This window comes from Eleginops maclovinus, chromosome 7 (assembly GCF_036324505.1).
Source record: "Eleginops maclovinus isolate JMC-PN-2008 ecotype Puerto Natales chromosome 7, JC_Emac_rtc_rv5, whole genome shotgun sequence".
Taxonomy (NCBI): Eukaryota; Metazoa; Chordata; class Actinopteri; order Perciformes; family Eleginopidae; genus Eleginops; species Eleginops maclovinus.
Genome location: NC_086355.1, coordinates 11371525 through 11515703, shown reverse-complemented (window position 1 = coordinate 11515703; position 144179 = coordinate 11371525). Strand labels below are relative to the sequence as shown.

Below are 144179 nucleotides of genomic sequence, written 5' to 3'. Positions count from 1 at the left end.
AATTAATCATGTGTCACCTGTCTGTCTCTGACATCTTTGAAAAGTGTCAGTTTCCTCTTCCTGTTCTTTTGTGACAGTTGATCTTTGCTGTGTGCTTGTGGGCAGAAACAGAGGAAGTGAGAATCATGTTATACATGGTCGAGCCTGTGTGTGGGGGTTATAGACATACACATGGAAATGTTGTTTGTCGGCTAAGCTACTTCATCTATATGTGTTCCTCTTCTGGAAATAAATCCTGATGAGACCCCAGACCATGACATTTAAAGGGATTCAACTCATTTGAAAAGAGTGCAGTTTGGTCTGAATGAGTATGTCTGCTGGTTTCTTCCCACAGTAATGCTTTTCATTTTCATGCATTTTTTATTTTCATTGCCATCAAGTGGAGCAGCAGACTAAACCTGATAATATTCAAAGCAAAGCAGGGCAGACACATTTTTCAAAACAGAGACTGAAATGATTGCTGGATGTCATTGTCTCCTCATTCCTCATCACCGGGTACCATGTTTTTGATAAAGATAGAAGCTGGTGCAAACATACGGATGCTTTGTTTATCTCATTTTTATACATAGCCCAATAAGGATGTCTTTTTATTGTATCAACCAAGCCTCTCAACATCAGACCTTCTTCACCTTGTACCATGAATATGTATTGATGTCTTGCTGGGCTTTAAATACTTTCTGAAACAATCACTTGTTATGAAGGAGATAAGAAGGCTATCAATAATGGCTGATCTATTTTGTAGTTATAACCTTGTTCCAGTTCAATGTATACAATATGTTTAAATGAACCCAGGGTGTAGGCTGTTGGTAGATTCATTAACAACATACAAATCCATTTCTGTTAAGTCTGAAACAATCGGTTTTAAATGGTAAAATTATATTAAATGATTATAGCGATCTTAATGCAGGAGAAACGGTTCAGTCATTAGGACTTTAAGCCCCTGCACACACACACCCACCCACACACACCCACACACACACACACACACACACACACACACACACACACACACACACACACTTATAATTATAAGACCGTTGCACAGGTCCCATCATAACAGGTGCCACAAAGCTAACAGGAGAGTCATGGGCTTACCTGATCATACTCAAACCAGCCAAATGTTTATAAAAACCTGTGTAAGGCAAGACACTGAGCTAGCAGAAATAATGCACGTAGCCTGAAACTAAATGAAATCCAGCCATGATTTTTCACCTGCTGCAACACATCTAAAAGTCTTTTGCGAAAGTGTCTAAATGTGGTTTAAGCAGTGGTGGGCCGTCAGGGCCAGCAAGGCCTTCTCTGCTGGCCTAAACATCATCAGAATATAAATTAAATTTTGATATATTTTTTCCACAAATACGTATTAAATTATTCCCCATAGTCTATTCTCTTCATTTTATAGCGTTCGTCTTGGCTGCGCTGCTTCCAGCCTCAGAACGAGATTTGGAGGGCTGGCCTTTATGTTAGAGCTTTTATCCAATCATATTTCAGCCATAATGTGTTGCTAGGTTCAAAGAAATCTGCCCTTAGGCCTTCAGAATCAACAGTGCGGGCGCCTGTAGCTTAAAGTGAACGCAAACAAAACTGTGGCGTTAACCAATCAGATTTCGAGGTGGCGACAACGGGCCAGCTAGCAGGCGTACGCTAACGTTAGCACGTGCACATCTTCTGATTGGATACGCACTATTGAGAGGCAGAGCTAGGCAGTAGGCAGAGCCATACAGTCTATGGGCAAAGCTAGCAAACAGAGCTAGAACTTGAGCGAGCTAATTTGTGTAGATTTCTACAAGCTATTTTTTTCAACCCACAATGGCTGAAGGAGGAGAAGAGATCAATTTGGTAGAAGATATAATTACAACGCCATTTTCAAAACGAACTTTTCAAGTAAAGCTACACATCTTGAAAAGGGAACGACCAACTCCAACGCTAGCGAGCCTAGCACAGCAGGGAAACTACGAGCGGTACCCCTGGCTCACAGCCTCCGAGAGGCACTGCAAATTGTACTGCCGGGAATGCCTGGTATTTGCAACTGATCGATTTGGTGTTTGGAGCCACACTAAATTTGCAAACTTGAGTTGTCTAACCAAGGCAGCAACGAGACACCAAAGCACAGCTGGGCACTTGGAAGCACTGGTGCTTTTGAAAACCTTTGGGGACACCCGAGTGGATCTACAGCTCAACGAACAAGTGCGCAGGGAAACGGAGCTCGAAACGAAAGGGTGAACAAAAATAGGGAAATATTGAAAGACTGATTGATTGATTGTGTCCTGTTTTTGGGTAAACAGGAACTTTCATTTATGGGACACGATGAAAGCGCCGAGTCCAGAAACAGAGGAAACTACGTGGAGCTTCTTTCTTTTCTTGCTGAGAACAACACAGATTTGCATTACCACCTGTACACAAACAACATGTTTACTGGGACGTCAGGCAAAATACAAAACGACCTGATTAATGCTATTGCTGAAGTGATGGGAGAAGAGATCAAAATGAAGATTAAAAAAGTACCCTTTGTCGCTGTTATGGTGGACGAGACGTCAGATGTGGGTAATGTAGCACAGCTGGCACTTGTTCTGCGTTATGTGACAGACACAGGTGTCAAGGAGCGGTTTGTCAGATAATCTGATTAATTAAGTTAACTGTAAATGCTGATGTATTCATTATAAATGCTTCAGAAATATTAATATAACTCTGTTGTACTTGACTATGTTAAGGTGATGCAACGCCCGGTTATACTTCGTTTCTGTCTAAATGTATAGTTTCTAGAGCCATGGCGTCATAATGATGGTATTAAGAGGTGGAATAATTCAGGTAGGACTGTGTAGGATATCACTGAAGGCCTAGGTGTGAAATGCACGGCCCGCCACTGGGTTTAAGAAATGTGGTTTTCACACCTTGAATGCAGCAGCACAATATTTGTTGTTTTTTAAATCCCAGTGAGCAACATCAGAGTCCTTTTCTAGACATGGTTATTATGGTTACTATAAGGAGCATGACCATGTATCTCAACCACTCAACCGAATATGAAGAAGTGGTTTTCCTCCAGTTATGTTTTAGTTAATTACACAATGAGTAATGTAAAAATGAGAAATGTTAGTTAATATTCAACCTGAAGCAAGTTTAAATTCTCAACATTGTACACATTAATTGTATGATTCCGATATGACTTTATTTAATGTAGCACAAAAGTATGGAGCTATTTTGAGCAGACTAACTAACTAGCAACTAACCACTTCCTTTTCTCTGCACCTCCTACACGAATACATCTCTGAGATAATCTTGAAGTTTCAGTCTGCCTATACCTGATGGACATCATGTTCACCCGAGACCAAGCAGCTCTGCTCTCCATTCATCTATATGCTATGGGCCAAGTCTTTGCAGGTACAGTGGACATTTGTGTTGTTATGCAAAGTTTTCTGTAGATTTACTAATGATTGAATTTTTCCTTCAATATTAGGGATTGCCCATCGGAGCACAGGAGTATACAGGAGTCCAGGGGAGGCTCCGTCATCCTCACTTGCAACATATCAGCGACAAATGTAACGCAAATCAACTGGACCAAAGGCAGTTTTCTTTTTGCATATTCATTCAAACACAATCAGACTTTTTCAAATTTCACCTCTCACACACTGATAGACACAACCCTACCTACAACGCTGAATATTTCTAATGTTCAGCATGAAGATGCAGGACTCTATAGATGTAATCTAGCTTACCCAGCAGGTGCAGGATATATTGAGTGGAATTTAATGTTGTCCTGTGAACCTGAAGGTATGTTGAGCACAAAGCAGGGCTAATCATTTATACACCGTAGACATGCCGTATGTTACTGAAATTAATTCACATCTGATTTTATGCAGGAAAAGATTCATCGTGGTCTTTTCTATACACACTCTCCGCTGTAATTGGATTGATTCTATGTGTTTTCACTTCAGCTGTCTGCCTCTACAGGTGAGTATTACCTTTCTGCTTTCAGGTGTACGAAGTATGTTGTATGATTTTATAATTAATTAAATTTTAAGTGAGGTTGAATTTAGTATGGATCTCAATCACAGATATTGTGTCCTTTTACATTTGCACTAGAGTGTAAATTCTCCTAAAATACAGATACAGTTCATCATAATTTCTTACACCCGTAGTTTGTTTTCAGTTCAGTCTTGATTTTAACTTGTTATACTCGCAATCTAAGCCCCATCTCAAATAAAGCCAAAGTAAATGGAATCTCATTTGTGGCGCTCATGGCATCAGGTCTTTCTTGACATTTCATAACAATTAAATCTCACCACATGGTGCAGCCAGGGGGGAAATTATGTTATACCACTTGAAGGGCCCGTGGGTTGATCCCCAGTCCCTGCAGTCAACATCTCGATGTCAATGGGCAAAATACAGAACCCTTACATGCTTCCATAGGCATCGACCAACGGTGTGTAACCTCTGTAAAGGTGCTTTGTAAGTCAATTAGAATAAAAACGTCAGCTAAATAAAATGTAATGTAATGAATTCACTTTGGACTGCAGAGAACACACACGGCGCCATTGTTCTTCATTTCAATTTACTAAATTATTTCAACACAGCTTCCTTAATATAAGTAAAAAGATATATTTAACTTCTGAATTAGCAATATGAATCAACTACCTATCATCCGGTGACTGCTTCATAATCCTATCAACAATATAAGTTTTATTAAATTAGTTTAAAATAGGAAATAAAATCACAACAATATTTCGTTTAGATTGCAACAGAAATCCGTGTTGTTTAAACCCATCAGGATGACACATGGACAAAATCCAACCGTTTTACAAAAAAAAGCGGCCGAAAATCATCAGGTAATCACTGTTTACCAGAGACACACCAAACTGTTACTGCATGGATCACATTAAGTCCTTTTTACCACCTTACCACCAGAATAACTATAAATATTTGACAGTTGCTGCAATCAGCTACAAACTGCAGTACCACTTAACTATAAGTTTTCCCAACAGAATAATTATTGTCATGAGTAGGCATATATTTGTACGTGTGAGCCTATAATTGTAATCACTACAGTAAAAAACATAATTTAAAAAAGTTGTTTACAAAGTATACACGACTCGGCACATCAAAACTTCTGTATGTTCGTGTTGCATACGTGAAGAGTAACAAGAACGTCTCCATTCAAAAAGTCATTTGCCTTTGCTTAATTCTTCATTGATGATCTGCTGGTATTTTTGTGCAATTCTATTTAGATGCACGGAATGTTGTAAAACACAGTGCCCCGTTTAACAGTAGCCTCTTTGGGTGTTGCAATTTAATACTGTCAAAGTCAAGCTTTTTTACCCACCCAGAAAATCTTCCACATACAAAATATACAAAGGTGTTAACATTTGCAAACATCAACGATAACAATAAAGAAAGAACAAGTACCCCCCTCCGCACTCAAAACCCCTTGAAAAAAAACTAAAGCAAGGATCAGTGTCCATCCCTTATCTGTCACTACTTTAAAGTTTTATTGACACAGGGATACATTTAAATAAAAATCTATTTCATTTACAATGAGGGACCCTGGACCTCCTGCCAGAACGCAGTAGGGTTAGACGATATCAAGGGGGATACTGCGTATTATAATATGTAGTTCACAGGGGCTGATTCTCAAGACCAATTACTGTTACTTTTGATAATTTAGGTACATTGATAATGCTGTTGTACTTTTCCTCAAACTTTTTCTCTGCAGAAAACTCAAAGCCAGGAAGGCAAACCAGAATTCAGCACAGGGGCAGATGGATATGCAGTCGGACAGAGAGGTCAGAAAGACTTTAAATCTCACATTTATTTTAGTTTAATTTCTTCCCCGGAGAAACCGTTCAAATTTAATTTCGACTTTCTATCTCATTAGTTTGGCCTACCTCAAACGCAGGAAGTCACAAGCAGTAGGCACAGGAGTCAATACATGGAGCGGCTCAATGCCATCTATGATTGCTAATGAGCTGAAGCCATTTAAATGAAGGGACACGGACAAACCAGGAGCCTCAATGGAAACCATCAGACGGAGGGACGACTGGTCACTGATGCCTTTGTATCTAACATTTATACATAAAACCAGTGCTGTCACTTTAAGGACTTTTGTTTTCAGCTTTTATTTTATATTTATGGTACTCTTTGTATTTTAATATGTTCTTGTAAATATGGTTTATTATTGATGTCTTTGTTGAATGTATTTCTCATCCGTCCTGAACGCCGAGCCAATCAAAGAAAGCTGCTAATAGTGTTGGCAAATAAAGTTTACCCAACAGTTTTGTGTGCCTCCTAGTGTTTTGTAGAGGAATTACTGTGTTCATGTTAGTTTCAGTCACTGCCATTTAGTACAGTTTTATTTTTATTAACTATGTATTTAAGTTTAAGACATCTGTGAGGGTGTTTGTCGGCTGTTTTACTGATTGGACGCTTAGAATATGTTTAGCATGATAACTCTAGGGCAGGGGTGTCCAAACTACGGCCCGTTGTCCATTTTAAATCGCCCCTCAGTAAATTGAAAAAGTATAATGGAATATGTTCCAATCTTAAAACGTGTGCTTGTATTATATAGTACTTCTGAAACATATATGTAAACAGATATTACACAGTATTCATGTGTTAATAAGCACACTTTTCAAATAAATTCAGTCAATTCAAGTTGAAAATATTTTCTTACAAATCTTAGTTTATAAAAAAAAGTCTAAGTTTTTTCCATACCAAGCTTCAAATATAGCCTTCATATTTCACTTTATAATAAACAATATGAGGCTTCTATTTAAAGGAAGGAGCTGCACTCAAAATAAATGAAACCCGAAAGCTGTTAGGCTGTTTGTTTTCCTAACACATATTAAAGTATCATGCATAGTCAACCTACATTTGATTGATTTTACTAGTTTATAACTTAACTTATGAGGCAGTATAACTCACCTCTAGTGAAGGGCCCATCCCTTTGTATGTTTTTCTGTATGTGGCCCTCAATGAAAAAAGTTTGCACATCCCTGGTCTAGGGTAGGGTTTGGATTATGTGCAGGTAGAAAATCTCTGCAGAACGGTCATTTTGACAATTTAAAGCAACAGAAGAGGTTATTCTAAAACAAATTGGGGTGGGGGGAAAGTATATGTAATCCACTGAGCAACACACTTTCGGTTTCAAAAACTATTTAACATGTCCTAATGACATCCTTATAAAGGGGTTTATTATTGACCTTACATTTCTTTAAAATGTAATTTCTGATCTATTAATCAAATTAATTATTAATGTAATTACAAATTTGAGTCATCTGACTTAACTTAAACTTGGCTTTGAGCTATCAAATATATCAAACAACCACTTCCTTTTTGGGGCATTTGGTGCGCCTCCTTCACAAATACATGTAAAGCCTGTGTTGAAGTTTCAGTACGTCCTTATTTTATGGACATGATGTTGAAACTCAACCAAACAGCTCTGTGCCAAGTCTTCGCAGGTACAGTTGAAATTCGTGTTTGTGATGCATGGTTTTCTGAAGATTTTTCTCACACATTTAAAAAAAAAAAGTGTATTAATTGTGTAAATCCTTCAATATTAGGGACTGTTACAGAGGAGCACAGGAGTATACAGGAGTCCAGGGGAGGCTCCGTCATCCTCACTTGCAACATATCAGCGACAAATGTAACGCAAATCAACTGGACCAAAGGCAGTTTTCTTTTTGCATATTCATTCAAACACAATCAGACTTTTTCAAATTTCACCTCTCACACACTGATAGACACAACCCTACCTTCAACGCTGAATATTTCTAATGTTCAGCATGAAGATGCAGGACTCTATAGATGTAATCTAACTTACCCAACAGGTGCAGGATATATTGAGTGGAATTTAACGTTGTCCGGTGAACCTGAAGGTATGTTGAGCACAAAGCAGGGCTAATCATTTATACACCGTAGACATGCCGTATGTTACTGAAATTAATTCACATCTGATTTTATGCAGGAAAAGATTCATCGTGGTCTTTTCTATACACACTCTCCGCTGTAATTGGATTTGTTCTATGTGTCTTCACTTCAGTTCTCTACCTCTTCAGGTGAGTATTAGTTTTTTTGTTTAGTCCTGTGTGAGTCGCCTATTGATTTTTAACAGTTTAAACAAATGAATAAGCCTTTTCTTCATCGGCCCTGACAATGACTTCCTCCACCTTTTGTCGTTTCGGATATACATTGTTTTAGGTTTCCATATTTTTAGATTGACTAAAATGTTATTAATACTTTTTCCAATAAAGCTCCGTTGCAAATTTTGACCTGTTGATGATGTCGATCGATCTCTGCATCAACTCTTTTCTTGGCAAACATTTCGACTTCTCACAGCAGGAAAATTAAAGGTGTAACTAATGGATATTATGGCTCCATCCTTAAGTCACGCAGCCTTGATAGAGACTTAAGACGCACAGCGAAGCTCATGAGCTGGCTCACTTAAATAAAAAGCAGCCATCATGTTTTTTCCAAATGTTCTTCTCTTGCTTTGACAACTAGATATGTCTGCAATGCAAATATTCAATGGCTTCATGGCAACAAAAAAAAAACTAAAACATTTTTATAAACATCAAAAGTTTGTTGTTTGATCACGATCCTATCAAAATGTAATTCATGTTGTAGCTCAGTGGATCTATATTTTAGTAAAAACCTTTTATCTGCTTGAGTTGCAGTTATATTACCCACTATGGGCGTCCACACTTTGAGATCCTGCAGTTGCAGGTACAACAGGTTTTGCACAAACCCTAAACTTGAATAATGACCGTTTAAACAATCCTGGACAGTTCATTATCTAATCTGACCAATAAATACCCAGAAAATTCCTGCACCCTGAACTGTAAAATAGAAATGTTTTGCCATAAAAAAAACTTATTTTAACCAAGAGATCCTTTTACATCATGGTTGCTGTCAGTGCAGCTGGATTGACCTTTGAAGCAAATACTTTATTGAAAATACCAGTCAGAAAGGCTACTCCTCGTGTTATAAAGTGTCAAACTGAAAAGTGCTCTTTATCTCTGCAGGAAAAGCTGGACTAACAACTCAAAGCAGGAGAGCAAATTCCTGAGTCATGTCCAGTTTTGTGTTCAGTTGGGAAGAGAGGTCAGCACAACGCTGTTCAAACAACAATGTTATTAAAACAATGTTTTAGCCATTTATTCTATCGCCTATTGGCATGTTTTCCCCCGGAACTATCTGAGGTTATGTCTACTGTGTCCTGCAGGTGGCTCTTCCTCAACTCCACAGCTGTGCAGTCTACAAGGCGAATCACAAGCATAGGGAGTCTGTGCAGTGAAAAGTGGGATTCAGTTTGTTCTGAGAAGCTTCAGACTCAGTTTAAAGCTGAATAAGAACAAAGACAACGTGAAAACGAGACGACAAATCTGATCCTTACCACAGATAAAGATGCAGGAGCTGGATTCGTTTTGTGTCGTCTATTAGCAATGATCTATTTCTATCATGCGTTTAGAGCTTTATTATTGGCTGAGCACTTTCTGCGCTGCGTATTTGGCTGTGCAAAGTGAGCTTTGTGTATACATAGTCTATGTTTGTAACATGTCTTGCATAGGAACATATTGGAACATTAGTATGATAATAACACGAGCAAGTGTTGCGATTAGCTACTAAGCATTTAGACGTGCTCTCCTGTGTCAATCTCTCGTGGTAAGCGTTGATAGAATCCCCGGGGAATGCGTAATGTACGCCTGAGCTTTGTTTTATTTTGTTAAATGATAACATTACCTTTCCGGAAGCCATGTGATTTCAAGCTCCGGATGTACGGTGGTTGTTTTCAGAGCAAAACGGCGCTTAAAAAGTGTAAGCCATAGTAATTATGTTCGTTTTTCTACTGCTGGTTTTTACTAGGGGAATACGTTTTCACGGCGTCATGGTACTTAAAGAGACGATAAATGTTGTGAACATCAGTTTGATTCTTAACGTGATTTTAACCACAGTAGATACAGGCAGGGCAGCATGCCTTACCATGGATGTGATGCCAAGTACATTCTTTCAATAAATATTGAATATTTGAAATGAAATGCCCACATTTGGGGTTTGCTGTATTTTCTGCCTCTTTCAAGGTTTCAAGGTTTTATTGGTCATATGCACAGCAGATACAGCGTATATGTTGGCAATGAAAATCTTATGTCGCATGCTCCTCCAACAACTCCACATACATGGTGCAAATAAGATAAATAAAATAGTGCAAAAAGAGAGAAGAATATTTACAACAACAACAATAAAGATTTGAGAATGTGAAATATATACATATGTGGAATACATTGAAAGTATTTAAACACTTTACACCGTTGAATGAGGAGGTATGGACAGATGCATATATTATGTATAGCAGATGTATATGGCAGATATGTATAATATATAGATATGTGTACTATAAACAGATATGTATGGCGGATGTGTATATATATATATATATGTATGTGTGTACTATAAAAAGATGTGAGTAGACATTCACACAGCTCAGGAGTTCAGCAGTCTTATAGCCTGTGGTATAAAACTGTCTCTGAGTCTGGTAGTCTTGGTCCGGATGCTGCGGTACCGTCTGCCAGACGGCAGCAGACAGAACAGATTGTTGCTGGGGTGATTGGGGTCCTTTAATATCCTACCGGCCTTCTTCCTACACCGCTGGGTGTAGAGGTCCTCCATGGATGGCAGCTCCGTCCTGGTGATGTGCTGAGCAGTTTTCACCACCCTCTGTAGAGTCTTACGGTTGAGGGCAGTGCAACTGCCATACCAGGCGGTGATGCAGCCAGTCAGGATACTCTCGATGGTGCACCTGTAGAAGTTGCAGAGTATCCTGGAGTCCATGTTGAACTTCCGCAGCCTGCGGAGGAAGAAGAGCCGCTGTCGAGCCGTCTTGGATATGACCCTGGTGTGATGTGTCCATGTCAGGTCCTCACTGATGTTTACCCCGAGGAACCTGAAGCTGCTGACTCTCTCCACAGGAGTCCCGTCGATGGTGATGGGTGTGTGTGCCTCTCTCTGCCTCTTCCTGTAGTCCACAATCAGCTCCTTTGTTTTGCAGACGTTGAGATGGAGGTTGTTGTCCTGGCACAAAGATGTCAGATGTCTGCCTCTTACGGTCTGGACCACTCCAGAGCATGGAGGCAGACCCAAAACAAATACATATTGTTAGGGAATGTTTTGTGTAAGCTTGTAACCTTTCGCTCAGGCCTGCATGTGACCTCTTCACACATGTGACCATTTGTCTCCTCACAGCTGCTTGTTTACTGCTTTCAAGTTAGCCCGTTGTGTCCTTCCTGTCTGTCTTCTTCTGTTATCTAACGGCCTTGGAGGTTGCTGTTATCTTCATTTAGGAGGGGCAGCCTGGGCTTCTGAAGCCTTGTTCCCACAGTGGGTACAAGCTCATGCTGACCTAAGATTGGCTTTATTGTTTAGGGACAGCTAGCGCCAGTTTATCTGGCCCCAGATGCTCCGGTAAACACCTTATTTGTGACCTAGATGACAGTTCAAGTTAGACGTACTGTCCGAGCTTGTTTAGTCTGGTGCTTGAAGAATTGTTGATTAACCATTCGGAACTATTTTAAAGCTCTTCCTATTTTGGAGATCTTCAGAATTGGTTTGGCAACCGCTGTGGCAACTCATGTCTACAGTATATGTCTTGTCAATTTTCCAGCCGCAACTCCGAATAAATCCAACAGTGTTTTGCCATCAAGTTCCTGCTCTCCCGTGTCTTTCTGTGTTTTGTCTCCATTGCTTCACAAGTTTCTACCACACATAATTATGTAATTTTCTCTATTATGAGTTCTGTATCTCTGATTTAAGACGTATGTTATAATCACATGAACATATTTTATATTTTGTGACTTACCAGATTCTATGACTATACAAAACAAACATTTTCATCACTCTCTATCATATGCTTTATTTGAAAAACAAACATATGGTGCCACCATGGTATTCAGACATGATCATAGATTTTGACAGCTGTGATATTGAGGGGAAGTCAAAGTCTCTTTTACTCAAATTCAGATGTTATTTAATGATGCTTGAGCAAAAACAATAGTCATTCATTTCGAATAAAGCATACAGCAGTCGTGCCAATCATCCACTCCGAAGACATTAGTAATACAGGTCAAATCTGTGTTTCTGTTTCACATGGAAATGAAATGCTAAAGCGCATGATTGTTATACAGCTCCGAAAAATTCAGAAATCACTCCAAATGTATCTTAAATCTTTATCTCTACATGTACGGAAGCCAGTCCAGTGTCTGTTGAATTCAAACAGAGAAAATCTGATGTCAAGTTAAGGATTGCAGCTTCTTCCTGCGTTACACTTGGAGAGACATAGTTGATGAGACGGTGAACTGTTTAGCCCGTAGGCATGGTTTATTGCACCCTTCGTTCAGCCGAGCTAACTTGGAACACACACAGATCAGGACACGTGCATGGAGTAAACACACTCTCATTTTCATTTAACGCAAGCCTACGTCCTTAACACATGAACACTTTAGTACCCCACAGTGGTACAACAATAACACTGCATCCCCCTGTCAATTTAAGCACAGAATAGACACAATCTATACATCTCAACTGAGGACATACACATTCAGCTTAACACCCCCACTTGTACTCAGGTTGCTGTACTCCAAACATTTTAAACAACAAAAAGAAAATGTGGCCCTCCTCACACATTTTAAACTCCAAAAACGAGTCCTGCAAAGTTCAGTTTCATCTTAGTTACAGGTTTTGTCATTATATCTGCGACCATCTCTTCAGTAGGGCAGTACACCAGAGTTACTCTTCCATCATTCACAGTTGATCTTATGAAGTGGTACTTTGGTTTCCTCCTGTGTCTAGCTGGGTAACTCCCAATCTCAGATTCAGCATCTGTCACACTAGGTTGTTTGGTTACTGTCGTCTGACATAGTTACTGAACTATCACTTTGTACACTCGTCTCCTGAGCATTCTCTATACTTTCATTTATCTCCTGTGTGACCCTGCTAGCCCTAGGCTGCCTCACACTTAGGCTGTAAGGTGAACCCTGTTTTCGTTTCATCCCGCTCTGCAGTCTGGCATCTACACAATCTTTAGTTCATAAAAAATAACGAATCATGCTTAGCTACCGAAAGAAAGTTATTTGCTGAAATTCCAGTCAATTCTCTTTGCGTCTATGTTTTATGCAGAACTAGTTTTCTTCAGGGCGTAATAAGATTTTGGTCGCGAGTGGTGGCACGGCTCGACACGTGATAGTTCTACAGCAATACGGTAACTGCTTTTTGTCAACAGAATGGCAAGAGGGTAGCCCCCGTGGTTAGATTCAACGTTACCAATCAAGAGGAAAACACCCGAAAATCGTCTAAAGTGGGCCAAATGGAGTCTAAACAGTGCTGTATACATAGCCGCGTCCAAGAAGAACAATGAGGCAAATATAAGACAAGGTGAACTTTTTATGCTAAGTCATTTAGATCAATAAAAGGCATTAGTTGTACTTATACCAATGACCATTCGTTCATTCATTCATTCACAAATGAAAACAACACTGATCAACCATAAAAACGATCTTCATGAAAAATAAGCAATATGAAATATAAAACTGTACCAAACAGAAAAAGGAATAACAGAACAAGGACACTTCTACTCCTCACTGTCAGTGTCAGGACAGTTGTTATCTTCCTTTTCCTCGGTTTCTTTTGTATTGGCACAATTGGAACAACAACATAAGTCTGTGCCACACAGTCCTGCAGAGAAACAGGAACATCTGCCTGTCTCACAGGCACTCTCTTTGTAGCTGCAGTGTATCACATGCAAAACACTGTCAGGGGCCGGATTTCTTGTCATCCAGGTGACGTGTTCCCATCCTCTATTTGCCTTATATTTGTTTTGAGACAGGACCTCATTATTGCAGCCCAGTTGTTTGCCCTTTTGCAGTGCTGATGGAGGGCATCAGTAGTAGGGGGAATGCATAACTCTGGCAAGGCCGTTGATGCCATACTGAAAGCCTTGTACCTAGCCTCATTTACATTTTCGGCAGCTGGCTGATCATATAGGTGGCATACATACTGGCAATGAAGTGCAAATGTTGACTGCTCCAATTTAAAGTTAGTACCTGAACTTTTAAAAGCCTTAAGGTACTCATCTTTCTGACATGCAACAGAAAATGTCTTTCTTTTACCTTTGCCATAAAAGGCACTTGTGAAGTCACACCGAGAGAATGTGTGAATTCCATTCAAGGCTGAACACACACTGGTTCCGAGAGCTGGTGACATCTTGGTAATGTCAATGATGGGTGTCCTGTTGCCAGTGCCTGTGAAAACATATCAGCTGCATCGCAAATCTGTCTGCAGACTTACAGAAATGACTGCCACATCAGTGTCAGAGCTCTTGATAATGACAGCTTTATGCTCCCGTGCAGCATGTTTTGCATGTAAAAACATCCTTGTGTCACATTCTTCATGATCACACTGCAGGTCTTCAACAACATGAACAGACTGTACACCCTCCATAACAGTCACACAGTGACATTGATCTTTATGTGCGATGTACAAGCAGAGGTTTTTGCCCACTGTTGTAAGGTCTGCATTTTTCTATGCAACATACAGGAATTCGACAAGTGCTTCCTTAGTTGTTCCTTCAGAGATAAACTTTTTCCATTGGCAGTGACACAACGCGTGATGATCCTGTTAAATATCGAACAGTTAAACCTAAACTCAAGGACTAAGGTGTCTGCTTACGGCCCTCGGAAGCAAGGTACAAAATGTCTTGACAAACAGACAACACTTTCAAGGCAATGTTGACATAATGATCCAGTGTTGGCTCCTCAGTGGCGCCTATAATCCAGCTAACTAGATTGTATTGTCCAAGGGGTACAACAGTTTGTGCTTCAGTGACATTCAAATCTTCAGAAGTGGGAGGCCATGGGCAAGACATGCCAGGAGTGTCACTAAGCTGTCTTTTTAAGAACAACGCTGCTGTATATAGTGTCCTTGTGTGGTCTGGTGTCGTTTGGCACTTTGTTGTCCCTTTTTCACTCTCGCTGTCTGTCTGGCTCACCCCACTAGACTGTGTGGTTTCCGCACCTGATGTATAAGGTAGCATGTCCACGAGTGTATCTGTTGAAAGGGTCTCCACAAAAACCAGCTTGCAGACGTTGCGCTTGGTGGGGATGTGAAACACCAGCCGAGGGAAATCACGAGTCAGCCTCTTCTTCAACATATCCTGTCTGCAACACAACAAAACAGTGACAATTAAGAGTCACAGGAGTACCATCAAAAGCAGAAAGTGGTGGAGGTGGTAAAAGACATTACAGGCTAGAACCTATCCGCCATACAGCACATGTAACACCAAAGATGCCCAAGAAAGGCACACAACATCACAAACCACACTACACACACACACACACACACACTACACATCAGCACACTACACACTACACATCAGCTGTTCTCCGTGTTGCCAACTGGTACATTTCTGTGCAAACAGCAAGACTTAAAAACTGTTTCTCCAAACAGGCCTGTCACACACAGTTTTTGTAAAGCTGGCCTTGCACTAGAGCTGGGACGACTAGTCGACATAGTCGACTTATTCGACGTCATAAATTCGTCGACATGAATAATTTGCGTCGATGCGTCGTTTTTTTTTTTTTTTTTTGGTTGAAGTCCCGTTCCAAACAACCCACTAGATGAACTCTCACTCCAGTCCAGCGGTGGCAGTAAATATGCACCAGAGTCGCCAATCGGTGTTAGACGCCTTAGTTTAAAACGGAAGAAGAAGAATTCATAATGATGGCAGCGGCAAGCAGTAGTGGGAGCACTGAACATGGCACTGAAGAGCACATAGCGAAAAAAACACGCACACGGACTTCTAAAGTCTGGGAATTTTTCACCCTCAACGCGACTAATAATGTGGTTATTTGCAGACTATGCAAATTTCAGTCGGCTTACCACAGCAGTACATCAGCGATGCACGAACATCTGAAGAGAAAACACCCTGGAGCTCTGTGTCAGGATGGCAGTAAAACACCGTAAGTTCTGTTGATTTCATTTATGTTAATTTATCAAGCAGTAGCAGTAGTTGCAGTAGGCTAAATGTTGCACACTTGGACACAAGGAATCTTCCAGGCGTGCATTTAGGTTTTAAATCCTTCCTTTACTCGTCAATTATTCTGCAAATACAGAACAGCATACATCAGCACACATTAGCATAACGTGGTTTTAAACACCAACACTTGCACATTAGCCTAACGTGGCTGCCTTCAGCTTACGATGTAGGTCTATTGAATTGACGTCTTTAAACATTCAAGTTTGCTCGCGTGAAACATAAAATGTCCGCTTACACTAGACGCTAGAAACATTAACGCTTACTAGTGTCATATTGCATAAACAAACACATAAATTGCATAAATATGGTCCCGTGTTTGCCTAGTTTAAAGATGTTAGCGCTACCAGTCCCGACATGTTTCTGTTATCTGTTGGCTAACACCGGACGGTGGATTTTATACTCTGCCATTATGTAGTTCTAGTCTACCTGTTGACTGTCGAAATTCCACGATCTAGTAGCAACCAGTTCCAAGTAGTAGCTAAACACGCATTACAAGTTGACAATTTAAATAACATGAATCATTTTTGAAGTTGAGCCTCTGAGATGGCTGTAGTATATCCTACTGTTAGCAAAATGTATCATAATTAATAACAGCAATGATGTGGACGATGCTATATTTTTGATTTGCTGCTGTGAATATTCATGTGCTTTATGTTTTTTGCCTTTACAGGAGTAAGCAAAGCAGTATGGGTGACTTTTTCCATAAAAAGAACCAGGCACCTTGCACACCCCAGGAGGCTAGTGTGTTCACCAACAGCATCGTCTCCATGATTGTGAAGGACATGAGGCCCCTTGCGATTGTGGAAGGTGAAGGCTTCCGTGAAATGGTAAACACTTTCCACTCAGGATACACCCTTCCATCCAGGCGCCACTTTACTGACCTAATGGAAAAGAAGTATGTGGCTACCATGGACAAAGTGAAAAGTGAAGTTAAAAAAAGCCTGTCCAAACTGTCCCTAACAACCGATGCTTGGACCAGTCTGGCCACTGAGGCATATTTAGGTGTCACCTGTCATTTTATAAATGAGAATTGGGAGCTGACCTCGTTTAGCTTAACTACAATGCCGCTTGAGGAGCGCCACACTGCTGAAAATATTGCCTCTTGGGTTGAGATGGTGGCAGATAAATTTGATTTCTCCCTTCGAGATAATGTACTGGCGATTGTACATGATAACGCAGCAAATGTTGTTGCAGCTCTTCGCATCCTAGAGGAGAAACATGGGGTAGCATCACATCGTTGTGCCGGCCATACACTTCAGTTGGTGGTGAATCATGCCTTGAAGAACAACCCCATGATCGACAGGACACTCGGGGCTGCACGGTGTCTTGTGAAGCATTTCAAGAAAAGTGAGCCTGCTAGCAGCAAGCTGAAACAGAAACAAAAACAGTGGGGTACAGCTGAGCATACCCTGCTCCAGGATGTCTCTGTAAGATGGAACAGCTCATACTACATGGTGAGTCGCCTTTTGGAACAACGGTGGCCGGTGGTCGCAACACTTTCGGACCCAGACGTTACACAGCGTGGGAAGCAGTACCTGGATTTGAGGAATGATCAGTGGATCTTGCTAGAGGAACTGGAGCAGGTCCTCAAGCCTTTCGAACAGGCCACTGTTTTTCTCAGTGGAGAGTCCTATGTCACAATATCTGTTTTACCTCCACTGCTGAAGGGTCTCCATATATGTCTACAAAGAAAACCACATACGAGTCTGCTGCTGTGAATTCTTTTCAGATTGCTGCAGACCAAGAGATGCAGGCAAGGTGGGTGTCTGAGTCTGCTTTTACAGAGAATGGAAAAAATGTGGCCATCATTGCTGCTGCCCTTGACCCCCGCTTTCGTAGGTTGAAGTTCCTGTCACCCGAGGATGCTTTGAAGGTACAAGTACAAATTCAGGCTCTGATAATTGATATCAAAAGAGCCAAGCAACAACTGCAAACGATTGAGCAGGAGCACTCGGCCAGTCCCCAGCGAAAGAAGACCTCTATGCTGGACATTCTGCTTGGCTCGGACTCTGAGGGGGAGGGCACCGAGGATATTGGCCAGGAGGACAGTGCTGAGGGTGAATCTGTGAGAAATGAGGTTCTTTTGTATTTTGGGGAGAGTTGCATTCCAAGGGATACAAGCCCACTTCAATGGTGGAAGGAAAATGCAGGGAGGTTCCCCAACCTGGCAGTTCTAGCCAAATCCTACTTGTCTGTGCCTGCAACCTCCACTCCATCAGAACGTCTTTTTTCAGATGCTGGAAATATTGTAACCAAGAAAAGGGCAAGTCTGACGCCGGATCATGTTGACATGTTAACATTCCTCCACTCCAACCGTCAAACTATATCTTGAATTCAACACACACACACACACACACACACACACACACACACACACACACACACACACACACACACACACACACACACACACACACACACACACACACACACACACACACACACACACACACACACACACACACAGAGAGAGAGAGAGAGGAAGAAGATATTCCTCCTGGGTGACATTCATTTATTTGTTAAATGCTGCATCTGGCACCGACACTTTTCAGTTTGCAAAATATAAGTGCTATGTTTGCGCAAAGACAGAGGGAGGAAGGAGTAGTAGAGTTTTTTATTTTTATTTTTTGGAATATTCCTCCTGGGTGACTTATTATTTATTTTGTTAATTTGTGAGATGCTACATTTGGCATCAAATGCGTTATTTTGCAGTTTGCACTTTGCACAAGTGCCATGTTTGGAATAAAGTGGCATGTTTAATAAAAAATAATATATTAACAACACATGTCTTCATATCCATATTGTGTGAAAAGTTGTAATGTGAAATAATCGGTAACTGAAAAAATAATCGGTAGATTAATCGTTAGATTAATCGTAAAATTAGTCGTTAGATTAGTCGTTAGATTAGTCGACTAATCGAAAAAATAATCTCTAGATTAATCGTTTGAAAAATAATCGTTTGGGACAGCTCTAGTGTTTACACCTCTGTCTGTTTACAGGATGTTTGGCGAGAGCGATTGTCCCCTGATTATCCTCATGTACTACAGTTTGTGTGTACTTGTAATTATCTATACCCCCCAGTAACTGCTCCAGGTATAGACACTCCTGTATGGTTGAAGCCAGTGCCATGTATTCTGCCTCGCAGGTGGATAGCACGACTGTAGGCTGTTTTCTAGTCTTCCACGAGACTAGAGAGCTGTTCTGACTAAGGCTCACACAGTATCCTGTAGTACTGCGTCTGTCACTGGTATCAGCCGCCCAGTCAGCATCACTGTAGGCTTGTATACCTAGATTCTCAGTCGTTTCTCCTAAAGCTTAACCCTTTCTCTGCAGTGCCTTTGAGATACCTTAGTACGTGCTTCACAGTGACCCACTGCTCCTCTCTAGGCTCGGCAAAGTGCTGCGATAACCTGCTCACTACAAAACTTAAATCGGGTCTGGTACAAGTAGTCAGGTATATAAGACTGCCTACAGCCTCCCTGTACAACCTGACATCTCCCATCTTTACTGCATCCTCAGTATACTCTAGCTTCTGCTCACAGGGTGTTTCTCTGGTCCTACAATCTTGCATATTAAAACGCTGCAGTATCTTGTTAGTGTACCTTTCCTGTGACATCTTTACCCACCCATCTGATTGACTGAAATCAATACCCAGAAAATGTTCGAGTTTTCCTAAATCTTTCATCTTAAACTTTTCTGCGAGCATCTCTTTCACCTCTTTCAGTCTCTCTTCATTGCTTGCTGCAATGATCAAGTCATCGACCCATGTGATTATGATCACTTTCCCTTCTTTGGATTCTTTGGCATAAACACAGTGGTCGGCTGGGTTTTGTGTGAATCCATCCTCAGTTAGACAATTGTGCAAAACCCTATTCCAATTTCGGCCAGACTGTTTAAGACCGTAAAGGGATTTCTCTAGGTTATAAACTATACCCTCTTTCTCTTCATAACCCTCTGGTGGATTGATGTAGATCTCATAGTCTATGGGAGCGTGCAAGTACGCCGTTTTCACGTCAATTTGGTGCAGGAGTAAATTCTCCTGTGCAGCTTTCTGTAGCACCACCCTTACACTTGTCATGTCTGCCGTGGGTGAAAACGTCTCCCCTTAGTCTACGCCCATTCTCTGGCTGTAACCCTTGGCCACAAACCGTGCTTTGTATTTGTCTCTTCCATCTACATCAGTCTTGATAGCGTAAACCCATCTACCCCCCACTGTTTTCTTGCCTATTGGCAGTGCTGTCGGGGTAAAGGTCTTGTTCTCATTTAAGGACTGGATTTCCTCATCCATGGCTTTTACCCATTCTTTGGAGTTAGCTGACCTCATTGCCTCTCCAAATGTCTGTGGAATGCCACACACCATTCTACAGGAGTAGTCTACTGTGATATTAACCGCATCACTAACACGGTTTTCAGTTATGAAGTCATCCAAGTGACTCGGCTTCCTTCTCTCTCTGATCGGATACCTTCTACTCTCTGGCTCACCACTTGTCACACTCTGTTGTGTTTGATTATGGTCAGTAGACCTCGCATCTGTACCTGGAGTATCACTATGTGCACTTCTAGTCCGTACACTTGACTCTGGAGCATTTTCTGTACTCGTACCGACCTCCTGCGTGGTTTCACTAGACCTGGGTCTCACACTGTCATAGCCATCATTTGGATCTGGCTCACCTGTCTGTGTTTGTTTCTCCACAGCTGACTTGCTCACAAACTTCACTAGTCTGTGTTTTTGTACTTTGTTTGTATCTGGATGATACACCAAATACGCTGGGCTGTTCTTGTCGTGTCCCACAAAATGCCCCTGATCACATCTGGAATCGAGTTTCCCTTTGTTCTGTTTGTACGTGTAACATACAGATCCAAACTTTTGCATTTTGGATATATTGGGCTTTTTGTCTGTTAACAGCTCATAAGGAGTCTGCCCTGTACGCCTGTTAAAACATCTGTTCCGCACCATTGCTGCTGTTTGTACGGCATAGGGCCATAGCTGCTTTGGTAGCGCACTTTCAACTATCATGCACCTACCCATCTCAAAAAGAGTATGCCAACCTCTCTCTGCTGTTCCGTTCTGGTGTGGGGAATACGGAGCTGACGTTTGATGTCTGATCTTGTTTTTCCTTAACACTGTTTGGAAATCATTGCACGTGAACTCTGTTCCGTTGTCGGATCTGATGCACCTCACTTTCCCATAAGGGGATATGTCTGCTAAGAACTTTTCTGTAGCCTGCACTGTGTCACTTTTCTTCTTTAGAAAATATACAAACACTGCGCTCGAGTAATCATCAGTAAATGACTGCACATATTTGTAACCATCTCGCTACGGGACAGGCAAGATCTGTGTGTACCATCTGTAAGGGAGCCTTTGCTCTGGTATCAGGATCCCTATTTCTGGTTTGGGCAAACTTTCCCTGAATACACACCTCACACTCTTGTTCGGGCCTACCCGTTTTGCCTTTGATCTGCATACCTACAACAACATTCTGCAACTTAAGAATATCATCATAGTTACAGTGGCCTAATATCTCATGCCATGTCTGTATGTCGTGACATGCATTACACTTATCATTAGATTCAGTTTCAGTATGCAAATAATACAGCTTTCCATACACATGAATGTTAAATCTGGTACCGTCTCTGGTTATCAGGACATCTTTATCTTCTTTAAAGACAACCGTAGCTCCCCTCGTAGTCGCCGCCTTCACTGAGAAGATGCTCTGGGGATATGACGGTACAAACAAAGCGTCTCTCAGCATCGCCTTGCCTCGCTGTCCTCTGCTGTCGATGAGGAAAACCTCAGCATTTCCCCTCCGCTGAGCAATCCTGCTGCACTGGGTGCCGTCAGCCATCCTCCTCTTACGCTCATTCACAGAACTACAAAGTAAAACAAGACATTAGCAATAAGCCAACTGCATTTCTTAAAATACTCTGATAACAAATGAGACGGGAAACTAAAAATATCACGATTATGTAAAAGTAGAAAATTCATGTTTTTATTTTGAAAAGTAAAAAGTTGAAAATAAAAATTATTAATTTACTACGTTGGTGTTGCAGTGTTGCAGTGTTGCAGTGTTGCAATAGTCCTTCACCAGGGGGTGCTGCAGCACCCTCAGCAACCCCTACTTCCAGCGTCCCTGCCGTCAGGTGACGCTCAAAAAACCCACACACGAATGCACAAAAATCCATGCACAGAAAGCCGGTTGTGTATGCAGGTTCAGCGGTTTGGAACGGAATACAAATATGTGTGGATCAAAAATACACATGTTAAACTTTTTTCTGTATTTGGATTTTATGTATCTGAAACGGAACACATTTGTGTGTGCATTGAAAAACATTTGTTTGGATCCTGAAATACAAGTGTGAATCCTTCTGTGTGCATTTGTGTATTATATCGAGACTAATCTGACCCAAAACCCTTGGTTTTGCGGTGTGCGTATATCCTATGCATTACGGTAAGAGCGTGAAGGAACAGATTTCAAAATAAAGCTGGTGAATGTAATAATAACAATAATAATAATAATAATAATAAATCAGACTAAATGAATAAATATTAAATAATAAATGAAATAATTGCAAATAGCTACCGCCTGCAAACTGTATTTCAGAGAACATTTGAATTCTAATAAGTCAAATTTAATAATAAGGAATACATTTTCAAAGTCCAATCTGACATCAAAATGACAGACCAAGTGTCACATGTATGTCTGCCTATACAGCAAATTATGTAGTGTGAAATAGTGTCGATTTTTCAGTGTCAATTATTTTGAGTGTATAAGTGTTGATTTGGGTTTTGTGTTAACACTTGCAGTACTGAAAAAGCTCTACGGTCGGTGTTCTTTAAGGGAGTTGATTGCAAGCAATCCAGTTGGACAGTGGCGGGCCGTGCATTTCACACCTAGGCCTTCAGTGATATCCTACACAGTCCTACCTGAATTAACTTGAATTTGAACGCCATGGCTCTAGAAACTATACATTTAGACAGCCGGGCGTTGCATCACATTAACATAGTCAAGTACAACAGAGTTATATTAATATTTCTGAAGCATTTATAATCAATACATCAGCATTTACAGTTAACTTAATTAATCAGATTATCTGACAAACCGCTCCTTGACACCTGTGTCTGTCACATAACGCAGGACAAGTGCCAGCTGTGCTACATTACCCACATCTGACGTCTCGTCCACCATAACAGCGACAAAGGGTGCTTTTTTAATCTTCATTTTGATCTCTTCTCCCATCACTTCAGCAATAGCATTAATCAGGTCGTTTTGTATTTTGCCTGACGTCCCAGTAAACATGTTGTTTGTGTACAGGTGGTAATGCAAATCTGTGTTGTTCTCAGCAAGAAAAGAAAGAAGCTCCACGTAGTTTCCTCTGTTTCTGGACTCGGCGCTTTCATCGTGTCCCATAAATGAAAGTTCCTGTTTACCGATCAGTTGCAAATACCAGGCATTCCCGGCAGTACAATTTGCAGTGCCTCTCGGAGGCTGTGAGCCAGGGGTACCGCTCGTAGTTTCCCTGCTGTGCTAGGCTCGCTAGCGTTGGAGTTGGTCGTTCCCTTTTCAAGATGTGTAGCTTTACTAGAAAAGTTCGTTTTGAAAATGGCGTTGTAATTATATCTTCGACCAAATTGATCTCTTCTCCTCCTTCAGCCATTGTGGGTTGAAAAAAATAGCTTGTAGAAATCTACACAAATTAGCTCGCTCAAGTTCTAGTTCTGTTTGCTAGCTTTGCCCATAGACTGTATGGCTCTGCCTACTGCCTAGCTCTGCCTCTCAATAGTGCGTATCCAATCAGAAGATGTGCACGTGCTAACGTTAGCGTACGCCTGCTAGCTGGCCCGTTGTCGCCACCTCGAAATCTGATTGGTTAACGCCACAGTTTTGTTTGCGTTCACTTTAAGCTACAGGCGCCCGCACTGTTGATTCTGAAGGCCTAAGGGCAGATTTCTTTGACCCTAGCAACACATTATGGCTGAAATATGATTGGATAAAAGCTCTAACATAAAGGCCAGCCCTCCAAATCTCGTTCTGAGGCTGGAAGCAGCGCAGCCAAGACGAACGCTATAAAATGAAGAGAATAGACTATGGGGAATAATTTAATACGTAGGGCTGACCTCAAATAATCGATTAATCGTTGGTCGACCAAAAAAAATACTTGTCGACCAAATTCCATTGGTCGATTGGTCGCAGGGGAAAAAAGCCGCGTCTCGTCAAAGGGCTTCCGGGACTTTTAATTTGAAGGGCGTGACAAGAAAGACGTTAAACGGTTTTGATTTGTTTGACAAGGACAGCATCGACTTATTTGGCTATCATGTCTGGAAGGAGCTCTAAGATATGGGAGCATTTCGAAAAGGATAGAGATGACCCAAAGAGGGTTATATGCCAAATTTGCAGAAAAACATTTGCCTATCATTCGTCCACGACGAACATGATTTACCACCTCAAGAATGTAAGTAGCTTAGCCTACTAGCCTAGCTATCCTATGCGATGAAGTTAATGCAATTAGGCCTATTATAAATATATATAAATTATAAATAATACATTGAATTAATAAATAATGAATTAAGTACATTTAGTTTTGTCGCTAGTATTGGTAAGGCTAAATTATCCAGCTCACTGGTTAACTTATTATTTAAATCTCTACAGGCGCATCCACTTTATTGCAATCTAGCCCCCTCCACCTCCACGTCATCCTCATCATCCTCCTCATCCTCCTCATCATTAACGCAGCAGAAGCTCACAATGAAAGCCCCTCTGTCTGAAAAAAGGAAGAGAGACATAACTGACAAAATAGCTGACTTCATAGCGCTGGACATGCGACCTGTGAATATCGTCAGTGGTGAGGGATTTAAAGATCTAATTAATTGCCTCGAGCCCGGATACAGCCTGCCAAAACGTGAAACAGTGATGCACGCGATTACAAACAAATACAGCACAATAAAACAAACACTCCAGGGCAAGATCGATAACTGCAAAGCACTCAGCTTCACAACAGATGCATGGACATCTAACCAGATGGAAAGTTACATGACGGTCACAGCGCATTTTATTTCGGATAACTGGCAACTGCATTCATTCGTGCTGGAAACGAAAGAGTTGGGAGTGAGCCACACAGCTGTCAACATAGCAGAGCGACTCAGCGAAGTCATGGCAGACTTTAAAATCCCCGCGGAAAAAAGGGTCGCTCTTGTACATGACAATGCCGCGAACATGGTGCTGTGCGCCCATCAGTTAGCGCGTAACCCGTCCTGGGGTAACGTCCAAGGAGTTCGTTGCGCAGGGCACACTTTGCAGCTGTGCATCAATGCGGCTCTTAAAAAAGATCCCATTTGCCGTGTCATAGCAGCTGCCAGACGTCTTGTTGGACATTTTAAGAAAAGTGCCAAGGCTACAGCGGCTCTCACTGAAAAACAAACACAACAGAACGTGGTTGAACACAAACTCATCCAGGATGTCTCCACGAGATGGAACTCCACTCACTGCATGTTGGAGCGCCTTCTGGAACAGAGGTGGCCGGTCACCGCTGTACTTTCCGACCCCGTTACCACACACAGATCTGACCGCGATTTGGATCTCACCACGGTCCAATGGAGGATAACAGAAGACATAGTGTCGGTGTTGAAGCCGATGGTCACACTTACAGAGTTGCTTTCACAAGATCTTAATGCATCTCTCTCTGCCACGCTGCCCATGCTCATAAACATGAAAAGACGTCACCTGTTGCTGCGCGAGGATGACAGCGCGGCCGTGACAGCACTGAAGAAAACACTTGGTGAGGAAATTGACAAGAGGTGGGAGCTAAACAAGGAGCTGCAGTCCAGCATTTACATCAAAGCTGCTGTCTTGGACCCACGCTTTAAAAGCTTATCGTTTATGGAGGAAGAGAAACGCAACCAGGCATACACTACGGTGTTGGATTTAGCTGAGAGTCTATCTCCAGCAGAAGAGCCTGCCCAGACACAGCACGCCAGTGGGGACGACAACGAACCCGGGCCTGTACCACAGAAGAAAACAAAAAAGAATGAAAAGCAGGACGAAATATCCATGCTGATGGGTACAGATGAGGAGCTGCAGACAGAAGAACAGAACAATGAAATGAAATGGTACTTGGAGGATAAAACAAAAGTTGAGTCGGGACCGCTAGCATGGTGGCAAAAAAACGAGGAGCGTTACCCGAAGCTGGCCAGAGCAGCCATGCGTATTCACTCCATCCCATCCACGTCCACACCATCGGAGCGCATCTTCTCTAAGGCCGGCTTCATTGTTAGCAAGACGCGGAGTTCACTTCTCCCTGACAATGTGGACAAATTGGTCTTCCTTTCTCACAATTTGAGAAAACTCAGAGCCGAGGACAAATCACTGTGAGCTTCAGGTTTTTTATGCAAGTCTACCTCGTTGGTCTGTTAATCTGCACTGTCTGTTTCAAATTAGGCCTATTTATTAGTTTAGGGCTATTCATGTTTGCCTATTTTACAGCAATCATATTTTTTTTCGTTATGTACATTTCCAAAAGAAACGAAAATAATAATATGTTTTTTTTTTTAATTAGTTTAAGGCTGTATTATTATTTTTGGTTTTGTTGAATTGTTGCATCATCATTCAGTACGTGTGTGGCGCCTGTTTAAAATAAATAATCAGAATGTTCAAACTCCGTCTGTCTTTCTGCGAACGTCGGGTTTTTTTCTCACTCTCCGACTGAGAGAAGAACTTGTGTAGGCTATAGGCCTAGTGTTTAGATGAACCAGGAAACATTTTGTTAGTAGTCACACAAGGTTACTCCCGGCGTTAGTGGTAAATGTGAATAGATGCGGTAGCCGGGCATTAAAGGTAAAACTTCACAGATGTGTATCCCGGTCAAAATTGTAAAAAAAAAAAAAAAAAAAAAAAAAAAAATTGGGGGGGGGGGGGGGGGGGGCGATTAGTCGATTAGTCGGAGTAAATGACGACCACTGGTCGACCAACAAAATCCTTGGTCGGGGACAGCCCTATTAATACGTATTTGTGGAAAAAATATATCAAAATTTAATTTATATTCTGATGATGTTTAGGCCAGCAGAGAAGGCCTTGCTGGCCCTGACGGCCCACCACTGCAGTTGGAGTTAGTTACACTTCCGGTTTTAGTACGCCTTTTTTTCGTACCCATACCTGCCTCCCTTTGTTGCTGCACTTGGGTCCTATTTCCCCAAACCCTGACAGAACGAACTGCCCAAAGATGGACCCAGCAGCTGAGCTACATGAGGTGAAATACAGATTAATTTGCCTAAGAATTGGTCTCGATATGCCTCAAGTATAGAGGAGAGGCAGTGTATCTTGGCCATGGCGCACCAAGAAGTGACGTCAAGGTGTGACGTCAAGGCCCTGGTTAAGGGGCTCATTTCCGGATTGGGAAAAGTCTTTATAGGTGATTATGAGAACATACCTGATTCCTGGCCTGCTAGCTCCAGGCATGCTAGCCCTCGGGCCGTTCCCAACGAAGCTCCTCTTGTGGACCCCTTTTTGGGATCCCGCCTGGCCTTTGGTGGCCCGCGGAGCATTCAACAGGCTCAAAAGGGACGCAAGGCCAGGCTTGCAGCTAAGCCTCCATTAGCCAAGGCCCCTGCAGCCAAGTCTCTTGCAGTCAAGTCTCCTGCAGCCAAGCCCCCTGCAGCCAAGCCCCCTGCAGCCACGCTTCCGGCTCAAGTTTTGGCCCTAGCAGCCGCGTTCCCGGCTGCAGTGCCGGCCCTAGCAGCCATGTTTCCAGGCCAAGCCCTGGCCGCTATGCTCCCAGCTGCAGTCCGGCTCACTCCACCCACTGCTGTGCTGTCGGCGGCCCGGCTGACTCCGGCCCCGCCTTTCCTGTCGGCGGCCCGGCCGACTCCGGCCCCGCCTTTCCTGTCGGCGGCCCGGCCGACTCCGGCACCTGCTGTGCTGTCGGCGGCCCGGCCGACTCCGGCCCCGCCTTTCCTGTCGGCGGCCCGGCCGACTCCGGCCCCGCCTTTCCTGTCGGCGGCCCGGCCGACTCCAGCCCCTGCTGTACTGTCGGCAGCCCGGCCGACTCCGGCCTGGCCTGTCCTGTCGACTCCGGCCTCTCCGGCCGTGCCGACACCGGCCTCGCCTTTCCTCTTGGCTCCGTTCTCGCCTGTCCGGTCGACTCCGGCCTCGACTCCAGCCTTGCCTGTCTAGTTGACTCCGGCCTTGACTTTGGCCTCGGCTCCAGCCTCGACTCCAGCCTTGCATGTCCAGTCGACCTCACCTTCACCTGTCCAGTCAACCCAAGCTTCTCCTATCCAGTCGACTCCAGCATCACCTCTATCCTCACCTGTCGAGTCGACTCCAGCCTCGCCTCCAGCCTCGCCTGTCCAGTCGACCCCAGCTTCGCCTGTCCAGTTGGGGGTCCCACTGATACCTGTTCCGTCAGGGGTCCCGCCGACATCTGTTCTTGTTCTGTTGGGGAACCCGCCGTCACCTGTTCTGCCGGGGGTCCCGCCAACTCCTCATCCCGTCAAGTCGCTGTTCCCTCCGACACCTGTTCCGTTGGTAGTCCCACCGAACCATGACCCTGTCCAGTCGGGGGCCCGGCCGAACCATGTCCCTGTCCGGTCGGGGGCCCGGCCGAACCATGTCCCTGTCCTGTCGGGGGTCCCGCCGACTCAAGTTCATGTCCCGTTAACTCAAGCTCATGTCCCGCCGACTCTAGTTCATGTCCCGTCGACTGAAGCTCATGTCCCGCCGACTCTAGTTCATGCCCCGTCAGTGGTGCTGCCGGCCCCTGCACCTGCCTCTTCCGGGGTCCTGCTGACACCATTACCACCCGGGTTCCCGCCAAAGCCATGTCCTGCCTCTTCGGGGGTCCCGCTGATGCCAGTACCAACTGGGGTCCCGCCGACAACAGCTCATGTCCCGTCGGGGGTCCCGCCGACTGGTGCACCAGTCTCCTCGGTGGCCCTGCCGCCTCCTGCTCCAGGTGCTCCTTACTTTCCTCCAGAGGCGTCTCGCCGTCCTACAGCCCGTCGTCCAGAGGCGTCTCGCCGTCCTACAACCCGTCGTCCAGAGGCGTCTCGCCGTCCTCCAGCCCGTCCTACAGCCCGTCCTCCAGAGGCGTCTTGCCGCCTTCCAGGCTGTCCCCCGGAGCTGTCTCGTTGCCTTCCAGACCGTCCTCCACAGCTGTCTCGCTGCCTTCCAGGCCGTCCTCCGGAGGTTTCTCGCCGCCCTCTGGAGCTGTCTCGCCGCCTTCCAGGCCGCCCTCCGGAGCTGTCTCGCCGCCTTCCAGGCCGCCCTCCGGAGCCGTCTCACCGCCTTCCAGGCCGCCCTCCGGAGCCGTCTCGCCGCCTTCCAGGCCGTCCTCCGGAGCTGTCTCGCCGCCTTCCAGGCCGCCCTCCGGAGCTGTCTCGCCGCCTTCCAGGCCGCCCTCCGGAGCTGTCTCGCCGCCTTCCAGGCCGCCCTCCGGAGCCGTCTCGCCACCTTCCAGGCCGCCCTCCGGAGCTGTCTCGCCGCCCTCCAGAGCTATTCCACTGTCCTCCAGGTCGCCCTCCAGAGTTCCCTCACCATGGTCTACGCCCTTGCCTCCGCCCCTGTCTCCGCCCATGTCTCCGGCCTCCGGAGTTCCCTCACCGTGGCCTCCGCCCATGTCTCCGGCCTCTGGAGTTCCCTTGCCACAAGGCCTGTCCGTGCTTTGTCTCGTCCTCTGCCTTGCCCCCGGGTCGTCCGGCCGAGACACCCTTCTCATCCTCTGCCTTGCCCCCGGGTCGTCCGCCTGTTATTAAACACATATAAAACATATAATTTATTCCACAGATCTTTTCCAGGATATTTTAAGTCTTACTTTCGTCGTGGTAAAAAGAGGTGTTTGACTGCCGCCAAGCACCTTGTTAAGACCAGCATTAAGACAACGGCTCTACATTTTTATCTGTTGCCAAAGAATATATCCCACACACCGTTGCCAACTGAGGAGCTTGAACTCCTCCAGGCAGGCATGGGAAGACAAACCCTGACTCTTCCTGAAGATGGTGTTCATGCAGAGGTACAGTTTGTCAGTCCATTTGTTTGACTTATCATTGAAGTTATTTATTGTACTTCAGTCCGAGTATTGTCACCATCAATTATCCTCTTTCTTTCTCTCTCTCCTTCTCTTCCACTCTCTTTCTACTTTTTGTTAAGCAAGATTTCAAGGCTCCTGGCTGACACATTTCCAAAAATGGAGGGTCTATGTGGAGGATGGCTCTTGCATAAGGCTACAGGTTTGTGGGATTTAGTTTTGTTGGGTTTTCATGTTACTGTTTATCACATCTCACTCTCCCATTTATTGTTGGTGTACATTAACCCATATGAGGTATTGATTACTTGCCTTTGAGCATTAGAGATGACAGACTGACAAAACATTTTCTCTCTCTTTCTCTCAATTAAGGTGGCAGTGGTAGACGAAAGCTCACTGTCATTCCACCAGAAGCAGAGGGGTATTCTGTCAAAGCTCTGCGAGCTATGTCAGCAGGTGGCAAAGCCACTTTTTTACATTGTACCACTTCAGGAGACATTGGACACCTCTCCACTACCTCCTGACTCGCATTGCTTTTCAAAAATGCCAAAGACGACATGTTTCCAGTGTAATGAAGTGATGCCTTTGCAGATGCTTGCAGTACACATTAGGACATGCAATGGAAAACTATCCTCTGATGAGACTGTTGATGAGGTGAGAGCAAATTGTTTTTGTATTTGGTCAACTGCCTTTAGAAAAAGAAAATATATAAAAAATATTAATTGTTTATTGAAATAAATAAATGTTTTGTTAATCTGCAGTCCTCTGATGAATTATGTATCGTGGAGAACGATACCAAGGTAAATACAGCACACAACTAAACTCCACAATCACTTTAGTGCCCTTTACACTAGTGTTTCAGCTGTTTGTAACATGGAACATATTTCTTTCCAACTTTAGGTGGTGTGTCCAATCTGCACCAAAGAATTCCCAGAGGGTGAAATCACAGTCCATGCTAGCCTATGTGGAGACCGGTGATCTGCCTTATTCTGCTCTTTGTATCATAAACATTGTATTTTATAGATGTACCACCTGAAGAATGTCTGTAGGCTTACATATGCAGTGTTTTGTATTTTAAACTGCATATTGTTTGTGCAGCTTGTCAGGGACTCCTGCAGCAGATAACAATAGTCCAACTACATCTGCTCCACCTCCAGTATGCAAACCAAAAAGGTATGTTTCATTAAGATGACCTTTGCATGAGTTGATATCAAATACAGAATAAATGATGAGCTCCATCACACAATCCATATGCTTTCGTGTCTCCCCAAAAGCTAGCACCCAAAGTTCCTTTTTCAGGCTTTAAATTTATACTACAGCTTTTTTCACATAACATTAAATTAGATAGTGTTAGCAACCTACCAAGATGGCTAGTTCACAAGCTAATAATGTACAGACAAACATAAAAACATAATTTCATAAACCTTCACAAGACACAGTATACTACTAAATTAAAAACGACTTGCATGTGGCCTTACTGTGACATTTTGGTGTTGCTGTTCATTTGTCTGTTGTGTCAGCTGGGATTGCTAGAAAAGGATGAGTCAAACTTTCCTTATTCACACAACAGCCGATGTCTCGAGATAAGAATAAATATGATGTTAATCCTACAGCCCTATAATATAGACAACTAACAAGGTATTTCTGAAATATGATTCAATAATAACAATAAAAATGCTAAATTCCAACAATTCGACATGAAACTAGCGCTAAAATTATGCTACGGGTTGTTAGCTGTTAGCTTAAACTAGCCATAGGCTATAGCGATGTTGCCGGCTAGCAACTAATTCTTATCGGAAACGATCAAAAACAATAACATGAAATCATAAAAAAAAAACTAGAAATGTATAACTCACCTGACGCTGTGGCATATTATTTTCTTCATTAGATTCTGCCATCATATCCTATGATAGTCATGGATGTCAGTAGCCTCATGTCAATCGAAAATCCCTCTTTCAGTATCTCAGATGGAAGATATGATTGGAGACGAGACAGCCAATCAGAATGAACCTTCTCGAGTTCTCCGATTGGTTGGTTTTGTGGCACATTCGTAACGCTGTGCCAACTTGAGCGAACTCGCAGGCAAACTTGAGCGCACACAGGGTGGAGAGGTTGAGCGAGAGCGAGAGCGAGAGCGGGAGCGAGAGAGAGAGAGCGCGTGCAGCTGTCTGCTCGCACACAGAGCAAGATTTTGTGAGGGCTTGAGAGAAAAATTCGCTTCAAAACAAAAATGTTGTGCTTGCAAAATATATTTTCCTGTGCTCAAAATGTACAATTGCGCGCTCAATAAGATTTGATATGCTTAAAATTTGTCATTGTGTGCTCAGGATAGAGGGTCATAAATAACGCCGAGGCACAAAAATAACGCCATACCACTCATGTGGCTCCTCAGTACATATGGAATTTTAATTGTGTGGGTTTTTTTGCGCATATGTATCCAGGTTGAAAAAGGGTTAACGACACACAAGTTCCAGGCCAATCGTTACACAGAGTTTTCGACACAGAAGTGCTTTAGCCAATCAGGGGTTCTACTGCACTCGCGATGTGACAGGGAAGGGAGAGATCTGCTTCTGAACGGCGAAAAATAAAACTCAGATAAAACCGTAATAACTCAATACAAAGTTGTCAAATCAAAACGGTAATACTTTGCAGTTGTATATGTGTGTGAGGGCCTGTTCACGGAAAGCTGGCCACCAACACAGAAGGACTTCTGAGTTGCTGAATCGCGATAACGAAATAAATAAGAGAGAAAGTGCATCTCTGTCAGCAGAGCTTTTGCCAGTCTTAGGGTTAGGTAAAAGTTGAGATAGTTATCATGAGAGGATAATTAACTAAAATACACTTCATTTATTTTTAAATAACTGTCATGAAGCAGTATTTAGATAGATAGATATGACTTTTATTGATTCCAATTTGGGAAATTCTTTTGTTCCAGCAGCATTAGAAACATAGAGACAATACAAAATATACACAATAAGAAATAGTAAAATATAAGGATAAACAAAAACAAAAAAATATTTACAAATCTAAAGAAAAAGAACGGGAAGTAAGAATGATATATACATAGAATGATTAAACAGGATTAATAATAATTTAAATGAATGTGGATGTGAATGTCCAGTGAGGTGTAAGTCCAGTGAAGCTATGAAGCAGAGAGTTCTCTGCCAGCCAGAGGAGATTTATTAAAAAGAGTTATTGCCGTGGGCAGGAATGTTTTCCTGTGGCTGTCCTTGTTGCAGCGGAGCTGTATTAGCCTGTTTGAGAAGGAGCTCCGTTGACTGACCAGCTGCAGGTGGAGAGGATGGGTGGTGTTATCCAGGATGGACAGCAGCCTGTTGAGTGTCCTCCTCTCCACCACAGCTTCAAAATTGTCCAGTTTGATGCCGATGACAGACCCAGCTTTCCTGATCAGTTTATTGATCCTGCTGGTGTGACCGGCTCTGATGCTGCTCCCCCAGCAGACCGCAGCGAAGAAGAGTGCACTGGCCATAACAGACTGGTAGAAGATCTCCAGCATCTTGCTGCACACGTAGAAGGATCTCAGCTTCCTCAGGAAATAGTCTGCTCATCCCCTTCTTGTACACAGCGTCAGTGTGGATCCTCCAGTTCAGTCCCTTGTGTAGGTGCACTCCAAGGTACTTGTAGTCCTCCACAGCCAGTGCCGGCGCTAAGGGGGGGCATTCGAGGGCCGTGCCCCCCCTAGCGGTCATTGATGCCCCTCCTACCAGCTGTGAAGCATATTCTCGATCTGTCACAATCGACTATAATTGACGCTGAGTTCGAAGTTGCTAAAGAGTTTTTAATGTCACAAAAGCAAGCAAGTAGTATTTGAACCAACCTTAGTCATGGGTTTGTTTTAAATACAAACATTTAAATATTGTAAGCCAGATTTGTAAAGGAGTGTTCAACGCAATGAATGCCAACTTAGTTCAAAAAACCAGCATGCATAGTAATACAAAAATAGTTTTCACATGATTAAGTGAGAGTGTGTGTGAGGCAGTGCACATAATCTTAATGGCTGAAAATAACTGGCCTCTGGTCTTAATACTGATTTCTGTCAATATCATGGTGTGTGACATTTACAAGAAGTCTGGCTGAGCAGAGGTATGCGTGTCTGTCTGTGTGACAGAGTGTGTCTCTATTAGAGTGTGTGTCTTTGAGTGTGTGTGTCTGTGTGTCAATTATTGTACATTTTTAGATTTTCATTTTCTATGTGTGAGAGATAGAGAGGGGCACAGAGGAATAGAGTGAGGTAGCATACCAGTGGTGTAGCTATACCTATTTTAGGTGAACTTCAGCCCACCTAAAAAAAATTAAATCCCACCCAAATGAACATTTTGAAATTGAAAAGAAAATGTATATATATATATATTTTATGTCTCACATTAGTGTTGAGAGTTGTGCCCCCTCCCCTTACCAAGACCACACAGTTCTATTGTGTAGCCTCTTAATTTTGCTCTCAAAGTGCACCAGAAGCATGCAATTCACTTTAATGTGAAGTCCACCCCACTCAAACTTCAAAACTAGCTATGGCCCTGGAGCACACAGAAAGGGTGAGAGCAAAAGAGAAAGGGCAAGAGAGAAGTGGGGGGACATACATCCACGATGTGTGTATGATGTGGCTCTTTGCAGTTACAGTCAAATAATTGTCTCTTCGTCTCTGACTGGTTGGCCACCCCTGCTCTATGCTAACGCCAATTTTGTGAAGTAGCATGTTAACTTTCTCACTAGCTATGGTAATTAGCGGGATATTCTAAAACGCTTAACGTGAAAAGGGTTGGTGATCACTGATCGCTGTTATGGAACATTAAGTTACGTTAAGCCTTTTCCTATATGGCTATAATAGGCTTCAATGAGAGGAAAACACTTAATATGTATAACGTCCATAATAAGAGGATTTCGGTTTGGATTTTTGACAGGTGAAAGTGTTAATGACAAGACATGTCCAAGAGAAATTTGGTGATCATTGATCGCTGTTTTGGAACATTAAGCTACGTTAAGCCATTAAACGTTACGCTTTTTAGAATGTCCCCAATTAGCTAACCAGCATGTCCCGTTTTATTAAGTGCCAAAACTACTTCTGAATGAGAAGAAGACTGATTTGGGAGGCTCATCAAACCATAGCTATTAAGCTAACATACATTAACATGCTTAGCTAGCTGTAGTTAGACACGTGGTGAGGACAGGAGGGGGCTTATATCAGTAAATCAATGTAGATTTTGATCACTAAAAATCTGCATGAAAAGGCTATGGTTGGTTGCATTGTTCCAGACAGAATGTTTTAGATTTTGAGAAGTGGCAGCTGAAAAAGTGCTAACATAATCTCCACTCAGTGGTTTCTTTAAGAAGACTCATCATGTTGCTGAAAGTAATATACCAGAGTGCCAAAAAGTACATCAGATTAAATCCGGGGTTCGCCCCTTTTGGAATTCATCAATGAAAGTGAGTAGCCATCTTGTGTAAGAACATGTACAGCTTTGTGGAAGCAAAAGGATTCATGTGGTATTATTTAGATGGTATCCAAATCTCATTTGGATAGTGTATTTTGACTTCCAAAATATGCTTTCTAATTCGGTAACTGCTCCAAATTCCCTCATCTGAATTTACTTGCTCCCTTGGTTGTTTGGCTTAAAGGTGCAGTGTTTAGAATGCTGTGTAGATCTGTCATACATTGATTTATAATAATAATCATGACTTTTGATTAATTAAATTGTCATTCATAATATGTACAGTTAAAAACCTGCATCTAGTAATTTTATCTGGTGTCACATTTATCTTCCTATAGTCAGAAGGAAGTTTGGGCTTTCTGATGCAACTGAACTTCAAATCTTTGATGAAACTGAGACAGCAGTGGAAGAAGACATCCTTCTTAAAGTGATGGAGGCCAATCCCGATTTATGCCTTACAGTATGCCAACAGTCTGTCAGCCACAGTGCCTTAAGTACAAGGACCGAACCGCCCAAGGTGGATAAAATGGTGCACTTCCACAAGGTATGCATGTTTCATATTGTCTTCCCCCAGCAAGAAAAGGGAGCCCGAATCTAATCTGAACATTTTAATGTTGCTGGATAATGATCCAAACTTTTACTTGACGGTGTTCATGTTGTTTTTCTGTTTTTTAGTCATGCTGCAGCATCAAGGAACACCTGCGGGGAAGAAAGGGTCTCCAACCATACATCCTTGCTGCTGGCCGAACCCGGAACCGGATTGACACCTTCTACATTGTCATTGACAAACAGCTCATCCCAAGTCACCAGCTCATTGGATGCTTTTGATGAACTGATCAAATCACACTACGTGTTCAACCAGTCCTACGAGGCGTTTTCTCTACTAACCGGGTTACACTCAGAGGGACAGAGTACAGGATGGGACTAGTCATTTGCATTGAGGTTGACGATGGAATGACTGTTTTTTGCAAAATAAAAAAGGTTCTTTTAGTTGATAGTCCTATCTACTTCCGTGTGAAAAAGCTTGTGGTTGACCATTTTAATCAACATTTTCATGCCTACAAAGTATTTGAAAGTGATGAAAAAGATGTTATCAAAGCAGAAAGCCCTAAGCCTTTTGACTTACAAAGTCCTTATGGTGGAGATGAGAGCAAATATGTTTTGCCATTGTTTTTTTTTAAATGTGTATATACTGTGTAGTTGTGTACATAAACTAGTCCTCTCTTTTCGTCACATGTCCTGAAGTTGTGTCCCTTTTTGAAAAAAAACCGAAATGTTTCAATGTGCATTATGCTGTGCTGGATAGAGAGAAGATTCAGAGAGCGGAGAGATACATTATCTGTAACATGTTTACGACGCCAGTTAAGTGCAGATACTGTAACTTTTTCATTGTCAATAAAGGACAACATTGAGAGTTTGTAATGAGGTAGTGGAGTCTTGTGGAGGTCAACAAAGGTATCTAAATGTAAATAGAGCTAATAGATTTTAACCTGTAGAGATTGTGTTTTTCTCACAGTAAACATTCTTTGTGTACAGTGCATAGATTAAAATTGTAAAATATTATTTCAGATATAAAACACTGAAGGTTTGACATTAACACTCATTGCAGGGGAATAACACATTTTAGTGTTAAAAATACATTTTCCTGTGTAATTGAACAACCTTCTAAATTATATAAACAACACTCGGTGTTAAATCATTAACACTATTAAGGAGTTAAAAAGTGAACACTTTCCAAAGTGTAACTTTTAACTCCCAATTGGTGAGGATTATATAAACACCAAGCAAGTGTTCGATTTTGCTGTAGCTTTCTGTCCATCCATCTGCCTATCTCTCAGTCTTTCATTCAGTCTGTATGTCCGTCTGTCTGTCCATTATCGTTCCTCTCAGTGATGGTTTGGAGGATGGGAAGAGTGGAGGATTTCAATTATGGACAATTATTGAATAAATATATATTGATGTTCACAAGGCAGCACCGTGATTACAAGTTAATAATACACCTACATGAAATGTATGATTAAGAAAATGTACTCACAACTTTCAATACTATCTGTTTATGTGTAAGAAAATAATCTCTGCAATGAAAATTACACAACACATTTTAGATCACCACATCCACATCAGAATGTCCTGATATTTTCTGAGTGACACTCTGAGGTGGTCTTCTATCACTCTGAAGTGAAATTAATTCCTGGCAACACACCGTTTCCTCTTAATCCTAATCTGAAAATGAGTAAAAATATTGCTTTAACAAGACATTTTGAAGGGCTTTTATTTTGAAATTCACAACACATTTTAGATAGCTTTAATTTTGAAGTTCCACCTCAGAATGTCCTGATATTGTCTGAGGTGGTCTGCCCAGGAGTGAAATTAAGTCTTTGATTAAGGACAGAATGTCATGTTAATTTTGGAGTGACTTTCTGTGATGGCCTTTTATCAACACCAATTGAATTAGTGACCCAGTGGAAATTGAAAGTTCAATTTTAAGATAAGATGTCTTCATAAGTGTATCCTTACATTTTATAATTGAGAAAGTATTCACTCAGTTATAATTTGGTAGTAAATTATTATTGATTCCATTATTCATTACATATTTCTTAATTAAGGATTTCTTTCCTTTGTTATTGACAAGTAAGAGTTAGCGCTTTTATTTTGAAGGCAGTTTTTACAGGCCTCTACCGTAATACATAGGATATAGGCCGCAAACCAAGGAGAGGGCTGGACTGGAACGTGATCTGATGTTTGTATTGTGAGATCGAGCTCTCGGCGGAGCGTGAGTGTGGGTTTCGGCTTAGCGTTTGCCTAAAGTTTGCAGTGTTTGGTTATTTTTGTTTTATTTTTTCTCAAATAACAAAACACCTGGGGATTGTTGGATTTGGAATTGTTAGTGGAGGAGAATATTTTGCGGGAGTATTGGCCGACGGCCTGTAAGGATACGATACTTGTGCAAAAGTTCTCTGCCATGGCAGAGCAGGGGGATAGTTGTAGTAGTATGGAGGATTTGGCACAGGGTGGAGGGGACTGGGAGTTAAAAAGGAAACATAAAGCAAAGCGAGTTAAGTTAGTGAAAGAGAGTGAGGAAAAATTTAAGGTCATTGTGAGGTTTGAAGAGCCAGGAGTCAAGAATTTGGAACCATTAAAACTGACAAAAGTAATTAAGAATCAGGTTGGTGAGGTCAAGTATGCGAGAATTCTTAATGATGGAAATCTACTAATTGGATGTACAGTGGGGCAAAACAGTATTTAGTCAGCCACCAATTGTGCAAGTTCTCCCATTTAAGAGATGAGAGAGGCCTGTAATTTTTATCATAGGTATACCTCAACTATGAGAGACAAAATGAGGGGGAAAAAAGGGGAAAAAAAGGATTTTTAAAGAATTTATTTTCAAATGATTGTGGAAAATAAGTATTTGGTCAATAACAAAAGTTCATCTCAATACTTTGTTTTATACCCTTTGTTGGCAATGACAGAGGTCAAACGTTTTCTGTAAGTCTTCACAAGGTTTTCACACACTGTTGCTGGTATTTTGGCCCATTCCTTCAAGCAGATCTTCTCTAAAGCAGTGATGTTTTGGGGCTGTCGCTGGGCAACACGGACTTTCAACTCCCTCCAAAGATTTTCTATGGGGTTGAGATCTGGAGACTGGCTAGGCCACTCCAGGACCTTGAAATGCTTCTTACGAAGCCACTCCTTCGTTGCCCTGGCGGTGTGTTTGGGATCATTGTCATGCTGAAAGACCCAGCCACGCTTCATCTTCAGTGCCCTTGCTGATGGAAGGAGGTTTTCACTCAAAATCTCACGATACATGGCCCCATTCATTCTTTCCTTTACACGGATCAGTCGTCCTGGTCCCTTTGCAGAAAAACAGCCCCAAAGCATGATGTTTCCACCCCCATGCTTCACAGTAGGTATGGTGTTCTTTGGATGCAACTCTGCATTCTTTCTCCTCCAAACACGACGAGTTGAGTTTTTACCAAAAAGTTCTATTTTGGTTTCATCTGACAATATGACATTCTCCCAACCCTCTTCTGGATCATCCAAATGCCCTCTAGCAAACTTCAGACGGGCCTGGACATGTACTGGCTTAAGCAGGGGGACACGTCTGGAACTGCAGGACTTAAGTCCCTGGCGGCGTAGTGTGTTACTGATGGTAGCCTCTGTTACTTTGGTCCCAGCTCTCTGCAGGTCATTCACTAGGTCCCCCCGTGTGGTTCTGGGATTTTTGCTCACCATTCTTGTGATCATTTTGACCCCACGGGGTGAGATCTTGCGTGGAGCCCCAGATCGAGGGAGATTAGCAGTGGTCTTGTATGTCTTCCATTTTCCAATAATTGCTCCCACAGTTGATTTCTTCACACCAAGCTGCTTACCTATTGCAGATTCAGTTTTCCCAGCCTGGTGCAGGTCTACAATTTTGTCTCTGGTCTCCTTTGACAGCTCTTTGGTCTTGGCCATAGTGGAGTTTGGAGTATGACTGTTTGAGGTTGTGGACAGGTGTCTTTTATACTGATAACGAGTTCAAAAAGGTGCCATTAATACAGGTAACGAGTGGAGGACAGAGGAGCCTCTTAAAGAAGAAGTTACAGGTCTGTGAGAGCCAGAAATCTTGCTTGTGTGTAGGTGACCAAATACTTATTTTACCGAGGAATTTACCAATTAATTCATTAAAAATCCTACAATGTGATTTCCTGGATTGTTTCCCCCATTCTGTCTCTCATAGTTGAAGTGTACCTATGATGAAAATTACAGGCATCTCTTATCTTTTTAAATGGGAGAACTTGCACAATTGGTGGCTGACTAAATACTTTTTTGCCCCACTGTAACTCTGAAGAGCAGATTGAGAAAGCATTAAAGATGCAACATGTTGGGAAAATAGTGGTGGTAAAAGTGGTGAAAGTGGGAGAGCAAGGCAGTATATGTGAGTGATATATGGGATTCCTATGGGAATTGATTTGAAGGAGCTGGTTAAAAATGTAAAAATCAAGTGTGACGCTGTACAGAGTGCAACGCGGTTAACTAAGGGGTTTGACAAGATAGAAACTGAGTCAGTTTTGGTTCATTTTAGTTCAAAACAGTTGCCTGCAGAGCTTTACTTTGGCTTTATGAGATACAGAGTAAGAGAGTTCATCCGTAAACCGGTAAGATGCTATAAGTGCCAGAAATTTGGTCATATAGCTAAGCTATGTAAAGAAACTAAAAGGTGTGCTAAATGTGGTGGGGAGCATGACTATGGGGAGTGTGATGAGGTAAGACCTAAATGTTGTAATTGTGGAGGGGGACACAGTGCAGCCTACTGGGGGTGTGAAGTGATGAGAAGGGAGACAGAAATTCAAAGTGTGAAAAGAAAGGATAAAATTCCTTATACAGAAGCAGTTAAAAGAGTTGAGGAAGTAAAGAGGGATAATGAAGGAAAAGATTGAGGGGAGTTAGCAACAGGGAATGTGTGGGTACAGAGAAAAGAACAGTTCAGAGAGCGGGAGAAAAGGGAGTTGGAAGAACAGAGAAATTTGGTTATTTTCATTGCAGGGGTAATTAATGCTACAGCAGAGGTGAAATCTAAAACGGAAAGGATTCAAATTATTACAAAGGCAGCAGTTCAACACTTGGGCATGGTGGATTTAAAGTGGGAAGAAATAAGGGATTGTCTTGCTATACATGCAAGCCAGGAAGTTGGTAAAGGATGATCTTAATAATCATGATCATTTTGCAATGGAACGCAAGGAGTCTGTTGGCAAATGGTCAAGATTTTAAACAGTTTGGGGATAGTAGAAGTATGAAACCAGATATAGTATGTATAAAAGAAACATGGTAAAGGCCTAGATTTGATTTTGTTTTATCCATAGACTGTAATATATACAGTCTATGGTTTTATCTGACTATATTGTCAGAAGAGATCGAGAGGAAGGAAGTGATGGGGTTGTGCTACTTTTGTAAAGAAGGGTGTACCTTTATAGGGTGTTGGGTTTAGGGAAAGAACAAGAATATGTAGTGGTGGAAATATGGGCAGGTAATAAGAAAATAGCAGTGATCAATTATTATAATCCTTGTAAACAGTTAGAGTATAAATTAGAGGAAATAGAAGGTCTTGATAGTGATACTGTTGTATGGTGTGGGGACTTTAATGCTCATAATACTTTGTGGGGTGGAGAAAAGACAGACAATAATGGTCAGATAATAGAGGAGGTGTTGAATGATAAGAATTGAGTATGTCTGAATGATGGTAGAAGGACAAGGATAGACATCAGAACTGGTAAAGCGTCTGTGTTAGATCTTACATTTATGTCAAGTAGATTAGCCCCAAAGTGTGAGTGGGAAGTATATGGAGGTAGCACTATTGGAAGTGATCATTATACAGTTATGAGTAGTTTAGATATTGGAATGACACTGCAATCAGAGAATAGCAACGGAAGGTGGATCTTCAGAAAAGCAAATTGGGAAAGGTTTGTGGAAACAAGTGATGCCTATCTAAGATTGGTGCAGGAAACTAATGATGTTGAGAGATATGAATCAGATGTGCGACATAGTATACACATAGCTGCAATAAACTCCATTCCAAAAAGCACAGGAAAACTTGGAAGGAAGGTAGTGCCATGGTGGAATGATAAGTGTGAAAAGGCAGTTAAAAACAGAAATAGAGCATTCAGAATACTTAAAAATACTCATAATTTTCAACACTTGATTGAATATAAACAATCACAGGCAGTAGTGAGGAGAACTATAAGACAAACTAAAAGGGAATCCTGGAGGGAGTATTGTAGCTCAATTGGAAGTACGACTACTATAGATGAGGTGTGGAGAATGATTAAGAATATGGAGGGAAATAGAAGAGAATGGAATTATCCAATTTTGTCTGATGGGGAGCAGGTGGCTATTACCAACTCAGAAAAGGCAGAAATGATGGTGAATTCAATGAGTAGGGTACATAGTTCTGCTAATCTGTTAGAGGAAGAGAAAATGGGGAGAGCTGAAACGAAAAGGTTATTTGGAGATATTCGAAGGAAAATAAGATCAGAGAGTAAGTATGATGTCCCATTTACAATAAGGGAATTAAAAAATGCACTGGTTAAATGTAAAAAGTCAGCTCCTGGAAAGGATGCACAACAAATTCTGGCCTTTGGAATAAACTCTCTCGGAGTTAAAATCAACTACATTTGAGTGTACATAAGTGACCATCGAATAAACTCTACGGCAAAGTTAAAGTTACTCTTTTCTTGGAGTTGATCTCTAACCCTTTTCAGGAGTTAAACCTGAACACTTGTGGGAGTTAAAACTACTCCCATGTAGAGTAAAATACAACTACCACTTTAAAGTTAATTTTAATGTGAACTCTATAATAGTGTTAACGGTCAACGCTTGAAAGCATGTTTATTTACCACTTATGGAGTTAAAATAAAAATACTAAAAATTACTACAAAACAACATTGATTCATAGAAATGTTTTGCTTTTATTTAACAAATCCATGGTTTTCACAATTCTATGCTTGATACTTACATTTTGAATAAAGTGCCATTTCTTTTTAACAACAACATTTAGAGCAGTTGTGACATTTCATTGTCACATGGAAATGAAACTATACAATTAAATACAAAATAAATGTGCACATGTCAAAAAAACTAAGAATAGTGTTAATACCACATCCTCTAGGATGGCATTGCATAAACTCAGTGCATTAAGTGCAAAATTATAAACCAACGTGCTCACTGCACAAAGGATTGCATAACAGAACTTCTCTGGACTAATTACTTTCAACCTGTAATTCAAGTACATGTACAAAAAAAGAATGGAAACATTCCATTAAGCCATCAATGTTGGCAAATTAAATAATACAACTTTCTGACACAACATAAAAATGTGTATCACACCCATATGACATTTGGGAGTCAAAAGGTTTGAAATGTTTTAATCCTTCTCTTTCTAGGACCAGTATCTTCTTAGGGATTTTTTCACTTTTTCACTTGGAAAGCATGAAAATGGTCATGGAAACAAGTTTCATACTCAACCAAAACGAAAATAACTTTTCCATCGTGAAGAATGATACTGGTTATTTTGCTGAACACCGGCATGTTTTCATTGGTGCTTGTGCAAACAAAGAGGCCAACTCGATATTCAACTCCACAACACTTTACCCAGCTTGTGAGGTTGACAGTGGCTTGTGAATCAATGCTGAGATATGCAGATATATCTTCTGTATATTTTTGCGTTTAAACACATTTTTACTGGACCAGACTCAACTGGTTTTAAAGTCAAGCATTCCCAATGATAAGCTAATGCAAACTGGTGTTTTTTTTGCAAGTGATACTGTCAAATTCTTAAAGTTCTTTACACAATCTTTGAAAAATGTAGTCCAGAAATGAATGAGTGGTCCAATTTTTTGAATGCACCTCGGATAGTGGACCATGAAATGATGTTTTCGAATCAGGTTGTTTGAAGGGTACAGTTCTTTAAAGAGTTGGTGATGTTCAATAATAAGGTGCTTTAAATACACAGTCATCCCTTCGGTGATAGAGTATGAGAACACAATGTTTATAATGTTCAGCAACAAGAGCAACAAGTGCCAGTGCAAGTCATCCTCTGGTACCAAGTCACCAAATATCAGAGGTATGTTTGTGATCAAACACAGTGTTTGTGATGCATTTAACCCTATTCCATGCCCTCCACAGTCAAGGTTAATATTTGTTGGCTTGTTTTTCTTTTCCAAATAGCCATAGTTAAATGAATAGACCCTGTTTACCAAGCTTTCTTTAGACATGAAATGTTTAATTAAATACTCAAATAGTAGTTTGACCTCATATTGACCAACCCCTTCCAAAATATCATGCATGATGTCTACACCAAAATTTTCTGCAATATTGTAATATTGCAATGTATTAAGTATGCTCTTTCTCTTGATGCCAAATGAAGAGGTTAATGTTGGATCTTCTGCCAAGTTGGTATAATGTTGATCATTCAAAACTGGTGATCTTAAAGTCAAAGGTGGGTCGTCTGAGAAAACTGACTGAGCGGAAGATTTATCAATTAAGCAAAATCGACAGTAATAATTTGCATTAAATGACTCCATGAATCCAAGAATGCTATGCATACCCAAGTTATCACCAGTAACTTGTGCAAGAGTGCCATGTACAAAAACGTCGGAAAATGGGACAGCAACTCCAGTAGTCTCTAATATTTTCAAATCCTTTACTAAAGGTTTCAGTATTTCATCGATTCCGTATTTCTTAGCATCTTGTGCATGAAACAATGAAACCAGATGAATGTTCATTAGGGCAGAATTCACCCTGGGAGGAAGATTTCTAAGGATGAAGTAAAGGCAGCCAACTTTATGTATACCCTTTTTTGAACCAAGAGGATTTGCACACTCAAAGTCATCATAGTACAATTGGATTTGGAGGGCAAACTTACTAATTGAAAACAAAGGATGACTTTTAAAGTAGCTTCCATCACAGAAGTCTTCATATTTGTCACTTTGAGTACATGTTTGCATCATATCACAAATATTTTCATTCTTGAAAATAAACTGCAGTGTTTTCAGTATGGGAATATAAATGAATTTGTCATTTATTGGAACTTGCTCATAAGTTCCACTTTTGCTGTTTCGTCTGGCATCATACCTTACTCCTAGGTGAAGTTCAACTGGCTGTGGCATTTGCTATAATATGTTAAATCATTTAAGTGATGAGGGATTACAGAGGGTGTTGGGGCTATATAATAAAGTGTGGGAAGAGGGTAAGATTCCATCAGGGTGGAAGGAGGCAATGATAGTTCCTATCAGAAAACCAGGGAAAGATACAAGCAAGCCAACAAGTTATAGACCAATAGCATTAACACCCAATGTAGGTAAGCTAATGGAAAGGTTGGTCAATGGGAGGTTAATGCACTTTATGGAAGAAAAGGTCAAGAAACTGAAGCAACAGGAGCGGCTTTTATTGTTCAAAGATTAAAGGTAGAGTCATTTAAAAGGACATCAGACTTTTTGCATGTGTTTACTATTGCAATTGGCAATACAGTGGACTGAGCATCTTGTAAATCAAAAGGTATTGATTTGTAGTGATTCTGTTTCAGCCTTCACTAGTATTGGGGTAGGGACAGGGAAGAGCCATCAGGATCTTATATATGAGATCCTGATGGAAATTAGAAATGTGGCTGTGAGAGGAGTGGTGATCTCTCTGATGTGGGTCCCAGCCCATACTGGAATCTCAGGAAATGAGAAAGCTGATAAATTAGCCAAAGCAGCTGTAAAAAAGGATAATGTGGAGGTAACATTACATCTGTCTAAGGCTGAGGGGAAATGTCTTGTGTGGAGGGGGATCATGATCCAGTGGCAACAATTATGGGAGAGAGAGACTAAAGGAAGACGTTTGTTCTCATTGAATGGAAGAGTGTGTGAGGCAACTAAACCTTGTGGAGGGATGAGAAGGAAGGGACAGGTTACTATTGCTAGAATGAGAATTGGTCATACATTATTGAATAGTACTCTTTTTGTCATAGGTAAACATCAAGATGGAATGTGTGATGAATGTCAACAACCCGAGACAGTGCCTCATGTGCTTATACATTGTAGGAGATACAGCAGGGAAAGGAAGGAGTTACTAGAGACATTGAGAGAATTGGGACTAGAAGAGATTGCAGTTAAAGGCATTTTAAAGTTGGGATCAAGTGGGAGGGGAAGGTGTTGTTTTTTTAAAGTATTTATCAGACACTGGACTAATTAAAAGAATATGAAGAGATGACTTAAATTATCCTGAAGGTGGCAGCAATGCAACAATTTGGATGCCAGCTGCCATAAAAAAAAACCATCAAAGAAGAGGGCTGGACCAGGACAGACCGTTCAACGAAGACCAGGCTGGCTTGATCGCGAGAGCAGGGAAGAGGATGGACCGAGGAATATTGTTGTAACTTTAAGTCATAATGCACCTTGTTTCTCCGGCAGCATCAGTATTCTTATCGGTGTTTATGTTGATTCTGAGCACAGTTGAAGGTAAGCTTTGAAGACCAATCTAAATGTTCTCGATATTTTTTTGTATTTAAACGACGACGTAACGTGAACGCTCATGTTCATTTCAGAGCTATTTACGCAAAAATAGTTAAATAAACACGATATAAGAACACATCTTAGTCTTGAAGGAGAGAACAAAGAGGAGAACGCCAATAACCTTACAGTCAGCACCTGGCACCTGGCTTGTAACAATAGAGACACACGATGAGTGCGAATTAATCAAATACATTCAGTCATTTAGAATTTAAAACATTTTCTAACAAATCTTTGTTGATAAAAAAAAGCCCAATAACTTATTTCTATAACAAGCTTGACATTTAACCTTCATATTTACTCTTATGATACATTTTTAAGTTCTGCATTTGACCCATCCTATTGTTAGGAGCAGTAGGCTGCCATATGTACGGCGCCCGGGTAGCGGTGTAGGTTAACGGTGCCTTGCTCAGAGACACCACGGTAGCACTTGGTCTTTCGGGAACTTGAACTGGTGACCTTCCAGTTCCCAGGTCAAGTCCTTATGGACTTTGCCACCACTGCCACAAACGTTTTTATATTTAACTTATTCTTTCAGCTGGGATTGGGAATATGTATTGTTCATATTGACTGAAATATGATGATTTTGCAGTTAGTAACTAGTTAAAATGCCTCTTTTTAGCCTCTTTTCTGTTAGTCTGACATTTAAATTAGTACTAAACATAGGTCTACAGCCTAAATTGCTATTATTTAGCCAGGTTAAAAGAGCCCCCTCATATCATGGAAAACTCTGGCTTTCGGCTCAAAGTACAAAACGATCCTGCTCATCTTGTTTCAAATGAGAGCCCTCTGATTTGTGCTTTCTTGGGTTTTTTGCCTGATGAGATTTTATGCATATTGCAGCTCTTAAAGTGATTGGAGGAAATGTCACCGTTGTGCAAGGAGGGACTGCAATCTTTCCCTGCCATCTTATCGACGCTCCTGAAGTACTCAACCAGATTTCCTGGCAGAGGAAGACCAGACAAAAACCTCAGAATAATAACTTCTATACAATCTTGAAGACTGGACCAAAGTTTGTCAATGGAAATGATGGCCGATTTAAATTTATTGGGGACTTCGATGCCAACAATGGAACCCTGCAGTTATCTGGAGTCACATTGGTGGAAGAAGGCAACTACACCTGCATCTTCACTCTGTTTCCCAGCGGAATTCACAAGACTGAGATCCCTCTAAATGTGCTTGGTAGGCTATAATGTAATACATAAAACATTAGTGAGAGAATGAAAATGTGACTAATGTGTATGCCTCTATGGTTAAATGTTGACTTATTCATGTATTCTTACCCTCCTAGTGCCTCCGACGACAATCCTGAAGGATGACCATCCTATTTTGGGAAACAAAGAGGTCTCCCTTGTTACCTGCACGGCTGCTGGTTCAAAGCCTCCTGCAGAAATAAGGTGGCAAACTGGTGATCTGACAGGAAAAGTGAGAGAAACAATCAACTCCACCTTGAATGATAACGGTACAACAACCACAATCAGCTCGCTGCTTGGAGTACCTACCAAAGAATTGAACCGTCAGTTGGTCAAGTGTGTCGTCACCAGTGCAGCCATGATGATAGAAGAAACCCTATCCTTCACCATACAGGTCTACTGTGGGTATACAAACACTTTCTTAAATGTGTTTCTTTATCATATTATCATTTTCAATTTGAGAATGAATTCATTTATAGTATTAAAACCAGGGTGTTCTCAGTGTTTTGTGCTGATTGAGCCTCTGTCTTGGTTGAAGGTGCTAAAAGCAAAGCTGGAGATAGATTTTTAAAGGACATAGTACGCTTGTTTTCAGTTTCACGTAGCTATTTTCTGCCTCTACTGGTTTCAAGGTTTCAAGTTTCAAGGTTTTATTTGTCATATGCACAGCATATACAACGTATATGTTGGCAATGAAAGTCTTATGTCCCATGCTCCTCCAACAACTCAACATACATGGTGCAAATAAGATAAATAAAATAGTGCAAAAAGAGAGAAAAATATTTACAATATGTGGAGTTGTTGAGGAGCTCGAGACATGGCAGCCATCCTCGGCGCCATCTTGCTTCGTAACAGTGACATGTTTACATGATTTAAGGTTTTATTTTTCTCATACTGTGCTGCACTACCTCTTTTCACCCTCTTTCTGGCACCAAAGCCCGGTCTGCTCTGATCGGTTAGCTTGCTGGTTCCTTTTTTTGTTGTTTTTCTATTCTTGAGCAAAGCTACTTTGTTTATTTACTCAGAAAATTAGATAACTGTAGGTTTCTTAACATGTGATTATGCTTGCACAACTGCTTGCCCTCTGCAACACATTTTCAAGTGAAGTATTGCATTTCTCTTTTCATTTAAAACTGTCAGGCATTATAGTTTGCTATTCTGCTGAAGATTATTTCTTTAATGGAGGTCCTAGTGACACGTACTGTAGAAGGGCTCATATTGTGTTCAACTAATCAAATTAGTGAACTGCAGTATTTTGAGTGGTTAGCTTTCACACAGTGTAAGGACTGAAAGAGAACTGAACATACCATTCTTCTTTTTCTTCTTCTGGCTGCTTCCTTAATGGGTCTCCATTTCCGATCATCTTTCTCCATCTCCATTTGTTGAGCCAACCCCATGCATGTCTTTTCTTAACACATCTATGAATCTTGTCGTTGGCCTTCCTATTTCCTCTTGCCTAGCAGCTCCATCTTTAGCATCCTTGTCCCGATGTACCCAGGATCTCTTTATTGCATGTTTTCAAACCATCTCAATCTTACCTTTGGCTTTGTCTTGAAAATGTCTAAACTTAGCTGTCCGCCTGATCATTCCTAATCATGCCAATCGTTGTTACTCATCTTCAACTTTGTCACCTCCCCCTTTACCTCCTTTCTTTAGGTAATTGTGTCTTCCATTAAACCATACAACATATCCTTCACCTAATCCCAAATTCTTCTTAAAATATCACACTTCACACAATGAAGACACGATGCAACTCCTTTTTCTATTTTCCAAACACAATCCTTTACATTCCACCCAAGCTTGAACATAAGTTAACAGAAATAACTGGCATGCATATAAATTCATCTATGTATAAGACATAAGACAAAATAAGAAAATAAAAACTAATAATAGTGCAAAATGAAATAGAGTAGGATCGTAGTATGATCTAGTGATTTGTTGAAAAATAGAAGAATATTTTAGTTAATTTCAAATGATGAATTATTTTCAAATGGTGACGTTTTTGACAAAATGGCAAGATGATGCAGACAATCAGAAAAGACAGGGACAAAAATATATTGAAAAAGGTAATCAAAAGAGATAAGAATAATGTGTATTAATCAATGCAAACAACAAAACTACTTTACAGTATTATTTTTCGTACAGTTCTGTGCACCAAGTAGTAAGGTCGTGGTGGAATTTCCCAACCTCAGCTCTATTTGCACAAAACACCTCTGTCATTCCATACACATTACGAATATGCCTGGAGCCATGGATTACAAGCTGCTAGCTCCACCTTGAAACCATACCAGATGAAATGTCCTCTGTCTATGGGGCTAGCTGTGTAATGTTTCATGTTGACCTTGATTCTCAAAGCAGCCTCTCTGAAAAGTCAGCAATAATCTCTCAATGCAGGTGTTGTAAATAAAAGGATAAAGCAGGTTTTTAAAGTCCTTGAATAAATTGCCTTGGAAAGCATGATAACACTGTTATGGTACAGCTGTAATTAGTATGTTAAAGATACAGCAATGGCCTCTTGTTCTCTCTCCCCGTTTCTTGCAGTTTCACCAATGGAAGTGACTATTCTTGAAACTTCTGAAGGCTCCTTTAAATGTGAAACTGAAGCAAATCCGAGTGCAAAATTCAACTGGAGCAGGTAATGTTGCCTGAATGAACTGGTTTCAGTGAACAGGATCTTAATCAAACAACATTTTGTCTATCTTTAACTGTTTGGTTTGCCGTTCTCACAATCCATGGTAGGATGTTAAGAGTTGTGCCACTGGCCAAATGTATTTGAATGATTTTAGTAGTGTGTTGTAACGATTCGATTCGATTGTTTAAACTGCAGTGAACCTCCATGGTGCTCCAATGTGACTCTGATAAAAGCATTGTTTAAAGAAATTAAAATTCTAGAGACATATCCCAAATAGTTTTGAATGGCAGTAAAGTACATTTTAAAAGGTTCATTAATACATATAAACTAAGCACAAAAAGTAAAGAAATGTGTGGTTGGTTGTAATGATGCTTCTTGGCAATAAATCATATAATATTTATTTCCTTTTTAAATAGTGCCACATTTGTGAGTGACATGCATTTGTGGGATGAGCAGCAGAGCTGAGAAGCCGGGTTACACCCAAGGCCAAACAGCTTTTTGAATTACTAAACAAACAACAGTCTCAGTAGCGTGTGGAAGAACCAGACAGCCACAACAGCCTGGCACCTCCTCCTCATGCTGGTGACCAGCCTGGTCACATACTGCTTTGGGATGGCATCCTATTCTTCAACTTCGGCATTTGTCGCAAGTCAGTCATCGTGGTTGTGTAGTTCACTCTGGAACTGCTGACAGGTGCTGACAATGACAATCAGGCACATGGGGGTAACAGAAGCAAAAACAAGAGTCATTATCAACAGCAACCTAAACAGCTGTTTTGTGTTTGCAGAGGAGATTTTTCATGGGTGCAACCCACATTCTCAGCTCTGCTCTGCTTCAATGTCCCTTCCAAAATGTATTTTCTGCGGAGATAAACAGGCTTTCCCATGGTATAGGAGTTATTGCCAGGAAGCTTTGATATTGATATATCTTCTTGTAAAAAGGCTGTGTTATGATTTATTGGTAAATATAATTTGTAAATTAAATTATAATTATTGTTTGTGAAACTATATGTAACAGTTGGTTGCAAGTCAATAATGCACTCTACATTCAGCTGTTTTCCAACTCTGACCTAGTTTCCAACTCCTGTGGCAACATTTGTTTCCTGTCATTTGAACATTTGTTTGCATATGGTTCACAGCTGTCCATATATTGACTCTGAAACCATAAAACCATAACCAGTGCAGACTTGTTGTCTTGGAAATGGAGCTTATCATGGTCTCCTGTAGACAGGATTGGTTCAGGAGAAGATTGAAGAGTAGTAATAGAAATTCTCTTGTCAGTAAACTCCACCTGCTTGATGGTAAGGTAAACCAAACTATAATCTGTACTGCTCTGGAGTGAACATTGAGCCTCAGCTTCTTTGCCAACATGGACAATAAGTTCATCAGTCCTTAAAAAATAAAATACAGAGAGGAAGTCAGAACCCTTATGTTAGTGAGGTGAGAAGGCGGCGGCAGTAACACTTGGTGCCAGGATAACAAACTCCATCTCAACGTCAGCGAAACCAAGGAGGTAATTGTGTTACACAAAGCGGCAGAGAGACACGCCCCTATTGCCATCAATGGGACTACTGTGGAAAGATTCAGCAGCTTCAGGTTCCTTAGTATCCACATCACTGAGGACCCGACATGGACTCATCACACAAACACCATCACCAGAAAGCATTCTGACTGGCTGCATCACGGCATGGTACGGCAGTTGCACCGCCCTCAGCCTAAGACTCTACAGAAGGTGGTGAAAACTGCACAGCACATCACAAGGACGGAGTTGCCATCCATGAAGAATCTCTATACCCAGCTGCTGTCTGGCGGGCCGTGTTCGCAGCATCAGGATGAAAAATACCACACTCAGAGACAGTTTCATCCCACATAACACTATTAAACCCCTGAGCTTGCAATGTTTTTATTTTTATTGTTGTTTTTTATGTCTTGTAATTACACTGAGGATGTTGAGGAACTTGCAATCTAAGTTTTTCATACATTACATAACAACAGCGTAGTAGGTATGTATATGTTATGACAATAAACATTTGAATCTTGGATCTACTATATTCCCTTGAAAACAATTGGAAGCCCACAAGTAAGGATGAGTGGCTAAAGTTTATAGCCTAATATATGTTGATTTTAAATTATTATTGAACAGTGAAGCTCAGTGAGTGTGGTTTCTACAATAGGAAGATACCGGTGTAGATGAACAGCAGTAGCCTATGTTGTTGATTCACAGGTTACGACAACGTAGCCTAAATACAAAATATGTCTCAGAGTTTAAGTTACTAGGTGCGTTATGACGTGTAAAAAATAGTTATCCTCTCTCTACCCCTCTCCAGAATCGGCCTCCAGTTGCCTCAGTCTGCTGTCAGCGAGGGTGCAGTGCTTCGGTTCAAGGAAATTACGTCTGACCTGAATGGCCTCTACCAGTGTGAAGCATCTAACCAACATGGAAATAAACACCAAAAGCTCCAGATTTATGTGGTTTCAGGTAAGGTCTGGTTTCACTTAGCTGTGCAAACTTGGCAAAAGTTTTATTGGGTTTTTGCTACTGGAGCCATGACTTCCTGAAAGGGCAGACCGGGACACCAGTTGATGGCTTAGCTTTAAAATCTACCTGCCAGGCAGCTAAAGGCATGTCCGTTCCAGTTTCCCATCTGTCAAACTGAAACTGTAGAGAGTTATAAAGGCAACATGGAGACTTCCTGCCCCTAACTGCAGGAAATGACCATGAGGTCTTATCTTTGGAAATTGTTTCCTATTTATTTTCAGTTCATACTCTGTATAATGTCTGTTCTCTACAAGTTAGATGTTCAGACGTTCTGCTTTTAGGAATCAGGCAAAAGAAAACAGCCAAATGTTTGCTATCAAACAGTATTTCTCAAAATAAATTAAAAAATGACATCTAGAGTCTCAGCTCTGAAAGGTGCTTGGGTTATAGATACAAGATGGAATATAACCATGTTTATAAAAAATGAAATGAAGAAACAAAATGATGTCTGGTTAAGTGCTCAGTCTATCTCCAAGAATGTCTGTCTGACACATTTATGTACATTATGTCGGTCTCATTGGACTCAGGCGGGGGAGGGATGAGCTGAGGCCTGACAGCACTTGTTGGAAATGCTTGACTAATGTCATACAACATCTACATGCTGTATTGGAATGTGCAGCCATTCAAAAGTGTTGATTTGCAGGTCTGCAGAACCTGTACTCTCTATAATCGGGTTCTTGGAAAATAATTAATAACCAAAGTGGTTTTCTCTAGCTTTTTGTTGTCAAAAGTAATTGTTGCTTTTTCAGAAAGCACATGCATTTCAGAAAGGGAAACACAGACACAGGGAGCTTGCTGCTTGAATTACTAAATGATGCTAATGTTTGCTTGTGGGAGTGTTAGAAAAATCTCACTTGTCACCGGCTTGAGTTTAAAAAAAGGATACTTGTATTCATTGTCCTTGCGAGAATGGAACTAGTCATCACCGACAGAGCATATGGTATAACTCTTTCCCAACAGTGTCCTTCACATGATTATACAAGAGAGGGTGTTACACAGTCACAAGATGGACAAACACCGGTTCAAATCAGTATTTGATGTTTTCTTCAGATTAGATAAGGCCCACGTCAGAAATGATCATGCTTGTCATATGCCTATCTCCATATAGTCTGAATCTTCATGTTAATCGTTACATAGCTTATCATATGCTTAAATCCATGTGTCCTGATGCTCTTCTAGGTACATTGAAGCATTAAACTGCATTTCATTGAGGTTAATTATTTGTAGGGTCCTGGTTTTATGCATGCTTGACCACTGTCTTTACCAAGACAACATGACCCCACCAAGCATGTATTAAGAGGTGACATTTTTTGTATCTGTTCTATACAGTTTAATAAAACATAAAAAAGTAAGGTAAAATAAATTAAAAATGACATAGCACCTGTTAGTACACTGTGGTCCTGGTGTGAGTCTGACTCCACTAAAAATGTAAGCTGGATATTTGAAATTATCAATCATTTAACTGAGGAAAATGACATTTCTATTGATTTCATTTCATGAGTTTGACCTTCATTTTTCTCCTGTGTTTATGACCTAAAAACTGCTGGAAAGCATAAATAAATATGGGTATATGGGTAAATATGGCTCCTTTTTTTAGTTTTAAACAGTAATCTTTGGAAAAGGTAGCGTAAACGTTTGCCAGGATTATTTGTCTAAGTTAATTTCTTTATCCGCCTGTAAAAATGGGTGGAGGAAAACCTTTTTTTCGCAGTTGATTTATTCTTTGGTTGATGTTATAATAACAATTCTGGCAACAAGAGGCTGAACAGCAAGACAATTATCCTGACACAAATCATGTGGCAAAACCTCCTATTTCACATGAAAGAAAAATATTTAGGAGCCCTATTTTTTAACTCTGTTAGGTCATAAACACAGGATAGAAAACTATGTAGAAATCGATCACCGGAAAATGTCAGGGGGTCCATACTTATAAATAGAATCGGAGGATGAAACCCTCTTTATTAGTCACATACATGCACACAGCAGAGCACACACAGTGAAATTTGTCCTGTGCATTTAACCCATCCTAGTACTAGGAGCAGTGGGCAGCTATTGTGCAGTGCCCGGGGAGCAATTGGGAGGGGGGATTGGAGGTGTCCGGTGCCTCGCTCAAGGGCACCACAGCAGGGCCTAGGAAGTGAACTGGGACCTCTCCAAGTAGCAGTCCACTTTCCATATTTCAAGTCTGTTTGGGGACTTGAACCGGCGACCCTATGATTCCCAGTCCAAGCCCCTACTGACTGAGCCACTGCTGGACAGCCCTCTGCATTTGACCCATCCTAGTGTTAGGAGCAGTGGGCTGCCATTATGTGCGGCGCCCGGGGAGCAGTGTAGGGAACGGTGCCTTGCTCAGGGACACAGGCGGTAACAACTTGGTCTTTCAGGGACTTTGCCACCACCGCCCTAACCCTAAGATGGGTCTAGTTTCCTCTTGTTTAACCCAGAGTTTCTAGTCTGACCTGATCAGATTTGACTTCCAGAGAGACGCTGGAACATTGCCCACCCAAAAACTGAATAGATTTTAAGGTGGGATCCGATTTGGTAAAAATGTACCTTTTATTAACTGCCAGTGTTTATCAGTTATTCCTGTTACTATAATCCTCTTTCTTTTGTCCGTCTCTCTACAGGAAACTGCACTGTTTGTTGGGTCTTATTCAGTCTCTTGATAATCCTGATTGTCTCTGCTGTTGCTGCAGTGTACCTTTATACATCCGGAAGGTTTCCAAGGTACTTGTAAATACAAAAGACCTGCAAAAAATTAATTGACACACACATTTTTTACTAAGCATACAAGCAATTACTATTTAACTATGTATATGTCTTCTTTAATATTAATCCAGGAGAGTAGAGAGAGAAATGGTCCCAACAAATGAAATCGGCGGTGCCACATGAGTAGGTAAAGAAAAGCATGTATAATAGTTCATTTGTTCAAATTTTTGTTGTTAAATCTTACTCTTACTTTTTTTGAAATGCAGTTAGTGTTTAAAGTATTACAGATGTTCTTTTGTATCTATTTTAAAATGTTCTTTTAGAAATTGTACACTCATGCATATAAAAATGAAGTCCTGCTTCAATATTATGTTTTGAATTGTCTGCCACAGCGATCTCCTTAAAATCCATGGGAGTAACAACGTGGACATGCTGATGGTGCTGCTTAGAGAGCAGATGCAGGAGTCCAGGTGCTGTGTATGGTAATGCCCACTGGTAACAGCCTTTACAGTATTATTTGGATCATTTGTCAACAAATATATGAAGTTTTTGCCCAAAGAAGAATCAACATGAAGAATATGTGTTGTGAAAGCAGTTTTCAAGCTTAAAAATGGGAAGGTATAATGAATGAGAACTGTAGCTGACTGAAATGCAAAATTTGCATGACTGAAAAACTTTGCCTGCACTGTTATCCAAAATGTGGCTGTAATTATGATTGGCTGCTTTATCAGTAACGGCTTTAACTGTCAACTGACTTCCCTTTTGGTTTTCCCCACCAGAAGCTTTTTTTTTTTTAACCAGTAAAAATTTAGTCATGGATAATCTAATCCAAATTTCCATTAATCCTTCACACTGCTCATTTAACTGTTGCTCTTAGCTCTGGATTATAGAGAATGTTTACATCAACACATGAAATAAGATATTAGTGAGAAATATCAATACCATGTCTTGTTGCCGGATCAAAGACAGACCAATCTTTCCTGACACACAGTCTAATTAATGATGCGTTTTCCTTTTACGATATGTAGGACAAATACTGTCAGTGTAAGAAATTACAACAGAACATCTCTTACATTGCTTAGCCCCTGATTTTATTTGTACCACCACATCCCTTAAACTTCTCTATTTATCTGCTAAAGGACAATGGGATCAATGCTCTGAAGCTGCTATCACATTAAAAACAGACTTGCGTATCTGTGAGCTGCTGAACTTCTAACCGCCAGCGCATTTCAAGAAATATTTCACTACTGTTGTTATCTACTGAAAGCTTAAACATCTGAGACTGTGTGTACCGACATGGTTTTAGTTGTGTTTAAATCAGCCAAGCTCTTTGTTATCTCTTAATAGGTGTAAAGCACCTTCCCATGTTATGGTAAATATGCTTACGACAGAAAGATTCCAAAGGAATGAAGGATTTGTTACGTTTAGTGAAGGTCAAAATTAAGAGATGCGTTACAAAAACATTAGAAAAACATAATTATAGTATTTATAAAGTTGCACTGATCTTAATTTATTAGATATATTTGATATTAAACAAAGTATAAAGTGTTTGATTGGCTCCTATTGCAATACTTATTGCCATCGTACTAGCATACCGAATAATGACAGGTTGCTTAGGTTGAACAGGTTATAAAACAATTCAAAAATATTTTTTCAAAAAAGGTTTTTGTCACCGTTGTTTACCTCCTCTGATTTATTCTCCATTTTGTTCTCAAGATTGTAATGCTGTCCTACATCCTCTCTAAGTACATGCAGCAAATGTATTCATATCTTATTGTACTATTGAAACCCATCCGTTACAAAGGAATTTTGAATGTTATTTTCATTTCAATCCATCGAAACGCTGTCCACACACTTCACACAATACCAAGATCATGGTATTCTTACACTAGAGTCCAAGTTACCAGTGGTGGCAAAGTGGTTAGGGGCTTGGCCTGGGAACTGGAAAGTCACCAGTTCAAGTCACCGAAACACAAAGTGCTACCATGGTGTCGCTAAGCAAGGCACCGTTCCCTACTCTGCTCCCCGGGCACTGTACATATAGCTCATAATAACACTGGGATGGGTCAAATGCAGAATTCTCGAATTTTCCCACGGGTTAATTAAAGTACATCTCTTTTCTTTAATAAACACACTCCTACATCTAATTTTAGACTTAGTTTTAGTCCTGAGATTAATAGTTTTAGAGTTAACTCGTGTTTAGTTCAATCAATTCTTCTTAGCTGTAGTTACTTGTTTTGTTAATGTTTATGTTGGGATTCACCTTTCTTTTTTTGGGTTATGGGTTATTTTATTTTTCCTTATTCCCCAAATTCTAAAACACAGCACTTATTTTGACGGAAAAAAGTCAATTGTTTTGCGGGAGCTGAGCAATAAATCAGATGTATTTTATTCCCCCTCTTTCTTGCCCACATTTTTACCCACTTTACTCACTACTCAGCCCCAGCATGCAATGCGTGCTTATTTCAATGGAAATAGTGAAGTCTTTGTGCCCAAATCACAATGCTTTGTATGTTGTAAGGAATACATTTGAACAGTCTCTAAGACATAAAATACAGAAAACGTAATTATTCAAAGGCAGCTTTTTCCCTTTTCTTTCCTATTATTTAATATTAGCTTAACGTTAGTGTGCAAATTTAACCAGTTGTTGATACACATTCCTTTCTTTAACATTTGTATATTTGCTTTAATTTGCTGACATTTAAGTTGTTTTGTTATGTATCAATAACAGTAGTTGCTAATAAAAATATCAGTTCCTTATATTTTAATCATTTGCTTTTTTAAATATCTGTTTTGAATCAAGCATTGTTGAACTTTTCCTTTACCTTTGAACTATAATAAACTTTACAAATGCCTCGAGTCATTTCTATATTTAATGGGTGTACAGTGTTGGGTGGTCTAACAGTGCAAGTCTTGGTGCACACAGTATTCAGGATTGACTGATCAAAAACAGTGTCTAGTTAAATGTAGTAAAGTACATAATACAGCTGCAGTACACCGAGTAGCTGACCAGACTGAATCTTTGTGGTGGGAAAGGAATGTGAAACGTTCAGTCTTAGAAAACAAAGCACCCTTTGTTTTTTTCACTGAATTTGCTTCTTCAGGTCTGACCTTGGCTGACGTATAAGTGTCATATAAAGGAACCTTTGTATTCCCAAAAATAAAATATTTAAGCACCTTGATTTCAATTAATTGAAATAAAACTCTTAAAGCAGAGATTCATATTTTTATATTAATAACTGCATGTACGTTGAACTTGTTACTTGTCACTACAATCCATATTTCAAAAATAATTTGCAATGCCTATTTTGTTTTCTTTATGTTAATCCTCCATTGCATACATCTATGCTCACTTGTTAACTTGTCTTCCTCTTCAGTTTTATTTTTAGTTAATTACCGCCGTTCATTAAGCTTTCAACATTCAGAACAATGGAAACCAGTGGCATGTTTATAACCTCACTGCTGGGACTTGTGTTTAAAATAAACTGGGACGCCCTACAAAAACAAAAACTCAGAGGCGGCTTTTAATTACTTTAATTAAAAAACTGGAGTTGGGGCGTTTAAAATAAATGGTTAAAGCGCCAGACATGTTAATAAAATATGCTGTAAGGTGTCATTATCTTGTGATCCTAGTATCACATGACTGGAAATCCCCTTTAAGCTTCCATTATCTACAAAAGCGTACAAAGAATCTAAGCTTCATGGGATATCCGTGTGAGCTGTTAAAGATTAGCTGCTCTTCTGGTTTCTCTTTGTAGTATTCTCATCAATCATTTTTGTCAACAGTTTAATTTGTAGTCACATCTATCTGGTATTTTTATTGGCAATGTACCTTTGATGAACTACATTCAAAATGCTCAACATAATGTACAAACATAACAGATAAATAATGACTACAGGAAAAGGCAGAAAACCACTGGTTTTTTTTTAAGCTTCCCCCTTAATAATGTTAGAATTCGAAATGTTATAGATAAGACAAGATTAATAAACAAATATTAGGAATTCAATAGTGATGGCAAGCTATTACAACAGCACAATAATAAACTACAATATAACAAATGTAATAAGGAAAAGTGTATAAGTATTTATGTATATTATGGGTATACATAGGGAAAAACTGTTCCAAAAAAGCAGATCAATAATCTCTTTTTGTGGTTTTGGTTACATTTAGGGACACTTTGACAGGCATTCAATAATTTGGTCCCCCTAAATCTGATTGTGAATTGACCTATGCAAGTGTTATACTTTAATTTTCACTTACCATATCCTAAACCAATCGGGGCCGTACTCAAAAACTCAAATGTTACATCTTATTATGTCTTTTTCTGTTTAACTCTTACTGTTACATCCTTATACAGTATAGTGTGAACACATTTATTTACAGTATAAAGCCACACTCAACATACTTGAATGGATTGGATGATTTTTCTAATGTAGAAGATGTTGTGAGAAACCATACTGAGAGTTATTACCCTCTTGTTTCCCTGAGATCCACAGTGCTGTAGTGTCTTTTAGCACATTGTTTTCTTCTTCTGTCTGCATTCAAAGAAACCGCCACAAGGCATATGTTTTCAGCAAAAACTACCTGTTCAGTACTGAACACCTCCTTGTCTAGTAGCTGTCTTGGGAAGATTATACACTTGTGGTTTTCGTTTTTGTCTGACATCAGTTTCCAGACAGTTTTCATAAATAAGTTCTTCTGGCCGCTGTCAAAGAAAAAAGAAGCAAAATTGTTGCATGTTTTGTCCTCCAGTACAACTGCAGCTCATTTCAATCAGTATCTCTGCAAAACATATCGAATTACAAACAGTTTTTTTGAACCATCCCAATGACAACATGATTAATTAATAACTTACCATTTCTGAGGTGCGAGAACGGTTCCTGAAAGAGAAAGACATTTTGTTTATATGTAAGCAGTATAATGGCATTAACCCACATATATTTTTGTGTACAGTATAACATGTTAAGTAAGTGCTGGATTCAACTTACACTGCGCGTTGTTTATGACATCTATGCTGAACGATTAAAGCCAGTAGGAAAACCAAGCAACACATACAAGGGACAACAACTGCTGCAGCAATGTTCAGCTTGTCTACATTTCCAGTTACCGCTTCCTCTGGTGGGAGAAAAAAGAGTAATATGCAGTTAAATTTAACTTAATACTGTGGAAAGACAGGGTGAGTCTAAGTGTGTGAGATCATTGTTTCATAGACGAAATTGGGGCTGTGGTTTTAAGCCATGTGGCATCACATTACTAATATTGTGTGCATTGGTGGAGTTATCAAAATCCAAACTCTAAATCTCAGAATAGCTACAGCTACTCTGTTTAGCATTAGCATGGTAATTGTTATCTCTGATCATAATCCAACATTCCCCCTCTTCCTGTTTACATCCTGTTTCCTTTGTTCTTTCCTTACTTATTACTTAGTTGTCCTTATAATGTAAAATGTTTTCGCTCGCCTGTGATTTTCAGCTCCCATTTTTGTTCTTCAACCCCCTCCACTGTGCTGATCTCACAGGTGTAGTTGCCTTCATGAGTCTTCTGGACTTTTTCTATGACCAGAGCGTACAGGTGGCTCTCTGACAGAGACATATTAATGTCCAGGCGTCGAGCTTCATCACTGTTGTGTAAGCTTCCCTGTGGTGTGAAACTGAAAAGGATCACACTGTTCATCTTCCATGTCAGCTGATTGAGTGTGCTGTTTGAGTTGATACCACAGTGCAGGATCGCTGTGCTGCCAACCACCCTTGAGATGTTGTTTCCTTCTGTGGAAAACATTACATTTAAATGAAGGATTATAAAGTTATTCTGTTGTCATAAATCCATTATAGATAAAGCTATAGTGTGGGTATATTTTGGTACATATGACATATTTCAATTTATTTTATTGCCAAGAGATACATGTAAAAACATGGAATCGGTATATACAGTGGGGCAAAAAAGTATTTAGTCAGCCACCAATTGTGCAAGTTCTCCCATTTAAAAAGATGAGAGAGGCCTGTAATTTTTATCATAGGTATACCTCAACTATGAGAGACAAAATGAGGAAAAAAAATCCAGAAAATCACATTGTAGGATTTTTAAAGAATTTATTTTCAAATTATTGTGGAACATAAGTATTTGGTCAGTAACAAAAGTTCATCTCAATACTTTGTTATATACCCTTTGTTGGCAATGACAGAGGTCAAACCTTTTCTGTAAGTCTTCACCAGGTTTTCACACACTGTTGCTGGTATTTTGGCCCATTCCTCCATGCAGATCTCCTCTAAAGCAGTGATGTTTTGGGGCTGTCGCTGGGCAACACGGACTTTCAACTCCCTCCAAAGATTTTCTATGGGGTTGAGATCTGGAGACTGGCTAGGCAACTCCAGGACCTTGAAATGCTTCTTACGAAGCCACTGCTTCGTTGCCCTGGCGGTGTGTTTGGGATCATTGTCATGCTGAAAGACCCAGCCACGCTTCATCTTCAGTGCCCTTGCTGATGGAAGGAGGTTTTCACTCAAAATCTCACGATACATGGCCCCATTCATTCTTTCCTTTACACGGATCAGTCGTCCTGGTCCCTTTGCAGAAAAACAGCCCCAAAGCATGATGTTTCCACCCCCATGCTTCACACTAGGTATGGTGTTCTTTGGAAGCAACTCTGCATTCTTTCTCCTCCAAACACGACGAGTTGAGTTTTTACCAAAAAGTTCTATTTTGGTTTCATCTGACCATATGACATTCTCCCAATCCTCTTCTGGATCATCCAAATGCCCTCTAGCAAACTTCAGACGGGCCTGGACATGTACTGGCTTAAGCAGGGGGACACGTCTGGAACTGCAGGATTTAAGTCCCTGGCGGCGTAGTGTGTTACTGATGGTAGCCTCTGTTACTTTGGTCCCAGCTCTCTGCAGGTCATTCACTAGGTCCCCCCGTGTGGTTCTGGGATTTTTGCTCACCGTTCTTGTGATCATTTTGACCCACGGGGTGAGATCTTGCGTGGAGCCCCAGATGGAGGGAGATTAGCAGTGGTCTTGTATGTCTTCCATTTTCTAATAATTGCTCCCACAGTTGATTTCTTCACACCAAGCTGCTTACCTATTGCAGATTCAGTTTTCCCAGCCTGGTGCAGGTCTACAATTTTGTCTCTGGTCTCCTTTGACAGCTCTTTGGTCTTGGCCATAGTGGAGTTTGGAGTATGACTGTTTGAGGTTGTGGACAGGTGTCTTTTATACTGATAACGAGTTCAAAAAGGTGCCATTAATACAGGTAACGAGTGGAGGACAGAGGAGCCTCTTAAAGAAGAAGTTACAGGTCTGTGAGAGCCAGAAATCTTGCTTGTTTGTAGGTGACCAAATACTTATTTTACCGAGGAATTTACCAATTAATTCATTAAAAATCCTACAATGTGATTTCCTGGATTTTTTTTCTCATTCTGTCTCTCATAGTTGAGGTATACCTATGATAAAAATTACAGGCCTCTCTCATCTTTTTAAATGGGAGAACTTGCACAATTGGTGGCTGACTAAATACTTTTTTGCCCCACTGTATCTAATAAAGAGACTTAAACAAATATCAAACTATTCCAATGATATTCAAACAACCAGCACGAGGGTGTTGTAAATTATTTTTACCTGCTGGTGAGAAAATCCAGAACATGCAACAAATCTTAAAAAAGGTCCAGTTGATACCCACATTTTTAGAAAACTCCTCCATCACACCTTAAAGCAAAGATCATTTTACTGTAAACATCATGTTAATATTTATGTAACCTGGAAATATAACCAATGGTATATTGCCTAGTATTGTTGTGTGTAGAAAAGCATATCTCACTGAGATTACAAAACATTTTCAAAGTGCCCTGGCCAAAAATCTATAAATCACAAACAGACAAAGAAAATAAAAATAATAACCGAATATATTTTAGAATATGGTAGAAATAATACAGACATTTAATGTTGTTATAACAGATAAGAGTGCTGGTAAGAATCAAACACAGTCCTGTAAAGTAACGACTGACTTACCGGTAGTGAGTATCTGCATCTGAATGTTACAAACAGGCAACCAATAGTAAACTATATTTATATGAAATGAATAACAACTAAAATGTCTCTGTAGGACGGTGTAACTGTCACGCATATCAAGTCAAATTTAAACCGGGCCTGGCCTCCTACACACCAGAAATAGCTTCCTCACAGGAAGTAACAACGGGGGGTTTGTGGCTGTGCTGTGTCTTTATTTGTTTGTCTGAAGTTGCAAAACACCTTGTGAGCCTACCTTTTCAAAGACAATGTATGGCTGGATAAACTGCTGTTGTGCAGTTGAACCTGTAACTGTGCATTGACGGCAAATATTTAAGTACATTTTCTCAAGTTTCAGTACAGCTTTGAGGGACATGCTGTACATTTTATCACTTTTCTTTCACTACGGTCCGGAGGGAAAAGTGTACTGTTGTTTACTCCAATAGTCAGTTAACATAATAAGTTCACCCTTCACCAACTAAAGTTATATACACATGAATTGTAAATAATTATAATCCAGTAAAAATGAGTTGATTCTGAAATCGATGAATCTGCATAATGAATACTTTTACCTTTGGTGCTTCTTCTGATGCTTATACTTTTGAATAGTTGAAGGATGTTAATTGTGATCAGCATCAGCTTGTAAGACAGTATTTTTACACTACTTTTACTTACATTTTTGTGGATACTGTAGACCTTGGAAATGCAAACTAAGTCAATTTTGTTTGAATTGATATCATCATATCAGCTCATTAAACGCACATGAAACAGAAATGATAGTTACATTTTCATTTTGAAGTTGATATGGTAGCACTCTGTCAAAGCTTGTTTTATAAAGTCATGTTTGATTCGTTTGGGCATGTTATAAAGGCTGAAGTGCACCAATAAGAAGTCACCACTCCACTATAATGCTCTCTGTCCAACATTTATGCAAGGTTATCTGTGGCAGGCGACAACCCAAACTTCTGATGAATCAGCCATGTCACAACAGGCACAAGCAGACATACCCATTTCTTTAAGATGATAGAAGATAGAATTGGAGGATGAAACCCTCTTTATTTGTCCCATACATGCACCCAGCAGAGCACACACAGTGAAATGTGTCCTCTGCATTTAACCCATCCTAGTAGTAGGAGCAGTGGGCAGCTATTGTGCAGCGCCTGGGGAGCAATGGGGAGGGGGGATCAGCAGCAGTCCACTTTCCTTATTTCAAGTCTGTCCAGGGACTTGAACCCGCAACCCTATGATTCCCAGTCCAAGCCCCTACTGACTGAGCCACTGCTGGACTGCAGTTAATCACCATTTCTTTTTAATTTTAATGTGCATGTGTCCAATTCAGCTTGCCTGCTCCTTATATGAATCATCCACTTAAAGTCCTGGGTCAGGTCTCAACTTAAACGGTCCCTTTGTTTGTGAATAATCCAGGAGGTGTAAATGAAACCCATGACCGCATTCTGTGGTGGCGCCGGGCCTAAAACAGTTGACACGTGTCAAGCTGCAGCTTTTTTGGATCAGTTCCAAAAGGAAGGTGCAAATCCGGCCTTGGCTTTGACATATACTACTATACTCTACTATACTATACTATATACTCAAGTACAAGATCCAGCATAACGGGAGAGAAAGCCCATAAGCCGTGGTAGGCTACGGACCGCTAGCAACGGCCTCGCTGCCTGAGGCCTGCTGCTCACTGCTGCCTGAGGCCTGCTGCTGCACTGCTCTGCTACACTGCTCTGTGGTTATCCTACCTGCTGCCTCACTGCTGCCTGAGGCCTGCTGCTGCGCTGCTCTGCTGCGCTGCTCTGTGGTGGTCCTGCCTGCTGCCTCGCTGCTGCCTGGGGCCTGCTGCTGCGCTGCTCTGCTGCGCTGCTCTGTGGTGGTCCTGCCTGCTGCCTCGCTGCTGCCTGGGGCCTGCTGCTGCGCTGCTCTGCTGCACTGCTCTGTGGTGGTCCTGCCTGCTGCCTCGCTGTTGCCTGGGGCCTGCTGCTGCGCTGCTCTGTGGTGGTTCTGTCTGCTGCTTCGCTGCTGCTTGCTGCCTGTGGCGTGCTGCTGCGCTGCTCTGTGGAGGCCCCATCTGCTGGTTCGTTGCTGTCCCGTGCGTCGTGTGCTCCTCTTGCCCTGCCTGGCCTGCTTGCTTGCTGGCCCTTTGGTTAATTAGCCTGCTTGCCTGCTATCCCTTTGATTAATTAGCCTGCTAGCCCCTTGGTTAGCTATCCACATTCCCTGCCAGCTAATCTAGCCAGCCTCTGCCTGCTATCTGCTCACCAGTGCCTGCTAATGTTTCTGGTGGTTACTTGCTAACACTCATGTAGACTATGGACTAACAAGTCCGTGACTGTGGATATACAACTTGTGGGTGAGTGTGACCTAACTTATCCAGCTAACTGTGCTAACTGTTAGCAGCAACTTTTTTTCCTCGAACCTAGCATGGCCTGCCTCAAACTATTCAATGTCCTCCTTCTCCTTGCTTTCCTCCTTACTGTCTCGCCCCCCTCATCAGTTGCGCACATGGGGAAGTTGATATTCTTCGACCTCCCTCATTTGCCTGACCATCAAACTGACTCAGTCAACATCTATAATAGAGACTTGGCTTCCCTGCTGTTTACACTGTCTCTGGGGTCACCATCAATTGTAAACATTACTATTCCTCCTCTGTCTTCATGTTATGTTATGAGTCTTCTCAGCAATATGATTATTTCACCTTCTAATCTTCTTACACTTGACAAATGTAAACACAATGACTCATCCTCCCTTTGCCGTGCTCTGATTGTGTTACTACTCATAATCTCTGGTAATGTTCATGTCAACCCTGGTCCTTTTGATACTGTTCCCCCCCTCAATGGTTTTCAGTCACATGATCTCTGTTTCCATGATTTTTGTGTTAGAAACAATATGGGTTTTCTGCATGTAAATGTAAGAAGCTTGGTGCCAAAAATGGACCAACTTAAAGTCTGGGTGGAATCCTCCAATCCCCATGTCCTTGTCCTGACTGAGACATGGCTCCGTAATTCTGTCTCCTATCCTGATACCAACATTAATGGCTATAATCTATTCCGCCAAGACAGATCATCTAAAGGTGGAGGAGTAGCAATCTACTCTAAAGAACAACTACACTGCTCAGTGGTACTTGCCAAGTCTATTCCGAAACAGTTTGATCTCTTGATCATTCAGATAAGGTTATCGAATAATTTTTGTATTACAGTGGCCGGCTGTTATCGCCCCCCCTCAGCCCCTGCATGTACTCTTGAGGCTCTTAGTAGAGCACTGGCACCTTTCACTAAGTCTGAGCTTGTTCTGCTTGGTGATCTCAATTGGGACATGCTTAGGCCTCCTGAGAAAGTCATACAGCAGTTAGACTCCCTTAATCTCCAGCAAATCATCACCCAACCAACCAGGCTCAACTCCAACTGTCCGGAGAAAGCTACCTTGCTGGATGTAATTCTTACTAACACTCCCCATATGTATCAATCTGGTGTGTTCTGCAGCGACCTCAGTGACCACTGTTTTATAGCCTGCATTCGCAAAAACATCTCCACCAAACAGCCCATTACCATCAGCATTAAGCGCTGTCTAAAGCATTTTAACACCCAAGCTTTCCTCCATGACCTGGCCAATATTAACTGGCACAGAGTCAGCCTGGTTCCCTCTGTGAATGATGCGTGGTCTCTGTTCAAAGACCAGCTTAGTGCTGTGGTCAATAAGCATGCCCCCCTCAAGAAACAACGGTTGAAAAATCGTCACAGCCCCTGGTTCACACAAGAGCTCACATCTCTTCTCCATCAAAAGAATGCTGCATGGAGAAAAGCCCGTCTATCAAAGTCTCCCACAGACTTCCTCAAATTCCGGCAACTCCGCAATAAGGCTACACAAGCCGTACGCCAGGCCAAATCTGGTTACTTCAAGGCTCAATTCACACAATGTAGCTCCGATCCCAATGCTTTCTGGAAAACAGTAAGAAAACTTCAGAACAAGCCCTCAGCCATGCCTGTTTCACTCAAAGTCAATGATCTTGTCATCTCAGATAAGACTGCAATGGCAGATACTTTCAATAGTCACTTTGTAAAGTCTGGCTTTGTCTTTGAGAACACACTGTCCAAAGGCCCTACTATATCGCCTTCCACAGCCCATAGTCTTCTAAGCCCCCCACACCTGCACCCTCCCACACACAGCTTCTCCTTTCGGCCTCTTACAGAGGGGGAGGTTTTAAAGGAACTGTCTGCTCTAGACCCCAAAAAATCAGCTGGGTCTGACAACCTTCCCGCATTTTTTATTAAAACTGCAGCTCCCATCATTGCAGCACCCATAACCAAACTCTTCAATCACTCATTCCATACGGCTGAAATACCCTTTGACTGGAAAGAAGCCATCGTCCTGCCCTTGTTTAAAGGTGGTGAGCAGTCAGATCCAAATAGCTACAGACCCATCTCCATCCTGCCCTGTGTGTCCAAGGTATTCGAGAAGCTTGTGAACAATCAGCTCACTAACTATCTTAATACTTTTGGTATACTCTCTGACGCACAGTCTGGGTTCCGCGCTGGGTATGGGTGCACAACAGCCACTTTAAAGGTATTAAATGACATTACATCCACGCTAGACACCAAACAACATTGTGCTGCTATTTTCATTGACCTTGCAAAGGCCTTTGACACTGTTGACCATCCCACCCTCATCAGGCTGAGTAGTATTGGGGTCATAGGTCACTCGCTGGCTTGGTTCTCTCACTATCTATCTCACCGGGTGCAACGCGTAAGGTTCGATAACTCACTCTCTCACTCCCTCTCTGTCACAAAGGGTGTTCCTCAAGGTTCTATACTTGGCCCATCACTGTTCTCCATCTATATCAATAACATTCCCCTAGCTGCGGGCAATTCACTCATTCACCTTTATGCCGATGACACCATCTTATATGCCTCTGGTCCTTCTCCCTCCTCTGTCCAATCCACGCTCCAGGATAGCTTTCTCCAGGTACAACATGCCTTTACACAACTGAAACTGTCACTCAACACAACTAAGACAAAAGCCATGTGGTTTCATCGGAAGGGTGTACCCTCTCCGTCTCCCTTAAACATCTCCACCTGTGAGGGGGCAATCTTGGAGCAAGTCTCCACCTACAAATACCTGGGTATCTGGTTAGACACTACAATATGTTTTTCACATCACATCTCCCAGTTACAGTCTAAGGTGCGGGCTAAACTTGGTTTCCTTTACCGCCACCGCCACTCTTTCACTTCCTCTTCTAAACTCACGCTTATAAAAATGACTATTCTCCCCACACTTGATTTCGGTGACACTATCTATAGAACTGCCTCTAAGGGCACTCTTGCTAAACTGGACACACTCTATCACTCTGCCATCCGTTTTGCTACAAACGCCCCCCTAAATACTCATCACTGCAGTCTTTACTCTCTGGTAAATTGGCCATCGCTTCATACTCGTCGTCATATTCACTGGCTCACTCTCATTTACAAGACCATCCTTCATCAGACACCCCCCTATTTGTCCCGCCTGCTGCATCGTCTACCTACCACATATAACACTCGGTCCTCTCTTCGCATCCTGCTAACAACCCCTCAAACTAGATCCTCACTCGGCCTTGCATCATTCCAGTCAGCTGCTGCCACAGACTGGAACGCACTACAAACACACCTCAAACTGGTCACTTTCATTTCCATTCCGGCCTTCAAACACTCCATCTCACACCATCTCACTGATCCCTGCAAGTGTTTCCCCTCCGTCTAATCCTTCAGCTCAGTCTCCCATTTGTGCACCTAGGCCCGCTGATTTAATGGTTTTAATGATTTTTGTATAACCAATCCTTGTTTTCTATGTCTTTGTATGTTTTTTAAGTGTCACCTATTTTTGTTTTATGTCAGGCCATCTTTGTAAATAAGAACTTGTTCTTAATGATCTGCCTGGTAAAATAAAGGTAAAATAAAAAAAATAAAAAAAAATAATGACTGCCTGTAGTCTTCATTCAGTCTGTTTCCTATCATGATATTCTTCTACTGTCACAGTACTTCAAAGTCCTCCCTCCTCCATAGAAAATTGTTCCGGTCTTTAACATACTCCCATGCAGCAAAGAAAGTAGTGAAGGGTCTGTTGTCAAACAGTGTTTAATCCTGTGTTTCTTTTAGCACATCCTATATCCTCTTACGTCAGTCACAAGCAATATGCACATACTAAGGGCCTGTTTATCTAATTGTAAATATTAAGTCAGCCATGTTGATGTCTGACGTAAACCAGTTTTAAATGTAAATACTAAACAACCTGTTGAACAACTATTCAAATAGTGTGTTGCCTTTACTTTAAAATGCAAGTGATTCATCTTCCAAAGACACATTTGTTGGTGGGTTAACAAGACATAAAGGGATGGAATTTGGATGATATGTTGATTTCATTTGGTTTATATTTAGAAATTATACTACTGCTACTTTATGGAAAGCAGCCAAATGCAGCTGGTCAAATAAAACATTTTCTCTCTCCCAAGTAAAGGGAGGGAGAAAATACATGTGTCTCTCCCTTTAGAAGTCAGCTTAGAGTTCCCTACGTTTCATGTTGGTTTAAAGGCGTTTCTCAGAAAGAAAATTATTTCCAAACACGTGGCATCCTTGAGAGGCCTCTCTCATAACTGACTGTAGATGGAGATAGCGAAGTGTTGTTTTTAGTTGTTTTTAGATGTTGCTACATTTCATTTACTATAGTTGAAGCATTACATTAATACTGCTGTGTACTTTATTTGCAGCTAGAATACTTGAGGAAAACCCTATAGATTTATAAAAGCAAACTGTTCAGCAAAAGTCTTTAAACTCTTTAAAGCATTGTGTTTTTGCGTCAATAAAGAGCACACAATCCATCATTTCAATAAGCACAGGAAGCACCAACAATAGGTGAAATGTCACAGCAGCTGGTGGCTTTTGCCTTTCCTGTGTGCTGGGCATAGCAGTTAGCTACATATTGTGAGCTCAAATACACACAGGTAGAACACAGAGTATAGATGTTTATTCAACACATAATACACTATCAATAAGACACCAACAGTGCAGTAGATGTTGCCTTCCATTGGTGTCCATTAACATGTTTAGTTGTTTATTTGGCATGTTGATATTGCTTTGGAAAATGCAATTGGCAGATATAGCAATGACAGTTTAACGGTAGCTTTGATAGAAATCTGTTGATCACTCTGCAAACTCTGTGCAGAGTAGATAACGTGCCTGTTGCGACACACTTGGTGAATGTCATGGCTACAAGTGTAAATGGTTCTAACGATAGTGCTTTAGGGGTCATCGTAGTCTTCAAGCATTCAGAGAAAACATCCTTGTTGAAACCTCTGATATGGAGAATGACAGGCATAAAGATACGTTTTACAGTGCTGCCCCATAGTGGCGATCAGTGAAAGTAAACCTCTAGTGTGACGCACGCTCTCCCTTTGCTTACATTAGATTTCTCCCACAGTCCAAAGACGTGCAGATAAGACCAAATATAAATGCCCTTTCATGATAATGTAACAGCTTTGTCAGGTTACCATTTCTGTCTGACTAAAAATATCAGTGTGCTCATTTCCTAATACCTAACAAGTTATGAGCAACATCTTTAGAGAACTATTTTAAGTTATTTTATGTATACTACTCCTGTATATGTTGTGGGGAAATAATGTATTTTCCACTCCACTACATTTATGTGACGGCTTTAGTGACCTGATACTTTCCACAGTCATCAAAATACAATCACAACACCTAACATGCATTTTTTTAGGTTTAGATAAAATGAGATTATACATTTTTATTAATACACATTTTTTAAAGTATACAAAACCTTCCCCATTTGCAATATTATAACTGCATATACCTGCAATATTAAGGATTCTAACACACAAATGCATCAGTAATTATGATGTACTACTACGTTTGGTACTTCAAGTACATTTTGATGGTAAAAGTGTGTGTGTGTGTGTGTGTGTGTGTGTGTGTGGGGGGGGGGGGGGTGGGCGGGTGGGTGTGTGTGTGTGCGTGCGTGCGTTGGTTTGCAGTAACTTTGCTAAGAAACACAACACAACACAACACATCACTTCTTGACCACGTGTGACTTTTTATTGCGTTGGTTCACATTCCAAAAAAAGATACTGCCACACATCTATCAGCAAAGAAGACTACAAGTTAGTAAAAAGTTTTTTTTGTTCTTTTCAAAGATTAATCATGTCTTCTTACAAACATACAGGCAATGCAACAGTCTTAAAATACAAAAAAAACATTACCAGTCATATCGATCGTACACAAGGACCAGCATGATGCTCTAACTGTTAAATGTTTAAATGGTTAAACAACAATTTGGTGATTGTTCGAAGGCTCTTTTTCATTTCACAGCATTGGATCGTGGGAGGCAAGCAAAACGATGGTTGGGGGTCACAATGGGGTCAAAGCTGCCTTCTCTCTGAGTTTCTTTAGAGCCATTTGATCATACCCCCAAAACCAACACAGTGTCTGTGTGTGTGTGTGTGTGTGTGTGTGTGTGTGTGTGTGTGTGTGTGTGTGTGTGTGTGTGTGTGTGTGTGTGTGTGTGTGTGTGTGTGTGTGTGTGTGTGTGTGTGTGTCTGTGCACACAAAGGAATGTGCATAAGACTGCCCTGTGTGAATGTGTTTGTGTCCGCTAACATGCAACTTTTTGCCTTAAAATGCTCTTAACATCATAAAATTTTCATGTTATTCTTTAAATAGCCAACTTTTTTTCAAACCAACAGTACTGTATATTAAAGTCATGTTTTCATGTGTGTGCTGAGGGGGTTTATACAAAATTGAACTCAAATAGAAAATAAAAAAAGCAAATAAAACATCAAATTCACGTCGGTCCCGGAGCAAAATAAGCACTTGCTACAAACAACATGAGAGAATTTACAGTTACAGATAAGGCACAGTAAATTATACAGTGGCCGCTGTTTGAATAAACAAAGCCAGAGAATGTGAGCGAAAATTGGTGATAAACTTAAGGCATGCTTTTAAAGCTTTAACCCCTTTTGATTTAAAGCACTAGCCAATGATTTTGAAAAGAAATGAATGTTTACTCAGATAAATGCATGATACGAAAGGGTGGATTTCTTGGGGGGTGGATTTTCTAAGGGTTGTAAGATTAAATAAATATTGTAATCACAGTTTTAACTTGTGTGATTCCTCTAAACATAGACAAAACTGAAAACTGTTGTTGTTATGTACAATATCAGACATGGAATGGGGCGTTATGTACAGAGGGAGTTGCCCCAAGTTATTTGTTATTCTTTTAATTAGAAAGTATGTCATCAGTATTGTTATTTTGTTATGGGGTAAAGACCTGCTATGTTCATCCAAAATCAAGTAGAAAGATTTTTTCACAGCCGGGTCAAGGATGCTTGTTTTCATTGATGAGCGTGGTTTCTTTTATTGTCTGGCCTCCAACAATACTTTGTGCTGATGCTGCATGATCTTTATCGCTCGGACGCCTGTTTGTACAGCACGAAAAGAGAGGATTTGGTCTGAGGTCGCTACTATAGTTCATTCTCTGATAGGGCAAAATGAGCCCCGCTCTCTGCCATGGACAACTTATATCACAGTTCACAGTTCTACTTAAAGGCTACAAAACATAAGCAAATTTAAAATGAAGAGATGCAGAATCACATTGAAAAAGACATTCAACATGTGGTCTTTTTTGTTGTTTTTCCTCACTAACTCAGCTCTGGCTGTGCTACCTGGTATATAAACATGAAAAGGAGAGAAATGCTCTGAAGTTGATGCACATCTCTCTTCACTTGAAAGAATCCTGTGTAAATGGATGCGTATGAGGTGTTATGAGGGTTAAAGGCCTTGCACAGAGTCGAAACCTCTGAATGTGCAAAAGAAGGTATGCTCTTTTCAACCTGAAAATGGACTTTTCTTCCTCTCCCCAAAGAGCTGTGTACCTGTTAATGTACCGGCGCTTAATCGAGTTATTTGTGTATGCGAGAGCCCTTTCACCGTGCTGTGTGCAGCTATATGCTGCATTTGCAGTATGTCGCTGTCTGAATAGGAATGAACGTCAGTGCCTAAGTACAGCGAAATTACTGATTTGCAGACACACAAGTATATTATAACTCTCTTCCCCCTATCTACTCAAACCCCCTGTAAAAATGTCTAACCCTCCATCGTATATGATTAAAACTCTTTCAATAGAAAAAGATGTTTCTAAAAATTGAACATGGATTTTCACCAAGTAAAAACATTTCCCCCCTGCATGTGTCCTTTCCACATTTTTTAAATATAAGAACACACTTAATAAAAAACCTACTCCTCCCATCTTTAACTTCTACTTTTTATATTTCATTTTTATCACAAACACGCAGATTTTGTATCGCTTTGATGAATTGTTGCCTGTGTCCTAAACGTTTTAATCTATCCCTGTTGATTATGTTTTTCATCCATCGGTTTTTTACCTGCCTGTTCAAGAGTGTGCATTGTCTTGAGTTTAATGTGTGTGTGCTCTCTCTTATGCTGAACATTGGGTGTGTGCAGGTGTACATGTGCTCTCTCTCCCAGGTTCATACGGTTAGATCGTCTGACCTGGCCCTGCTGCTGGCTTTGCTCAGTCGGCTCAGCGGTCTGGTGTCTTCTATCGTATCCGTTGCCTCCATCCCGGCCTCAGCTGGAGTTACCCCCTCACCGTTCGCCGCCTCCTCTACCTCCACATCCTCATCCACAACCTTCTCCTCTCTCTCGGCCTCCACCTCTGCCGACTTCACCTCCTCGACCTCTTCCTCGTGTAATATCACCCCCGCTGTCTCAGTGGTCTGGGCGTAGGAAGGCAGAGTCTCATCATACACCTTAGAGAGGTCCCCCATGGGCACCACCTCCTCCGCCTTCTCCTCTAGCGCCGAGAAGGGTGGGGCCCCTCTGCCAGCCTCCATTCCCACTTCAGCCAGCGGGTAGAGGTGAGAAATGGGAGCTTTCTCCTCCTCCAGCAGCCTGTAACCTTTTGCCCTCTGCAGGGAAGGCACAGCCAGGGGGGGCAGGCTCTTTCCTTGTAGTGGCAGTGGGACCGATCCCTCGCCTTGGGCAGGGGCCGGGGCCGGCTTGCGAAAGACAAAGCGAATCTTCTTCAGGCCCAGGTGACTGATCTCCACAAAGTTGAGAAAGAGTGAGACGCAGGCCACAGCCAACATGAAGATGATGAAGACGGTCTTCTCCGTTGGGCGAGACACGAAGCAGTCCACCGTGTTGGGGCAGGGCCAGCGGCTGCACTTGTACAGCGGCAGGATGCGGAAGCCGTACAGGAAGTACTGGCCCACCACGAAGCCCACCTCAAACAGTGTCTTGAAGATGATGTGGCAGATGTAGGTCCTCAGCAGGGTGCCCTCCAGCCTGAACTTCTTGCTTCCCTTGGTGCTGGTCTCCTTCGTGGTGCGGACACTACCCTGGTCGGGGGCCAGAGGGAGACGCTCCTCACTCAGCTCCTGCTGTCGGCTAAGTTCTGCCTCCTCACGCTCTTTTCGTTTTTCCTCCATGTGGACATGGTGCACAGCGTGACCCACATATACCAGAGACGGTGTGGAAACAAAGATGATCTGCAGCACCCACAGGCGGATGTGGGAGATGGGGAAGGCCTCGTCGTAGCACACATTCTCACACCCAGGCTGCTGAGTGTTGCAGACATAGTCAGACTGCTCATCGCCCCACACAAACTCCGCCGCCGTGCCCAGGATGAGGATACGGAAGATGAAAAGCACCGTGAGCCACACCCGGCCGATCACCGTAGAGTGCTCGTTAACTTCCTCTAAAATATTACCCAGAAAGCTCCAGTCACCCATGATCGGTCCGTAGCACTGCAGAATGAAGGGTGGGGTAGGAAGGGACACAGAGGGTGCAGAAAAACAGGGAGGGTGGGGCAGGCAGGTCAGAGAGAGGGAGGGGATAGAGAGTGCCAAAAGTAAGAAATGTAGGAAAAGTCAAACTTGTAAAATCAACTCTTTACTTAATTTTACTCGACTATACGTGATTCTATTATTATACTGAAAAGGTTTTAAACTTTAAAAAAGTTTAAAACTTTAAAAAGTATCGGGTTTAAGTCCATTCTTTTCCAATACAAATATAATTCAAAACATTTGACGCAGAAATTCGATTAAACATTTAACATTTAAGCATTGTATTGATTTGGAAGGCTACTTATTCTCAATGTAAACACAATTTTCGAGCAATAACAGTGGTGCAAACCAAAAAATTGCTTGCTCTAGCTCTTTTAAAACATCCACCCACAAAGTCCTAAATAAAAACCAGTAGAAAGAGATCAATAAATGATAAACAGTCCCTTCTTCTGTAAGGAATGTTATAGGTTAAATGTAATCAAATGGGCAACTTGCCACAGCTGCGGCTCCGGCACAAGTTGAGTCCTGTCCCGTTCTCTTGGCACCCGGCAGGGAAAAGTGAACTTTTTTCTGCCCTCTTTCCCACCTAAAGCCCCGTCCTTGTCGCCCCACTGAGCAGATGTGAATGAATCGGCTCTGATGGTTGGTTTTTAGTTTGCTGCAATATTTAAGCTTGGAGCCAGACGGCCTTTATTTGCCGGGCGACGTGTGGTGACGCAGGAGACAATAGGATCAACAGAGCCAGAGCGGGGATGTATGGGAGCAGGCCTCAGGCTCCCACACCAGCACTGTACAGCCAGGGCACCGAGTCCACAGCAGAACAGCAGCTCCATGCACACATTTCCTCACACATATGTATGCAGATGCAAAAATACATTAGATAAAACAACAACAGCAGCTGATGTACCTTCAGCTTCACTGCCATGCCCAACATTAGAGCAGAGAGGCCAGTCAGTGACAAACTATCAGCCTGTGGAGGGATAACGGAGAGTTGATGTCCTCGTGGATTTACTTTGGACATTGTTGTTTACCACTCAATGCAGATAGCAGTAGGTCCTTTCAATTTTGGATAAAAATAAAAGAATGCTATAATGTTTAGCCTTGGAAATTAGATTCTGGGTTTGTTAAGATATAGTGGTTGCCATTTACATCTTATTTAATTTAATTTATGCAATTGAACCCTTCACAAATACATACAAGCATGATCCAGGATGCTAAGCATGTCACAGTGATACTATAGAAGTCCAAAAATAACCATAACAAGTTGAAACGTTTTCACAACACACAAAATCCCCCCAAATTATTGAGTAACTCTGGACAAATCAGAGTAAATACTATTTTTTAAAAAGGCCATGTTCCCACTTTCCAAAGCTTTTGAGTGAAAGCTAGTACAAAGTATATAAGAAAATGAAAAACAACAGTGGAAATGTTTGAATCATCTTTCCTTTCTTATATGAAATGCAAAACAATAAATATGTGTATTTTTTTTCCCCCATACATGTTTTTCTCGATCTTTCAAATCTCAAAAGCCAAAGGAAGATTCTTTACTTTGATGAGATATATCCTAATTTGCAGTCAAACCGTTTTAATTAGCATATATATTCTCCTTTAATTTTCAATATCATATTTATACTATTTAGTTGCTTTTTCTGTTATGAAAATACATTTGTAGTGCTTATTAAACACTTTGCATCTCAATTCATAGTCAGAGAAGCATTGCTTGACAATCAGTGGTGTTATCAAACTTGATTTTTCTAAAATGGTGGATAACAGAGTCCACCTCGGTATTCATGTGTGTGTGTATCATCATATCTGTGTCACTTGGCTGGAATGTGAAGAATGTGAGCCATTGAGTGAAAGCGCACGCTGAAACGTCCCTATTATTGAGGTTAGTCAAACTTTCCCGGCTCAGGGAAGAAAAACATTTAGCAGCAGTCTTTGATCTCTAAAATCATAGCACTGCTGTTTGAACAGAGGGAAAGCTACTGCAGCGCCTAAAGAGGACCCTCTAAATATCTTTAATCCTCAATATACAACACTAAATGAATGTCTTTATTGCCTCTCTACACCTTCATGTAGGGCCACATTTGCATATTTGACAAATATATTTAGTAGTAGTAAAACAAAAAAAGATTTGAACACACAAAAGCTCAACAATCCTGTTCAACTCAGTGATTTCACGTAACTGTGGCTCATTGTACTAAATAAAATCCTAATGTTTAATAATATTTATTCATATCATATTTCATACTGATAATAACAATTTTGAGTATGATTTTAAAAGGTCCCAATTAGGTTGTATTAGATAGCGTTGTTACTGCTTTATGTTTAACTCTTATCTTGTGACTCCTTTTTCGTATTTCACCTAATTTTATTTTGTTTCTATGTTGGAAAAAAATCAATAACTTAAATGTCTTTAAATGTTTTATTTTTTTTAACTAAATACACATTTAGGCTACAAGGATTACCAAACTTATAATACTAACCATACAAATATATATCATATAAAATACAATTTTCCCCATAAAAAAAATCTCTGGTGATATAATAATAATAATAATAATAATAATAATAATAATAATAATAATAATAATAATAATAATAATAATAATAATAATAAATATAGCACCTTCCATTCAAGAATTGCAGTTCAAAGTGCTTCGGGGTAGGCTTCTCTTAAAATCGTCGTAAAAATCTCATCACCACTGAGGACAAATCAATGCTGATAAAATACTGTCAAATTGAAAATGGTCAGACAGGTGATTTAGGATTGAAGTTGTTACCTTAATAGTAATAAACTTAATATGTGTTGCAGCTCGCTCATAACAACAAAATAAGTGCATCTGTAATAAGTATAACGTGGTTTAAGTGTACATTTAAGAATTTCAACGCTTTGATTACTTGGACTTTTACTTGTTTTTTTTTCGTCTTATCTCCAAACTGTTGAAAAACCAAATAAAAAGGAAGGAAGTAAATTATTACAAGGCAGTCTGAAACACACAGTTTGTCAAACTACTCATTTCCCTTTACAAAAGCTAACTTCCAGGTTCCACAATTGTTTCTTACTCCCAAGACTTTTCTTCAATGGGAGACTTCTGAAAGTGCGGTATGACTCACTGTCTTCATTCAGTTTAAAATGTGCTAAATGATTGGCTTATGTAAACAGTTAATGTACAGGAAATAGTACAATTTTAATATTAAAATAAGGGAAATAAAGAAATACAGCATCTGTTATTTTTTCAATACATTTCATTCAATTCATCACATCTACAATGGAGGTGACCTCCCACTCCAGGCCATCATCTATCATCTATCAATAGTCCTAATCAACAATTATAAATCCAGAAGTGATCACTCCTTTTATGGATATATTTCCTCTCTGCCCATCTTACTGCGTCCAACCCTCACTGTCTCTCCACCAATAGCGTTCTCTGTCCTGGGTGACATCACTGGGCTGGTGAACTAGAAAGTCCACCTCTTGATGTCTGCTCTCTGTTCTGTTGGTTGGTGAGCTGAGCTTCACTGATCCCACAGCTTTTTTACAAATGCATGATGTAATCCTAGAGCAAAAAAGAAATAAAGTTAGGGTGGCATTATGTTGTTAAATGTCCTCAAATAATATACAACATTGTCAATGATATGGTGTCCAGGAGCATCAGTGTGTATGCACATAACTAGACTCCATAATATCCAGGAGCATTGATACTTTTTCAAATAAAAATGTCTCCATCAAAAAAAGCCATATTACTCTCTCTTCTTTGCCCCAGATGCCACATGGGCTCGGCCCAGTGGGTCGGAGGGTAGAAGCCATATGTTCAAACTCTGTGGAGGCATCAGGGTGTATCCACTTAGCAGGGGGACCAGGGGACTCCCTTTAAAGAGCAGTGTGTTGGTATAAAGGACGCTTGCATGCTAAGCCCTACGGTGGGCCCGTGAATGGCACCGGGATTTCACACAAAGACATGATGTCATGATGCAGGGTGCGGACTCTATTGAGCACGTGCAGTGATGCGCAAGGCCAGATTAGACCTCCGAAGCAGGGCACCAACTGGCTGTTAATCAGGATGCTAACACGCTAACAAACATATCGTACAGCGATCTGCCTACGGGGCTCTGGTGCCACACGCTTCCTGCTCGCAGGGCCTTTGAGCGACAGGAAGTTACTGAAATCTTACTGTTGTAATGACCTTATCAATGTAATGCAATTAAGGACATGTTTATCATCGAGCAATATGCATCATGTGATTATGTCACATAGTTTGTTTTGGATACATTAACACCTCCCATCACTCCTTGAGGGGAAAACTCTTTCTAGGAAGAGCATCAATCATTTATTTCTACAGTCTCATAAAAAACAATCACAGGGTAGTAACTTGTATTTTAAATCCTCTGCATCGTTGCTTCTTATTTGGTAACATTAAGGGATCATGTCCTTGTTGCAGTCCGTCTCCTTCCTGCAGCAAAGGGGAAACTGTACGTTCCAAACTGCAAGCAAGCAAACTTCATTCATTCTCACTGGAGTTACATACAGTATATCACATATTTGCACTGCTGCTGTGCATGCTTTCGTTGAGTTGCTTTTGACAGTGTGGGCCTTTTCTCTCAGCTCTGCTCAGAGGATGAGAGGGAATACAAACTTTGACAGGAAAGGAATCACTCTGACTTCTCTTTTCATCTGGTGCTTAAACTACTATTCAAACTCATTTTGAGAGGCCTGGAAGTTTCTGAACCTCTCTTTTGCAAAAGAGGACAGGCGCAAATCCATTGGTTATAAGTCCTCTAATGAGTAGATTATGCAGAATATCAGCTTCAAAAGACTATTCAAATGAAGTGTAAAGAGTGTAATGCATGAAGACTGCTGTATCATATGAGCTAGGTATTTTTAGCTGACAGCAAAAACTCAAGAACAGGATTGTACCGTTTAAGATTATCCAGAAGCTGTGGCAGTACCTCAAATTAAAGAAGGAGCAAAAATAACTCTTCATTTTCTTTTTCCTTACAAACGGCAATAAAACAGCATCACCTAAAACTAAAGACACCTTATTCCTTACTAATTATCTCTAATGAAATAATATTATATCATATTATATCATATTATATTATATTATATTATATTATATTATATTATATCATATTATATTATATTATATTATATTATATTATATTATATTATATCATATTATATTATATTATATCATATTATATTATATTATATTATATCATATTATATTATATTATATTATAATATATTATATTATATTATATCATATTATATCATATTATATCATATTATATTATATTATATTATATTATATCATATTATATTATATTATATTATTATTATATTATATCATATTATATTATATTATATTATATCATATTATATTATATTATATTATATTATATCATATTATATTATATCATATTATATCATATTATATCATATCATATTATATTATATCATATCATATCATATTATATTATGTATCAACTATCAAATACATTTGTATTTAATTATGGTGTTTAAATTTGAAATCTTATGAGTCTAAGTTCTCTCTTCTCTTTTACTATTTTAATCATCTGTCATACACATTTTCACAAACACAGAAAGGAGGCATTCACAGCGGGTTTAAAAAGATGGTATCAGCGATGCCCTTCACAGATACAACGTGACCTGGGGGCAGCGCTGAGTCCCATGACATAGCACAACACTAAGACCTCAATGGCATCAGGCTTACGCTTAAAGACAGAGATCCACTTGTTTCTAAACACTTGTTTGTTCAGCGTGCAAACATGAGTCCATACATATTTTGTGCCCAAATTTGTGCCATCGCTTCTCTTTGTGTTTTAGTGACCTTCTGCCTCGGTGACAAAGCCTTCGTTTTCTACTATTTTCATGAGTCATCTGTTTGGAGCTGCTTTCTTTTGTTTCGAATGGAACCATGAGACGTCAAGAAACCAACCATTTACAAAGCACATTTCTCTGTTGTACGACCACTGTTAGACCGACCTTTCTCTCGGACTTTGAACACGATTCTCCTGCCTTTTGTAATTTCCTCTGAGAATCAAGCAGTCGTTTCGTTCCTGCAATAGTAAGAACGTTTCAAACTATTCTCAAAGGCCTTCAAAATTCAAAAATTAGATTAGTATTATTAGTATTATGAAATGTATGCAAGTCAATCAGAATGAGTTTGTGAGACGCAAACCGCATGAACCTCTCCCACACACACACACACACACACACACACACACAGGCCCTACAACGTGTCAAAGCTGGTCCCGAGCCATAGCATTGTGTTTCACAGGGCAGAGTTCTTGCTGCCCAGCTGGACTTGGGTTTGACCATTGTGTTCAGGAGGTCAGACTTGTTGCATTTGGACCAGTCCGCTGTCTTTCCGTGCTCAGAGGCTCTCCCAGACGAAAGTCTCATGAGACAGATTTGTTTAACGCTTGAAACTGCATGCACATAACCAGGCCTGTTCAACACAATTTACCACAGGAACCGGTGCACAAAAACATTCACATACTTAACATTTTGAAAGCTAAGAAAGTGAAATGCGTCTTCAGAAATTAAAGTTTGTTTCTCCGTAAATATTTTTTACCGGCTATTGTATGACAGTTTGTTGGATAGTTAAATACAGATTGATTGTTGGTGAGATTACAAATTAGAACTGTGTGTTTAAATGGTGAGAAGATTGGTCTGTTTGGACTCACTACCTGCGTTTGTGCTTAAGGTTTCCCCTTCCATGTCCTGTTAACACCAGAGAACGACCCTCCTGTGTCTGTGAGGGGGACCCGGTTGTTTAAAGGGCCCACCATTGTTTTGTGCGTACGTTTGGTTGTGTTAGTCTGCTGTCAAATGTTTGCGGTGTGCGTATTGTATAATTCTCTGGAAGCCTGGAAGCAAGACTTGATATCCTGACATGTGACCGCCAAGTAGTAGTTTACATTATTACCACCAAAAACACTGTTGGGTTTAAACAGAACTTGGTTGCTACCCATCTCCCCATTAATACAGAAAATATGTCAATTAAACTGCCTCTATTGTGATAAATCCACACATAAAACTATAAACTTAAGTATACTTTAGTATAGACTACCCCATTTTTGATAATTCTACTATACAGCTCTCAAATTACCCAAAACATCATAACAGCTGCCTCAAATCCCAGCTCTCTGAGCAGCAGCAGTGCGCACTGCAGCAGATGATAAAAAAGTAATACTAATTCCCTCTTAGCTTTACTGCTTCCAACATGACCCATAAACAAGCATGCACTGATTAGAAACTATAACAGATTTGTTAAAGGTTATCCTTTAAGACCGTTTAAGATATTATTAGTGTAGTGCTCACAAGGGGTGCAATACATTAGTTATTTTAATTATGTCCCCACTATTTTCCAGACAAAGCTATGCCTATGGTTGAAGTGGTCACAAGTCACAAATGTACCAGTCATATATTTGGATTTTATCTTTGTTTCTGTGTATGTTTTGTTTGTCCCATGTAGACACATTCAGGAACTCATGCAACAATAATGTAATGCCTGTCAGAACCCTCTTGAAAAACACATGAAATGCACTGTTCACCTCGATGACATAGGAAGGAGGGGCCAACGTCAATATTCACGTTTACCGACTGCAACTGACACAATCAACACATTTTGCCCTAAACATTGAAAGGTTATACTTTCATTGTAACCTTTTTTTATAATATAAATACTCATAGTTTATGCATGTTTAGCTAGTCATTTCTTTATTCTTTCAAAACCACTTGATTCCCTTAGTTTGTGTTCAGGAAAGTGCTCTTTAAATATAATGTATTGTAATTATTAAGTCAATTTATTAGTTTGGGCAAGATCACTCACATTATAGTTCTAAAAAAAAACATAATTATTTTGTCTCTTCTTGAGTCATGGTGTATGTGTGTGTTAGAGAGAGAGTGACACAGAAAGAGAGGCAGGGGTGAGAGAGGAGGTATGAATTGTTCTCACCAGTGAAGAAGGAAGTGGAAGGGCAGCTTCCTCTCTGTTGACGCTGGGCATCATGGGAGGGAGAATCAATGTGCACACAATGGAGAAGGGGCGGTTGACAGGAGGCGTTATGGAGGAAGGATTGAAGTGCTGCCTGAGTATTAGAGGCTGGATGAGAGAGAGAAAGTTTAGGATGAATACCGATGGTTGGAGACAGGCAGGAAGTAAAGGGACCACCTCTCTCAGTCTCCCTTAAATCACCATTGTTCTGTGTTTCTTTGTGTCGTCAGTTGTTCGCACTTTCCCACAGCTTCATCACCTCAGTGGTTTCCTCGATGTTTCCTATAATGACTTATAAGCTATGCTCAAATGCAAAACCATTTAGGCTATTGTAACCTCCTCTATGATTAATTTCTTCCTGTGTAATGACTGCAAATTAATTAAAATGGTGATGATCTAAGAAGAAGCTTTCCCTTTCTTGTAGTGGGTTGTATAGGTTTTTGTGCATGTGTGTGGTCTGAAAAGGCTGAAATCGAGAGAGGGAGTTTCTCTCACATACCAGGCCTGAAACACCTCGATTGTATTACTTTGTTTACTTCCACAAGATAAAGACATCACTATGTAATAGTCAAGTCTTATTGGCTTTACAAATCTATTCATTTAGAGCAATGTTTTGGTGTTAGTAGGTAGATTACGGTAGGATTTCAGAGCTTTTTTCTCATAAATGACTGCAAACAACGCTGATGAGAGCATTTCAAATAAATAACAACAATAAAGTAGCTGAAGTGCTCAAAATCACTTGGAGCAGACTTTGTTACTACTGTTTTTGGCCCTTTTCACATATGTTGAGTCAGGTCAACAAAGGGCAAGTATTCAGGTGCAATAATATTATAATGGTTATTGCTCACTGGTTCACAGTAGACCCTGGGAAGCAGGCCGGGCGCTGTTAATGGACTTATAATGGAAATCAAAACAAAAGGAGGATGGAATTGGGAAGTGTTTGATAAAAATGCATGAAGGGTGACTAAGGTTGCTGAGAAATGCAATGTAAGACAGAACAACACGGGAGTATGTATCGCTCAGGACAGGAAGAGCTGCCTGGAGGGCTGGAGGTGGATTTCAGAGAGGGTAACACCCTGGTCTCTATCAGGGGAACACATGGCCCGACACAGGATGATTTCATGCATCCAGGTCCTCAAAGTCAGCCAGCCGCTCAACACAATGTTATCTACTGATAGGAGGGCCGGCATGCATGGTCAACCATCCACTGGCGGACACTCACAAGAGTTTCTCACAGTTGTTCAGTGGGTAAGAAAAATGATTTACTATTTAATGTTGTTGCCTCAAACAAAGCAGAGTCACTTTAACAATGATCAGGACCAACAGGAAGTCATAAAACATGGCAATGGTCAAGTGTATAAGACAGAGAACATGCTAAGCTGCCCCAAAGAATACATCACAACCATGAAGGATTTTATTTAATTTGTCAAATCGGCTGTAAAACTGCCTCTTGACTTGTATTTATTTGATTTAGAATAAGTCCAGTCAAAGCTTCAGCAGGGAGGAAGAGGCTGTATTGAAAGCCTGAATGGCCTTCTCGTTGCCCTTGGCCAGAGACTGCATGTGGCACGTCTGGGATACTTGATGAACAATGCCGTCCTTTCAGTCACTGTTTGTTTTCAGGGATGTATGGTGGGCACATAAACACACATACACCCCTTGTCTGTCTTCAATGGCTATACACACATAAAACATATATGCTGGACAAAGTCAATCTGTTCACACACACACACACACACACACACACACACACACACACACACACACACACACACACACACAGCACCCATCTGTCCTCATGTCTGAGTTAGTTAGTCGTCTTGGGTAAAGGGCCTTGTAGATATCACTCTTCCTGCATTTGTTTAGGCCGCTCCTTCTCCACGACTGCACACTGGGATGCTGTAACGCCACAGAAGTGACCAAAGGAAAAATATAATGAGAGTTCATGTTTCCTCCTTCTCTCTCCATATCTTGATAACCTTGTTCTTAGTAGGGCGGAGGAGGAACTGACAAGGTTTTGTTTGCTTTCATTTTGTTAAACCATCAGTTACTGACTTAAAGAAACACCGTAATCTTATAACAACTCTAGAATAAAAAAACTGATAGGTTTTAAATACAGTCTGACTGATACTGGATATTTGAGGCCAACAGGTTCATTTCATGGCAGTCATTTTGACTTCTCATATCAGGAAAAACATAGGTAATGATGGATCTGTTGTGAAAGTAAATCAGCATGCACAATACCAGGATCCTTCAGCTGTTGATGCACATCACAGGACAGACCTCACACTTTACCTGTTGGAAAAGCAGTTGAAGTTTCATGCTATACATTAGTGCACATTCATAATAGCTGCTACTACGTATGAACACACACACACACACACACACACACACACACACACACACACACACACACACACACACACACACACACACACACACACACACACACACACACACACACACACACACACACACACACACACACACACACACACACAGAGTACGTCTGTCCTCAAGCCAAAAACAAAAGGCACATTGTTGGAAATGTGTCTATTAAATGATATGATGATTACTGAAGTCAAAGTTCAAGTTCGGGTTGTACTACATCATGTTCTCCCTATTTCCATTGATGAGGGAGGCAGAAGATATGGGACATGCCATTCAACACAGCTGTTCTGTGTTAAACCTTGGCAGCATTGAGGAAGCTTTGAAACGAAGACACAGATACCATAATGTGGGTCACACATGCATGTTTGACCCACATGTGTCTTTGTTGGCTGTTCATCATCATATCCTCCACTCCGGGACAGCATTTCAGTCAGCAGCAGAGTAAGAGGTCAGTCGCTAAGAATAGCATCAGTCTAATTTGAAAACAGATGAGTTTCCAAAATAAACAACAAATGACTGATTGTCTGCCTGTCAGCTTCTCACAATCCTCCACCTGTTGCCTCATGCCTCTTATTTAAGGAACATTTTTGTAATAGTGCAACAGGATGTTTTTGCCTGATGACAAAATGTCGCCAGTAAATGAGTGTGATTGACAGGAATTCTGCCACAACAACATGTCAGCGACTTTGGCTGAGTTTGAGCTGACACATACCAGAGAGTACATATGTGTTTGCCTCAACTAAAACAACCTCTAGGTTCTCTTCCAAACCTTTCCCACTCTGGAGTTTTACTGTAATGCTGCATTTTACTGTCATGAAAGCAGATTACACGAGTTAGTGATGGCCGCTCATGAGCACGTGTCCATCAAGCCTGGCTTCCCTGAGAGATGGGTGAGGCATGGCTGAAACGGATCTGTGACATGAGCAGAATAGCAGGCAGGGGTCAGGCGGGTGGGCGGGTTTGGTGGGTTACACTAATGCATCCTGGCAGTGTGGGCTTTTTCCGTCAAACACTCAAGCACAGATACGTTCTCACACACAGGGGCACACATAAGCTACACAATTGTTGTCTGCCTCCTCTTGCTCTTGATCTCTCCATAACATACACACGCTCAGACCTCATCCTGGCACCGCTGAGGAGCTGTAAGTGATGAGATTAAGTGAAGTCGTGGAACATCACTTCTTTGTTACAAATCACTTCATGCTGTTATTCTGCGCGAATGGGATTCCACTACTAAATCCATACTGATGAGCAGCACAATGGAAACCTTGGAGTAGACTTTATGCAATTAGAAATCAGCAACAGCTTTTCCATCCCTTCAAACACTCCAGTAAATGCTGATTGAAGCCTGAGAGGATGTTAGGCTTTTGTTTAAGGAAACTAGGAAATCACGGGCAATTGTTACAGATGAATTGAGAACTTTGAGGATGCTTAAGGAAAATTGGTGGCTTTTCTTAAGTCTATGTTGAGGTAGCACCCTGGCAGTTCATTTTGTTTGATAAGAGCATGAAAAACCTAAATTAATAAAGTACAATATTTTCGGAACTGAATAAGCAGAGTCTTAACTCCTTGTCAGAGATCTTGAAGGGTTTGTCATGAGGTCCCTTTTGATTAGTTTTTTTCTGCTCACTCATCTATTTTCTCTGCAGCCTGGTCAAAGGATCAGTTGTTGAGGAGGAGAATTTAGCCATTCAGATCACTGATTAGGCCATAGCATCGGCAGGGAGAACAACATTCATCAATGAGCAAGAATGAGGGGTATCTTTGATTCGCTGAAGTAACAATTTACTGGTCACTGAATTGAACCATCATTAATTTAATCCTTTCGGGTTCACTTATTGACCATCTTTCTAAAAGTGAAATAAGAAAAACAACACCACTTTCTTGTTATTTAATTATCTCCTGCAGGCAAAGGCCTATGGGGTGTCATGTGTTCGCTTGCATGTGTGTATCTGTCTGTCTGAAACGCATAATCAAGCATACTACTGGACCCATCTGTCTAATATTTTGTGTGCATATTTATGACTTTACACAGGGATACACAGTTTTGACCGGCTTCAGTTTGGAAACGTATTTCCTCTAGGGATTAGGAACTGTTCCTGTCCAAATTAGCACACTTCTCATCTAGGCCGCAAGTGCCCTGACTGCTTTTCACTGCTTTATATAATCAGCAAATACACTCTCATGTCAGTCTTTGCAGCTAAGACAATAGGGGTTTGTACTCACTGATTGATAAGAATTTACCATCAGAACCTAATGAGCTTATCCTAGCACAAAGACACAGTGGAGATAGTTTTCCTTGTTCTGTCTCAATGTTACAAAACATCAAATGGTCTCCAAATAAACTTGGGATATATCCTTGATCCATACTTTCCACAATGCCAGTTTTTCTTGATCTGGCAATGCTATCAAGACAATCAGAATCAGAATCAGAATACCTTTATTCGTCCCACAGAGGGGAAATTTACATTTTGCCATTTAAAAAATGAAAACATTTCCTTGTGTTTTAGGGTAGTACCAGGTTTAAACATAATGAACAACATGATTATGGCTTAAGATAACTACTTGGTTAAAGTGAGAGAAACATTGTTGGATCAATTTGCAAACTGTGAGTGTGTTCAGCTTTAATGCTAATCTAAGCTAACAAGCTTCTGGCCGTACCTTCACTTCCAACTGACAAACATGAGCGTGGTATCAGTCCTCTTATCCAACACCAGGCAGGAAAGTCAGTCAGCCTATTTGAGAAATTGTCAAACTATTCCTTTAAACGGAAGTCTTAAATAGCAATAAAATACAGAGAGTGAGTTTGAAACACAAGAACACAGATCTAATGTTGGCCAAATCAGCCAGCAATGGAAAGTTTGATTTAAGTCACATCATTAGTAAATGTCAGTAGAAATGTTCGTGTGAGTTCTCATATCTACTGTGTGCCCTCCACACATAATTACAACCATTTGAATGCACGTTGGCCCCTTCAGCAAGGCTAAATCAAACCTAAAAGATTTCCATTATGTAATGCAGCATGTATCTGCAGGCAGGCTGCAGAGCAGAGAGATTGTTCTGGCTTTAAACTAACACCTCATATGATAGAAAAAAGAGCAGAAGGATGTGATCTTTGAGGTTTATCTGCAAATCTTTGTTCCCATCCTACAGTAAGCTTCAGCAAGTGGTTTCAGACTTTGTGGTAGTTCCTTTTTAGAGCAGGAGTGAGGCCAGACAGACACATGAACAAAGCAGGTACAATATTTCCACCAAAAGCTTTTAAGGCAACAGTGTACTTTATGTTTGTTTTTCTTAATTGTTTGCTGGTTTACCTTTTGCTTTTGGAATTTGGTTAAATTGCAGCCTCCAAAGAATTCAATTTTGAATAGATGAATACCATTTGTGTCTGTTTGCTTGAACTTTCTTCACCATTTATATACAAATATATGGATAAACACAGAACAGCATTAGAAACTCATTAGAGCATTTTTATGTTTTGTAAACTTTGCTATAAAATCTTGCATTGTAAGAATTGCGCTGTGCCTGGCCCTGGACACAGAACAGAAAAACGGAGCTGTGAACTTTAAGAACCACACAGTAAATAAGAGCATGCTGGAAGTTTACTCTAAGCGGAATTGCCATTGATCCCAGAAAACAATTCCACTTCCTCTCCCGCTGCCGGAGAATGATTCCCAGCAAAAAATAGAGCCCTAGGGATGTAAGGAAAAGAAAGTGTGTGTGTGTGGGGGGGGGGGGATAGGAGGAGATGGAGGAGGAGAGACAGAAGGGTGGGCCGTGTGGGGAAACACTCTTGTGATGCCCCTGCTTTTCTTCTCGTGTCCCCTTGGTGGACTCACAGTTTGGCATTGGGACCAGACTGAGCTCAGACGCCGCCCACGAGACACAGATGCTGTTGATGTTCACACGAAGAAGAACAAAGTATTCCCACCATCACTCTGAGCCTGTAGTCGTCAGCTCATCTCTGCAACATCACCTGCCGATCGTCCACTGAGATAAAGGAGGATTGAGACAGATAAGGAGAAGCTACTTGATCAGAAACAGCTCTCAATACAACTCAAAGCAGGTAAGCCTTAAAGTTATCACATCACACCTCTCACTCAGGGGGAAGACTAGAAGGATACAGAGATTTTAATAAACAATGTGAGAACTATACTACCAGTGACCTTAGACTAAAATTTTGAAGTGAATGGGAAGTCTGGAGTGTGTTAGAGCCCCTGACCTCTCTGGCAGGTACAGCAGTATCGTACTCGCTCTCTATCATTGCCATCCTGCTCTGTCTGTATCTCTCTACCTCCTGTATGCTTATAACTCTCATAAGAGACAAATATATTCAAACAAAGTGCAACCCTGGAGACTTTAGGACACAGAGTCACCAACAATGTATGTAAACTGTATGTACTATTTGTTACCTCTGTGCTGTCTCAGGGGCTGATCATTAATCTGCGTCAACAAAATGTGTTGCCAAAATGTATTTAGGAAGAATTCATTTAATCTTAATTTCCATAAACCCAAAGTTAGACAAGCGTTAAGAAGGGGGGAAAAAATCAAGATAAAGTGTTATCTTCAATAAATATCCAACTTGAATTATACAAGTAAAATTATGCCGGTTGAAATGTGTTACATTAATACACTTCACATGTTATCCCAGTTGATTATTATGACCTATGTATTAACATGTAAAAGGTATTTAAATGCTATAACTGGCCGTGGTGGAGCTGATTCAACCTACTTCAGAGGGTACTATTCACTGTGTATAGGTTAGAATTGATCATTTCTATGCTAACGTACAATTTTAAATCATGATCTGAAGAACAAAATTAACTAAAGCTATCAAATAAATCAAGTTTTGTGAAGAAACATAATATTCCCCTCTGAAATGCAGAGACGTATGAGTGAAGTAGCACAACATATAAATACCCTAGTACTTCAGAATGGTACAGTTCTTTTTTAAATGTACTTGCTTACTTTCCACATATAGACTACTTCAGAAAACAGTTTGGATGGGTATTCATATTTAGAGAAAAGATAACAAAAATTGCCAAATAAGTGCAGTCTTTTAAATGAGAATCCACATCAAATCATTGTCAAAGTACCTTCAAATACTTCCACCTGTGTCTGTGTTTTTTGTTGTATGAAACTGAAGACACATTAACACCGACAGATAATAAGCACTGTAATAATAGTGTGGATCCTAACTGTCAGCACAGTCATAACAGATACTTTACATTTTAAATGTAAAAATCTAAATAACAGTAGATGATTGTGTAAAATTGCCTCATGTTAATTCAAGATACAATATGCCAAGCTCAAAAATCAAATTATATTATATCCATTACTAAAGAAGCATTTACATCAAAGACTTTAAAGATAGTCTTGAAAATGATAAAGATTATAATAAACCACTCATTCAATCTGTCAAGCTATCCAGGAATTTCAGTCGGGAGTGTGTTAGTCTGAATTTCTCTCCATGAAACACCTTGCAGCTGTCTTGGGCTCCAGTGTAATGCCATATGCAGCCAAACAATGGATCATAACAGGGCTGTTGGTCTGTGTACAGCAGTGGGCAGATGAAGAGCCAGACAGCCATGTAAGGTAGCAGACAGCGCATCGGCCCGCCGGCTTCTGCTGGTGTGACTGATATATGGCAGCCTAGATCCACGCCGGCCTGTAAGTGGTGGCAACAGGTGACTCCCATGAGTGTGTAACATTCTCCTCACCATACCGCGTCAAATCCACTTTGTATGTCACACTATCCCTATCTCAGCCCTCCAACACGCCAATGCCGCTAAACTTAAACATGCTCATCCTTGATTGTTATCCCGACACACATGGGAGAGATACGAACCCCAGTCCTGAGGCTAAACAGCTGCCGCAATGCACACTGGGATTGACCCTCCACACAAGTTCAAGTTTAAAAGCCATGCTTCAGAAACAATGGAGGTCTTTTAAGCTGTAAAGTCATGTGCAATTCTCATATCAATAAAATGAACAACCCTAATTTCTTTCCATTATTCACTCCATTAAATAACCCCATGAAACAGCTTTAATCACCCAGAGACTGAGGAAATCTATCACTGAGTTTAACTGCAGCCTGGGTATGTTTGGCATCCTGAATGCTGGTCTGTTAATCTCAGCTGAGACTGATGCAACTTGTGTATAAATGTGCTAGCGCAGATTGGTCTGAAATTTTCCTTGTGCTACGATACGGCTGTTCCACTGAAACATTGCTGAGCTGTCACAACACTGTGAACTGTTACCAGGAAAGATATTTTGGTTATAGCGCTGTTGGCTGGGGCTTTTCGTTGTGATCATTCTGTATGAGCTGTAATGTATGTAGCCTAATGAGTTTATCTACCTTAGTGTACTTAACCAGGGAGTCCTTTCTCAGGAGACAACTAAGAACAAAATACATTTAGTCAAACAACCACAAAACCAGCATGCAAGAAACAATTAGTCAGATAATCAACAATTAGTTAGTGAAAGAGAAGATTAAAAAATCAGATCATGTAGCTTTATTATCTCGGGAACATTTTAAGGAAAGCCACTACCATGTAATAGTCGGCAAATAGCTGAAACTACAAAATAAGTGTGCAAATATGGAATATCTAGGTTAGTTATTCAAACTTATACTATATTTCTAATAGAGGAGATTAGTTAGTTTGGGAGCTTTAATCAATTAATGATTTTACTTTTCAAAAAACAACCAGAGATTTTTTTATACCGATCAAATACATTTTAAGGAATGTATCAATTAATGTATTTCTTTGGACTGTAAATGTATTCTTAATGTAATTCAATCCCTGTTGAAACAATAAAGCCATAAAGTCCAAAAATGTCATGTCCAAAAATTATACAGACATGTATTTATATACAATACCCTATAGCAGAATCAACTGGGGCAGCTTGCCAAATGTAGCTCTTAACAATTCTTTTAATATATAACTTTGGGTCCCTCAGTGTGGGCCTGTGTGGCCAAATATGTCCCTCTAGAATATGTCAAACACTTTTCTAGAGAACAAATGAGCTTCCTTACTGTGTTTTACTTTTAATGAATAAGATGAATTCGTTTGTCAGGTAATGTCGTTTTTAACTCTTAACTTTGCAATGAGATCATTTTGGAGATTGCTGGAAAATGTTCTTCAACCTTTCAGACACATAGAATAACACTATTGTACTTTATACCACAGACTGATGTCAGTCTAAACATTCCCTATTAAAGGGGAAGCAGGCCAAGAAAATGCATATCCCGCCATCTAATTGCCTTTGTGTTTATGAGGACGGCGCAGTGTATCCTGGTCCTCTATGAGGATCCGTAGTCTGTCAAACACCGCTTAAGTGCTGAGAGGTACATATCAGTGAAGGAATGTTTAAATCAACCCTGCCCCCTGTTGTTTCTGACCTGTGGATGCACTGCAGGCTGTGGGCAACCAGCTAGTTTTGGAAGTTCAGTTTTTAAATTCATCGACTACTAGTTTCCCCTCAGTCAGAAAGTATACATTTTATTTAGTCTGAAAAATCAGTTTTTCTTTTCTGGCATCATGTTATAACTCTTTTAAAATATATATACTCAATGAATTTATGAAAGATATAACTCTGAAACCTTCCTCGACATGCCAGCTTACAGCAATAAAAACATAGCTTACTGATCCTATAAAAACCTCCGCCCAGGAGTTTCTCCTGCCTAAGGTGCTACCACAGTCCCGACCAGAGTCATTGCCCTCTAAGGCAACACTGAGCACCACAGGAGGATTTATGTTGTGTTGCAGTGTGGGGAAACACATACAGAATGTTTTCCTGGTGCTCTGCAGTGAGTCACAGCAGCATCCAGTCTCAAGTCAGTGTCATTGCATGCACATCTGACATCCAGCCAGGTTAAAAGTGAGTCTGGTTAACTTTGATATGACACTGAACTTGTGACATGATTGTGCAGTATTTCTTAAGTCTACTTACTGGCATGGCTAATCATAGTGTCTCTCAAACACTTATCTTAAACACTATATCTTACCAACAGGAAACACAAACGCACAGAGGGGACTAACGTCAAAGAGAAATGACTCAGAGGTGCACAAAACACCATTTGCGCACTTCACCATTTTGAATTCCGTAGAACCAGATTGTCCATTACTCTGCCACAGAGATTATAAACAAACATGACAGCCATGATGGTCTACAGGCAGAGCAGAGCGCTCAGCAAAGGGCACACTGCATCCCAGTAAATCCATGGTTATTGCCACAGGACACACAGGAGCACAGGTGTCAGACAGCCCACAGTGGAAGGAGCTTTTAACAGCAGAGGAGTTCATGGGATGTCTCGGCCGTGACCTCGCTGCCCCCTCTGTCTCCCACTTCTTTTAATACCTTGTTCCTTTTGTCCTTCGGAAATCATATTGTTTGAGATTGCTTCCTCTGAGAACAGGAAGTGGCCGTTGAGGGGAGATGACAGAGATTTAGACTGGTTTAAATAAACCTTTTTTCGTCTACTTTTCTCAGTAAAGGAAAGCAATTTTTGCACCACACTGTGTATAAATACTAATGTGTTTACTGTTCTTTTTTTTTTCAAGACAATATCACAATACCAATGGAAGAGAGCAAGTACATTTACTGTAGTTCTCCTTAAGTAGCTTCAGGATATGCTATGGATCTGACAGTGACAGAGCAGTAAACTCTCACTTTTCTCATTTTACAAATCAGGGAATAGATAGCAAATTAAGACATTGTTTGACAAGAGTAGTTTTTTTGTCTTCAATCTAGATCATTTTTGATTTGACCAACTGTATTCTGCACTAGATGCAATATATTAAGAAGTTAGTCATGACACTAATTCATAGTAATAAAGGTGTATCACAAAGGTCAACTCTGAATGAGTCCAGGGGGAGATGTATTGCAAGCAGGGTCTGCACAGGTGAGGAACGCCTGTTGTCAGTGTCTGCTGATAACAACAAAGCTTTTCTGTATGCTGTGCCTCCTGCTATTGTGCTGCCTGGGCTCTCACTCCCTTCCTCTTTCAGCTCTCTGCCTGTTTGTGATTTGAGTCCAATAAAGATCATCAGCTTTATTCTAGTAGGGCTTTGAGCCAGATCCCTGAGTGAGAAAGGACCCGCTTCACTAACCAACAATCCAACATGGTTTCCAACTATGACCAGTGTGACGTTAGCGTGTGAAGGAATATGCTGGAAAACAAAATGGTAGACCAAACTTTCCTGAACTACGCACCAGCCCATCAGCCATGTGCGTGGATAGAGGTTGACGATTTCCTCTCTCATATGTTGTGATTTAATTCAGTACGGTAATAATACAGTCCACAAGGCAGATAAATATTTAAGAATTTCCCATAGGCTTGTTTTGTTACTCCATGCGTCACAGATAAAGAGCACAACGCTCTGATTTTCCATCTCATTGCCATATACAGTATATATTTCATAGAGACACTAAGGGAGGGGGGAGACTGACTGAGGGTCATTTAGACCATCTCTCTCTCACACATAACTAGTGTCAGTGTCAGCAACAGTGGACAGTGGACTTTGCAATGGGAGAATCTAATTATGGAAACAAATGCTCATGGATAACAATGGGAGGTAGATGAGAGGTGGTAAGAGAGAATATTAACTCCCTGTTTGGCGCTTTTTTACTGTGATTGTAGGGATTATTCTGTATATCCTACCTTGCACACCATTAAAATAACAGTTTATCTTTTTAACAAGCAGCGTTTGTGTATATGTATATGTTTTCTATAACCTTGCCAAGTAGGGCACTAAATTGAGACGTGTGACGTGTTGGAAAAACCTGTCAAAGTGTACCTTCAGCCGTTTTACAGTGTTATAACTCATTTAACTTTGAAGTCTAATTGCTTTGTAAAAGCTGGCAGTAGGCGACAGTACATAGTGCATTTTGATTTCGGAGGTTACCCCTCAATGGAGTTAGATGGATTTTGTTAACCTTTTAATGATGCGGGTCACTTATTGCACACATAAAGCTGTCTTGTGAACTTCCTTATAGGGTCATTCTCGGCTGAGGCTCGCCAGCTCGCCACCACCATGTTTGGGTCTTACCTAAACTCTCACTAATGCTGCAGGTGAAAGCACACAGTGTATAGATGGAGAGATCAGATTGACGCTCTTAGATAATAGATTGCATCGTGTCTGAGGTTTTCATTCCCGGAGAGGACAGGACATCAAGGCTGAACTCTGCTGGTCAGGGTCCACAGGCAAAATAGCAGCTCAGGCCGGTCACTCACAGCATTGAAAGGACAAAGTCTCCTAGCTTTGACTTGCCCCGTGGTGGCCTGTTATCCTCTCAATCTGACTGTCATATGTAATATGGAGTTAGGAAATGTAAGCATACATTGTATAATATCAAGATATCTTTTTTATTTAGACATCCTGGTTATTTACTTTTACATGACTCCTGAACTTTCCCTCCCTCCCTTATGGGAAAATGGGTGTTCTCATGCCACTGTGTCCAGTCCTCTAGCAATTCACAGGCTGAGGAGCTATTTTTATGCACATTATGCCACCCACCCACACACAAACACACACACACACACACACACACACACACACACACACACACACACACACACACACACACAAAGAGATCATTTCACATATATAGCATACAGAGGAGCTGTCTGTCTTTGACTAATTGTCAGATTTTCTCTTTTCTCTTTTTTCCCCCTCTGTCTTCTGTCCACCTCAAGAACTTCATCTCTTCACCTCCAGTGCACTTTTCTTTTGCTCTTTCTCTCCTCCATTTCCAGTTTTTGTGTCTCAGGTGTGTGCTCAGGCCTTTGAGCAGTGATGGGGGATTGGAGTCTCCTGGGGAACTTCCTAGAGGAGGTCCAGGAACACTCCACCTCGGTTGGGAAGGTCTGGCTCACCGTCCTCTTCATCTTCCGCATCCTGGTCCTTGGCACAGCGGCCGAGTCCTCCTGGGGGGACGAGCAGAGTGACTTCCTATGTGACACCCAGCAGCCCGGTTGCACCAACGTGTGTTATGACAGCGCCTTTCCCATTGCCCACATACGCTACTGGGTGCTGCAGATTGTTTTCGTCTCCACCCCATCCCTCATCTACATGGGCCATGCCATGCACATTGTGCGGAGAGAAGAGAAGCAGCGTAGGAAGGAACAGGAGGAGAGAGGGGAAGATGAAGACGACCTGGAGGAGGAGAAGGAGTACCTGCAGCGGAAGGAGAGTGGAAAGATGACTTCTGATGGGACTAACCATTTTCACCTTAAAGGAGCACTGCTGCAGACTTACATCCTGAGCATCTTGATCCGCACAGTGATGGAAGTGACATTTATTGTGGTGCAGTACATGATATACGGGGTGTTCCTCAGGGCGCTGTACCTGTGCGAGACCTGGCCCTGCCCAAACCCGGTCAACTGCTACATGTCCCGTCCCACAGAAAAGAACGTCTTCATCATCTTCATGCTGGTGGTGGCCGGTGTGTCTCTGCTGCTGTCTGTGTTGGAGCTCTACCACCTTGCCTGGAAAAGCAGCAGGAGGTGTTTACGCAACAAGAGACTGAAGAAGAGCAAACACCGAGCTGTGACCGTGTCCGCATCTTTAGAGCCCAACAGCCCCCCTCTGCCCTCTGTCTCCTGCACCCCACCCCCTGACTTCAGCCAGTGTCTGGCAGCCAATGGGTCCATGAACCCCATGACCTCTATGGCCTCTCAACCCTTCAACAACAGGATGGCACTGCAGCAGAACTCAGTCAACTTAGCCACTGAGCGGCATCATAGCTGCGATAACCAGGAGGAAGAGGAAGTCTTTCTGAGGATGAGATATGACCATATGCCCACAGAGCTGCCAAACAGCTGCGCACCATCACCCCTGCTGCACTCCAGCAACATGAAGGACAAACGCCGCCTGAGCAAGACCAGCGCGAGCAGCAGCCGGGCTCGACAGGACGATCTGGCCGTATAGACGGGGAGAGGAGGGGGATTTGACTTTCAGAAGCAAAGAGTGGGGACAAGAAGATGAGTTCAGGAAGTGTCAATACTGAGTGAATGGGTCAGAATGTGAACACAAACAAATTATGCAAACTCTTGCATTGAAGCCTGCCACTTGGCTATGGAGGATGGACTAAATGTTCACTATAGACACTGAGATATGTGTGTGGACTATGTAAACTATACATGTGTAAGCTCTGAGAGCATGGTTGTGAACCAATCTGTCCCGGTGTTTGAAAAACTGAAAACGAAACTGCAAAAGAAAATCATTTAAAAAAGAGAGCAGGGTTAACAGGGTTGATATGTGACTATTGCACATTTTATGTTTTAGATTAAAAGTAAAATCCCAAAACAAAAGGAGAGAAAAAGACATTTAATTAAAAATGACATGATGCTTGCTGGAGGTGACCTACGGAAAACATTTAATTGGAAAGAAAAATATGATACAAATCGTAGCTATTCAATTACTTACAACATTGTTTTACTCTCCAACTGCAAAAATAAGAGACGCATAGAGAAAACCGGGAGTTTATATGCAATTAACTGTGAAACTTGCCAGTATATACTGTAAATTGGATGTTGTTTTTTTTATCCAGGGCGTATGCAGTGCCTTAAGAAATTTGAAAACATATATATCTTTTCGATACACCATGTCTCTATGTATATTTTCCTTTCCAAAAAGCCATAGCAGACTGTAATTTGATTGCAAAAAATGTAACTGTACATTTAAAATGATCACCTAACATTTCAAATGAAAGTTGAATTAAAACGGTGTTCATTGTGTACAATGTGACAGGATCATCTGTGTGCAGAATAAGAGAATGTAGCCTGCTTTTTTAGAGAGAGAGATCCAAGGGAAGAAGAGCTCCTGTCTGAATGTGTTATGAGGAGACCTGACCACTGGGGGGAAACATTGCACTTACGTTTTTCTGTTTCTGTCCTGGAGCCATTGTGTAAATAGTGAATTTGTCCCTGTGCAATATGTATGTTTTAGTTGATATCTTCGATTGTATTTCATTACATTTGCTGTGTCTCGTTTTTATTTTATGTATCATAATTTGTTTGTCACAGCCATTTGTAAATGAACATCCACTGCAATCATGGTTTAATCATACACATCTCCTACAACAAGCAACCACCGAAATTGTTTTGGTTCTTCCACAGAGACATTTATGCAATAAACGTCATCACCACATGTCACAAATCAATAAACAATCAACTGTACAATCTACGCTTTTGTCCCCGGAAGTGATAATCAAAGTTTTTCTTAGATCTCTGCAACACCAACACATAGAAATCTGTTTTGCAAAATCAGAGAGAAGTGTACTTGATATGGCTCAAGACCAGCTTGCACCATTTTAAAACCTTCATAGAAATGATGTAAACTCAATAATAAGTGGAAAGGAAGAAGAGGATAAAGCATTTCTTTTTTGTGTTAGTATCCTATCGCCACTTGGATTTCTAGTCTGCTCTCAATAAAAAGCATCTGCAAGACACAGACTGGAGAGGATTGTGACACAAACAAAGACTGTCTCGTTATCTCTGCCAGGAAGCTGAGCGCTAATGTCCAATTAAGTCTGTCACAAGCAAAAGCGTCAGAAACTAAGCAGTCAATGCTGCCTTTTAGGTGCAGATCCGATTCCCCTCTGCAGAGTTGCCCTTATTTCATTATCATTGTTTGCAATATATTTTCTATGAATTGACAATACATGGCTTGCAAAATACATTCACCTTAAATCAAGATAGAAGGTGGGTATCATTCAGTGGTGGTAGCAGTCAAATCATTTACTTCATCGAAAGTGAATCAACATTTCACTAAGTTTAGGCAGCAAAATCTTTGTACACGTACTAAGTTATTGATATTGATAAAGTTACAGTGCTGTAATAAATAGCTGCAAAGTTAGAGTCAGAGTAACATATTTTTAAAATGGAATAGTAAACATATGACGTACTTGTGCTTAATTTGAGTATCACTTTATGTTTATTCATACCTTTACTCCTTACACTGTGTATGCAGATTTTGGGTAGATTCCACCAAATTTATTTGAAGGCTTCAGTTAAGAACTACTTCTCAGATTGATATTATTAATACAAAATATAAATCAACTTGTAAATTATTATATTTTATTATAGTTTAAGCAACCCAGCAGTGTATAAAGTGATCAAAGTAAACCCAATCTATATCAAGTGCAACAATTAAGTGATGAAAAAAATCAATGCATCCTTAGTTTTGATAAAATATTATCAATATATGTCATTCTAAAATGGGACATTCTGCATGAGGATCTCTTTTTAAGATAAGATTAGAAAAGATAACCTTTATTGATCCCTGTAGGGAAATTAAGGTGTTTTACAGCAACGGCAATAAGGGTAAATAGGGGATAGGACAGGGGATATGAATTCACACAAGGATACAAAAATATATCTATAATAATATATAATATACAAACAAGTCATTTTTGGTACCTTAAATATAATTTTTGCTCATACTTCCGACTTGATTTTGAATGCACACCTTGTGAAGTGCTGACACATAGGCTGTAGGGGGCATTAGCCCGCTTTGATGCATTCCTCCACTTTGAAAGGTCGGAGGGAGAGGTGTATGCCGGGAAATGTAGTTCTGTCTTCGCAGCTCTTACCTGTACTTTCATTGTACAATGGCATTAGCTCCCCTACAGTTCCCGACATGTCCTTTGGTTTGAAACTGGGGAAGACTTGCCGAATCACAAGTGCATCTATAATTTACTGAACACTGTTTTCTATCGAGATTAAGCAGCAGAACCTCGCTTCAGAAAGTAAGTAGCTAGTTAGCTTAGAGAAAGTTAGCTTAGTTGTTACGCTGAACAGTTAGCTAGGATAACTGTTGAGATGGAGGTCAAACTTCATGATATCATTATGTGTGCCTAGCTCGTGTTCAAAGAGTTAACGTTAGCCAGTGTTTTCTTACCGTGCTTCATCAGGCAGCAACGAGTTCATCCATTTGTGTTCGCTAGCTCAGGATATCAGTACTGAGTTTACAGTATTGTATTGGCATTAGCTGGATCATTTCAACATTATATATGAATAATGTTGTAGTGGAACTGCATCAACTTCATCACAGTCGTGAGTAGAGTTGACGGCTAGTTTATTTTGATCATTTAAAGCAGGCTACTACATAGAGCCATAACGATTAGTCGTTTTAAATATAATCATTTCAGTCAAAATGAACCCGTGGCTCCAGCTTCTCAGGTTTAAGGGGTTGACTGCCTTTCTTTGCTTCTTTTTTTTGTTGCATTATTAAAAATGTATTACAACATGTGAGATGTGTTGAGAATGTGCTGTGATAAATGAACATTTAACTATGTACAGTTGTAAAGGGACGGTACAGTACAAAAACATGTATAAGTATTTATTCAGTAAGACAATGTAATGCAATGTGGCAAAGGTAGCTGTAATAAACATGCAATGGTTAACGTTAGAAGTTGCTCTATGAGATATGAACAGTATACGATGTGCATAGAATTGTATTCGACGGTGATTATATTTGTTAAAAATGCATCTTTGTGCCTTTTTGTTTAGTTTATGTCTGTTCTGCATTTATGTATATAATGTGAGAATGTAATAAAAATCTTAATGACAAAAAGCATAAAATGCATGTGTGGTTAACAAAATCATTGAACAAAGTGTCTGTTTTGTTCACAGCACAGCAATGAGGAATCTTTGGACCAAAGCAGGTGTTTTTGGTTCGGTGTCGATGGCTTTTGGTTCCATGCTGTGGTCACAGAAAAAGCCTGAATCCGAGCAGGCTGCTTCCAGCGGCCCCTCTGCTGAAACAAATCCCAGTTCTTCATATGAACTAAAGCTGGTCCAAGTCCTGTTCCGACATGGTGCACGAACGCCGCTTAAGTCTATCCCTGATGTGATGGAGGTAAATCTCTCTCTTATTTACCACTTACAATCACATACAATCTTTATATACAAATGATTTATCTGGACACAATTGTCTTGTCCTAGGCCCAATGGGTGCCAACGCTCTTGGAGCCTCCAGCACACACCCAGATCAACTATGCGGTGACAGATCTCGACGGTGGCCCCAGGCCCCCGGCTCCTGTAGAAGACAGCTATCGGAAAAACATACTGAACGTGAGTAAACGCTCTCTTTGAATTCATGCTAAGAACAGAGCTAAAGGAACAAATTCAGGTGCAACAAGTCTGGTAGTTATGTGAGGATAACCGCAGACATTTAGACCTGTAGTAGCTAGGAATGTGTCATTTAGTTTAGGTGTGCCTGTTCCAGAGATTCAGGTGTTTAATTAAGTATAGTCTTCTTAAACACTTGCTGAGACATGTTGCTACATTTGAGCTTTGTCTGCGAGACAATTTAGGTTCTGCTTCGGTGAATGCCTATTGTTTTTTATGTGGCTCTGTGTAATCAGGTTCTGACAAATGATTTTCTATTAAATACCTTTTATACTCTGTGTATTTCAATGTTCCTACCCTACATGTAGAAGAAACTTGTGGATTCAGTATTCTTTCTCCATCTAGTGGCCGCTAGGATTCATTACCAAGCTACACAGATGACATTAAAGCGGTTTCATTCATTAAACTCCTCTCTGTTCTGCTGCTGGACTGTGTGTAGCGCTTCCAGTGAGATTTGTTTGCCAGCCAGTGTCCATATAAATGATCATTTCCTGTGCTGAGTTAGCTGCTTTGCTAAAGAGGTTTACTGCACTGGATTTAGCTTAGAAAACTAAATCCCACAATATGGACTCAGGCCATCCTTATACCACACTCACTCTGAAGTCCTGCATGCGATCGCAGGTGTGTGTTTGATAGGCCACATCTGTGAGTTAAACCTGGTCCCTTTTGTCGCTCTTGGCAGGGTGGCACGTTCCCTGGTCAGCTGACCACCATTGGCATGCAGCAGCTGTATGAGCTCGGCAAGAGGCTGAGGACGAGATACGTAGAGGAGAGCTCCTTCCTCAGCTCCACCTTTAGCCCCACTGAGGTCTAGTAAGTGTTGCAAATCATGAAGGGTAGCAAGGAAATAAACACTTTCTGTACACTATAGAGAGCAGTAAAGAGGCTTGTCCAAATGGCTGCCGTCCATGACCTGTTTTTTCCATTTTTAGTGTACGCTCTACTAATATTGTGAGGACCATTGAATCTGCCAAGTGCCTGGTAGCAGGGCTGTTCCAGCAAAAACAAAAAGGTAAGCTTTAAATCCAGCTGAGCATCATGTCATTTTTCTATTCTGCTTCTTATCTAATGTTTTTTTGTAATGTTCTGTTCTACTTAAAGAAGTGGTGCCTATATTCACAACGGCGGCAGAATCAGAAATCTTGTATCCTAACTACCATGGATGCAAGCTGCTGAAAATCCTCGCCAGGTTTGTAGACTCTTTCTTTCTACCAGGCATCGACCATCCTTTGCACTCACTGCTCAAAACTGGACACTGGAGAAAAATGTGTTGTGCAAAATTATTAACCCAGTGGAGATGCCTGTGACAGGTTGTTATGGTGTTTCTGTGTTTTGTGGCTGACACTGTGTCTGTTCTGTGTAGCCACCGCTGGGCAGAGTCATCCACTCTGCCAGACATTGCAGCAGACCTGCAGAGCATCCAGAGCGCGCTGGGCATCGCCGCTCACCAGCACATCGACTTCATCCTCATTAGGGACGACATGGTTGCCAGAGAGGTGACTGCTGCATCCTGATTCACATGACTTTTATTAGCTCTCACCACAAGCTATCCGAATACATATGATGATTATGAAGACTTTGCCTGGATGGAGGTGGCAAACCAGCATGCTGCTAGTTATACAAAGCGTAAATCCACAACAGAGTTCATCTGGGTCAAGACATTTAACAAGCTAAAATACCAGATTCAGCATGATTCCAGTTTTGGCAGTTATGGTATTTACTAATGAAGATATCTTAGGAAGAAAAATCATTCTTGTAATGTATTCAAAATGAATGAACAGATAACAGGCTACATTTCTTTGTCCATATCCTACGTCAAAGGGTCATTTTTTATAGATTTTTAAATGACCTTCTCTCGATGAAAAGGACCACGCGGGCAGCTTTTCTTTAATCCTTTTTCTGAATTTGCTGATCCGTTTTCCTCAACAGCAAAACACTGAAGCCCTACGTAACATTTTGGATTATTTTATGTTCAAATCAACTTTTATATCGGTTACAATTCGTTCAAATTATCAGAATAACTAAAGCAACACATTTTACAGTCAAACTATACTCCAGTTAAAGTGAAAACAAAGCTGCCGGGGGATTTTACTGTCACAGCTTAAAATTGACATTACTGCAAGTCCCTTCTCAATAGACATGTCGAAGTTTCCTTCCTGTAGTTTGGGTTGCTGAAAGCTAATGACTGATTGTGTCATGTCTCTGCACATTAACAGACACACGGCCTGCCCTGCCCATCAGTGCTGGACACCTGGAGGAACAAAGTGGAGCAGAGAGCTGTGGACATGATCTGCCATGTGTATGAACCCAGCAAGAGGTACATCTTTTTGATTTAGACAAGAGGGTGTCAAAGGGAAAGAGCCTCCACGCAGTTTCAGGGGATGCACCTATTTTCAAGCTCTGTCTAAAGAGGACCACAGTCTTGGGAAAGCATTTGTTATGAGTTCCCCTTTATATCTCTGGCTCTGTTTTTTGCAGGGAGAACTTGCAGCTGTGTGTGGGACCCCTCCTGCACAAAATGATAGCCAACATTGAGGCGAAACTACAGCCGAGCACCTCATCCGAGCCAAAAAGGTTAGACACCTGTAAACACACCCTTTATTGTTTTGCGCAAACCTGTTTTGGTTTGTTCTTTAAATGGCTAACTGTAAATACCTCCCTCAAACAGGAAGCTGTTTTTGTACTCTGCACATGACACCACCTTGATTCCCTGTCTGATGGCTCTGGGGATTTTTGACATGATGTGGCCACCATACGCCGCTGACATCACTCTGGAGCTGCACCAACACCGGCAGACCAACAAGCCCTTTGTCAAAGTTTCATATATAGGCCAGGTAGGGGCAGAGAATGTGTCCACAGTTATTTGATAAGCTGCTGCATTTTGTACTATTGTTTACTATAAATTGCTTATCTTTCTGCAGGATCAACTAATACCAGGTTGTAGTGGAGTGTACTGCCCACTGGATGAGTTTAAGCAGGTCCTCTCTTCATACTCGCTGAGCTCTGAACTCTACCACTCACTTTGTGATAGCAAAGAAGACTCAACCAAACCATAAACCCTCAACGAACTGTAACACTGTGCTACCCACCATATTACACTCAAACAGGTACCACACATCATGATACCCTTCATTTAGATCCTCAGTTCTCATGCTATCCTGCCACCTTTACCATGGAAAACTTCCCTGGGTATACATTTACTGGATTGCAGCCTGTTTTACATTTCAACAGTTTACATATCTCTGACATTTAGTACACCCTTCTTCTGTTACTATGGCAGTTAAGTTTTCCATTTAGGTAGATTAATTGAATGGTTATGGCATATTGACAAGTGTAAGTGCTAAACCATTTGGTGTTCAGTTCAGGTTTGCATGCACTTATTCTGATTGACTTGACAATAATTTTCCAAAAGTCCAAAAGCAAAGTAAGACCATGTGCCATCGTAAATCTTTAAAAGCAGATGACAAAAACATCAATTTATCAAAAGTATTTGCTAGATCAGCAGAACACTAAACTAGTGGAAATTGGGAATTTGTTAGGGACCATTTCAGCTGTGGATTAATGGAAATGTGCTCTTCTAGTATTTACTGCATGTACACTTCAATGAGGTAACGCACTCCTGTACGTCTAAAATAGTTATTAGATCTATATGGCACAGGAATACACTATATCAGGGTTGCTTACACAGTAGGATTGTTTGTTTTGTTCTTTGCAGATTTGTTGAAAAGGGAAAAAATACAGATAAGTGTCTGCCTTAGAAGTTCAAACGGTTGCTAGTTTACTCTTGCTCTTCATTAGCTGATGTGATTATCTTACAGGTTAACCAGTGTTGCACCAAATTAGCAGTATGTTTAATTCTGCCAGTTTGGTTGCTTTTGAATTCAATTTCAAAACTTAAATTCCTCAGGGGAATACTAAGCATTCAATGTACTCATGTTGAGGATTTTACATTAGCGTTTAGTTCAATGTCTTCATAACCAGGTAGAATCTGCAGAAATTGAATAAATATGCTACTGTGTGTTTTAAGAGTGAAACATTAGTTTGCCTTCTTGTGGGGATGTGGTGATACCATCAGAACACAGTTTAATGTATGAACACATGCCCATTATACTGTTTAGACCTGTGTTAAAATAACACAAATTGTAACTCATCATGAGTTTCCCGTGATCTGCTGCTCGAAATGTAAAGCTTTGGATTTGCGAATAACTAAATAAAGATTTTGATCAATAAATGTCTCTTTTCTTTTCCTTTTTTTTTTTACCCGTCACACGAAGGCCTCTGTACTACTCTTTCCAGCTATGTAACACTTAAAAACCAAGGCTATTGACGAACTAGCTCAGAGTTCAAATGCATCAACATTATTGCATCTATTTTATAAGTGTGGTGTCCTCTGAAAGTACCTCCTGATATGTCCACTCGGCCACACTGCTTCACGGTATGACTTGCTCTCTTTGTTCAAGCTCAATGCTGGTAAGCTGGTTTGAGTGTAGAATGACAAAGACCCCGCCTGATCCACATCCCTGACTATATGTGAATAGTCAATAGCCGAATGGTCCCATACATGCACTCACACACACTCCATAGACAACATGTATATACCAAAACAATATCTTTTATTTGTAGTCCATCACCACAGCCCTGGTAGGCTATTCTGCACCAAAGCCAATGGAGAAACACATGACAAGCTTATACAATAGAGAAAAGAGAGGAAGTCAACTGGATGGTAAGCAGTACGTGTTTACAGTTCTGTGTCTCACTCCGGACACCACACCTGCCTCACTAAATGTTTTACCAGATCTACCTAGCTCTAGTTCTATAATACCTGGCATACCTGCTGTGGCCTTCAGCCACTCCTGTCCCATTCTGCTGACCTTTAGGGGGATTATTGCTGTGGGAATGATTATTACCCAGAGTCAACAAGAGTCAAAACAAAACAGGAAAACAGCAGGGACAAGAAGTTCACACATAGCACATCTGGGTATTAGCAGTATTATTCACGCTGGCGAAAGTTGAGTCCTGAAAGTTTTGGAGCACCAAGTTGAATGTCACCGACTATTCGAAATGGTCTGGGGGATTATCGTTGTGCTGCAAAGCTGCCAGGATCCTCACGCTTAATGTGTTGCTCTCAATGGTAAGAACAGAAAAAGAAGACGCTTTCTGCAGACGGTCCATGTTTGTGCTTTTTTAATAATACTATTATCTTAATGAGGTCATAGTTTGGTTTGTTATACACTGGAGTTACAAAGGAAATTAAAATAGACTAAAATTCGAATAGCCCACCAATGGTAAACAGTACAGTATTTTTAGGGGGCATTCCTCCCCCAATGAAAGTTGGGTAAGAGGAGTTGAGAGGTCACTGATAGAATGCCTATACATACAGACACATACATACATACCACACAAACATACAGTCTGTCAAGCACGCACACGCACTCTCACACGTATATACTGTACAGAAACAGTCAAAACAATGGAGCGAGAGACAAGATGGAGTTCCACTAAAGTCTTCACAAAGCACAAATTCTTCTTATTCCTTTCTCTTGTTCCATACCACCTTCGTGACAAATTTGTTTTTTTTTTTAATTTGAAAAAAGTAGACATATACTGTAGCATCTCCACGCTGACTTTGAGTTCAGTTGATTCCTCTTTGATGTTGAAAGTCATCTTTATAGTCAGGTAATCAAAAAACACAAGAACATTGCGAAATTGATGCACAACAATCCCATACATTCTGAAGTTCATGAATCAAAATTCAATGTTCTTGTGGCAAAAGTACTCCACTCCGGGCCCGTTTGAGTCTGCCTTGGAATAGTTCCCACAGGACGTTACTAGGTGACCGGTTAGCTCCGTTCTGATCGCTGTTCGAGTACATCCCGTCTCGTTTTATACCTTTACTCGAGTCCATCAGAGTTTTCGCCACACAAACACCTTTACTCTATCCTTATGTTTTGTCCAAGAACATTCTACATACAAGGTTTCTGTTGGATTAGAACATTCCGGGGCCCGGACTGAACCCCATGTCCATATCACGAGGCCTCATCTGACCCCCCATCATCATTGTCTGCTGTGGGGGGCCGCCCATGCCCTGCAGTGACATCATCATGTTAGGTGAGCCACCAGGGCCGGGGTGGGCCATTTGTCTCCCCTGCATCATCCCACCCGGACCCCCAGGAGACATCATCCGGTGCTGGGGGCCCATCATGCCTTGGCCCATGAATCCTGGAGGCCGCATTGAGTTGTGTCCAGGGTTGCCCATTGGCATGTCTTGGGGGCCCATTACCCCACCAGGCCCTCCTGGCATCCCCCCCATCCCCTGCATTGACATCCCCATCCTTGGTGGGCCATCACCCATCATGCCCTGCATTGGGAAGCCAGAGGGGTGTGGTGGTTTCCCTCCAGGGTTGTCTCCCCCACCTCGGGGGAAGTAAGACAGAGTCTGGCTGGGCTTCTCTGACGGGATAATCCTGGACAGGTCAAACTCAGGAATGCCAGACGCTCCCGGCCGCATCACCTCATGAAGATCGGCTTCACTGAATCCACCTTGCATGCTGTTGAACTCTGGCCCTCCAGGGTTATTGGGCTTGCACATACCCCCATCACCCCCTCCCCCATGAGGCATGTTTCCCATCCGTCCTCCCATAGGTCCTCCATCTCCCTGGAATCCCATTGGATGGCCAGGAAAACCTTGTGGACCAGGACCATTGTGCGGGGAGAAAGGTCCCTGCTGGGAAGGGGACTGGGTGAGGGGGTAGCCCTGGCCTCGGTGAGGATAACCCATACGTCCCTGGGGCATCATTTGGGGGTTTCCCATACCGGGGTCTTGGGGATTTTGTTGCATCATCATGCCATGAGGCATCATGCCTGGGCCCATATTAGGGGCATTGGGAGAGGGCATCTGTGGGGGCATGCCGTGTGAGAGAGGCTGGGATCCCATTGGATTCATTCCCAGAGGACTGAGGGCGGACATGGGTCCAGGGTTTCCAGGTCCCATCATACGAGGATTGCCTTGGTGATTCATTACCATACCTGCATATGCAAGACAAAAACAAGTGATTATATATTCGCAACATGCTCTTTTGAAACAGAAAAGTGTACAAGTATGGCCCAAGGTGGTTGAAAATGAAGGAACAAATAAAAAAACAAACAAAAGATGTATCAGATGTCTTACCATTGTTGTTCACTGACGGCAGGTTAGGCGAGCGAGCCGGGGGCGAGTCGTCATCAGAGCTGGCAACAGTCTTTATGGCGTCATGATAGAGCGGGGTGGAGCTGGGCATTGCAAACTTGGACATGCGTGACATCATGATGGAAAGAGGGTTCTGGGATAGAGTTGGCTCAGGGGGGATGGTGTACGGACTGCCAGACGGGTGGTTGCCTGGATGTGACATGGAGCCAGATGGAGCTCCTGATGAAGGAGGGGCTGAGGGAGGGCCGTTACCACCTAGAGGATGGCAGGATGAGATAGAGAGACGACTATTCATTCTCTGGTAGATTGTTTTTTTTATCTGTGATGATGTGTAGTGTGTGGTTTTTGAGGCTCAGTGAGCTTAACATGTTATTGCCACAAGAGGGAGCCACTGGACCAGGAGCCAGCCAACCCCACCCCTCAAACAGATGTGTAAACTTCATGGAGAGGCACTTGATGATAAATACCGTCCACATCTCCTTTATTAGCACGTTTAAGACATATTCTGATTCAAAAGGATTTTTTTTTTAATGAGCGGACATGTTTCATGGGATATTTACCACCAATGACATCAGTGACTAACAATGCAACACCATAAAGCTAAATGCGAACTTCCTGAAATGTGTTGAGGATACACTGAAAAACGATTGAAATCAATGGCAATTCAAAATGGTGGAGATACATGTGATGCTGGACACATAACAACAGAAAAAACGCTTTTACCTTGATCCATGCCCATCATGTTTGGTGAGGTGATACTGAGGGGAGGCTTGCCCCCCTGAGGCTGGACTCCAGGACTCTGCATGGGTGGTTTTGGTGAGGATGCCCATCCTGGAGATGGGTTAGGGAGAGACGGAGACCTCATATGAACCGGAGAGGCACCAGCTGATCCCATCATGGAGTGGGGGGATTTCATTGGTGCTGAATTCTGAGGAGGTGGAGGGGCACTGGGGCCGGTGGGACCAGTGAGCATGCCAGCCAGCTGGGACGGTGTCTGAGGGGATTTAAGGTTTCCAGAGGGAGAGCCCATCATGGGGGACTGTACCTGCCTCAGAGGTGGGGACTTAAGAGGGTTGATATTTGGAGAGTTCCCCCCTCCTGCTTGGACATTCAGATCTGCTGGCTTGCGGCCCCTCTGACCTTGTGAAGGGCCACCACCAGGGGGGAGGTGGTTCATACGGCCATTGCCTCCTGATGGTGCAGATCTGTGGTCAGGACCAAAGCCTGGGTCCGTATGTGGACCCCTCATTCCTCCTGGGCCCCCTGGGAAGGGCCGCCCAGGCCCCATAGGAAAGTCTCCTGGCTGTGTCTGGTCCGGGAAGGGAGGGCCCGGCATTGGTCGGCCTTGTGGACCCATGTTCTCCATTGGAGGTCCTCCTCTCATTCTCATGATCTCATCAGGACTCATATTCATGGAGGGATCTCGTAGTTTGGCAGGGTGCATATGAGGTCCTGGCCCAGGGCCGGGCCCCATGCCAAACTCAGGCCCCATTTCCCTTCCCCCCATTCCTTGGAGCCTAGAGGATGGACTCATAGGACCATCACCGGGCATTCTGGGAAACATGCCCATGCCATTACCAGGTTCCATACCACCTCTTTGGTGCCCCATCATTCTCTGCATGTCCATCATCATGCCTGGAGGGAGGCCCTTCTCCCCCCCCATACCTTGGTGAAACATTGCCTCTTGAACCGACTGAGGATTTGGGAAACGTTCACCACGACCCCCTGGACCGGCAAACATTGCCCCGGGTCCTCCAGGGAAACCTCGTGCATCTCCCATCCGGGGAGGCATGTCGTCAGGCCAACCCATTCCAGGCCTCGGGGGTCCCTCCATCTCAGGATTCATCATACCAGAAAAGCCAGGCATCCTCTGCATATGTGGGGGCATACCCCTGGGGCCAGGGCCAGGGCCAGGGCCCATGCCCATGCGCTCCTGGTAGTGCTCCGGTGGCCCACCTGGTCCTCCCCACATCTCCCCAGGGCCCATCTGGTAGGGAGGCGGGGGGCCGCGCATCATGCCACGTGGACCATGGGGGTGCATCATCATGTCTGGAGGAAGGGGCCGGTGCTGCATCTCTTGTTTCTTCCTCTTCTCTTCATAAAACTCCTGCTGTAGCTTTAACCAGGCCACCTGCTCTGGGGTCATCTGATCTCCGTCTCCACAGCCCACTGGACCCCCCATGTGTGGACCCATTTCATCCTGTGGGAAGGGGGGCATGTCCCTGGGACCATGGGGTGGACCATGGGGTGGGCCAAAGGGTGGACCTTGGGGTCGGGGTCCTCCTGGCCCACCCGGTGGTCCGAGGCTCTGAGACTGCGCCATCATAGCCTGTAGAGGGCCTTGCTCAGACCTGCGCGGTGCACCGTCAGGGCCTCCATCATGGGGTCCACTATGGGATTGTGGGGGCCCAGCTGTTGGGGCATCACGGTCATCCGGGAACAGCATGCGCTGAATATCTCGCAGGGTCTGCAGGGAGCGCTGGCGATGCTCCAACTGTTCTTGGGACAAACCCTCCGTGTTGGCCTCCATATTCAACAGCTCCTGGGCCAGCTGCTGCTGCTGCTGCTGCTGCTGGGGCGTCAGACCCGCTCCACCAGAACCTCCACCCTGCCCTCCTTCACCTACTGTCGGAGGGTTGAGGCCTGCCTCAGGTTGGGTGACAGGGGGCTGGTCGACTGGAGCTAAAGCGTTACTGGGGCTACTGCAGGGAAGATTTTTGGATTCCATGCCTGCAGAGGACGGCCCTTCCTGTGTCAGAACACCGGATTGGCTCCCTTGGTTTGAAGGTTGGGGTGGGGCTGACTCTGCCATGCCAGGTAAGGACGGCTTAGATCCAGGCTGGTGGCTCTGATCTTGGCCATGGGACGGGGGCTGCTGCGGAGGCTTGGAGTCATTTCGGAGGGCGTTCGCTGCATTGTTCTTTAACAGAGAGGGACACAATAAGGTTACCTTTTGACACTCCAATGCAAGAGGTTGGCATGTAAGAAAGCGTATGTGTGTGTGTGTGTGTGTGTGTGTGTGTGTGTGTGTGTGTGTGTGTGTGTGTGTGTAAAAACTGTAAGTGTCTCCTTACCAGGAGGAGGTGAGCTTTGTCCTTGCTGTTGGAGATGTTTTTCATGTGGAAGGCAATGATGTTTTCTGTATGGCCAGTTCGAACTGCATCAGCCGCCCTGAGGATGAGAAGGCAGACAGACAGGTATCAGTCATCAGACACAATGTGTGTGTGTGTGTGTGTGTGTGTGTGTGTGTGTGTGTGTGTGTGTGTGTGTGTGTGTGTGTGTGTGTGTGTGTGTGTGTGTTTGCCATTTGAGAGAAGGTGAGCCGGATGACTGAGTGCTAGATTAAACCATGAAGGTAAAACCAAGGTCAACCAAGTAAGCAAACTACTGCAAACACACACACACACACACACACACACACACAGAGACACACACCTTCCACAGAGCATCCACTTTGATGTCTAAATCTCAACAGGGTGTTAATCTAAGTGTAGCTCCCACTGAAATACACACATGCTTGCGCAGATACACACATTGGATTTAGCCTATAACTGGGAAAGTTGGGGGGAGGAACAGTGGTGGGAAGCAAGTATATTAGTGCTATACACACAAACAGCTGCAACAAACATCAAAGACAACAACACGCACTGATGCCACTTTCACTGTGGGTGTATGTTTTGCTTATGGAAGGTTCAAGTAGAGAGATGATGATTTAATTATCCTGTCTCCACACAAATATTTAAAATGCATAAAGATGAGCTGGAAGTACACACTCATCATAACTAAACATTATACGGATTTTCTTTCAGATTCCTTACTTGTTGGCCATCTCTGTGGTGAAGACATAAACGAGTTTTGTGGCCGGTTTCTGTCCGCCGGCAGGTTCTGTTGTGGAGCTCTGGCCCCCCATCGTATTGTGGGAGGGCGTGGAGGAGCGACTGAGTCCGGCATTGGAGGTAGAATGTGAGACGGAGTCCTGGGGTTTCACGTCACTGGAGTTACAGTCTACATGGACACAGCAGAGCAGACCATGGCATTAGGTCCAACACTGGCCTATGGGTAATGCAGTTCCGCTGAGGAGCTGTCATAAGTCAAGTTGATCAGCAGAGGGACTGCTGTGCATGCTTGGATGCGCACGTTAACACACTTACTGAAGAATCCTTTGTCATCTTCGTCACTTTCTCCCCCAGAGCACCAGTCAGCTCCACTGTACGGCTGCCTCCTCTCCGCCACACACATCCTCTTCACCCTGCTGCTGTCTGTACACACACACGCACACACATAACCATCAGTGGGCTTGGGTTTAACTGTGTTTTTAAGGTTTCATCTGACTGTTGCCGTTCCAAGACGAAGAGAAAGCTAATAACTACGTGTACAGCACTTTTTTAAAGGTATGCAGTGTTACATTATAAAAAGCAAAAACCAACCGTAACACAAGCACTGCAGACAGGATTCTATGTAAGCACTGTTCTATATATCCCGAGCCATTCAAAGCTTTTAATTATTAACAAATATACCTTTTGTTACAACGTATCAAAGCACAGCTACTAAGGGACTCATGATCATTGCCACCTTTAATTAAACGACTTTCCAATTCTGGGAGGATAAAAGCCTGATTCCAAATAATCTCAGACATTTTAATTATTCCTGTCAATCTCCAAGACTGGCTTCACTTCACAAGAATTATGTGCCTGAGTGCTATGTGCTCGTTCTTACCTTTCTCCTCACTCGTGGGCGTTCCGCTCTCTGGCTGATCGAACGACTCCACTGAGGTGCTCCTCTCCCTTTTGACTTTAACCTTGGAGCTGGAGCCAGAGGTCAGGCCCTGGCCGTTCTTCAGCCCCATGCCCCCTGACACATTCTGCGCCCCTTTGGAGCCCAGGGTTTTGGGGTCGCAGGGTGAGGGCTGTGATTGGCTACCAGTGCTCCCTGGTTTACTCTGATTGGGCATTTTAGAGTCCATCTGGGTGGCAGTGGAGGGGGACATGACGGGAGGTGAGCGTACCATGGCCTCCGTCTTAGGTTTAGGGCTGAAGGACAGAGGAGAGAAAAAAGTCAATGGGCAAAGTTAATGGATTTATTGTTCCCTTTCTTTCCTTGCAACTGTTAAAAACAACGATATCATGGCGTCCGGATTTGGGTAAAAGAACACTGTTTTTGGTCATTGGGAATTCCTTGTGCGCAGTTAAACCCGAAGGCTGTAGACACAGGCCATGTAAAAATGACTGCTGCTTTCTAGTTATAGGAGCATTTAGTTCAGGCAACAGGACACATCCAACTGGCAGAGAACTCCCTTACCACACCCTAATCACTCTTTCTCTCCCACTCTTGCACACACACTTGTACATGTAGCATGAAACAAATGCCAACATTTCCAAAAGAGCACAGCCGCAGCCTTGCACACTCGTACATTGTATGTACATTCACATGGACACACCGTTCGTAGAAAAATAAGGCAAAGCTGAAATGCTGGCAGTCCAGGCAGCTGTTTCCAGAGGATCCAGAACCATGAGTCAGCAGGGGAAACTTCCAACCTCAGTGTACTCTCTGACCCTGGGACAGCTCTGGATCACGCCTCGAGACCTTTCAGGTAGCAGAATGGAGTGATGAGGCTGATCTCAGGTCTGCATTACATTGACATGCTTAGGTTTGTAGCCTCTATGACTCAGTTTCCCTACTGATAACACACCATACACACTTGGTGACATCTTGCCATGGTTGCATGATAGCTAGCACTGATACTTTTAAACAGGGCGGTCTCAGCGTTTTATCGATGTGCGATGATTGCACATTTTCTCAAATCAACATGAGCTTTATCCAGGTCATCCGATTCCCATAGAAATTCAAACTTGCTTAGTAATACAAAGCATTCAGACACTGCCGAGCCACTGGCTTAAAAGATGGTTCCTAAGTGCTCACTTTTCAGAATTAATGAAAGTGTGACAAAAAGAAAATGCTGCTTTAGAGCCACGCCTGAAGTTTTATGTGGACTTGCTTCGGATCAGCTTTGGAAATGTCAAACTCAGCACAGTTTGCAACTTGCAACTAACAAGGTATGAGAGTTTCACAACGTACCAAACACTGGGATGCACTGATCACTCTGCAATCAGACGAATGATGGCTTTACTTGGCTTGTTTACATGGCCAAAAAAATTACACTTTGAAAGAAAATGCAAACATTGATTACAAGTAGTCTCTTTGTTTTTGCTTTTGTTTAAACATGTTTTTCTTCATTCGGTTTTGAACATAGGGTTGAGTGTTTGTATCTGTTAATAAACACTGACAGCTAATGTTTATTCATTATTCGACACTGAGATGAATTATTTTAGGTTAATGTCTGTACTGCACATAAGTGTGTGCTTCCTCAGTAAACCATGTTTGTGGAAAGACAGGACTTCAGCTGTTAGTAGTCCATAATAACGGTGGCATAATAACGGTCACTGAGAAAAACAATACAGTGCTATGTGAAGGACTCACCTCTGCGTGTTGGTGGACGGGGAGTTCTTCAGTCTATTGGAGTGCATTGATGGGGCTCCCAGGACTACAGAACAGGGTGGAGTGATGAGCTGGTGTGGACTGCCGGTGTGTGCGAGCGGCGCTTTGGCGCGCACGTTCCTGGAGCCAGGAACAGGATTCCCAATGTTTGAGAGGTTTCCACGACCGTCCTTGGCCTCCTCTCGCTCTTTCTTGCCTCGCTCCTTCTTGTTGAAATGTGTCGCTGCTGTACCTGCCGCCGCTGGCCTCTCCTCTTGGACCTCCAACATTCTCTCTATGTCCTTGTCTGTGAAGGTGTGTGTGCGCTCGTCTGTGTGTGTGTGTGTATATGTGTGTGTAATGTGAGAGAAAGTGTGTAAAACAATAACAAGAGTCCAGGAGTCTTTTCTTGTTCGGTGTGTATTTATGAAACTCCCCCAAGGGGGCTTTCAACGGCCCTTGGGCACACTGAAGAGAGAGAGAGGAAAAATAACAGTTAAAAAAAACCTGGAAAAGAGGGCCACAGTCTTCAAAAACTTAAAGTGACACACACCCAAAATCTTTTTACGATCATCTATTTGTGCAGGCTTGAAAGGTGGTTGTTAAAAGTGGTTTGCTATAATTTGGAATAGAAAAAAAAACATTGTTCCATAGTATTAAAATGATCACAGAAACTCCTGCAGCATTACTTCAATCTACGCTGTGTTGCAAGAATATGTCTGTAACATACTGCCACCCTGTTTTATAGAGCCCAACTGCTAAAATAGTAGTTTATATTTTGGATAATAAGTCACAAGACACAAAATTATCTATTCAAGTTAACAGAGCACCAATTTTTCTTTAAAAAAACACATCTAACGGGTCCATATCAGAATAATAGTTTTTATTGTGTATAAAAAGAGATGATTGTTGGTTGGTATCATCATCAGATTGTACACAAAATATCAACACTGGTCAAGGCCTGACATCCCAAACCAAACATTGGTCAGGTTTTTAATACTTTACAGGCTTTAAGTGTGATAATGCATAAAATATATTAATACCAGCACTAAAATGCAACTACAGCAAACAGTGAAGTGTGTTAGAGGAGTGGGGGAGGTAGTATGGCGGTCTCAACTACCAGTGTGTGTCTCTGTCCGGGTGTGTGTGAAGCATGAGAATTGCATGAGAATCCTGTTTGAGAGAGCAGCCCAGTCAGTCAGATTACATTGTCATCCTGAAAATATTTAGGAGCTCTTCCAAAACACTCAACATTGTAACTGGCTCCAGAGTTCCCCTAGGGAGAAGGAAGGAGGGAGGGAGAGGGGGGGTGAAGGGGAGCGTCACTGGGAACCAGACAAATACACAGACTCCTGCTACAGCAGCAACACTCGTCTCTCGCTGGGCTCCAGGAGAAGTGATTTACAACTCTCAGGGCCCTCAGATCGCTTCTGCACGCGAGCAGAGGCTGGTGTCTCCACAGGGAGAGAGAGGGGGAAGCACAGAGGAGCCTTGTGTCTCCAAATTACACTGATTAGAGTAACCTTTAAATATAAGAATAGACTTTCTGACACAGCAGTAGGGGCTTTTCATAGAAGTAATGGGCTGAATATTGATTGCTAGACTGTGATTTGACTCCGTGTTTATTTACAAAAGAACTGCTCGAAAAGCCTCTGCTCTGGTGAAATGACTTGTTTCGCGTGCTTTGAACCAAACTGTGGAAACAACGGCCGCAACACAAATCAGATCAATCGGTCCAACAGAAATTCCACACAAGGGCTCAAAGAGCTCTAAAGACCTGCTATATGTAAATGCTCAAAAGTTTGTGACTAAATAATTTGTAGACGTTTTCTACTAACCTCAGATTGGTATGATTTTGACAGTTAGAGCAACATTTCGAAGTAGGAAAGGGAGTGAGGGAAGATGTGATGAGAAGTGGAAAAACAGATGTAACAGTTATATCACACAATAGCTTACAGTTTTGCTTTTAAATTGAGAGAATCATTTAGTGTACCTAAAGTAGGGTGGCCAGACGTCCGGCTTTTCAATGCCCTGTCCGGCGTCTGGCGCAGCATCAAGCCGGACGCGTATTTGTCCTCCTTCTTGACTCATGAAGGAGGACTAAAGCCGGACGTCTGGCCACCCTAACCTAAAGGCCAGGCCGTGAAACAAAGAAGTTGATACAGCATGTTGTCCAAAAATGTCTATAGCTATTCCAACGGCTTCCTTAGAACGGTGGTTCCTAAAGATGTCAACATGGAAATTTGAACACACTTTGACACATTTCTATCAAGGGCCGTGAAGGAGGTTCACTCAAATTTTAAAATAATGTGTTAAAAACTACAACAGAGAGCCCCAAGACATAAGATAAAATCACACTTACTCTAAGAACATAGCATTTTTGATTTTGCAGAAAACAGTCGGAGGCAACAATTCGTACTCCAGCATCAATAAAGGTCTGCGGGTAAGCTTCAGATGCTGTTTGACCATGTGAAAAGCACATTGTTTGAAGCATAGTGCCATGGTTGCTGTAGGTGTATTGTCAAGCCGGCTGTGGTTAATGTGGGTGGGCAGTGACCAGGATGACGTACCACAGGGACCTGCAGACATGGCGGCCCGTTGAAATCCTATGGAAATATGTTCGGTTTGCTAAAGGAGATCTCAGAGAAGCAGCCTCCTCCGTAACTCAGCCCCTAACTATCACGTTTGCCCTTGAGGAGTGTTATCTAAAGCCAAACCTCAAATCCTACACAAACGCTCGTAATGTGAGAATGAACATGCATGCAGACGCAAACAGCAGGACCTGTCAATCACCTGTTCCCTCCAATCACACGCTAACGAGACACTAATTGGGGAGCTTGCTGACATAAGTATCGCACTGACACACATACGCATCAGGCTGGCACACTACAGCCCACTGCACGCACACACACACAACAAAACACCGTGGAGGTAATCACAGAGATTTCGCTTCTTCTATCCCCTGTAAAGAGGGGTGACCTGTCTATCACGGCACACACGAGAAGCAGCAGTGCATGCAAGTTAATGGGAAAACGGTATAATGAGGCTCTAAAAAATGAGCTTCTTGCCTCTGATATAAATACGAGGTTCCACATGAAAAGAGGGCAGAAAATAGTTCAATTCAATTAGGTTTTTTACATTGCGGGAGGCACTTAAAGAGAGCATTTCATTTCATGCTTATGTAACAGTCATCGTACGCTGGCTGAGCCCAGTGTGGAGAGTAGACCTTCCCTGCTACGTCACCCAAATTCCTCTGAAGGGAAGACGGGAGGCATTTCAGTAAAGTCTCACTGGTAAAGTAAGTAAAGGTGTGTGAATAAGAAGACCGTTGACCATGGTGGAAACACAATCCACTTTAATTTCTGAATGCATGAATAGCACAAAGACTTCATTTTAAAATGATAGGGGGAAAAACACACAAGTGCAAACACACACCAACTCAGTCGTGCTGTTGGCTGTAAAAGGGCCTGCTGATGTTTCAGCCTTATTTATGCAAATCCCATTTTGCAGTTCAGTCACAATGGAGTGTTGCTCTTTCTCGCTCTCTAGCTCCCCTACGCGCTCTCCGTCTGCTCTGCCTCCATTTCAAGAATTTAGTCCATTATTTGTTTAGGCCTATATCAGACACATTATTTCCACCTCTACTCACGGTTTTCAGCAAGAATATACAAAAAACGCACAGCCCATCAGCCAGGAACCATGCAGTCTGTGGAAGCAGCAGCAGCCAGCTCTCTCAAACAAAAAGCCTTTCAATCTATTTCCACAAGGCACAACTTATGTGCACCCAATATTCATTCAGACCAAAGTACCACATACGAAGCCTCACGTCAAAGTTTTGCCACAAAAAACGCTGAAAAGAGGATGATTGGCTTGTGTAATATATTTGAACATGTGTTAAAAAAGCATCCACAGGTGGTAAGATAATGGTACATTGAAATGTGTACTTTGAAAAGAATCCTCCCTCATCAGTATCTTGAGAGCGACGTGATCAAAAGCAGGAGACAACAGTCAAGTATTCCCACAAGGTGCCACAGTGTTTGCTTTCCATTTTACTCTGGTCATGCATTATACCTAATGAGAGTCTAAGGAGTAAAATGCCTCAATGAAGCGTGCACAACTGACCAACGTTGTGTCGGACAATTTGTTCCTTCACACACATGCATCTGAATATAAAACTTTCTGGTGTGCAGGAACTACTTTTTCTGTATTTTAAGAGAGCAGAGTAATAAAGTCAGTTACAGTGGGGCGAAAAAAGTATTTAGTCAGCCACCAATTGTGCAAGTTCTCCATTAAAAAAGATGAGAGGCCTGTAATTTTTATCATAGGTATACCTCAACTATGAGAGACAGAATGAGAAAACAAATCCAGAAAATCACATTGTAGGATTTTTTGTGGAAAATAAGTATTTGGTCAATAACAAAAGTTCATCTCAATACTTTGTTTTATACCCTTTGTTGGTAATGACAGAGGTCAAACGTTTGCTGTAAGTCTTCACAAGGTTTTCACACACTGTTGCTGGTATTTTGGCCCATTCCTCCATGCAGATCTCTCTAAAGCAGTGATGTTTTGGGGCTGACTCTGGGCAACACGGACTTTCAACTCCCTCCAAAGATTTTCTATGGGGTTGAGATCTGGAGACTGGCTAGGCCACTCCAGGACCTTGAAATGCTTCTTACGAAGCCACTCCTTCGTTGCCCTGGCGGTGTGTTTGGGATCATTGTCATGCTGAAAGACCCAGCCACGCTTCATCTTCAGTGCCCTTGCTGATGGAAGGAGGTTTTCACTCAAAATCTCACGATACATGGCCCCATTCATTCTTTCCTTTACATGGATCAGTCGTCCTGGTCCCTTTGCAGAAAAACAGCCCCAAAGCATGATGTTTCCACCCCCATGCTTCACAGTGGGTATGGTGTTCTTTGGATGCAACTCTGCATTCTTTCTCCTCCAAACACGACGAGTTGAGTTTTTACCAAAAAGTTCTATTTTGGTTTCATCTGACCATATGACATTCTCCCTATCCTCTTCTGGTTCATCCAAATGCCCTCTAGCAAACTTCAGACGGGCCTGGACATGTACTGGCTTAAGCAGGGGGACACGTCTGGAACTGCAGGATTTAAGTCCCTGGCGGCGTAGTGTGTTACTGATGGTAGCCTCTGTTACTTTGGTCCCAGCTCTCTGCAGGTCATTCACTAGGTCCCCCCGTGTGGTTCTGGGATTTTTGCTCACCGTTCTTGTGATCATTTTGACCCCACGGGGTGAGATCTTGCGTGGAGCCCCAGATCGAGGGAGATTAGCAGTGGCCTTGTATGTCTTCCATTTTCTAATAATTGCTCCCACAGTTGATTTCTTCACACCAAGCTGCTTACCTATTGCAGATTCAGTTTTCCCAGCCTGGTGCAGGTCTACAATTTTGTCTCTGGTCTCCTTTGACAGCTCTTTGGTCTTGGCCATAGTGGAGTTTGGAGTATGACTGTTTGAGGTTGTGGACAGGTGTCTTTTATACTGATAACGAGTTCAAAAAGGTGCCATTAATACAGGTAACGAGTGGAGGACAGAGGAGCCTCTTAAAGAAGAAGTTACAGGTCTGTGAGAGCCAGAAATCTTGCTTGTTTGTAGGTGACCAAATACTTATTTTACCGAGGAATTTACCAATTAATTCATTAAAAATCCTACAATGTGATTTCCTGGATTGTTTCCCCCATTCTGTCTCTCATAGTTGAGGTATACCTTAACTCGTACATCTTTTTAAGTGGGAGAACTTGCACAATTGGTGGCTGACTAAATACTTTTTTGCCCCACTGTATCTGACTCATGAAGTGAGCAAACACTAGTGACTGGTTGTACCTGAACCAATACAGACTTCACACCCCGAGTATTGAATTGAGGATGAAAATGTATGAGCTACTTCTTTATTCTTGAGGTTGCAGAAGCTGGAATAATCTTGATTACCATTACACCAGTGCCTACACTTTTTAATTGTCCCTATTATTGCTTTGCCTAAAATACATTTTTTACAGCCAATAAGATAATAGCAATCCAACATTTATTGTGCCGGTATAAATCAAGAAAAAAATTAATTTAAAAATTGAGTGCAAAACCAGTTTCCTTACAGCAACCCGTTTCTACACATACCTTCCGGGCTGCTAGCAGTAACGGCAGAAAGCACCACACTGCATCAACTCTACTTCTACTTCTCTCCAAGCAAAACTTCGCTCGGCACAGCACGCTGGCCGAGGAAGCACCTGCAAGCTCACCTGTTGAGGTGGCTCCCTGAGAGCACTATCTCCACATGCCACACCCTGCGGATAGCACACATGACTCACGCTCGTACATACAGAATGTCAGGAATGCCAAGTGTGACTAAAGATAGACACCACAGACGTAACATTTGACATGAATCATCTACCAAGACAGGCAAGGCCGCTCACACAGGATCAGCACAAGTGCGACTGAGTTCCAAGCCACGCAAATATTTACAATTAACATTTTCACATTGAGCTGCGCACAAAGTACAACAGGTACATACCTACACCCATCCCCACCCTGGTTTTTCTCTTCTGCTCACTGGAGTATGTTTTCAATATCGTGATGACATTGTAGGGTGGACAGTTGGTGCCATCAAACATTTTTACACAATTAAGATTTTGATGCATGATGCGGATTTAATAGCTGCGCAGGGAAAGGCTGATAGTAGAACTGCTAGAATGGTGTGGTGAGTTCAGAAAATGACATCGCTTTACTCCAACGCAGCATTTAAAACTATGAAGGGAGAAATCTTGTCTTATATCACGACAGATGAAATATGGACATACAGTCGCCCTACCCTTCACTCAATCGGTTACACCCAGCTTCATCTGTCTCATCGCTGGTCTGTCTGTCCTGCATTTGTATGACTCTCACTCCCCCATGATCCTCTCCTCTGGTCCGCAGACGATGCCCTTCCATCCCCAGGGAGGAGACATGTGTGTAATGTCACATTTTGTCATATCATATCGTGGTGACAGAAGCCTCGCCGTGTCCATCACATTGATGGAAGTGGCAATGAAAACAGGAGGATGAGATACAGGGGGCTGTGATACAGATTACCCGGAGGAGGAGGGGGGGATTATTACACAAGTCGCTCTCTTCACAGAGCGCGGGTGGGTGTCTGTGTCTGAGACACACACGCACACACACAGCTGACTCACTAGTGACACATCTGCTGGCGTAGCCTGGGCACGGTGCCATGTGTGGCGGCCAGCTCCAGCAGCAGGACTGGCACTCAGCACTCCGGCCTGCTCTGATCTCCGTCTCACACACTTCACCCTGCTCCATCTCTGTCCATCTGCCCTGTGTCTCTGAATCCCTGGCTAAGTGGGTGTGTCTTGCTTGCACACACACAGACTCACCTTTCTACTCTCGATGAGACAAAGACACCGTAACTGGCAACAACAATTTGCCATTATTTCTAAATACAAAAGAAGCAGTGATACACGTTAGGGGCTCTCCAGCATCGAATGGTCATATCGCAATTATAGAGGCCAATATTTGGTTGAAAGAAATAAAATGTAAACGTCGCATTTAGGTTAGCAACTTTTGGAATATGCAACGGAATCAACATAAAACCGACTTAATAACAGCATTTGAGCAGAGGGGTTCTGGTCAATTTCACACAATGGAACGGAAACAACTTTAAATCATTCCTCACCCAAAATTAAAAGCCATGAGCAGAAATTAAACATCACGTGTGAAGTTAAACACCTACATCATTTGCACAACCTTGAGGCAACATAGCTTCTTTATCAGGAACATACAGTGGGGCAAAAAAGTATTTAGTCAGCCACCAATTGTGCAAGTTCTCCCATTTAAAAAGATGAGAGAGGCCTGTAATTTTTATCATAGGTATACCTCAACTATGAGAGACAGAATGAGAAAAAAAATCCAGAAAATCACATTGTAGGATTTTTAATGAATTTATTTTCAAATGATTGTGGAAAATAAGTATTTGGTCAATAACAAAAGTTCATCTCAATACTTTGTTATATACCCTTTGTTGGCAATGACAGAGGTCAAACGTTTTCTGTAAGTCTTCACAAGGTTTTCACACACTGTTGCTGGTATTTTGGCCCATTCCTCCATGCAGATCTCCTCTAAAGCAGTGATGTTTTGGGGCTGTCGCTGGGCAACACAGACTTTCAACTCCCTCCAAAGATTTTCTATGGGGTGGAGATCTGGAGACTGGCTAGGCCACTCCAGGACCTTGAAATGCTTCTTACGAAGCCACTCCTTCGTTGCCCTGGCGGTGTGTTTGGGATCATTGTCATGCTGAAAGACCCAGCCACGCTTCATCTTCAGTGCCCTTGCTGATGGAAGGAGGTTTTCACTCAAAATCTCACGATACATGGCCCCATTCATTCTTTCCTTTACACGGATCAGTCGTCCTGGTCCCTTTGCAGAAAAACAGCCCCAAAGCATGATGTTTCCACCCCCATGCTTCACAGTAGGTATGGTGTTCTTTGGAAGCAACTCTGCATTCTTTCTCCTCCAAACACGACGAGTTGAGTTTTTACCAAAAAGTTCGATTTTGGTTTCATCTGACCATATGACATTCTCCCAATCCTCTTCTGGATCATCCAAATGCCCTCTAGCAAACTTCAGACGGGCCTGGACATGTACTGGCTTAAGCAGGGGGACACGTCTGGAACTGCAGGATTTAAGTCCCTGGCGGCGTAGTGTGTTACTGATGGTAGCCTCTGTTACTTTGGTCCCAGCTCTCTGCAGGTCATTCACTAGGTCCCCCAGTGTGGTTCTGGGATTTTTGCTCACCGTTCTTGTGATCATTTTGACCCCACGGGGTGAGATCTTGCGTGGAGCCCCAGATCGAGGGAGATTAGCAGTGGTCTTGTATGTCTTCCATTTTCTAATAATTGCTCCCACAGTTGATTTCTTCACACCAAGCTGCTTACCTATTGCAGATTCAGTTTTCCCAGCCTGGTGCAGGTCTACAAATTTGTCTCTGGTCTCCTTTGACAGCTCTTTGGTCTTGGCCATAGTGGAGTTTGGAGTATGACTGTTTGAGGTTGTGGATAGGTGTCTTTTATACTGATAACGAGTTCAAAAAGGTGCCATTAATACAGGTAACGAGTGGAGGACAGAGGAGCCTCTTAAAGAAGAAGTTACAGGTCTGTGAGAGCCAGAAATCTTGCTTGTTTGTAGGTGACCAAATACTTATTTTACCGAGGAATTTACCAATTAATTCATTAAAAATCCTACAATGTGATTTCCTGGATTGTTTCCCCCATTCTGTCTCTCATAGTTGAAGTGTACCTATGATGAAAATTACAGGCCTCTCTCATCTTTTTAAATGGGAGAACTTGCACAATTGGTGGCTGACTAAATACTTTTTTGCCCCACTGTACAACCATGCTCTCTTCTACTTGAATTTATGCCTTAGCATCCACATTGAGTTTCAAATGTTAGCACAGCAATCCATGGCCGCTGTAGCTACAGATAGACACAGAGTCTGCCTCACCATCCAACTGCGAAGCACCAGGGTTGTAATTTATCAGCCGTCTTTATCAGGTCTTATAAGTGAGACCCAACCTGGACCCAACCTGGACCCAACTCAGATTTTGTGATGTGTCAAACTTAAGGCTGCACTATTATTAAATATTAACCATAATCACAATTTTTATTAGAATAGTGCTCTGACCATTTCATCTTGAGAAAAGGTTTTGGTACAGTTTTATACATTTGTTGCTTCTAAGACATGCACTGGTTATAAAGAGCAGTCTGGTTTTGGGGGAAGATACATATGCCATCAATTAACTGTCTACTGTCTCTATTTGGGTTTGTTTGGGTCAACCTCATTTTGGATACAGTCTCTCTCCTCCTTAGGTATGCACATTGGTTTAACAAAGGTGTTCCCTACGGTTCTACAAACACATGAAGACCTCCATCAGAAGGATGCTTCCCTCTGACTTGTGGCTAAACAGAAACTCAATTTGCTTAAGAGAAACTCTGCTGCCCTCTGTGCAGACTCCTTCTCTCCATTCTCTTGACCATGCTCTCTGGTCCGTGACTCCCTCCCTCCATCCTGGCGGTCGCTCCCACACTCTGGCCACATTCCTTCCCTGTTCATGCTGGGAGGACGTCTCCCTGTGGCTAAAAGCATTGTGGGATTTCCCAACGAACAAGCCCTTAAGAGGCCGGCTGTAAAGTGTTAAGGTGGCTTGTGTTTCTCTGTTGGTGGTCAAAAGGATCTTCTTGCAATTGTATTACACACCAACACATGAATGGTCATTATTTTCCTATACTAAACCTCCCAACAAACAGCACAGGAACATCAAATAACCACAGTTAAAGACACAGCTCAACCTACAGCGAGCAAAACCTCCATTTATGGCGTTAGGAATATTTGGCAGGAACGGAATGACACTTTAAGATGTGCAGCCCAAAATATTTTTTCCATAACTTCTTTCACTAAATTACAAATCACTAACACAAACAAGGTGACTTCTTAACCTGTCAGACCGTGTGACACAGTTCAGGCATCTACACCGATCTGGCATGACATCAAACAAGACTAGATATATTTCACTCAAAGCAGAACCCTCAAAGACGCACACAGAATGCGAAACATGCGCCGTCTCCTCGTCTATCGTACAACAAAATGATCACTCTGGGGAGAATACGAGCCAGATTGTGTCCCTGGATTACCCCGGTTTGCAATCGTGTGTCATTCCCATGGAATTTTAAACACACTGGCACCATTACATATGCAGACACAGAGCAATATACGTGCACATACTCATAGCATTGCACATGGAAATACTCACATGCGGCGGTAGTTAGCCCTCCTAATAATGTCTGAGATGCAATGAAAGCTGCTCTGCAAGTTTATAGCATCTGCTCTTCCCATGAGTCTGAGCTTGCGTTCCTGTGAAACTACTAATGCTCTGCAACGAGACAAGTTCACCTAGCTATTAACCACATGCTAATATGCTATAACCATTTAGTCTTTTGCCCGTGAAACACAGGTAGAGATGCTCAAAAGGTAAAAGCAATCTGCCCATTTATCGTGATTGAAGAGAGGCAAGTTGAACTCCCCCCGTTACTCATCCCACCTTATCTTCTCAGGAAAAGAGATGATTATGTTGCACAGCAGCACAGTTAAGCTCTAGGAGATGCTTTAAAACTGTAAGTGTGGTGCAATATGGACTATATATTATACATTTTCACCCCGCATGTTTTGGAGCTTCAGGTTGTTTTTATATTATGTTCAGGGTATGTTGAAATGATTGAGAGGCATGGAATTCTACATTCACTTCCTTCGTTTACGAACACAAGCAAATGGCTCAAATGACTTGACAGTGAGCAAAACACATACGTGACGTGACGGAAGAATATGAAATGTGTGCCATTCAAATATAAGCTGTGGCCCCCTATTTGGAATTCATGATTTTTCAAAAATGATGTGAATCACAGGCACATCCCGCTCTATACCATCCAGAACTAAACTGCAGAAGCACAAAGGAGGGAATGTTGATTTTTCTGCCCAACAGACTGCAGACACATCCCTGAAAGTTTGACAACACACTGCCTCCAATTATCTGCTCCACATAATCCAATATGAAAAAGCCACCAGAAACACACCAACAATCTTATGAATCCACAACATGACAGAACTGAAGCACTCAAAGCATCACATAAGATGTTAGCATGTTAGCATCAGTACTTTGGGTATCATCACGTTTCACCGGGGGGTCCCTGCTAATAGCAAACTCGTAGTTTTATTGATTTAATGGAAATATGTATGGTTCTGCAGCAAAAGAAAACTACAAATTGATGGTAAAATGACTGAAAAGCAACAATTGCTGTCGTAACATTTTCACTAAATGGAATATTAACCAATGAACCAATACACTGTTAGTAGTTTAATTTGTTAAAAAGACTACTGTATACTCAGTAAAGCTTAGCTCGGAAATTAACGATTACCATCCACGGCATTACTTATCTCGAGCAAAGGTCATAAAGGATTGAACATACCAGAAGTTTCCTCCCAAAAATCACTTGATAATGAAAATTTGACACGGCAGACGGATGTTTATTAGTGGTTCGTAAAATTAAAAACCCAAGCTCACTGATTTGTGTCGCATGCACCACATCTTATGGTACATTAAAAAACTGCAGAAAACCACAAATCTTTTCCTCTTCTTGTTTGAGCGCATGTGAGCAAATATATTTTTGAATAACTGCCAGCAAATGTAATGGCCAGAATCTCAACGTAAACATCACAGCCTGATTGAAGATCAGGGAGAAGAGAAGCGCTCTAAACCACTGCTGTGGGTTATTATTGTGCCACAGTGATAAATTAGCTTATGCTAACTAATAAGAGTGAGTCTGGAAGCTAAAGAACTCAGGATGTCTGATCATAGATAGTTGAAGTGATTGCAGGTCAACATGGCCCCCAGGTACCACCTGAGAGCCGCTGTTTGGGAGGACCCTCCCTGCAGGGCTGGAGGAGCAACATGTCTGTGCAGTTACTGTCAATCACAGCAGAGAAACATGAAAGCAGAATTATAGGCACATTCTGACTCAGCCAGACACGTCCCCGTGGATCCGCTATGGGCAACAATCCCACCCCACATCCACAAAGACTGAGACCTCCTACACCAAAAAAAAGATATAAACTGCAGCCAGTAGAAAAACACATTCATATTTAAAGCTGTAACAGTTCGGAGAAGCAAACTAAGCTGTAAAGATTTACTATTGGAGGTTGGTCCATAGAGTCCTAAGAGAAAATGTCTTAAAATAATGTGTTCCAATTTCCTTTATTTTTATAAATGATCTTTATAACGTTAGTAAAAAGTAATGATGTTTCTATATATCTGTCAGTGCAGAATTTGAAAAAAGAAAACAACTGGTGCACTTATTCTTCTACTTTTGGGCTACAAATCAAATAGATATTTCCATCCACATTTGATCAATCTGAAACATTAAACACTGGTTTTTGTATGAAAAACGTTTTCGTGTATTTTTAGGGATACATTGATTGCGGTATTTCTCTCTCTGAAAACATATTACGATATCTAAGCTCAGGGTGGCTACTGTAATCAAATACCAGTTTACTTTGTTCTCCCTAAAAATATGTACGTGAAACCAACTGAGGAAGACATGCCAACCGCAGCTGCAATTCCTAGCTCAATTGACTCAGAAATTAAATTTGTAAAGCCCAATCTGTCATCAAAGCTTACATTATGCCCTCTAACGGTAAGTTGGTAGTTCTGAATCCTCTTCCACAAACAGAGGAAAAAATAAGGGACTTGTCTCACATCATACTTTCTTGGAAAAACAAATGCTAAAAAATAACTGTATTAATAACATTTCTGAACCTCTTCTGTTCTCTTTTCTGAATTCACACGCTCTGCTGGCAATATCAAAGTTACATGACCATTAATAATTGTTGGGATACAATGTGTACAATAGTTTAGCAATGGTAAGGTGTTTTAATTTCCCTTGCAATACAGCAATAATAATAATACATTTGCAGGCCTATCATAGTTACTGTACTTTGAAGCCTGGCTATTGTAAGTCGTTCAGCTGATTAGGCGAATTAATTGAAAATGGATGTCTCGATCAAAACAAAAACAGGTTAATTGGAAGTGGATGCTTTTTTTCTGAATGTAAATACTGCTTAGGACATAAGACAACGTTGGAACAATAGAAAACACGAACACTTGGATCTAATTTACTGTGTGAATGACGAGCCGCCTACCACCCACTACACAGACGATAAGACAAACTGCCTCTCACACACATGCCCCCATGTCATACACAACACAAGCCGTGCAAGTTTTAATTAGAAAACCCATGAAGCAAACAAGCGCACGGAAACATGAGAGGCCAATACACAGAGGAGATAAATAAATCCTTTGCTGCTTTACATCAATATCCATTTCCCTGATTCCTTTCCCCTTACTGTGGTTTTGGGTTAACACACTTCGAATTAGATAGCAGATAAATAAACAGTTTGGACAGCGTTCTCAGGGAGAGCGCACTGCTGGAGTTGTGTCCTCAGCATGTGCAGATGTGAGAATAAGACCAAACATCGCACTGATGAACAGAAGCAGTGAGGTCCTTTTCCTCAAGACGCATCCCTGAGCATCAAGAGGGGCTGTGCAGAGGGAACTGCTCTACAATTCACAGCCTCTCATCAGACTGCAGATATCAATGCAGGCACGTCCATAGATAAATGTCAAACAGATAGTGACTGGCGTTAGGAAGGGCCTGCGCCTGCCTGCTTACTGACTCATCAGAGAAGTTCAAAACTATGATGTTAAGTGTTCCCTGCCATTGATTATGTTAGACGATGTGACACATGTTAAATATATTATAGTGAGGAAAAGCCTTAATTGTACAGAGAAAAAAGCTGAAAGTTAATAGTTTTTAGTTCTGCTTTTCTGATTCCTACATGTAAATACAAATATTTGCTTGACTAAAACACCACGGCTCTGCCAGAAATCACAACCCTCTATCTCATTTACTACTACCTTTAAAATAGAAACGTAGTTCTGTACTCTATAGACAGCAATTTTGAATTAGATTTCCAACCATAGCTAAACCTTGTCATTTTGCATCACTGACAAGTGTGGGGTCGCATGAGAAGTAATTTGGACACAGTACATACATATATATATATATATATATATATATATCTATATCTCTACGTACTGGTGACGCATTGCATTCAGGTATTATTTTCAGATAGTATTGCTTTGTTTTGTTATTTTTGGGGAATATTGGACATGTAACCTGCTAAAAAGTTGTGAACGGTTAAAAAATACATGAACTCACGGGTACGGCCTTGGGTAAAAAGGCAATCACAGATGAAATGATTGTGCAGCTTTTCAAACTTCTCAATATGTTTCCATTATGGAGCATAATCAGCCGGCACGATTTTTGTATTGTGAAAGCCGGGAACTGATGGCGGAAAATGTGCACACCCATAGAAGCCTCTAAAAAAACAAAAAGAAGAACGGAGAACCCAGCTAAAAACAAGGTCAAAATAAAGCCTTTAAAAGTGAGTGACTATGGAGCCTGTGTTTTTAATCGCTGGTCAGGTTGCATGAATTTATTAACAAGTTCGGCTCCAGTCTGGATTCAACTTGGGGATAATTGCGGGTCACAGGTCATTTCCTGTACTGAGCTTAGTGGGTGCGGGTGTGCAAAACTGGTCCTGTGCAGGATTCTGTACTGCCTTGCATAGTAAACAGGGATAGATTTTGGATGGGTTCCTGCCATGCTTTATAGTATTTGGTTCATTGTATTTCTACAGTTATGCTCACAGAGAAAAAAGGAATAAATAAATTGGGATGAGAGAACAGAATTGATGTGCAATCTGTCCTGGATATACGTTTTCAGAAAATAGGGGAGAAGTGTAGGTATGAAAGAAACTCTGTGGTAAAGTGTGAAAAAAGAGAGGTAAGAGTTGAGCTGGGTTACCTCAGAAGCCCCCCTGCCCTTTCAGCAGGGCCTCATATGGAGAACCAGGCCTCAGGTCCCCTGGGCACTGATGTCTGCTCTCCCCTTGACTCCTCCCAGTCAGCCACGGAGGCTGTGCAGGAACGTGGATGGCCCACTCACGACACCCTACAGTCACAAGTCATTCACACCTGGAACAGAGGGAGACAACTTTGCTCATCGGGTGAAAAACAAACAAGCAAATGGCAAGGAAAAGCACTCAGTCACTCGTGTTGACAAGACCAACATGAAGCATACACATAACCAGCACAAAGCCTAGGTCATTAGGGGCTACAGTAACCGTGTATACTTGCCTTTTTAACCCAGACACTCATTTATACTTCAGTTATCGACCGTAGAACACATAAGGGACTACAAAACAGCAAATGATACTCCACCAAGAGCTTCCTGGCTTCTTTGCATCCAAGACTACTTTGTCCTTCCAAATATCAACTGTGGGAGTGATGAAAAGGACTTTTTTTTTTTATTACACCTCGGTAATGCAACGAAAATAGGGTAGGAGTAGTGACCATCGAAAGGATAAATATGAAACAGCTTGAAGACTATGCAACAGATAGACGTCGTGGCAGACGGCAGTTGTTGCCTAGCAATTGAAGAGTCCAGAATCCTGAAACAGGAAGGTCTGCAGTAACTGGCAGGTATGCTTCAAAACTCTGAAGCCCTACCTGCTAACCCTGAAGTCCCTAATTGATAACAGCATCTGCCAAAAGGACTCAAAGAAAACCTACAAGAATGCACAATATTTCTCTTAAAATGTATAGAAAATTAACAATATGGGAATAAAATGCTGGATAAAGATTTTTTTTTTAAATTAAATGATAAAGTGACTATCATCCGGTTTTCTTGAACTAAACATCTCTACACCTGTGGATTTGTTCACTCACAACCCAAGTTTAAAAAGACTGTTAAAACTAAAACACTGAGCACATTCTTTGCCATGTTTTGCTCTGTTGGTCTTGCCAAGTTAACACAGCACAATGCCACACAAGTTACTCACAAACGGGCCTACTCGAGGAAGTCGTCCTAAAATGCACACAGGCATCTACAAACCTAAAACTCTGCAAATAAACGTAAAGCACACAACAAGTACGGAGACTACACTTCCCCCCTGAAATCTCAGCGCCTCACTGGACAACTCTTGGCGGACAAAGTAATTCCATGGCGCTTGAAACTCCAGGAACTTTTTTTTTCTTTTTCCTAAAAGAAGTTGTTCCTGTTTCGCCAGAGAGCTGGGGGGGAAGGGAGGACTTCAGCACTTGCATTCATGGAGCGTCGGCCAGCGCAAACAAAGTCTTCCCCGAAGAGGGAGGCACTGGACGGCAGCTCAGAGCGAGAACAACGACGTCGGCCACAAGCACACACAAAACGAGTTTCATGATATGCCTTTGTGTGCTAATAAAACAATCCGGGCCCTCCTTACGCAAACGTTCATTTTCAAGTTAGCTCCGTTCACAATGTAACAATTAAATCGCTCGGCAGATGATAGGGCTGGCCGACACAATCAGCAGCCGAGGCCTATAATCTCGCTACGCGTTTGTAAATCATATCAAACACATTTTTAATAAAGCAATACAATACCAGCAGCGTGGTACTCCCGAAGAATGCAGAACATGCATGCTGCATTGTATCCTTTTTTCATTTTCACCAAGCACGGGCGGTCCTCCAGTATAATGGGGTAAAAACCAATATTTCTCCGCGGGTTTTACACCATGCTGAAAACATCGTGAATAATCCGCTTTTGGTGCGCTGGAAAAATCGGCATATACGGTGGAAAGGGTGCTCACTGTCTGCCAGGCCAGACACGACGTGGGTTTTGCTAGCCAGCCTTCGGGGACAGAGGCAGAGAAGAACGGATACCGGAGTGAGATGTCCCCGGGAGGAGGACCCGCGTGTGCCCGTTGCCAGGAGGCGAGCTGTGGTACGGACACTTTTCACCTGGAAACCAAGAAAGAAACACTCACCTGGAATGCTAGCTTAATTCTCCTTTTTCCTCGAACGACGGATTCATAGCGTACACTAATCAAATCACAACATTATCACGGGAACATTATAAAATAGAAATATGTCTCCCCCCTTTCGCCCGAGCTTTCCAGTGGTCCTACTCCATTACATCCCAGTCAAGATTTCCTGTCGTCTCTCCACCCCCCTCCGATCCAGCGCGATGGTTTAGCCCGAATTCTAAGTAGCAATTCTAGGTCAGGTCTGTGTACCAGTGAATGTTACTGTCGGACGGCAGCGAGACGCCAGCGTTCACCCAATGTTAAACGGTAAACACTTAAACATTTAACACAGGAGAAATTACCAACATGTTTATATTTTAAGTCAATACACCCTTGTCTTTGTGGAGACGTCGAGCCTACTCTTATAAAAGAACTTGGGAGTACAACACACTTGAGGAAATTCTGACAAAGTTTTTAATCGTATTCCCACAAACTGGGCTCACGTGCAGACCTCATCATTTTTTCCCAATTACTTAATTCATTTTTTTTTTAAAGTGACAGTCTCAACGTAGGCTATTTTATTCTTCTATTTGTTATTGCTTGTAGTACACTGCTGACATTTGGCATTGTGTGGAATTCCCATTCTGTTTTTTTCTTTTTATCCAGATGTTTTTCTCTATTAATGAAGCTGTCAATTTGGCAGCAGCTGTATTTTGATCTTTTTTAAGAAACACTTAGCAGCATCTGCATTTTTATGAAAGGAGTAATCATTATTAATGCACTTCTATCAAGTTGGGGACTTGCACAAAGGGAAAACAAGTTTTTAAAATGTCAAAGCAGCAGGCTCCACATTTTTGCTCCCAGCTCGCAATGTCTTCTGAATGCTGGGATTTTCACCTCTGCACACATTAGTCAAAGTTTTTTTGTCCACACACGGTATTAGGTTCCAAAACCCTTTATCCTACATGTCCCACAATGCACCTATCCTTTTATCAATGGCCATGTCTTTTAAACTCCACCTCCAGTTTGTTAGTCATGTTTTCTGTTGTAAATGTGAGGTCCTCAAGCTCAATCTGAGATACCCCTGATGAAACTGACCTTTAATGGAGCGAAACACATTGATGGAGATCCCTTTTAAGCCCCTTACTAACATATCACTGTCAGTTTTTGTATGTTGTACTGCATTAGTCAAATACTTGTTCGGTCAAAGAAAATGTACGTAAAAAAACATTGTGCTTTAATTAAATATTTTCCCACCCAATTTATGTCATTAAAGGGTGAGAGCATTAGTGATGCACACAGTTTACGCATGTCATTTTACAAGAAGGAAATCAGACTAAAAAATGACATGTATGACAAATCAAAAGTGTAGAAGATTCTCCAATGTATCACTGGCTCATCTTTATTCCATTTCTTTAAGCAGGGTTCCTCAATGGCATCAAGTTTTAATAGTGTTCATGAAACGCAAAGTAGCTAATGACATTAAAGAATAGACTGATGCCACTTGATAAATAAAACGAGGTTCCCTTGCAGCACACACACTCTTATCAGACGATCACAAGCCTCACAGGAAGAGTGAAACACTCAGAACATGGTCCTTCTCAATATTTAATCAAGATACATTTCAAATCTAACCCAAATGTATAATCACGACAACTGGGGATTGAATGAATTGGTGTTTAATTGCGCACACTATTAGCTGGCCTGATTGTGTGTGTTTGTGTGTTCTTGTACTCTGAGAAATGATTTAGACTCTCAAAGTGAAGATGTTTTTGAGACATGCTTCTTTAAGAGACTGTTTGAGAGTGAGTGCTCAGTTTCATGTGCGCTCAGGGCTGTTTAAATGTTCAAGGACATAATCAAGAGTGTATTATATGTTTTAGAGTAAGCAACAGGGCTTGATCGCAATTTGTTTAAACTAGGCCCATAGTACCAGCCTTGCTGAAAATGATTTAGTTTTAATATTCACTGCTTTTTTCCCTCTTATTGTAGTTTGGTCAATAAATCAAATGGCAAAGTAGATTAGAATATCTCTCCCAATTTCCTTAAGCTAAAATAGACATATTACATTTGCATGCTTTGTCAAGCTGAGATCTTCACATTTTTGATAACTAATGTTAATTTCCTTTCCCGTTGACTAGCTCTTTAAATCTTTGTGAACCTAATTGGTTATTAGGTTTGTTTCAGAAACTTTTTCTTGTCTTTTTAGATGTGTTACCATGTCCTATGTCTCACAGCATGCATTGTTCATGTCTGTAGAGCATCGACAGTGTGAAAGCATTTTACAGCTGTGAACGTTGTGGGATGACACACGGCATGTAAGACACAAAATTGTGGGATGAGAACTGCATATTTGTGACTTTTGACAAGCAGGCCATGGCTACGTTGGACGTGTTTGTGCATGCGAGCAGAGATCAGTGACACACCACAAAGCTCTGTCTCTCTACACTCCCTACCTCTCCTGTTCTGTGTGTAAGTGTGTGGGTGTGTGCATGTGTGTATGATAAACCCCACTAGTGGAGTAACAGTACACTGGCAGTATTCCCAGACTGGGTTGCATTAGACATGCACACTCGCAAAGCTCTTCAGGTCGATGTCCTGGCTCTCCAGCACTGCAACTCTCTGGCATGAATAACACAGAATACTTCGGATAAAGAAACGGGAAAACGGAAAGCAAATTCTGCCCAATGTTACGTTAAAAAAACTGGAGAAAAAGAATCCTATTTATTGCAATGTGAGCGTGTATGTGTCTGCCTGCGTTTGAGTGTTTAAGCAGGACACCAACATTGACTGTTCACTTATCATATTACCATCTGCATTATTTAAAGCTTCGATAAACAATCTTATGCTTTGGAGACACTCTGTAGACACAGAAAGGAGGGATGAGGTGGTGGGGTTTGAGATGCGATACATTTTATTAATAGAGACAGTAACTCTGACAAATTAACAGGTACAATATTCACTAAACACGGTAAAACAGCTGGCCTTAGATCAGTGGCTGAGGGAAAACCGGGATGCCTGGTGGGTTTAGGGAACAGGATTGTGCATCTTCAGAGCTCCTGTGACGGCCTACAACAGTCTACAGTTTGTTTATTAACAGCTTTGCTGGAGGTGCTGGGAAGAATTGGCTGGGTTATCCAAAATACTGAGACAGTGAGCTCACTCGTACAGCGCTGAGGTCACTTACCAGAGTGTGGCAGCCTGACCAATCATCAGTCAGCCTATTATCATGGTATGCAGTGTTGCTATGAGTAACAGAGACAAGCACTGCCTTGCAGATCTCTAATGATAGTTGATGCACTGAGATGCTACCACTTGGCCTATTATATTCTCCAGTCCTGTTCTTTTCTAAACAGCCCTGCATTTTCCTTTGTGTTAGTCATGCTAAAGTGGATTGTGTTCAATTATAAGTTTCAGCATCATTTCACCTCATTTCCTCCCATCGGCCTCAACGTCTTTTCCTCTCCTCCCTTTGTTTATTGACCCCTGCATCAGTGTTTCCTGACTCTTCCCCGTGGCAGGTGAGTGCAAACAAGCCGGAGGACTGAAACAATGTTAATTAACCGATCATTAACGAGTCAAGGCAGACCCTGGAGATCTAAGCAGTTGCCCACCCACCTGCGTCTCACCATTTCACTAACTGGACTGTTAATGACTAATCAGAGGCGAGAGTGATTAGATCGCTTCCTAACGAGAAGGATTTATGATTGCACAAGTCTATTACGCTTATAGTGTTGAGGCAGATCCAGGGTGGAAGAAGTATTAGGACTTTTACTTAGTCAAAGTACCAATATAACAATGCAGCAATACTTGAATAAAAGTCCTGCTTTGGAATAAAGCACAGAACGGTAACTAAATGTATCAAATGCCCAGACACTAAATCACACTGACACTTACTTATTGAGAGATATACTGTATTGTGATAGGATTTTTAAAGCAGCAATGTTTATGTATCATTTTACTGTTGAAGTTGGTCGAGCTGGAGCTACTTTGGACTGCCTTATTTATGGTTTGGTAGTTTAGTCCAGTTGCCAAACCTCAAAGGTTCACAAGATGAACCTGAGCAGTTTTGAGATGATTCTTAATGGGGAAAGAAGGAAAAGCAGGCTGTGTTGCACACATTTGTAATGATTTAGACTTTTCTGTTTTGTTCAAGAGATCTTTTGGCCTCGAGCAGATATTTAAATTAAACAATTTGAGAGGTTTAGGGGGGAATGTTTATTTGGTAAATGGCTAATAAATCATAGACATCTGCAACACTAATAACATTTATATGCAACAGAGTTTCCACAACAAACAAGCCTACTACTTGGAGGTGACATAATCCTTTTCTATAAACATGATGAGAAAACCTCAGAAACGGTAGATAGTTAATATGTATAAGCAGTGCCGCTGCTAGCCATTTTGGTGCCCTAAGCATAATTCCTTCATGATGCCCCCCCCCCCCCCCCAATAAAAAAACATTCGCGGAAAAGTTTAACTTTTTTATTACCAAACATATAAAACAATAGCAGCAGCAAACACACAGCAAAACAACAAACTTTTGACATTTGAAAGTGCAAACTTTCCTTCAGTAACTTTGAATAAATTACACTAAATAAAATCAATAAGTACAATCAATAAAATCTTAAATAAAACAAAGATTTAGAGGACGAAAAGTCACAACTTTACTTACTTTGTAAACAGTAAGGCTTTGTAGAACAGCTAAAACACATTCAAGTAAAGTGCAAAAAAAGTGTTATCAAAATAAATCAAGGACATCCTTTTTGAGAGAGCATAATGCTATTCTTTAACAATCAAGCATTTCTCTATAAAGACTCTATAGAGGAACACGTCTGCATTTCCTCGCTGCAAAGTCATTAATTAGGTCATCATAGGACAGCCTCTGAGCCACTTCACCATTAATGCATACCTAGTGCAATGACTGCTAACTGTTACTGAGAAAGTATTGGCCACCGTCACGTCAAAATAAACCATAAACTGTCTACTATTCAATATCTAAAGTAAAGTAACGGCTAACTGGCATCAGTTACTTGCAAAATGCAGTTATAATTTTTAACAGCAAAATCTCAATTTAGCTTGCGCCTAAGTTATAACACATATTTGAGTTTGCTAACATTAGCAATAACGTCAGCTAGTTCAAGGTGTATGCATAGGCTAAGCTTTACACTAGCTGCAGGGTGCGATTTGTAGGGGGGGATGGTGAGGATTTCCCCCCCTCTGGTTTTCCTATCCCTACCTCTGCTAAATTATTTTTATCTCCGGTGGGGACAAGGATTTCCCCCCCTTGATAGCGATGAATGCAACTTAACTGCTAGCCTACTTAAACTCTTGAAATCTAACGATCTTCAGTGTCTTTACATCAGAGTAGGCTATTCAGCAGCCTTCTGGCAGACGGTGCATATTTCTGAACGTCATCGAACACAAAAACATTGTAACATTTTTGTGCGGGAACTTCGCAGGAAAAACAGCGCTGAACCAAACATGAAACGCGTTCAGAGCAGCATATCATCTTACTTTACAGGACCCATTTGCAGAATTGTGGATAGAAGAGGGCCGAAATGCTGCAGACAATGCCCCGATAGGAAAAACGAAAAAGCCACCACAAATTTGTCACCAGAGCCGACTGTTTACTTTGTCTAGTTTTCCAGACCTGTCCCTGAGTGTTGACAGCACGTTGTGCTATTTAGTGAATTATTTTGAGTGTTTGATTTAAGTTAATTGGAGGGTCTTTTCATGGAGAGCATTGATGCTGTTCTATGGTGCTTTCTGCCTGTTAGTGCGTACGCATGTTTTTGTGACGTTGAATAGAAATCCATGTATGGGTTATTAAAAGTTTTGCCATGTTGTGATGGGGACTAATCCACGGACCCGAAAAAAGGGCCTGTCTACTTTTTGCGTTTTTTTCTCCCTAGTTATGCAAGTTAAAAGTCCAATGTTCTTGTCTATGAATAAATTTAAAAAAACATCCCCCCCTCTGTTTTTTTGTCAAATCGCACCCTGACTAGCTGCACATATTTCCCGTATTTAAGAAAGATTAAACGTGGACACTTACCTGCAAGTGATGCACGGGCATCAGCTCGCTGTTTCATCTTTTTTCTTTTTTCTGCTCCTGACTCCTGTTGCCTTTTCATTTCCAAAAATGTCGAGTAATCCAAAAGACCACTGACAGCAAGGGCACCCACAGGGCGCTTGGGACGCAGATTGTGCAGATTGTGTTTTCGTTTGTGTTTGTGTGAGTGGGGAGGGGATGGGGGAGGGGAGAGGGGGGCACCATCGGTACCTTTGAGTAGTATGCCTAAAAAGTGCCTCATATTTCTATAGTCTACTGAAATAATTTCGGCCTTATAATTATTATGACGATTTTTCATTAGGCTATTTTTGGTGGTGCCCCCTCGACACTTGGTGCCCTACGCACAGCGCGTAATGCGCGTTATGGGAGCGGCGGCACTGTGTATAAGTAAAATGTTCACGTTGATTTGTGCATCCCCGCCAAATGCTATCCTTGGCTTGCTCTCTGTTGGTAGGAGCTTTTTCAAAAATAAAACATGTATTGCTCGGGGATGCAGGTGTAATGACAATCAGCCAGTTCTGTTCATTAAACAGACACTCTTTTAGTATTTCATTATTTTTCTATATTTTTTTTGTTATATAGAAAATTATAAATATATAAAATATGCACAACATTTTCCTCTGATTTTGACTGAAGAAGTAGATTCAAGATTCAAAGTCTTTTTTATTGTCATGTGCACAGTAGCTAATTGTAGACATGGCAATTCAAATCTTAAGTCCAAGGCTCCTCCAACAATGCATCATAAATATATAAGACATAAAACAATAAAGTAGTGCAATATTATCTTGCAAGACCAATTTGTAAGTAATGCAGATGAAGTAAACTATACAAAATAAATAACACGATAAGCTAAATGTTGCAAAGAATGTTGTAAGTGAACGAATAAACGCAGGAGTTTATATTCATGTAAATAAAATAAGATATTGTGAAATGGGAAATTAAATACTGTACAGTGACATGAAATACTGTGTATAGTAGCCGAAGCTAGAAGTACTCAAGTACCTCAACAATTGTACTCAAGTATGAGGGTCTCTCAGACATTGAGGACATAGATGACAAAAGTGTGTGAGTGTGTGCACCCACCTTCAAACACCCAGACTAACTGAAGGACGCCCTGCCTCGTGGAGCGTTTCCTCCTCATATCTTTGTGTATGAATGCTTACAGAGAGGAAACGATAGATGCAGACATTCCACAAGCCATATTCCCCCTCAATCTTGTTGCCATGGGAACCGAAGCAGACGGGAGACAGGTTCATATCGGCCTCCCTCAGGTCTCCAGTCACAGTCTCCTTCCCTCTCTCCCTCTCGCTGTGTGTGCTGTCAGAGCCGGCTGCTCCTGTGTGGGCCACTGATACTCGCTGATTAAAGGAAGTTATAATTTGATTTTCTCAGCAGGCGCCGTTTAATAGAGCAGTTTAACTAAAGCTGTGCCATCCCCAGGGCTTATAGAAGGAGAAGGAGAGAAAGAAAGAGAGGGAGATATATACGGAGAGAGAGGGAGTGGGTGAGGGAGTCATACTAATCCCAAACACTGAGCAATCACCCCACCACTAAACTCTCAGCATCTAATTCTGTTTGCGTATTTCACCGTCTCTCTCCCCCTCTGTCTTTCTCTCTGTGTTTCTCTTGCTCTTCCTCCGCCTATTAATCTGTGTTTCCCTCTCCTCTCCCTCCCTCATTTCTTCCTCCCTCTTTTTAGTGAGGCAAACATGGGAGGGCTGGCTTCTCTATGTACAAGCTTGCTGTATTACTGGCCCATTGTGATAATAGCGTTTAATTATCCTCTCAGCTAAAATCAGCCCCATCACTCTGCTTCTCTTTCCCTTACCCCGCTTCCCTTCCCCTTCCCACTCCTCCCCCTACACCACCCGTCTGTGATGTGTCTAATACTTCCCCCTTACTGCCCTCTCCCCCCTCCATGCATCTCTCTTCTTCCCTACTCTGCCACCACCACCGCTCCCCCGCCCTGTTCTCCAGCTATTTCAGACCCATTTAGCGGGATAAGCATCTTGAGACAGACAGAGGGGTTTTTGCTCTCTTTCAGAGAGAAGCGAGGAGAGGATATGGAGACTGGCATTCATGGTGCCCGACTCTGAATACCAAACAGGGGCCCGGGCATCTTAATATGCAGTGTGGGACAGAGGCTGAGATCAAAGAGAGGCACAGACAGACAGAAAGATGGGTTGGGGGTGGGAGTGTGTGGGGGGGATACAGAGACAGAGATGGAGAGGGAGAGAGAGAGAGAGGTGAGAAAGGGAGGGAGTAAATCCTCTCATTTCTCCTCATCTGAGCATCCTTTCCTTCACATCATCATTTCTGCTCCGCTCTCCTGCGTCACTACCTTGACCCTAAGAAAAATCGACAGCTTAATTACCACGGTGTGCAAATCTGCATGCCTGCCCGTGCATTGATGTGTTTTGCTCGAATGTGTGGATGGTGGAGAGCCTGTCTCTGTTTCCCCCCTCACATGTTTGTTATTGTAGATGGGGGGTGGTTGGAGGGCGGCTCTACCTCTGCCACCTACCCAGCCCCTCTATCTCCTCAGTCAATTAAGATTGTGAGTAGCTGTCCCTGAAGCGGTGTAGAAAGGCTAAATGAAAAGGCAGTGGATGTGAAATATGAATCATTAGAATACTGCAAGGACGGGCAGGGGGAAAAGCATGGAGGAGGAGGGGTGGGGGGAGTTTGGTAGAGAGATATGGAGAGAAAAAAATGGTAGAGAAAGGGAGAGTAAGAATGAGGGAGCAGATAATAAAAGATTAACGTCACGCCTCTCAGAGTGGTGGAATTTCAAAACCCTCCAGATCAAATTATTTATCCCTGTCTATACAGGCAGAGGAAGAGGGGGAAATAGAGGAAGATCAGGAAAAAGAGAGAGGGGAACAGAAGGGGGGGAAACGAGTGAATAGAGGGAAATGGAGTAGAATGGGAAAAATGGCGCGAAGATCTCTCTGACTGTCTTTGATGACGGTGCTGACAGCAAAACAAATATGCTGTGTGTGTGTGTGTGTGTGTGTGTGTGTGTGTGTGTGTGTGTGTGTGTCTGTGTGTGTGTGTGTGTGTGTGTGTGTGTCTGTGTGTGTGTGTGTGTCTGTTTGTGTTTGTGTTGGTTCTAAGATTGAAAAAAGAGGGAGAGAGAAAGTGCAGGCAGATGTCTGCATTCACTCTGTGGGAGGCTCAAGGCTGTTTGCAGAGGACGGAGAGACAAGAGAAGGAAAAGAGAAAGAAAGAAAGACAGAGAGGGTAGGATTAAATGAAACCTGTTTCCCTTTGATTCTTCACTAATTTGCAGCGAGATGAAGAGCCCCGAGAACAAACCACCTACGCAGCACAGCCACACACCAAACCACACACACGCATCACTTGCCTAAGTCTCAATAGAGTTCACTCGGGCAGGCTGACACACACGCACACACACACACACACATTTGTCTGTAGCCTCACCACCCTCCTCACTGATGACATTGAAATTCCCCACATGGGTTGTGTAACCCCTGCTTGACTTCATCTCTCCTCTATTTTTAATTCTCCACTCTTGTGCCTTCAACTGTAATTCAACTGTACTTTTCTCCTGCTTTCTTTTCCTTATTCGCTGAAGTGAGGACCATTATAGCACCAGTTCTCAAGAATACCAGCAGACCGTGTTGCCCAGATACACATTGACTAACACCCGCGCTCACACATGCACGCGCACGCGCAGGCGCAAAGTCCTTCCTCATTAGCCCTGATTCCCCCTGAGTGACATCTTTAACAAAAGGATGCAGCCTCTGCCGCCATGGCAACAGCCTCCTCCATCTCTATGCGGTGCTTCAGACTGTTTACATGATGGGATCTCACTCTCACTCCATCTCTCTCTCTATCGGCTTCCTGCACTCTAACACTCCTCTTTCTCCTTTTTCTCCCTCTCTCACTCTGTTTGTTTCTCTCTTGTCACAATCCTCTGTCTCTAGCTCCCATTTCTTCCTCTGCCTCCTCTCCTGTTGCCTTGCTGTTGGTGTTTTCTGCTAAGTTTTTTCCTCTCCGTCTCGAACCCTTAAGGGCTTTCAGCAGAAACCACCTGCTTGTCAATCAGAGAGTGATATGTAGGTCTAAAAAGAGAGAGAGAGAGGGGCCAAAAAGAGAAAGAAAGTGACACAGATGAGTGTGTGCATGTGATTAAGTGTGTGTGAGACCGTGTGTGTGTGTGTGTGTGTGTGTGTGTGTGTGTGTGTGTGTGTGTGTGTGTGTGTGTGTGAAATAGAGTGTGAGGGGCTTCCAGGAGACTCTGATATCTAGGCCACAGGAGTCCAAGGCAGCCAGTGTGTCTGGTGTCACAGCAAATCAACTGTCAGCTGTACACCACCTGCCTGCCCACACACACACACACACACACACACACACACACACACACACACACACACACACACACACACACACACACACACACACACACACACACACACACACTCACCCAAAGTCTGAGGAGAAGAGACTAAGAATAGAACACCCGGAGAGTGTTGCTGTTTCTCCCTCCACCTCCTCTTCTCTCACTCTCTCCGCTGTCCTCCTGCCACTGTCAGCGATGTGTTTTGCAAGTGGCCTCCACCATGATAGGAATCTTTTCTGTCTTCCACCCTCTCCCCAGAGCTCGGCCCAGCCCTCCTCTCCCACAGTGAAATGAGTCACCTGCACTGCTTCGCTCCTCTCCGCTTCTGTAGGTGTACAGAAGCTGTTAAGGTCTTCTTTAAAAAAAAATTAAAAAGCAAAGACGGCAGACGTCATCTAAAGCCCTCCGCTGTCTTCTTTTCTTTATTGACAGATCAGGAAGGGATGCGAAGCGGTGAAAACACAGGAGAGGCGCTTCTGAAGCGGGGATTCGATCCGGGGCCAGCAGGGGTGCGTGTGGTTTCGGAGGCCTCAGCCGCTAAACTGTCTCTGGGGAGGATTTTCTGATTCGGTG

The 144179-nt window shown here is 41.8% G+C and overlaps 7 protein-coding genes and 4 long non-coding RNA genes across 15 annotated transcripts; 6 read left to right on the top strand and 5 right to left on the bottom strand.

The window, feature by feature from the left end:
• Window positions 1-1513: 1513 nt before the first annotated feature.
• Window positions 1514-10130, top strand: LOC134867675 (uncharacterized). Its single transcript, XR_010166167.1, has 5 exons — window positions 1514-3378; window positions 7554-7868; window positions 7958-8048; window positions 9015-9093; window positions 9215-10130. It is a non-coding gene; the product is annotated as an uncharacterized LOC134867675 (long non-coding RNA).
• Window positions 3415-6268, top strand: LOC134867674 (uncharacterized). The gene is made up of 4 exons (XR_010166166.1): window positions 3415-3768; window positions 3858-3948; window positions 5708-5777; window positions 5870-6268. It is a non-coding gene; the product is annotated as an uncharacterized LOC134867674 (long non-coding RNA).
• Window positions 10131-14543: 4413 nt separating the features above from the next.
• On the bottom strand, window positions 14544-31611 carry LOC134867628 (uncharacterized). The gene is made up of 3 exons (XR_010166154.1): window positions 31552-31611; window positions 21702-21943; window positions 14544-15194 (listed from the first exon to the last, which is right to left on the bottom strand). It is a non-coding gene; the product is annotated as an uncharacterized LOC134867628 (long non-coding RNA).
• LOC134867620 (E3 SUMO-protein ligase ZBED1-like) lies at window positions 15619-18450 on the top strand. Its single transcript, XM_063888336.1, has 2 exons — window positions 15619-15995; window positions 16743-18450. The coding sequence occupies exons 1-2, from the start codon at window positions 15754-15756 to the stop codon at window positions 17788-17790; spliced, it is 1290 nt and encodes a 429-aa protein (XP_063744406.1). The 5' UTR covers window positions 15619-15753; the 3' UTR covers window positions 17791-18450.
• A 14266-nt stretch (window positions 31612-45877) lies between the features above and the next one.
• On the top strand, window positions 45878-58490 carry si:ch211-214p13.3 (nectin-1). Its single transcript, XM_063887770.1, has 8 exons — window positions 45878-46508; window positions 47403-47741; window positions 47851-48153; window positions 50294-50387; window positions 52711-52862; window positions 55550-55649; window positions 55763-55818; window positions 56024-58490. Exons 1-7 carry the CDS (start codon window positions 46439-46441, stop codon window positions 55812-55814), a joined length of 1110 nt encoding a protein of 369 aa, XP_063743840.1. The 5' UTR covers window positions 45878-46438; the 3' UTR covers window positions 55815-55818; window positions 56024-58490.
• Window positions 58491-59150: 660 nt separating this feature from the next.
• LOC134867307 (uncharacterized) lies at window positions 59151-63791 on the bottom strand. Of its 2 annotated transcripts, XM_063887771.1 has the most exons (6): window positions 63639-63791; window positions 63249-63335; window positions 61092-61397; window positions 60621-60747; window positions 60488-60512; window positions 59151-60337 (listed from the first exon to the last, which is right to left on the bottom strand). In XM_063887771.1, the coding sequence occupies exons 1-6, from the start codon at window positions 63751-63753 to the stop codon at window positions 60221-60223; spliced, it is 777 nt and encodes a 258-aa protein (XP_063743841.1). In that variant the 5' UTR covers window positions 63754-63791; the 3' UTR covers window positions 59151-60220. The 2 variants fall into 2 exon arrangements, with proteins under 2 accessions (XP_063743841.1, XP_063743842.1); XM_063887772.1 differs by lacking the exon at window positions 63639-63791 and having other exon boundaries at window positions 59151-60340; window positions 63249-63618.
• Window positions 63792-71697: 7906 nt separating this feature from the next.
• LOC134867305 (gap junction alpha-8 protein-like) lies at window positions 71698-76250 on the bottom strand. Its single transcript, XM_063887769.1, has 3 exons — window positions 75985-76250; window positions 74192-75450; window positions 71698-73098 (listed from the first exon to the last, which is right to left on the bottom strand). The coding sequence occupies exons 2-3, from the start codon at window positions 75433-75435 to the stop codon at window positions 72999-73001; spliced, it is 1344 nt and encodes a 447-aa protein (XP_063743839.1). The 5' UTR covers window positions 75436-75450; window positions 75985-76250; the 3' UTR covers window positions 71698-72998.
• Window positions 76251-78780: 2530 nt separating this feature from the next.
• On the bottom strand, window positions 78781-100972 carry LOC134867377 (uncharacterized). The gene is made up of 3 exons (XR_010166139.1): window positions 100814-100972; window positions 83478-83624; window positions 78781-79049 (listed from the first exon to the last, which is right to left on the bottom strand). It is a non-coding gene; the product is annotated as an uncharacterized LOC134867377 (long non-coding RNA).
• gja5a (gap junction protein, alpha 5a) lies at window positions 89744-99097 on the top strand. Its single transcript, XM_063887913.1, has 2 exons — window positions 89744-89973; window positions 96607-99097. The coding sequence occupies exon 2, from the start codon at window positions 96707-96709 to the stop codon at window positions 97838-97840; it is 1134 nt and encodes a 377-aa protein (XP_063743983.1). The 5' UTR covers window positions 89744-89973; window positions 96607-96706; the 3' UTR covers window positions 97841-99097.
• On the top strand, window positions 100447-106276 carry acp6 (acid phosphatase 6, lysophosphatidic). Of its 2 annotated transcripts, none has more exons than XM_063887911.1 (11): window positions 100447-100661; window positions 101548-101773; window positions 101860-101988; window positions 102728-102858; window positions 102978-103057; window positions 103147-103234; window positions 103409-103541; window positions 104262-104362; window positions 104524-104619; window positions 104714-104879; window positions 104967-106276. In XM_063887911.1, the coding sequence occupies exons 2-11, from the start codon at window positions 101555-101557 to the stop codon at window positions 105099-105101; spliced, it is 1278 nt and encodes a 425-aa protein (XP_063743981.1). In that variant the 5' UTR covers window positions 100447-100661; window positions 101548-101554; the 3' UTR covers window positions 105102-106276. The 2 variants fall into 2 exon arrangements, with proteins under 2 accessions (XP_063743981.1, XP_063743982.1); XM_063887912.1 differs by lacking the exon at window positions 100447-100661 and adding an exon at window positions 100765-100968.
• A 361-nt stretch (window positions 106277-106637) lies between these two features.
• bcl9 (BCL9 transcription coactivator) lies at window positions 106638-133355 on the bottom strand. Of its 3 annotated transcripts, none has more exons than XM_063888272.1 (10): window positions 133189-133355; window positions 131189-131358; window positions 115709-116173; window positions 113948-114261; window positions 113383-113490; window positions 113050-113236; window positions 112306-112402; window positions 109955-112151; window positions 109214-109486; window positions 106638-109071 (listed from the first exon to the last, which is right to left on the bottom strand). In XM_063888272.1, the coding sequence occupies exons 3-10, from the start codon at window positions 115993-115995 to the stop codon at window positions 108032-108034; spliced, it is 4503 nt and encodes a 1500-aa protein (XP_063744342.1). In that variant the 5' UTR covers window positions 115996-116173; window positions 131189-131358; window positions 133189-133355; the 3' UTR covers window positions 106638-108031. The 3 variants fall into 3 exon arrangements, with proteins under 3 accessions (XP_063744342.1, XP_063744343.1, XP_063744344.1); XM_063888273.1 differs by lacking the exon at window positions 133189-133355 and adding an exon at window positions 132806-133105; XM_063888274.1 differs by lacking the exon at window positions 133189-133355 and adding an exon at window positions 132225-132410.
• Window positions 133356-144179: the final 10824 nt, after the last annotated feature.

Bases quoted from the DNA above. Each gene is read 5' to 3' on its own strand.
- LOC134867620 (XM_063888336.1), top strand. From the start codon at position 15,754: ATGATGGCAGCGGCAAGCAGTAGTGGGAGCACTGAACATGGCACTGAA. The intron at 15,996-16,742 runs GTAAGTTCTGTT...TTGCCTTTACAG, and splicing joins CAGGATGGCAGTAAAACACC to GAGTAAGCAAAGCAGTATGG.
- si:ch211-214p13.3 (XM_063887770.1), top strand. From the start codon at position 46,439: ATGCACCTTGTTTCTCCGGCAGCATCAGTATTCTTATCGGTGTTTATG. The intron at 50,388-52,710 runs GTAATGTTGCCT...ACCCCTCTCCAG, and splicing joins GCAAAATTCAACTGGAGCAG to AATCGGCCTCCAGTTGCCTC. The intron at 55,650-55,762 runs GTACTTGTAAAT...ATATTAATCCAG, and splicing joins ACATCCGGAAGGTTTCCAAG to GAGAGTAGAGAGAGAAATGG.
- LOC134867307 (XM_063887771.1), bottom strand. From the start codon at position 63,753: ATGCGTGACAGTTACACCGTCCTACAGAGACATTTTAGTTGTTATTCA. The intron at 61,398-63,248 runs GTAAAAATAATT...TGTTTTCCACAG, and splicing joins CTGGATTTTCTCACCAGCAG to AAGGAAACAACATCTCAAGG. The intron at 60,748-61,091 runs GCGAGCGAAAAC...TTCTCCCACCAG, and splicing joins ATGGGAGCTGAAAATCACAG to AGGAAGCGGTAACTGGAAAT.
- LOC134867305 (XM_063887769.1), bottom strand. From the start codon at position 75,435: ATGGGTGACTGGAGCTTTCTGGGTAATATTTTAGAGGAAGTTAACGAG. The intron at 73,099-74,191 runs GTCAGACGATCT...CTGTACAAACAG, and splicing joins AAAGCCAGCAGCAGGGCCAG to GCGTCCGAGCGATAAAGATC.
- gja5a (XM_063887913.1), top strand. From the start codon at position 96,707: ATGGGGGATTGGAGTCTCCTGGGGAACTTCCTAGAGGAGGTCCAGGAA.
- acp6 (XM_063887911.1), top strand. From the start codon at position 101,555: ATGAGGAATCTTTGGACCAAAGCAGGTGTTTTTGGTTCGGTGTCGATG. The intron at 101,989-102,727 runs GTGAGTAAACGC...CGCTCTTGGCAG, and splicing joins ATCGGAAAAACATACTGAAC to GGTGGCACGTTCCCTGGTCA. The intron at 102,859-102,977 runs GTAAGTGTTGCA...TTCCATTTTTAG, and splicing joins TTTAGCCCCACTGAGGTCTA to TGTACGCTCTACTAATATTG.
- bcl9 (XM_063888272.1), bottom strand. From the start codon at position 115,995: ATGTTGGAGGTCCAAGAGGAGAGGCCAGCGGCGGCAGGTACAGCAGCG. The intron at 112,152-112,305 runs GTAAGGAGACAC...TCTCTGTTAAAG, and splicing joins ACAAAGCTCACCTCCTCCTG to AACAATGCAGCGAACGCCCT. The intron at 109,072-109,213 runs GTAAGACATCTG...TTGCATATGCAG, and splicing joins GCCGTCAGTGAACAACAATG to GTATGGTAATGAATCACCAA.